Source organism: Trachypithecus francoisi, unplaced genomic scaffold (assembly GCF_009764315.1).
Source record: "Trachypithecus francoisi isolate TF-2019V2 unplaced genomic scaffold, Tfra_2.0 Lachesis_group11, whole genome shotgun sequence".
NCBI classification, from domain to species: Eukaryota; Metazoa; Chordata; class Mammalia; order Primates; family Cercopithecidae; genus Trachypithecus; species Trachypithecus francoisi.
This window is the reverse complement of record NW_022681456.1, coordinates 109,770,946-109,892,841: the sequence shown is the minus strand read 5'-3', so window position 1 is coordinate 109,892,841 and position 121,896 is coordinate 109,770,946. Positions and strand designations below refer to the sequence as shown.

The following is a 121,896-nucleotide window of genomic DNA, read 5'->3' as shown; positions in this document are numbered from 1 at the left end:
CCCACCCATATAAGAACACAGCAGAGAAGACAACAGTCTGCAGCCCAGAAAAGGGCCCTCACCAGAACCCAACCATGCTGGCTGGACTTTGATCTTGGACTTCCTTGAGTAAGGAATTTCCTTTGTCTATAAGCTACCCAGTTTGTTGCATTTTGCTATAGCAGCCTGAATGGACTAAGACAGTGACCACCTCTTTCTTTCATGGTAACTTAGTATGTGGTGGATACTCAGGTCCTTGTTCAATATCTGTCTGTGTATACAGATCTTTTAACTGAATATTGATACATTTTGAATCCTCTTGCCTTCTAAGAATTTCCTTTTGCTATTATCTTCCCTTTCTTCTACATCATGTATTTCTCCTTCCCTACTGATCATCCCCATCAACATACATGTCTTACAAATGGTTTCTTAGTTGTCACATCAACAGAAACCAACAAACATGGCTGATTTGGGCAAAACAAAGATTTTATTAAAAGGACACTGCAGCTGGCATCACCACTGCTGGAGCACTGGATGCTGGAACTTGCCACTAGCACTGTAGCTAAGACTACTCCAGAAACTCAATATTACTACAACCCCCACTTCACCCGAGCACTTCTTCCATCCAGGCATGAGATTCTCCATCTGAGCATGCTCATCTGATTGGTGAAGCCCATGTCATATGCCCACATTCTCCCTGATAGGGAGGCGAGAAAAGTGACTATCTGGCATTTTCAGTTTGTACAATAGAAGAAACACTCTGCCTCCCAACAAGATTCATAATTTCACAATTCGTAATTCAGGTAATTTTAGGAATTGCCTAGAAAGGAGAGGTTTCAGATGTTACCTTAAGCCCAAAAAGTATAACAAATCTTCTATCTTATCTTTAAAAAAGAAAAAAAAAAATATGTCACAGGCCAAGGGTGCCTATAATCCCAGAGGTTTGGGAGGCTGAAGTGGGAGGACTACTTGAGGTCAGGAGTTTCAGCCCAGCCTAAGCAACATAGTGAGACCTTTTCTTTCAAATAACAATGACACTAATAATAACAGTAAAAAAAAATATTTCTCGTTTTTTCTTTTCCCTCTTTCATGACATCTCTTAAAGAGATGGTTTATTCTTGGCTTTAATTTATCATATCTTATTCACTATTCAACCGACTCCAATCTTGCTTCTATCCTCAAAAGCATCATATTCCTAATCCAGTGGATATTTCTTGGAGCTCATGTTGCTTGACCTCCCAATACTACTGGATCTTCACTTGGCTTCCATAGCATCAGGGTCCCCTGGAATTTCTTTCTTTCTGACTCTACCTCAACCTCCTTTTCTGGCTCTTCCTCTGTTCATTCTCTGTGCATTTGTTTCCATAGCTCTGTCCCTGCTCCTCTTTTTTTTTTTTTTTTTTTTTTCCTGCTCCTCTTCTTTAGTCCCATTCACTCCCTAAGTGTTGTGTTTAATCTCATCCCTTTACTGGTTTTAAAATTCATAGAATTCTTAAAATTCTTAAATTAGTCACTTCTGCCCCCCTCCTCCCAAAAAATCTGTAGGCTGGTGACCTCTTTACTGACCTCTATCGAGTTTTGTATTTCCAATCTCCTATTTTGTACTTGTACTTGGATATTTTTAATATACATTTTAATTTTAATATGCCTATATGGCAAGTGTTAATTTCCCCCTCTTAACTGGCTTAATTTCAGTAAATTACATCGTAATTTACCCACAGTTTTATCCATAAACCTAAGAATCATCCTTGATTTATTTTTCTCACACTCTCAAATCCCTTTTATATACAAGTTCTATATTTTCTACCTCCACAACATGTATTCCAAATTCATTTACAGCTCTTCTTTCCCTGTGTGTACCATCCCAGTGTAAGCCATCATCATCTTTTGCTTCTAATCATATTTCCACATCAACTAGCCCATTTCTTCTTCTCCAATCTCATTTCTTTTTTTTTTTTTTTTTTTGAGACGGAGTCTCGCTGTGTCGCCCAGGCTGGAGTGCAGTGGCGCGATCTCGGCTCACTGCAAGCTCCGCCTCCCGGGTTCCCGCCATTCTCCTGCCTCAGCCTCCGAGTAGCTGGGACTACAGGCGCCCGCCACCGCGCCCGGCTAGTTTTTTGTATTTTTTTTTTTTAGTAGAGACGGGGTTTCACCGTGTTAGCCAGGAGGGTCTCGATCTCCTGACCTCGTGATCCGCCCGCCTCGGCCTCCCAAAGTGCTGGGATTACAGGCTTGAGCCACCGCGCCCGGCCATCCAATCTCATTTCAAAGCAGCTCCCCTATCACCCACACAACTCTGCCTACATTGGCCTCTTTCCTAGTCCCCAAGCAAGACATACTCTTTGCTGTCCATATATTTTGCTTTTCTTTCTCCTATTGAGAATGCCTGGAATACTAATTTCTGCCCCAGCTTTTCCCATTACTTCACCTTATCCTTCAAGACTACCCTCTGTTTTTAACTTTCCCTAAAGTAGCCCACCACTTATCCTATCACCTCACCTTGCTTACTTTTACTTAACGATTTAAAACATTCTGTAGTTACAGTAGTCCCTGCTTATCTGTGGTTTCACTTTCCATGGTTTCAGTTACCCATGGTCAACTACAGTCTGAAAATACTAAATGGGAAATTCCAGAATTCATAAGTTTTAAACTGTGAGTTTTAAATCTGAGCAGGGTGTTGAAATCTTTCACTGTCCAGCTCCAGCTCACCCAAGCCACGAACCATCTTTTTGTCCAGCATGTCCATATGTAAACACCACTCTCCTATTAATCAATTAGTAGCCATCTTGGTGAACAGATTAAAACAGAAAAAAGCATAGCATACATAAGGCATATACATGTCAGTGGTTTCAGGCATCCACTGTGGGTCTTGAAACATGCCCCCCGCCACACACACACACACACACAAACACACACCTATGATTAAGGGGTAACTACTGTGTCTTATTTATCTATTCATCAGTTTACTGTGTACCTTAACTAGCAGGTAACTTTGATCAAAGAACAGACCATGTCTTTTCAGTGCATGGCTGTGTCCCTTGAAATAAAAAGATTGTGTGTCTCATAGTAGGCACTCAATAAATATTTGCTAAACAACAGAAATAATTGATAATTAAGTGAATGACTGATGTCAAATTCCATTGAGATTCCGAGACCTTTTCATACATCTTGAGCCATCAGTGATAGACTGATAGCTAGTTACCCAAGACGAGTTTTCTTACTTATTCTTTCACTTTTGATTCTGCCTTGGACTATCGATTGTTTTTATTAATAATAATAATAACACACTACTTTGGGCAGCTAGTAGGAAAAGCAAGGGCAATGATGCTGACACATTCTGAATGTCTCCTGGGTGATGCAATCAGTATTTAAACAAATAATTTCTGCTCATCAATCATTCCTCTACTTCCTGCAATGAAGCTCCCTGGAGGAGTCATCAGATTCTCAATCTTGCTTGAAGACTGACAAGATGTCCCTGTGGACTCCCAAACATACTCCACATGGGGAGGGGTCCTTAACACCAAAATTTTAAAAGCTCCAGTTTCAGAGCAAGAGTGGAAAACTCACAGGTAAAGTTATAGTAATTTCAGGGTTCTGAAAAGACGCAGAACATGAAGGTAAGTAAAGACTTTATTCACTTGAGACTTCTTAGCTGTTTTTTAAAACGCTTTATAGCATTTTTGCCTATTTCATGTTTAATAAGCATTTTAGAGTTTAAAGGATATTTGAAGATATGCCTTTAGAATAACAGAATCATTTGATTTTACTAAGAAAATAATTCATGTCTTATTCTTCATTTGGGTGAAGTAATACGAATAATATGTGTTTAAATACGTTTTTTCAAGTGAACTCTGTGAATTAACTAGAAGGTAGAAGGGAAACACCTCCAGAAAACTGAGTTTTAAAACAGAATATTGCGAGAAGTAAGGGGTTTGCAACTGTCCAGGCGTCAAGGAAGGAAGCAGAAGATCCTATTGGCACAGAAATGACCCTTTCTGGTTGATCGCTTTATACAGGTACTCAGAAGTCTGGCAGCAACAATCTTGGCTCTTTTCCTAGTGCTTTTTTTCCTGGGAAACTCCAGCTGCGCTCCGCAGGTAATCAAATGCAAAATAAAAATTTTTTTTTAAATGAGCACTCTGTGTCCACTCTGCTCTTTCTTTCTTCCTTCTTATTTTATTATCTTCTTTTTTATTTTCCTGTAATAGAGGACCGAGCTGCAATGTTTTATTAACGACTCTTCCCTTCTCCTGGATTATAGAGACCGTTGGAGAGAAGGAACTGGACTCCTCAAGCTATGCTCTACCTGAAAGGGGCACGTAAGTTCAAATATTTTGCTCTTCCTACAATAATGGAAGACCCTTAGGAGTCATGAATACATAGATGGAGAGTTATGGAGAGAGAATAATGTCGAGTTTATTCCCTTAAATCATCGAGGCCATCAAAGAGAACAGTAGTTGAGGGAGGGGTGGGAGAGGGGAAGAGTCCCTGATTATTGGAAATCCTCCATCCTTATTAGAAATTCTCCATCCAAAACTGGAGAGTTGCTTGTCTTGGTCCAAACGGGAACTCTGGGGTTGCTTGGGAAATACCGCACTAACCCGGCGTCCGGTCAGGCGCGGGGCTTTGCTCCAGGTCTCCAGGGCGCCTGGCTCACCCCGGCGTTGCGCTGGGAGCGCTGGAAACTCGGCAGCCCCTCGCGACCCTAACCTGGAGCAACCTGCCTCCTCCCCAGGCCCGGGGACTGCGCTGTGCCGGGAGGAGCTGAGGTTTAAGCCCGGGTTGTCCCGGGCCGGGCGGGCGCTGAGCCCCGGGTCTCGCTTTTGCAGAGGGTCGCCGCTTCATCTCCGACCAGAGCCGGAGGAAGGACCTCTCCGATCGGCCACTGCCGGGTGAGTGACCAAGGTGTCAGGGCGCTAGTCCTGCGCTTTTGAAATAGGATGGGGCGGGCAGGGCTTGCTCCGCGGTGGTGCCTACAGAAAGCTTCTCCTCACCGGAAAGACGCGGCCCTGATGCGCCCTCAGATATAGTCGGCCCAAGGGCAGCCCAGGTTAGCAGCAGCGGCTGGAGGCCGAGCACCGGAGCTGGGAGCTCGCGCGTCCAGCCAGCGCCAATGCTGGCAAGGGCGGCCGAGGCTGGCGCTGCGGCTCCCCAAGCTTTATTGGCTTGAGGCTGTTCAGCCAACCCTCTGGCCGCCAGGGTGTGCAGAGGTCGCCAGGGAGTCAGGGCCTGAGGTTCAGCTCAGAGGGGTAAGGCGAGATTGGAAGAACTATACAAATGCTTCTAGAAATGTATCTGCGTGTTTATGCATGAACTTTACTCAGCCTCCTCTTAAACGCTGTTAGTACTAAAAAAGGAACTTACTAGGAACTTCAAATGTATGCTTCTGTTTTACTAGAAAGAACTATCAAAGGTTCAAAATCAAAAGAGTAACATGCGGGCAGTTAAGGATGGGACTATTCTTCTTCATGCTAAACCTTTCCGTCGTATTGTTTTAAAAAATAACAGTACAATTCGATAAAATTGTAAAGATTGAAATGCTAAAATTAAAAAGTATACTTACTTGGAAAAATACCAAACACCGCTGTTGAACACATAGTAGGTGCTTACATTTTTGTTTAGGCTCTTCAAACATGCTGTGTAATTGAGCTTATTTATCTTATGAGGGTAAGATTTGTTTCTCAATTTCAGTTGCCCCAAATTAGAAATCACGTTTGGTGCTGAATCAGAACAATTTGTCTTTTTTCAGCTTAGATTTGAAATAACTTTGAATTCTTAGCAGATACTCCTTCAGTCAAATAATTACTTTATACTTGGCCGAAAAGGTAAATTATTATCTAAACTTCTCTTTGGCGTATAGTTTAAAATTCTCTTCCATACCCTGTTTGTAAACTTGACATAACCAATTGTAAGTCATTTCCAAGGCAAGTGTGACATGTTTCCATTTATAAAAAATTAGTCTTCTGTGTAAGTAGTCCTTTGTTGAGGGCTCAAAATCTATTTCATAGAGGGTTTTCTAGTATTGCTGCATGTTAGAATAGGACTTATCTACATGAATATATAAATGCTAACAGAATCTGTATACATTTTTGTTTCTCCAGAAAAACGAAGCCCAAATCCCCGACTACTACCTATTCCAGAGGCAGCAACCATCTTACTGGCGTCCCTTCAGAAATCACCAGAAGGTACTAACATACTGACCTATTTCACCTGCCTAACAGAACAGCTTTGCTTACTTTTGGGATTCTGTGTTGAGTGCAACACTCCTCTCCCAGAATTTCTTGGCCTTAGGCCCAGAGATTCAATTCTGTGCTGCTTGAGTGAGGCCCAAGAATCTCTGTCCTTAAGCAATTCTTCCACATTATTCTTTTTTTTTTTTTTTTTTTTTTTTTTTGAGACGGAGTCTCGCTCTGTCGCCCAGGCTGGAGTGCAGTGGCCGGATCTCAGCTCACTGCAAGCTCCGCCTCCCAGGTTTACGCCATTCTCCTGCCTCAGCCTCCCGAGTAGCTGGGACTACAGGCGCCTGCCACCTCTCCCGGCTAGTTTTTTGTATTTTTTAGTAGAGACGGGGTTTCACCATGTTAGCCAGGATGGTCTCGATCTCCTGACCTCGTGATCCGCCCGTCTCGGCCTCCCAAAGTGCTGGGATTACAAGCTTGAGCCACCGCGCCCGGCCCACATTATTCTGATGATTGGTCAGGTTTGAAAACAACTGGAACTTCAGAGCCAGTTAATAAAAGTTGAAATCGTGAGAATGGAGATGCCTTCTAGGGCTTAGATGTAGTGGGAAAAGGGAAGACAATAAAACACCCAAAAATCAAGGGAAATGGGGAAAATAGTACCAGTGAAGGGACATTAAAAGGAGCAAGGAGAAAGATGAGAAAAATCAGAATAAGAGAGTATCCCAGAATTCATTCGGTAGTTGATGCTACTGATCACTCTCCTCTTGAAACTTTCTAAGGATGGAAACTATAAGAATGGTTACTATAGCAGAATGTTTAGTAAGAATACAGAACTCAGGGGACATTAAACAGTGTGTCACTGGACTTCCCCACACCTCCTGCCCAGTGGCACAGCTTGCTGCTGCTATGCCATATCTGAAACCTTGTTTACAGAATGTGATACAAGAAAGTAAACTGCAAAGTTTAGAGCAAGCAGGTCTGAGGCTCTGGAGAGCTGGCATGACTCTCAGAACTCTAGCAGTGAAAAGTTGTGAAATAGTTGAATAATGGGTAGAGGATGCTATATCCAAGCTGTTTAAAACCCAGCGATTTTTGAAGTCAGTATGAAAAGAGCTCTGATGGAGATTGGTAGATAGTGACGTTTTAGATTTGATCGTTGGGAAGATGTGCAGAGCAGAAAGGAAAGTGACCTATAATGGACAAGAGAGAGCTAATTTTAAAGAGGAGAGGTATCTTCATTAGCAATTTGAGGAAAGGATGTGATTATAAGGTCCCCATCTCAAGTCTTTTTTGGAAAACAAATATCTATTTTTTTAATTATTGAAGTTTTCTAAGTGGATTGTCTCTGAAGATGAAATAACTAATTTTATTAGTCTAAATGTATTAGTCTAAATTTATAGAAAAGTTGTTGATTCCCATATGATAAATAAATCACTAGTCTTCTTTAGTATTTTTATTCTATGCTCTCTCAATATTATTTAGAAAGCTCTTATTTAGCGAATTATGGTTTCAGTGGAATTTATATAGGGATGCAGTTCTGGTTTTGCTTTGTTTTGTTTTGTTTTGTTTTGTTTTCTTCCTTCCCTTTAAAGAGAAACCCATTTTCTGCAATGGTTTAAAGTGTGCTAGAAATTCAGGTTAAGATGTAACCCAAACATTCAAATTATATTGCAACTAACTGAAAGGTGATCTTAGAAGAAATTAGATGCACTTTGCCCCTGGCCACTCCTTCTCCCTACCTTATTGTAACCTTTAGTCATTCTATCCTATTTTTAGAGTCCCAGGAACCTGCTGTTGTCTAACTCTTCAAGTATCCCCACCTCAGATGTGATAACTCATGCTCTCAAGTTTCGCGATCCCACACAGCCGAACGAGTGCCTCTTCTTTTTGTCTCATTTCCTCCCCAGAACTCTAGCTCCCCTAATAAAAGAACATTTGCAAATGTGTTCCCATGTCATCTTTCCTGAGTAAGATCCATTTTAACAGGAAATATAGAGACAGTCCTTTGATGCAAATTAATTATTTTAATGGTGGATATTTTAGACATAAGTCAATTTGTGAGACCAAGACACATGGCTCTTGGAGATTTTTACCAGACATACCATACTGTAGTTTCAGTCATTATAGAGGTTCAGATGTAAAATATGAATTCCCCAATGTGTCCCAAGCTGAGAAGAAAAGATTTTAAACTGAACAAATCAAAACCCATACTGTTTACATTTTTAGTAGCAGAGTCCATGAGTTAACATAGCTTAGAAGGCTAAGTGTTTATTTCCTGAGATTCTCTTTGTCTTACCTTTTCCTCTATTAAAACACAGAGTGTATATTTATTTTAAACATTTTTTTCTTACAGATGAAGAAAAAAACTTTCATCAGACCAGATTCCTGGAAGATAGTCTGCTTAACTGGTGAAAATATACTAGACTGTGTTTAATTATAGTTCTATTCTCTTTGAAAACATGAACCATGTGTATAAAACCTTTGGACCTTTTTATTCCATTTGTAATCTTAAGAACACACACAGATAGTTTTATTCTTTCAGAAACAAAATATATATACATGCTTAGCTGAGAACATCATCTTCTTTCATTGCTTCAGGTCCTGTTTAGGTGACCAAAAATGTTTTTAGATCACCTTGTGTCTTACTCTTGAGTTTCTTAGAATATTTATAATTATAAGGTTGAAGACTAAAGTGTACTTTCCTTTTAATTATAGCCAGTACCTGTCTTGATCTTAGTTGTTGTTGTTGTTGTTGTTTTCATTTTGTTACCCACTTGCATTTTGTTTTCAATCAACAGAAATTCTCCTCTGTTTTCCTTTCATCCCATCCCCAAGGAGGTGGGAGGAAGGCAAGAAGCATGGCAGGATGGGAAATAGGAGAGTATGACTCTCTATAACTCATCCAGGAGTGATCAATTAAGAAGATAAATTGGATGACTGGGGAGAAGCCCTGTGACAGGAACACTTCAGTGTGGTTGCTGAGAGGAGACAGTCATTGAGGTAGAAGGTTTGCCAAAGATCTAGAGCTTGGAGCTCCCTTTGTGCTCTTTGGGAATTACCTTGCATTCAGTTTAGAAACATGGATCTAAAAGTTACTGGGAAATAAGCAGATGGAGACACACTCTGTTGTTTATGTATTGGAAGAAGGGAACAAGCCAGTTTTGTTAGAGGTAACTCATTTTCCATGACCAAACAGACTCAACAGATTCAAGTACTAAGCTTACTCTAATTGACTAGACTCTAGGTTTTATTTGACATCATAGCATTACAGAAATCACTCTGATAACATAAGTGCACAGTAATATGCCTGATCTTCTCCTTTTTAAAAGCCAACTTGAGTTCAGTACTATCTGAATACACCCATGCACACATATACACACACGCATACACACATACTCCTGTGGCAAACATAATAATGTATTTATTTAGAATTATAATATGACCATCATGTTTTTTTTTACCTAATCAGAGTTGTTATTGACAAATGTCATAAGTGGAAAGCATTGTTAATTCTTATCGTCATCAGTATTTACCATTATTTAGTAGCTCAAGAATATCTTTAGGTGAATATCTCTGTAACTTGGAATTGCAATTTAACTGTGTTAAGTCATCAGAACTCTGCTTATAAGATTTATCTGTATCTTGTTTCATGATTTAATAATGAAACTAAATTCAAGTTAATGTAATGTTGATCTCTGTCAAAAAATAACTTGTGAGCATTAAAATATCTGTATGGCATTATAATAGGCACCTGTCATTAATTATGACTTGATTTGAAAGTAGACTTACTAGGCAGTGCTTATATCCAAGTTATCAAAAATTGTTTCCGAAATCATTGTTTTTTATTTATACAGAGTCCTAACCACTTCACCATTAGGAGGGGTGGCACATTAAAAATTATTTACCCATCAGCCATAAACTTGTACATATTGACTATTGAAATAGTATGTGTATTCAAAGAACACTTTTAACATCTATCTTATGAAATAATTCTTCCCACAACTAACCAGAACAATCTCAAAAATGTCATACTAATCATTGTTTTAAAAGCTGTCTCGATGATCAATAGCTGTTAAAATATAGCTCCAAGTATTCTAAGTACTCAAATTCCTTGGATGTTCTTAGGTACAAATATGCTGATTAATTTAAAAGTCCCTCTTCCTAATTTTCTATAACTTTTCAACTCTCTTACGGTGTCTACATTCTATTTATTTCTAGATTTTTAAAAAACTGAAATGAACAAGTGATCATAGATCAGAAAACCTTCACATTATATGGCTTGTGTTTTAAAATTGGAAATTTTCTGCCTTCAACATGGATACATGCACGAGAATACCTCGATCTGCAGGCAGGGCTTTCAGTCACTTTCTGCACAATTCTCATTGCCCTTCCCTTTTTTGCCTCTATAGCCTACGTCGGCTATCTGGCCTCCATCCTGGGCTCTTAATTATTCTTTGTTTTCCAGTAGTTGCCTTCTCTCCCCCAATACCATCATTGTGCTCCTAAGAGAGGAGAGAAGAAGGTGAAGTGGCCCTGGCTTGTTCAGATTATCCTCCAGCTTGCATTTCTTCTTTCTTTAACTGGTTATGATAAATGAAAATGTGTTATCTTATCAACCTTGAATTACATTATTTTATCTTGACCACAAAGAAAGGGAAGTTGGGAATGTAACTTCATTCTGTTCAGTCTCTTCATACTGGACTGTAAATTCCTTTAGAAAGAGCTCATTTTTAATATGATTTAATCCTCACAAACACTGTGTGAAATGGGCCATTTTATCATCCATATTACTCATAGACATTTGGGATCATTCAATGAAGACTCTTTGGACCTCCCTAAGTAGACTTGATCAGTCCCTCTCGTGAGTCTTTCTTGTACCCTGGAAAACTATTAGTATAACACCTGCAACATTTATGTTCTCATTTGCATATGTAAACTGTAGCAGTTCTGTTCACTCTAACCCTTACCACGGAAGGGACAGTAGTGTCTTGATCAGTTCAGGCTGCTAAAACAAAATACTGCAAACTGTGTGACTTATAAACAACAGAAATTTATTTCTCACAATTCTGGAGCCTGAGAAGTTCAAGATCAAGGTGTCAACACAATTAGTGTCTGGTAGAAAGCCCATTTCTCATAGATGGCACTTTCTTGCTGTGTCCTCATGTGGTGGAAAGGACAAGGCAGCTCTCTGGAGCCCCTTTTATAAGGGCAGTAATCCTATTGATGAGGGCTCTGCCCACATGATCCATTCCCTTCCCAAAGGCTCTGCCTCCTTTGTGAATATCATCACATTGGGGATTAGGATTTCAATACAGATGGGCCCAATTTATAATGGTTCAATTTATGATGTTTCAACTTTATGATGGGATGAAAGCAACACACACTCAGTACACTCCTTGACTTACCATGGATTTATATTCTGATAGGCCCATTATAAACTAAAAATATCAGAGGGTTGGCCAGGCATGGTGGCTCACGCCTGTAATCCCAGCACTTCCGGAGGCTAAGGTGGGCGGATCACTTGAGGCCAGAAGTTCAAAGACCAGCCTGGCCAATATGCCAACACCCTGTCTCTACTAAAAAGAAAATACAAAAATTAGCCAGGTGCGGTGGCACATGCCTGTGGTCCAAGCTACTTGGGAGGCTGCAGTATAAGAATTGCTTGAGCCTGGGAGGTGGAGGTTGCAGTGAGCCGAGATCACACCACTGCACTCCAGCCTGGATGACAGAGCAAGACTGTCAAAAAAAAAAAAAAAGAAAGAAAGAAGAACGAAAGAAAGAAAGAAAGAAAGAAAGAAAGAAAGAAGAAGGAAGGAAGGAAGGAAGGAAGGAAGGAAGGAAGGAAGGAAGGAAAGAAAGAAAGAAAGAAAGAAAGAAAGAAAGAAAGAAAGAAAGAAAAGACAGTATCAGTGGGTTTATCCAAACGTAACCCCATTGTAAGTTGAGGAGCACCTATATATGAATTTGGGGTCGCACAAACATTCAAACTGTAGCAGGTGGTACAATCCATAAAAAGAGTCTTGCTCTCAGCTGATCAGATACCACACATTTTTTCTATAGTTCTTGTCCTTCAACTTATGAATACATACATTCTTTAAAAGCAACAATTTTTTGAACCTCTGTGTCTCCAAGTAAGACCTTTTATTTATGCAACGATTATGTACAAGGCACTGTACTAGACACAGAGCCATCTGCTAACAATCTTATTTGCTTCTCCTCACCAGCTTTTGTCGGTCTTGGGGAAAAGGATGAAGAAATGACTAGAGTGGAGGGATGGAGTCACCTGGCAGCAGCTGTCTGAATAGGGGACCAAGTACAGGATAGAAGGTGATTCCTACACATGCTGTCAAAGCCAGGTGTTTGCAAGTCAGCTAAATTCCATGTGCCTTATCATTTGTACACACTTATTATCATCAAATTATTATTTCATTGAACAAAAAGCACTTACATCTTCAGGTATTTTACTGTGTAGGCATGTTTTCAATAATAGTTGAACAACCAGTTACCAATCAAGAATATCATCTGAATAGACACTGTACGCTACTTTACTAGGGATACATTTTCGTGGTTATTGTAACAGTGAACCCTCGTTTATCACAAGATCTTCCTGGTACTTCAGCGAATGAGCCTATAATATAAGTCCATCTCATATTTTTTCTACTCTCCAGTACAGAGCATTTCAAACTTCTCTGCAGATGCTGGGTTAATTGGCATCCACAGGTCATGTGTCAAAGGTTGGATTTTAGGTCAATTACTTCTCTTCTTTCTGGACATCTAAGTAAAGTAAATTTCCAGCCATCTTCCATTTTGGTCTGATTTGCTGCTTGTATCCAACAGTCTTCTACTTTTTTCTAGCTAATGGAGCAATAGGAGGGCGGAATTACAGTTTTCCAATGGTCTTGAACCATCTGACACCTTGTCATTGCTTCTCTTCCATTTTTGTCATCAATAATCCATCTCTGAGAAGACCAAAACTTTTTTAGAGCCTCTTCAGAAGACAAATTGATATGTCAATAAAGGAAGTCACTGTGAGTTAAATGGAACTCACAGTGAATAACTACTTAGTTATGAAAAAAAGCCATCCAAGAGTGTGATTTTTGTTTTTGTTTTGTTGCCAATTTAGACTTAATTATACTTAAAACATAAATCTGCTGAATTAATAATCGTTCAACTATGACTCTGTGCACATTACAGAATATGTTAAGAGACATTGTTGTTATTACAACTGAATAGATGTTCTATTCTAACTAGTTTTAGAAAGATAGCTTCTGTAGGGATTATTCATAACAGCTGCTCCCCACATGTTATTCGAATGTCTAAACAATTTTTAAACAAGGCATTATCAGTGAAAGTTAAGCTATTAAATATTAATGCATTTATTTACTTGGATTTAACAACTTATCATCTATGAAGATTGACCAAATTTTTTAAAAGTCTGTCTATTTAAACAACAGAAAAACGTTACAGTAAGATGTTGGTACCATGCACATGGCAATATCTTCCATTCACATGGTAATATCTTCCATTAATTACAACATAAATTCTAGAGTTCAAAAGTGACATAAATGTGCATTAATATGCATCAAAATATGAACTTAGGATAGCTGTTCACACATGGATTTTGTCTCTGCAAAACTACATAAATATCATGGTTCTGATGCATGTGAAAAATGAAAATAATCAGTAAAAATCTAGCTATTTAAAATATGTAGGTAGTGCACATTCATGGGTAAGATCAAGGTTTTCAGGGGGGAAATGGGAAATTTGTGTGGTGGGGTAGAGAAGCTGCATAAATAGTAAGCAAAGGATTATGGTGATAATTTAAAAATAAAAAAATTTTAAAAAGAGAAAAATCCTTACCACTTAAATTCACCATTTTAAAAACACTTTTCCATCTTCTGCCTTTAATGAGTGCTCCTCCTCATGCCTAACTTTTATGGGGGAAACAAGAGTTGGGGAAAATAGCTTGGATCTTATTCTAAATTATGAAATTGTCATTCACTCAATTTCTTCCACTTTTTAGGCAGATAATAAATTCCATTGTAAGACTTAGAAGGAGAAAATGAAATGTGTGGCATTTTTATTTTAAATAATTAGTCTTACTTTGCTTTTTAAAATTAGCTCTTCTTAGCACATGTAGAATTCAGTTCTTATATTCACCATGCAGCTTTTTCTTCCCATGAGGAACGTGGCTCAGTGCAAATGGTGACTTGATATTTAACCTATCCCTTTCAGCCTCCTTTTCCTCATCGTATCTCTCATCCTCCACTTCATCTTCCACATCACTGCTCTGAGGACTGGAGGCCTGAGACCCTGAAGGAGAAGGTGGTACTGAGGAAGGCCTGGGATATTTAAATCCTTCTGTCTGCCAAAGACAAAAATAAGACATAAACATCATAACAATGTATTGGCTTTCAATGATGTAAATACTATGCATCAACCATCAATTTTGTAAGTAGTTATCTATTGCAGTCTGGGTGCTGTTAAACTTTGATTCATTTTGATTTTGATACCACCAACCTCAAGAGGGAGTCATTAAATATATAGCTTTTCTTTATTAAGTACTGAAATGTGCCAGGTGTTATATACATATTATTATCATCTCATCTTTTAACAGCACTCTGATACATATGTTTTTTTCAGTACAGAAGAAAATGGAGGGTTAGAGGGGTCAACTAACTTGCCCAACATCACACAGCACATAAACGGTAGAGCAAAGATTTGTACCAGGTCTGTGATGACTCTAGAAACTTTAATGTCAACTGCCATCTTACACTGCGGATACTGTTAGTCTCTAAGTCTCAACTTTGCTCAACAGAGCTTTGGAATGAGGGTACCCTGGAAATGCCATGGACAGCCACCACTTGAAGGCATCCTGGAAGTCAGGCCACTTCACTGACCCTACAATTCCACCAGTTGCTGTTATTTCAGTTAATGAGAAAATACCACTAGACTTTCATTAATTTGCCCTTCTCCTTGAGATACTGAGATAACTTATTTGATAAACACATGCCGAGCACCAATTATGTTTCTGGCACAACATTGCCACTAAAGAAACCAGATGAAAAAACATGATTGGAGTGCATATGATTGAGTGGGGAGACAGATGTATAAAAGTGTTACAGTGCTCGTCACTCTGTATTTCAATTATTTTATACTTTATTATCATGTCATACATGTACAGTCATTTTAAGGTTCAGATACTTTACCTGTTAGCAATACAACAAAAGAACTGAGTTCTGCACTTGAGACCTAGCTTGAAGTAGGTGCTCAATGCTTATTAGATATAATAACTGGATAAATAAGTAGATAAACAGATAAATGGATGAATATTGCTGAATTATCATTAAGTAGAATGACCACCTCTGAATAAGCTAAGCAATCAACTCTGAATGCTAGAATCATAAACATGAAAGTCAGAATTTGAAACTTGAGCGTTTAAGAAAACCTTGTCACCTTTTTCATGGGCAAATTTTACTTCAGGTTAACTTTCTAGATCTGTTCCACTGGAAACCTGATACAGGTGAGATATAAGTCATGTTATTAGGGATAGTTGTTTATAGTAACAGTGACCCCTGATTGAGAAACTATATCTGAACTGAAAAAACCTATAAATACCTGATGAGGAGCCAGAGTTTTTGGGAATCTCTGAATGATGACTTGTAATTGGGCATATTCCTTGCAGGGATCATGAAAGCTGGTTTGCAGGGATTTACATGAGATAGAGGCTCCTGTGGGACATGGAGCTACTAGCTAAGGTGATCTCATTTGCAATGGTATGGGTCTTATCTTCTTGCACCTAAGCCGTCACCTAGTGTGTAGGGGGCCAAAGATGTTTAGCTCTTGAATCACTCTGTGTAGACTACTGCAAGGACTAATTCCACTAAAGAGAAATGCCTGATGCTACCCTGCTTCAAGCGGCACCTCCTGTCTTCTACCCTGCTAAGTGAATCTGATGACAAATGTGGCCTATAGCAGTCTTATGAACATAAATGTCTAGTTGGATTTTAGAAGAAGACACCCTGGTGGGCATTGCTGAATGGAACATAAATGCTCATCTAGTTCAATTCCTGCGGGGGTGCTGAACTTACTCTATTTCACTCTTGCCAAGTGGTCACCCATATAAACACTTTCTTGGAGAGCAAATTCACTTTCGATTAAAGCAGTCCAGTTTGTTTTTGAACAACTCCCCAAAGAATGAATGTCCATCAGAACCATTTCAAGCATTAAGGCAGAGAAAGTTTTAACTCAGAGATGCTTCTCCAATGACATGAATCAACTGTCTTGAGAGCCTTAAGACAATCTGATTTGTGAGTTCCTCTCTCTCTTCTTTGGTTTGATTCAACATTATGAAAAAGTATCATAGCTTGTGTGCATAGCTACTTCCAAATTTAAATGTATTATTTAAACTTATAAAAAGAAATATAGCTTTCAAAACAAACAATACATTGAATATTTACCGTTGGTGGTGATGTTAGTTCCACATGGAATTTATCTGGAAAAGCTCTGCTTAATGTCAGGTGTCTGGCATGCTGGTAATACTATTGATAGAAAACCAAATCACAGATTAATAAAAACCCTTAGATATCTCAATAACCAAGTTATTAAATAAGGCCTTATTCTCCAGTTCTGAAACCTATGTATTTTTTAAAGTGACAGAATCTATGCACTCTAAGTTTGAGACTCAGGAAAGAAATTATGGTTTATAGTTTTATTATTTTTCAACCCATAGGCAAAGAAATACTATAAAATGCCGGGGAAGAACGCCCATACTGGTCATACTGAGCTCTGAATTGAGCATTAAGGTGACTGAAAACACTGGTTTCATTCCACAGAGAAGCAGTGTGGCATGGAAAAAAGATAGGGCCTGAATATTCAGATAAATTGGGTGTAAATCTGGCTTCAGACCTCAGGCAAGACACATCACTTCTAAAAGTCTAGTGTATCTATTTTCATTGCAAGATGGAGATAGTAAAATTAATCATCCAGGTTGTAATGAGCACTGGCATTTGTGTGTGCAGATACTCAGCAAATGGCAGCATCTATCATTCAGCCAAGAGTGTTCAGCACTGTGAAAACAAACACATTATGTGAAGGCAAAGTCAATTAATTAATTATTAAATCACCACTGCTAAGCTATGTGAGCATCCAGGTGTTTATAAACCTATTGCATGATTGAGAGGAGGTATTTCCTGTACTCATCATTTTGAAAAACCATATTATTCCCATTACTCACTACAGTTGAGAAATATGACCACAATATTTCTCTAGAGAGAAACAAAGTAGGGACTTTTCTCTTGATGTTTTCTTCAACTTCATAAAACGTTTCCTTATACCAGTAACATATCAAGTGAGGCACTGACAATGGAATAGCTAGTAAGATTAGTGCTAGATCCTGATGGACTTGCTATTATGGATAGATTCAAACTAAACATGAAGAAATAGATTTAGGACTTTGTAAACTCATTAAATTTTTAAAAGTACATGGAGACACTGAGGTTTTAACAGTTATAGTATTGGTTAACTTTAGAGATTATGACTAGAATCAACATGTTTATAGTCCAGTGGAATTTTTTAAGTGGTCTGCTGTGTTTATCAAAACTTGCTCACTCTGCCTAAGTATCTCCAATCCAGAAGATCTGAGAGCCTCTCAGTTCTGTTCCTCTGGATAATCCTTTGGCGGCGTGACTGTTTGCAAAATCCATAAAGAAACTGAGTCAGCTGATTGCAAGAATCATCTGGAGAACGGAACCGCCTGTCAACGATGTAAATACCTGAAGAACACAAAAGCCAAAGCACAAGTAAAATCAGGACTCACCTTAAACATTTGTTCTCCTATGATTTACTAACTCTTTGGTTCCATTCCATCAAAAACCTATGCATTATCTTCCCCCTGACTCAGGAATTACCCCCACTTTATTCTTTTCTAGGGCCCTAATTCCCTTCTAATGGTTTACAACCATCACTGACATACAGCCAACAAAGTGGATCTTGCTGAAAAACACCCTGGCAGTCTAGGGATACACTGGATCAGTGATCCTCCATGTGGTTGCTCACTAACCAGAATTTCCAGGGCAGGGCCTGGATATCTGTGCCTTTTAGGTTCCCCAGGTGTGCACCTGTAGCCCCAGCTACTCGGGAGGCTAAGGCAGGAGGATTACCTGAGCCAGAAATGTGGATGCTACAGTGAGCCAGGATCAGGCCACTGCTCTCCAGCCTGGGCAACAGAGCGAGACCATGTTTCAAAAAAAAAAAAGATCCAGGGAATTGGCAATGTATAGGCAGAGAATGTATCCCATTCTAATTTTTCTTGCTTCTAATCAATATGAACAGACAGATAATGGTACGCAGATTATTTTACCATCTTAACTTAAACAATTTAGGTGAATTTTGCTAACTTGGCATGGGCCTTTAAAATCATAACAGTAACAATAATAATAATACTAATATATGTACTCTCTATCTAATGACCAATATATGTACTCTAAGACCATAGTTATTGTAATACCACTTCTAGGCAGTAGAAGGGATCAAAATTCAGGGGGAAAAAAGGTAGAGAACAAAGTTTGTCCAAGGTTTGCATTCTTTTTGCAGTTTGCCTTATGGGCAATATATTAATATTAATAACATTCTTTTTTTTTTTTTTTTTTTTTGAGACGGAGTCTTGCTCTGCCGCCCAGGCTGGAGTGCAGTGGCCGGATCTCTGCTCACTGCAAGCTCCGCCTCCCGGGTTCACGCCATTCTCCTGCCTCAGCCTCCCAAGTAGCTGGGACTACAGGCGCCCGCCACCTCGCCCGGCTAGTTTTTTTTTTTTGTATTTTTTAGTAGAGACGGGGTTTCACTGTGTTAGCCAGGATGGTCTTGATCTCCTGACCTCGTGATCCGCCCGTCTCGGCCTCCCAAAGTGCTGGGATTACAGGCTTGAGCCACCGCGCCCGGCCAATAACATTCTTATGTTACTTGTGGACCACGCATTTAAAGCTACTTTTTTTTTCTCCACTTTTAGTTTAGGTTCAGGGGAAACACATGCATATTTGTTAGATGCGTACATTTCGTATTGCTGAGTCTTGGTGTACAAATGATCCCATCGCCCAGGTGATTAACATAGTGCCTGGTAGGTAGTCTTTCAACCCATGCCCCCTTCCCCCACTCCACACTCAAGCAGTCCCCAGGTGTCTATTGTTTCCATCTTTGTGTCTATGTGTATTCAATGCTTAGCTCCCACTTATAAGTGGGAACATGCAGCATTTGGTTATCTGTTCCCGCATTAATTCACTTAAGATAATGACCTCCAGCTGCATCCATGTTGCTGCAAAGGACATAAATCTATTTATAAATCTACTTTTTTTTTTTTTTTTTTGAGACAGCCTGAGGCTCTGTCACCAAGGCAGGAGTGCAGTGGCACGATCTCAGCTCACTGCCTCCTCCACCTACCAGGTTCAAGTGATTCTCATGCCTCAGCCTCCGGAGTAGCTGGAATTACAAGTGTGAGCCGCCAGACTTGGCTAATTTTTTGTGTGTTTTTAGTAGAGATGGGGTTTTGCAATGTTGGCCATGCTGGTCTCAAACCCCTGACCTCAAGTGATCCACCCACCTCGGTCTCCCAAAGTGCTGGGATTATAGACATGAACCACTGTGCCCAGCCTAAATTGACTTTAAATTAAACAAGAAATATAAAAACATTAGTTTAATTATCAGGATAACTTTAGAGTTAGGCTCTGTAAAGAACCTGTGCTTTGTTTGGTTAGAGGTCACGAATCCCCAGGATGGGTTAATGATGAAGAAGCTCACCGTAAGCAGTAGGATCAGCCACATGCTCCTGCATGAAACAGCCAAACCCGGAGAGGTTCGTGGTCACACTGGGGATACCCATCACAGTGCATTCAGCTGCCAGGGGAAATAGACCAAAGCTCGGCTTCAGACCAGCGCCTAAATCCTCGTATGCACTCAGAGGAGGAAAAGGCCCTCCTCCTGGTAATAGCAATGTTCACTTTGTGTCAGGCACAACACTAAACTCTTTACATGTCTCATTCACTTATTTAATCTCTCAGCAACCCTGTGAAGTAGGGCCATCATTATCCCCATCTTACAGCTGAAGAAATTGAGGCACAGAGAAATAACTCGCCCACCTTCACAAGGCCAGGGTTCGTGGTATAGCTGGGATTTGAAGTCAGGTATCTGGCTGCAGAACCCTTGTGCAGAACTGCCAGGCTCCACTGCACCTTCAATCCCAGCTGGTTTTGTTTTTTGCTTCTTTCTAGCCTGTGTTTCTAAGAACTTGGCAAGTTTATAGGGTAGGTTAAATATGTTTTGGATGTGACCAGCTTCTTCCCCCATTTAAATCTCCCTTGGCACATATTCCTTCCACCGCCTCAGGAGCTCCATAAATGGATGATCTCTTTCGCTGCTCCCTCACCTTTTAATCAAAATCTGTTTCCCAGGAAATAACTGATATGTCTTCAAAATTTTTCTTGTCTCAGGCCGGGCGCGGTGGCTCAAGCCTGTAATCCCAGCACTTTGGGAGGCCGAGGCGGGCGGATCACAAGGTCAGGAGATCAAGACCATCCTGGCTAACACGGTGAAACCCCGTCTCTACTAAAAAATACAAAAAACTAGCCGGGCGAGGTGGCGGGCGCCTGTAGTCCCAGCTACTCGGGAGGCTGAGGCAGGAGAATGGCGGGAACCCGGGAGGCGGAGCTTGCAGTGAGCTGAGATCTGGCCACTGCACTCCAGCTTGGGTGACAGAGCGAGACTCCATCTCAAAAAAAAAAAAAAAAAAAAAAAAAAAAATTTTCTTGTCTCAAGGATATCTGCATTTTTAGGAATTTATATTTGATAATGGAATTACCCTTGGTTGGTGAGTGGTGATGGAGGAAAAAAGATCTTCCCATTACCCATGCAGTAATACAATTTAGACAGCAACCTTATCTCTTGCTCTGCAAATGTTTCCTCTTGGTTTAGCTATATAGCCATGGAGTTGTGGTTCTCTAATTTTAGTGGCGGGTGGTGCAGAGGAGGAAAGTGGGATGGGGACCATCAGCCCTTTTGAGAGTCTGATGAACATTTTGGAACTCCTTTCCAGAAATATTCTCTTTTTTTTTTTTTTCTTTTTACATAATTTTATTTCCTCAGACTTCCTCCTGGATTCAGCTCCCTCTTCTTTGGGAGTTGGGAGTTGGAGACTATCTCTTACTTTCTTTTTAAAAAAATTTTACTTTAAGTTCTGGGATACATGTGCTGAACGTGCAGGTTTGTTATATAGGTATACATGTGCCATGGTGGTTTGCTGCACCTCTCAACCCATCATCTAGGTCTTAAGCCCCGCATGCATTACGTATTTGTCCTAATGCTCTCCCTCTCCTTGCCCCCCAATCCAACAGGCCCCGGTGTGTGACGTTCCCCTCCCTGTGTCCGTGTGTTCTCATTGTTCAACTCCCACTTATGAGTGAGAAAGTGAGGTGTTTGGTTTTCTGTTCCTGTGTTAGTTTGCTGAGGATGATGAAGAGAAATATTCTTATACACATATGTATACAAAATTTTGTCTACAATGCCATGAAAGTTCACAGATCCTTAATGTTTACTAAATGGCCATCAAATCACTATGCAGTAAAATTCCAGGCACCCATGAAGCTTAGTATATGTTCATTGAATTAATTTAATGAAGTAGGTCCTTATATTTATTTGGCTCTCTGAAAACACATTTTGTTGAATACTTTCTAGAGTGAGTTAGATCTAGTAACACGTAAAAAGATTATTCTAAAAATAATAGAGAGTTATCTAATATGCTAATGTTAAATGTATATCACCAGAAGTTGCATTCTTTCTGTAACTATAGGTTGGGGAAGAGTGACCAGCTCCTTTTGGTTAATGTAAATCACAGCATGACTCATTCACTATGGACTATTCCACAAGCTCACTTATTTGTCTATTTATAATATCCTTTGTAACATCTTCTTTGGCCTTTATCTTAAAACATTAGATATATCTCCTTTATCATTTTGGGTTGTTAAGTTTAACTTTGTCTTATGAAATGACACTTCGGTGGACAGTCGGCTGTTAGTTCTATTACATTTTCTTGACTCGACAGAAAGGACTTCCCACATTGCCTCAGTCACTCATGCATTTGGTTGTATGCTTCTCTATTCATGATACTTCCAATAGTAAATTGTTCTACTAGAAATAATAAGAACAAGGTCAAAAACAAAGTGTTAAGTTCATCTGTGAAACGTGTGCTTTATGTGTCTCAAAAGATGGTGTATTGCAAGCAATTTGTGATATTTATGTGGACATTTCATAAGTAAGAAGACAACACCTTCACAAAAGTAGGCCATTTTTAGATCTGCAAGAGAGACACTTGGAGGAGTTATATACAAATATTTTCTGTCATGTTTCAAGACAATCCTTTGTCTATTTTCCCCAAGAAATTTTAAAATTTTCATGGCTGCTGGCAAATTATGCTTGGTGAAAGCTAGAACAATAGAATAGGACCTTATGACCAAACACGCATAGCCCTCATGTTGTTCCTGCTGTAAATAATACTCGATCCTATTTTTGTAGAATTTTAAATTCTGTATTTTAATTCTAGGATAAAGATGCAAATAATAGAAAAAATTCTTCCTCTTCATAATTCAGCCTATTATTCCCCCTCACCTTGGCCTCTGCTGCTCCTTACTTGAGCTTTATATCAATCATAACATTGAGATACAAAAGGCAACATTTATTATCTCAATTATAAATAAAAATGTTTTCTGAACTTTTTAAAAATCACAAGTGAAGAGGCCGGGAGTGATGGCTCATGCCTATAATCCCAGCACTTCGGGAAGCCGAGGCAGGTGGATCAGTTGAGGCCAGCAATTTGAGACTAGCCTGGCCAACATGATGAAAACTGTCTCTATCAAAAACACAAAAATGGCCGGGCGCGGGGGCTCAAGCCTGTAATCCCAGCACTTTGGGAGGCCGAGACGGGCGGATCACGAGGTCAGGAGATCGAGACCATCCTGGCTAACACGGTGAAACCCCGTCTCTACTAAAAATACAAAAACTAGCCGGGCGAGGTGGCGGGCGCCTGTAGTCCCAGCTACTCGGGAGGCTGAGGCAGGAGAATGGCGTAAACCCGGAAGACGGAGCTTGCAGTGAGCTGAGATCTGGCCACTGCACTCCAGTCCGGGCGACAGAGCGAGACTCCACCTCAAAAACAAAACAAACAAAAAAAAAACACAAAAATTAGCCAGGCGTGGTGGCATGTGTCTGTAATCCCAGCTACTCAGGAGGCTGAGGCACAAGAATCTCTTGAACCCAGGAGGCAGAGGTTGCAGTGAGGCAAGATCATGCCACTGCACTCCAGCCTGGGCAACAGAGTGAGACTCTGTCTCAAAGAAATAATAATAAAATCGCCAAGTGAAATTTTATTTACATTGGGCAGAAAAATTTCTGATTATTAATAAGAGATGGAAAAGTTCTTATTGTATTCTTTGCATTGGCATGTATTTAAAGTATTTGTTTCCCTTTTAATTAGACATTTCAGTACAAATACAAATGGATCACTTTGGATGCTAATGACAACCATGCCAGTTGGGTTCAGAAAAGAAAAATACATAGTAAATCTGAGAATCTACCATCTGTTAAAAAATAAAATAAAATAATGAAGGAGGGTGAAGAAGGAGGAGTTTCTGAATGGAATGATGTCATTGTTGACAATACTTACTGAATTGCTAGCCTCTCTTAGTACCTTTTATTTTGAGGCACACGAATGTGAAAAAGACTTTTCACTGTACAACTTTTTATATTTGTTTCCCTAACCATGTGACAGTGTTACCTATTATATATTAAATACATTCATTAAATTTTAAAAAGAATTATTCTAAAATAATTTTTAAAGGACAACATTGCTAGACTATTATTTATTATATTAATCCTACTTACAGTCAATTTCTCCTTCACACTAATAAATGGGGCAGATAGAGATGGCTAGATAACATACAACCTTTATAACACATTCCTTTTTCTTTGGAATTCAATGAGGCAATATCTCACATACCTTCTAAAATACGCCCAAACCGTGGTATACTTACATAATCTTCATCCTTATTTTTTTTTTTTTTTTTTTTTTTTTTTTTTGAGACGGAGTCTTGCTCTGTCGCCCGGGCTGGAGTGCAGTGGCCGGATCTCAGCTCACTGCAAGCTCCGCCTCCCGGGTTTACGCCATTCTCCTGCCTCAGCCTCCCGAGTAGCTGGGACTACAGGCGCTCGCCACCTCGCCCGGCTAGTTTTTTGTATTTTTTTAGTAGAGACGGGGTTTCACCGTGTTAGCCAGGAGGATGGTCTCGATCTCCTGACCTAGTGATCCGCCCGTCTCGGCCTCCCAAAGTGCTGGGATTACAGGCTTGAGCCACCGCGCCAGGCCCCTTATTCTTAAGTAATCATCTACAAACCATAATTTGATCCCTGAGATGAATCCAATCAAAATTTTTTTAAAACTGAAGAATTGAAATCTCATTAGAAATTTAATGTCAACTTTGAATATTATATATATGCACATAAAATAATATACTAACAAAATCCAAAACATTCCACATTCTATGCACGACACGTACCTGGAGTATAACCCCAGGGTTCATAGTATGACGGAAATACTCCAAGATGACAACCTCTGACAAACTCTTCATAGTCCATGGGTAGTAGGGGACTGGTGGAGGATAGAAACTCTGGGTGCAAAATCACCTAAAAAAGGAAAATTATAATTAAAAAAAAAGAAAAAGAAGCAAGAAAAGTGAAAAATCTCCTACAATTTGATTATTTCAGTACTGTACTATAGAATCCTTATGTTCTAGATTCAGAAAGAAAAAAGAGATAAGGCAAAAGAAAAAGAAAAAAGTCTTGGTGGTTTGTTCTCTCTCCATTTTGTAAAAGTGTTTACGCTGCCTATTTAACTTGCCCTCAGGTTCCAAGGCTTAGATTGAAGGATAAGGAGTTAGCATGCTCATTTTTGCTCTCACACTAAGCTACATCCTCCAGTCCAGCTTTGACATGCAATAAACATTATATTTGGTTTTCTAATTGCTCTCGTCTTTTTATCAGTTTGTTCCCAACTCAAGCAGGGAAGAGGGAGCTACATAACAGACCACTTTTACATGCCTTAAGCATGAGTTATTCAAGTGAAATGGAACTAAGGGACAGGGAAGATGTTCTAGGAATGCCATCTAGATTAAATCATGCTGCAGGACTTCATGCAAACCACCATCCTCTCTCATCGAGAGGCCATCACCTCCTAACATACTTGCCTGCCTCTTTCTGTTCCACTGGGGTCTCTATTCAACACAGCTAGATTGATCCTTTAAAAATGTCAGTCATTCCCTTGCTCAAAGTTTTTCAGTGGCTTCCCATTTTACTCAGAGTAAAAACCAAAGTGTTTACCATGGCTTCTAAGCAGTAGTGTGCTGGTAAATATTTAAGAACTGAGACAGTGAAGTATAAATATATATTAGTACATAAATTTGTTGTAATTTTTAATGAGAAGAATAATGTATATACAGTTACCAATGAAAGATGTTATAACATGTTGATTTTTGTAACAACTTTATTCATAATTGCCAAAACTTGGAAGCAACACAAATGTCCTTCAGTAGGTGAATGAATACATAAATTGTGGTACATCCAGACAATGGAATATTATTTAGTGCTAAAAAGAAATGAGCTATCAAGCCATGAAAATAAATAGAGGAAACGTAAATGCATACTACTAAGTGAAAGAAGTTCATCTGAAAAGGCTACATGATGTATAATTTCAACTGTGTGACAATCTGGAAAAACTAAAACTATGGAACCAGTGAAAAGATTAGTGGTTTCCAGGGGTCAGGGGTGAGGGAGGAATGAATAGGCAGAGTATAGACAATTTTTAGGGCAGTCAAACTATTCTGTATCATACTATGATGATGAATACATTTGTGAAAACCCATAGAATGTATAACATTAAGAGTGAACCCTAATGTGATCTATGGAACTTGGGTGGTAATTATGTGTCAATGTAGGTTCATCTGTTGGAACAAATATACCACTTTGGGGGATGCTGATAAGGGGGGAGTCTGTGCATGTGAAGGGGCAGAGAGCAAATGGACACTGTACTTTCTGTTCAATTTTGCTCTGAACCTAAAACTGTTCTAAAAAGCAAACTCTATTAAAAGTTGATATATACAAAACTCCTTCTTGTGAATTCTATGTAGTCAATTAATTCTCATAATTTACTATTTTTATGTTTCCAAAATTTTGTATTCATAACCAATTTATAGTTTCAATTGACGGCTGATTGTAGCTCTGACATAAATGTTGATTAATTTCCTTTGTTAATAAGTAGAAGGAGCTGAAATAACAGACATTTGCTGGAACTTCACGAGTTCATCAATAATGCAAGTGACTTCTTTGCTGGGTCAGATAGTAGTTTTTGAACATGGACAAAATATTTTTTTGCCACTCACAATGTACAGGCTACAGATCCAGAAATCAATACGCAGTAAATGAAGCCATGATTTGTAGTGTTTGCCTATTTTCATTCTAAAAATATTCCTACTACCACCAAGGCCATTTTTAAGCTACCAATATGATGTTGCTGAATTCAGAGACAGGGAAAGCAGTAGCACATCATTATAAAGCATTGCACCACAAAGATCTGACAGACATAGCCTCAAGTGCATAGGTCATAGTAACATGAAGTAAATAATTAGGATGTGATGAATTTTGAGCATGACCTTTCATTTAATGTAGTTGACTTGTTTTCAAATTTATATAATTTAATTTTAGCAATAGCTGTATTTAAAACTGGCTCACAAAGTTTCTGAACATTTAACTATTGGCTCTTGTGCACTTGTATGAGCCAGTTCTGGGCCCACACTGGAAAGGCAGAAACAAGAGCATGAACATTCTGTGCTTTCTGTTCAATTGTGTTATGAACCTAAAACTGCTCTAAAAATAAAGTCTATTAAAAATGTATATTTTGGCCGGGCGCGGTGGCTCAAGCCTGTAATCCCAGCACTTTGGGAGGCCGAGACGGGCGGATCACAAGGTCAGGAGATCGAGACCATCCTGGCGAACACAGTGAAACCCTGTCTCTACTAAAAATACAAAAAACTAGCTGGGCGAGGTGGCGGGCGCCTGTAGTCCCAGCTACTTGGGAGGCTGAGGCAGGAGAATGGCGGGAACCCGGGAGGCGGAGCTTGCAGTGAGCTGAGATCCGGCCACTGCACTCCAGCCTGGGCTACAGAGCGAGACTCCGCCTCAAAAAAAAAAAAAAAAAAAAATGTATATTTTTTGGCCGGGCGCGGTGGCTCAAGCCTGTAATCCCAGCACTTTGGGAGGCCGAGGTGGGCGGATCACGAGGTCAGGAGATGGAGACCATCCTGGCTAACGCGGTGAAACGCTGTCTCTACTAAAAAATACAAAAAACTAGCCAGGCGACGTGGCGGGCGCCTGTAGTCCCAGCTACTCGGAGGCTGAGGCAGGAGAATGGCGTGAACCCGGGAGGCAGAGCTTGCAGTGAGCCGAGATCGCGCCACTGCACTCCAGCCTGGGTGACAGAGCGAGACTCCGTCTCAAAAAAAAAAAAAGTATATTTTTTAATAGATTCACATTCCTTATTGTGAATTCTATATAGTCAATTAATTTGCACAATGTGCTATTTTGCCTAGCAAGTTTTTGTGCGTGTGTGTGTGTGTTGTGTGTGTGTGTGTGTGTGTTTCTTTTTGGCACGTATTTTGCCCAACATGCTATTTTATCCTTCTGGTTCCTACTATTCTCTCCATCTCTGAATTCAGTGATGTCACATTGGTAGCTTGACAATGGCCTTGGTGGCAGGGAGAGTTTTCATAGAATGAAAATAGGCAAATACTACAAATCATGGCTTGATTTACTGTGTATTGATCTCTAGACTCAAGAAAGTAATGGAAAAATATTAATAGTTCAGGTTTAGCCTTAAAATGTGTTGTATCTGTAACCATTACATTGTGAGTGACACAAAATATTACTAATGATGACAGCATGGCTATAATTAGAAAGTTGTGACTAGAGTAGCTATTTAACTTGCTAACCGTGTGAATGAATTGTCCTATTTTTCCCACTTACTACAGTTATCACTGAGCTATTATTAGATTATCTCTCAGCCTCACCATACCTAAGGGGTTATTGAAAATAAGTGACATCTGATATAAAAGTATTGGGAATCCCACGTTTACAGAAAGTTCCAAGTACAATATGAAGAGAATTCATGTATTTTCAGAACCATTCATAAACTGCTGACTTGGTGCCCAGCATTCCCACGTACTTAATGTGTGTTTCCCACAAACAAGAGCATTCTTACATAATCTTACAAAAACAGAAAAGTCAGGAAATTAACGTTGATACATCACTACCGTATAATCCTTAAACCCCATTTAAGTTTTCTGATGATTAAAATAGTGATTTTTAAATCAAAGCATCCAGTTCAGAATTACATATTGCATTTAGTTGTCACATCCCTCTAGAGTCCTTTAGTCTGGAGGAGTTCATGGGCTTTTTTGGCTTTCCTGACTTTGATATTTTTGAAGACTATAATCTATTTATTTTGATGTATGTCCCTCAGTGTGGGTTTGTCTTATGCTTCTTCATAATTACATTTAGTTTACACATCTTTGGCAGATATATCACAGAAGTGGTGCCGTGTTCTTTTCATTGCATTTTAATCAGGTGGTAAAGGTTTTCTATTTTTTTCATTAATGATGATGTTTATTTTGATCTCTTGACTAAGGCCAGGCCTTTTTGGCTTCTCCACTGTAAAGTTATTCTTTTTTCTCTTTGTTATTAACAAGTATTGGGGCAGTTATTTTGAAGTTGTGTAAATATCTCATTCCTAATTAAAATTTTAATTAATATTTTTATTGGACTTCTGGTTCCTTGTGTCATTCAATGCATCCTAATTCCTTACTATCTTTATTTATTTTGACACTCAAATTGTCCATGATTTGGCCAGTGGGAGCTCCTTCAAGTTTGTTTCTGTATATATTTAACAAGCCTTCATTGTTCCTTGAGCATTTCTTTGATTTTTGACACAAGAAGTTTCAGGCTCATCTTGTACTTTACCTGTCACAGTTCTAGAATCAGCCAATTCTAAAGGCAGCCCTGGTTCCCTTTAATAGCAAATGGTATTTAGCAATCAAGACCTGGCTACCAGGTGTGCTCATTGTCATTGGCCTATTACTTCCCCCAAGTGCTCTGAGTAGACAGAGATAAAGAACACACACACACACACACACACACACACACACACCTGCTTTTTGCTACCTTTAATTTGCTATGTATCGGATCAATCTTCTTCTGTGTAACTAATCTTTCTCCACACACTCCCTCACATGCACGGATGCCCTCCTCTCTCCACTCTGGCTCTGACATTGCTTTAGGCTGCTCCTCTTTGTGTGGACATTTCTCAAACTGCTTGGACTCTGATGCCTTTCTCTGGACTTCCACAGCACTCTCCCTGTTCTAGTGCAGATACCTACATTGTGTTGCCCACCAAATGGCTTTAGAACTGAATTGTTCTGCAAGGAAAAGGAAAGATAAAGAAAAAGAAAACAGGCCAGGTGCCGTGGCTCACTCCTGAAATCCCAGCACTTTGGGAGGCCGAGGCAGGTACATCACCTGAGGTCAGGAGTTCAAGACCAGCCTGGCCAACATGATGAAACCCCGTCTCTACTAAAAGTACAAAAATCAGCTGGGCGTGGTGGCGGGCACCTGTATTCCCAGCTACTCGGGAGGCTGGGGCAGAATAGCCTAGAACCTGGGAGGCGGAGGTTGCAGTGAGCGGAGATCGCTCCACTGCACTCCAGCCTGGGTGACAGAGCAAGACTCCATTTCAAAAAAAAAAGGGAGAGAGAAAGAAGACAAACTAGTTTTACACAAGCACACTACACTTTTCATGTTTATTCATGAAATAATAAGTACACATTCTTCAGAAGAGATTACTTTGAAGAAAAACGCTAATAGGATATATAACAATTATCATTATATTTGTAGAACATTTTATATATTATAAATATACATATTACCTCATTTAATCTTAGTGACATTGTGCAATTGGTAAAGAAGGCATAAAGAGGGCCATTGAATTATCAATTTTAAATTGATTTTTATCACTTTATAATCTTATATACCAAGGATTAAAGTGGAGAGTTTTACCCCTTGGATCCTCAAGGACATTACAAACATTAATTATATCTCAGCAGATCCATAAGTAGGAGAGAAGTTAAACTTAAGAAGAAATAAGATATGCAAACCGCAGTACTTAAGAATTCAATCACAGAAATTACAAAATGGCAAAGTAAAAGTGAACACAGTATTTTCATTCATAGAACATGATTTGAGTTCCTATTATGTGCAAAGTACCTCACTACAAAAAAAGACAAAATCACAGATACTGTATCTGGGCAATCATCAAATTGGCAACCCATTGTACTCTCTTGGCAAAGAACAAGAAAGGGGGATTTGAAAAGCATTGTGTCTACTTTAGCGTTTCCAAGCTTAGGAAAAGTTGCACTCTCCAAAGTCCATTTTGGAACATGAAAACACCATGGTTCATTTGTTTTGCTCCCAGCCAAACAGAATGACAGCACAACTAAAATAAGAAAACAGCTGCTCTGGCCCTAAACCGGCCAATTGCAGAAGCCCAGGGATGAGGAAGGTATATTAGAGGTCAGCTGAAGGTTATAAAGAGGATTAAATGAGATCCTGTATACAAAAGCCCCTAGGAAAACTCCTGGCTCACAGAAGGCCCTACTTAGATCAGTAGGAAAAACAAAACAGAAACAGAGACAAAGACTTGTCTGACTCTTTATTTATCCCAGGACAGAAGTAAGGTCTCAGGAAGTTAGTTTATTTTTACACCGTGGCAGCCCACAGTCGAGACATGAAATCTTCAGCCTGGGCTTTCCTCACCATACCACGTAGCTAAAGCAAAATGATAAATAAATTTGAATTCAAAATCACCTGCAATGTTTGCTGAATCAAATATGACATTTGTATCAAAAACTTATCAATGTACTCAGAGAGTTTGCCACTCTATAGAGTTCTTTAAGCAAGCAGGTGATTAAACAGTTACTTAAATCAGCTCAGGCCTAAGTTATTGCCAAAGTTTTAAAGAATTGTTAATAAAATATAATGCCTAATTCTGAATTGATGGGAATTTTTCTCAGTGCCTTGTGTATATAGTAAATGTCAGGAAGGAGCTGTACATTTATTTTGTGTGTGTCTGTGGCTGCCTTATGATAATAATAAATGAACATCTCAAAATATTCATGAGTTTAACTGTATAGACATACATTATGAGCCAAACTTTCATCTCCACTCATCCTATGAAAGTCACGTGCTTTGATATCTCTGTGCCTTCTCCTCTACTTTTTTTCTCTGCCTGGTGAGTCCTCTTTCCTGTTATTTACATGATGAATTCCTGATCATTAATCAAGATCTAGCTAACATGTCATCTCTTTTATAAAACGTCTTACCAAATCCTGCAGGAGAAGATAAATCCGCTTTCTTCAACTCTCACCAAACTCTATTCACATCTCTCTTCTAAAAATAATGAGTTCCCATCATGTGTCAGATACTGGGCTAAGAACTAAAAGAAGTGAATACTTATTATGTATTGACTATGTGTCAAGCTGTTAAATGAAGTACCTATTTATGAATTATTTTTGAGATGGGGTCCCACTCTGTCGCTCAGGCTAGAGTGCAGTGGCACATTCACAGTTCATTGCACTCTCAAACTCCTGGCCGCAAGTGATCCCCCCTGCCTCAGCCTTCTGAGTAACTGGGATTATAGACAGGAGCCACTGCACTTGGCCTATGTCTAATTTAATCCTTACAGTTCTATGAGTGCGGGGTTATTTTATCACCAGTCACAGATGAGAAGACTGAGGTACAGACAGATTCAGTGAATTTACAAAATTGATAAGTGTCAGGGATTTAAATATAGTCTTCATGGACTTAGTCTGCTGCATTCTTTATAGATCTGCCAGCCTTAGAAATACAGCTCAGCTTTCCTTCTGGAGATCTTCGCCCCAGGAATCTTGACTGACAGCACCAATTGCAGCAGCTGCTCCTAACTTACAGGACTGGCAGAAAGAGTACCAGTGTAAAGTCGTTTCTGCCCAACAGGTGCCTTTAATGGGCAATTTTTGTTTGGGGAATCCCTATCCCTATTAATAGGAATCTGTATTCAGTTGCTCATAGAATCAGACATCTATCTGTCTGCCAATCTGAAACTATTTTGGTAAATGGGAGGTACATATAAAGGTAAAACAGAATGGAAAGTTTGCTGAATACAGGAAAAAGTTTTATGTAGTAACATTAACACTAATATATTTAAAATAAGTTAACAGTAAACCAATGTATACACACACAAAACACACACACATAAAATAGGCTTCTTTTGTATTAAGAAACGAAGCACCGTAAAATAGTTCTGAATTTGTGTTAGCTGTAGACTGCACTATTGCAAACTATTTTTCCTATTTTTCTGTGTATATGTGTATGTATGTATTCCTTTCTTTCTTCCATTAACTGACAAGCCATGTTGAGTGGTTTTGGACCACCGCTTTTCCCCTGTGTGAGGCACAAGTGCTGCTGTGTGTGTATATTTTTTGTATATTAGCCAATTTTTATCAATTCTTGTTTTTTATTGAATACATTGACTGTCCTTTCTAGGAAGGAAAGAAGGAAGGAAGGAAGGAAGGAAGGAAGGAAGGAAGGAAGGAAGGAAGGAAGGGAGGGAGGAAGGGAGGGAGGGAAGGAAAAAAGGAAGGGAAGGAGGAAGGAAGGGAGAGATAGAAGGAGGGAGGGAGGGAGGAAGGGAGGGAGGAAGGACAGACTGAGGCATTTTTAAATCTGGGCTGCAGTCTGTGGCTTTTCCTACATCATCCTTCCTTCCTGCTCTCTCTTCGTGGGTATATTGACCTGCAAGACCTGCATCTCCCTGCCTGCACTTGCTTTCAACCCCTTGGTCCTTCACAGGGCTTTCCTCTAATTAGTCCTTTGCATATCTAACCTCACCTTGGCGACTGCTTCTCAGAGAACCTAAACAGAGACAATACATATGAGATATGATTGCTGCCTCAAATAACTGAGTTCTTCTAGAGAAATGAACACATAACATTTTTAAAAATACAATTTGTTGTAATAACTCATATAACTATAGTAGACAAAATGCTTCTCGAGAATGCAGATAAGGAAATAACTGTTCCCGTCTTGAGTAGAGGAATGTGTGTTAGGGAAAGGGGCAAGGAAATAATGACTTTTAGGTTGGAGCCCTGAAGAATTGTTAGAATGACAGATAAGAGTATTTCAGAAAGAGATGATAGCATCAGGAAGGACACAGAGGTATGAAAGTGTTACGTATGCTTAGGAAATAAGGTATTTTTCTATTCCTGGAAAATTGTTTCACTGATGCAAAACACTTTTAAAACACAGATCAGCAAGGCATTCTTCATTTAGAGCTTCCAATTTCAAGGAACCTTCCAGTCTAAGTCTTCCCAAGAGCAAGGGAAGCATAAACTACTGCCAGCTGCATGATCCATCCCTCCTTTTCCCACTTTCCTTCATCCCTCCCTTCTATCTGCATGTATTGTATGTAACATGTGCCAGGCAGCAGACAGATCCTTAGAAAAAGATATATAGATTTAGATAAAAGTGTGACACAAAAGGTTCTGAGAAAAATAGAAATCTACAGGGGAAATAAAAGGCTTTCCGTGCCCCTACTGTTTCCTTTCCAGGAGACAGAGAGAGAGAGAGAGAGACAGAGAGAGACAGAGAGAGACCAGCCTAGGTTAAACTATATGAGAATGAGGCCTAGTTAGTACTGACATCCTCTGCAATGAAGTATAATACTAAAAAGTGGTATTATAATACCAAATTGTGTATATAATACTAAAAAGTCTAAGGGATAGATTTTTCTGTCTCTTAGAAATTATTTCTATCCCTTAGTATTATTTTTACCTTGACGGATACATTCCTGCATTCCCAGGGATGTAGCTCACTGATTATAGGAGGTGTGCTAGGTGCAGATATTTCAGAAATACAGAAACACAAATAAGAAAATAAAAACCACTTACAATGAAAGTGGCCCCATCGTCCTATAGAAATAATACTTATGGGTTTTTAAATAAACATAGAAATCAACACTTCTGATCTTAAAACTTGAAATTTACATTTGTCTCATCTGAGTTCCTCCCTCAGGAAACTGATCCTCAGGTAAGGCACAGAAGCTCACCAGATCACCATATCCAGACAATGAGATGCCAGACCCCTCGTTCCTCCTGATTGCTTCTTTATCCTTTCCTAATTCCTGTTTTACGTTCCTTCCCCGCTTTTGTAAACTCTCCAGTTTTAGTCAGATGGGGAGATGAGTATGAGGCTGATCTCTCATTCTCCTAGGCTGCAGCACCCATACAGGGCTTCTTCCCTGGCAGTACTCATTTTCTCAGTGACTGGCTTTCTGCCTCATGAGCAAGGGGACCCAGATCAAAAACCTGGCATCTCAGTAACAATGCTATGGCCTAGGGCCATCTATGTGCATATGGATATGTTTGATATAAATGTTCCACAGCATGGAACATTTTATAAACTGCTTGTGTTACTTAATGCTGTATCATGAAGTCTTCCTACAATTAAGAAAATTTCTCCTACCTCAATTTCTGAAATATTTTTCTTTCTGTTCTCTGCTCTTTCTTTCTTTCCTTGACTTTTCTTCCTATAATTTTCTCTTAAATCTTGAAGTTTCCTTGGACTGACATTTTTCTCTACTCATTCAACCTAGTCTTTTTATTTTTATTTTGTGTTTTTTTGAGACAGAGTCTCACTCTGTCACCCATGCTGGAGGGCAGTGGCACAATTGCTGCCTCTACCTCCCGGGCTCAAGGAATCCTCCCACTTATGCCTCCCTAGTAACTGGTACTACAGGTATGTATCACTACACCTGGCTAATTTCTTTGCATTTTTTGTAGAGACAGGGTTTCACCATGTTGCCCAGGCTGGTCTTGAACTCCTGGGCTCAAGCAATTCACCTACCTCAGCCTCCCAAAGTGCTGGGATTATACGTGTGAATCACCACCCTGGCCCTCAACCTGGTTTTCAGTGTGTCAGGGTCATCATTCCTTGATGTCCACTGCTGCCCATGCACCAATATCTCTCCTTCAAGGTTGCCCTCGTAAGCTCCAGGCCTATGTTTTCTCAGTGCCCGTTAAACATCTCAAGTTGTGTATCTGACATATAACTCAAACTCAATTCATCAGAAGCCTAACTCAGTTCATGACATGACCCTCAAACCACTTTCTGCTAAAGACTTGTTTTGATTTTTAGGAAGCATTGGTTAAATACTGAAGCCAAGAGGCTATTATTCTTGAATTTTCCCTCTTTCTTACTCCCAGTATCCAACAGTCACTAAGGATGACCTTTTCTACATGCAACCATCTCTCCCATGGTTTTGTAAAAACATCAAAGGGAAAGAGGGTGAAGGCCAAATTTATTTGTTTGACTTTTTTAACATGGAGAAATATAAGAAATATTTATAGATCGCAAAAGAAGAAGCTAGTGATAAGAATGAAATGTACAACAGAACAGAAGGTAAAAAGATAAGGCAAGTTTCCTAAGAATGTGCATATTGAAATCTTAGAATAGTTGTAAGAACCTGAAGGAAAAAATGTAAGGATAGGTCAAAATCTATATTTGAGGCCAGCATAGGAGGACACTGAAGGAGTTCATAATTCATTTAATTCTCTATTAGGTCACCTGCTAAAAACGAAAGAAAGAGGTGAAAGTGGGGTCATTTGAAAATATTTGTTGTGGGCATTTGATCTTGAACATTAGTGGATGGAGCTTAGTAGAGGTAAGCAATTATCTGTTTGCATGTTCGTATTTGTGTTCTATATCCAGAACCATGCCTAGAATACAGCAGGCCCTCAGTAAATATCGTATAATTTAAGCTTCACAGTGGCAGAAACCAAGTCTTATTCATATAAATGTCCTCAGCAAGTAAAATTGTGCCTAGTCATTATAGAAACTCAAGCCAAAAGAATGAATTGCTCTATAGAAAATTATATAAAAACATTATCAGCCACATTCTCCGAAACTGGAAGCTTCCCATATTATCCCCTTAAGTTGAACTTTATTAGAAAGAAACAAACACAATTCATGTTAATATCAACAATTCCTTCATTCAAATAATTCTTAGAATAATTGGTATCATTAAAAAGTAATTTCCTTATGCTTATTGGCAGTAATGTACAGTGGAAATAAATGCTAGAAGTATAGCTCAAAGCTATGAATATGCTTCAATTTTCAAGAATTATACCAAAATATTCATTATACTTTAGTTACCCGAGACAAGAAACGGAGCCACTTTTCCTTTAAAATACTTAAAATATTTCTTGTAGATGTAAAAACAACTAAGGAAAGCTCCTAATAAATTCTCAGAAAACATATTTTATGTAAGTTTAAAGTTCCCCACATAAACAATTAGTTCTACCTTGACTCTGTCTGTGCGGTTGTTGAAAAGTCCAATCCGTCTAATGGTGCTGAGGATGGGGTCGGTGGAGTCATCGATCATGTTGTGCGTGGTCACTGGGGGCAATGACTGTCGCTGAAGTATGAGAGGGAAGGAAATGTCAATTGCAGAAAGAATTAATAAGGGTGACTAATTTCAACAATAGGTCATTGACATTTCATCCAACCTTCACACCTTCAGTCTTTTGAGATGGCACTAATGATGATGACTAAGTCTTGTGTGCGTTGCAAAGGAAGATATGGGTTGAAAAATCTCCTTTGCATACTATGAACACATGAAGCTTTTGTTTTTCCCCTGCAGCTACTATATGAGAGAGCTGGACTTCCTGACTGCTTCCAGGACTTATTTGGAATATAAAGGTGTCCTGAAGTCTTGACTTAAGATGAACTTTACTGATTTCTTTTAGCAAGACTGTCCTCCAGTACCTGATTCTTCCCTATTATAACAAGCATTTTCATGCAAGTCTAACACATTTGTTTTATCTCTTTTGTAATAATTCCACTCGACTAAGAAATACTCTTTTCTCTAATGTGACTCAAATTCTATATTTTGGGAATATTTAGGACTTTTTTGTAGTTACTAAGCTATACACAATTTTTATATTGAATATATTGATTCAAAAATAATTTTGTAAGTGAGTGGAAAGACAAATTTCATGAGATTTTTTTAAGGAGTCCTTAAAACCACTAATGAAAAAATGTCCAAAGTAATCATTTAAGTGACTATGTAAGAATGTCTTTTCTAGCCTCAGGTCTAAAAATGTTCCAAATTAGCACATTCCAATAAATTAAAATACTGATTAGATAGAATTTTATAACTATGGGACATGGTAAGTGCTTTTTTCCTTATTACCTGAGTTGAAAAGATGGCTCTTTTCATAATTGTTAGATCATCTCGATCTAAAATATTGTTCATGTCAGGAATTTCTCCTCTGCAGGGAAAAAATGTTAATAACAAAAATAAAAACAGCTGGCACTAATTCAGTGATTCCTAAGCATTAGATTATATATTATACATTTCATGTATTTTAATAAATAATGTTCATTATTCTATTAAGTAAATGTGTTCATATAGACTTAATATTTAAGTACATATTTAATACACATTGTCAATATATATTTTGAATTAAAATCTCATGAAGTCTCCCTCAGCTTCAGACTGACATATCAACCCTTAATTAGTTCATCATTGAATTAGAACTTGCCTGCATATAACTGTGTTCCTATTTGTACAGCTGTTTACAAGTTTTGTCAAATGAAGGATAAAACATTGTTCACGTGACACAACACACTTTCAAAGATTAATTCCTTTATATTTGGAAGAAAAATAACAAGTTATGATATCTAAATTGTTAAGTTTGAATAATGAAGCCTTGAGTGATTGAAGTACAAAGCATTTCAAGCACCTACCTTAATAATGCATCATAGAGTTTTTTCCCAAACTTTTCCTTCACAGAATGTGCAATGTCCCTGTTTGAAACAGATTTATCATTTAAACAGTATGACAATGTTTAATCTTTATTTGTTATGATAATGCTATTGTTTTGTTGACATTCTTTGATATTACATTCTTTGAAATTACAGGTATCTTTTTTATAGTCTCTTCTGTTATTTTGTTACTTGCCAATTCAGCTTAAGTTGACATCTCCAGAGCTGAGGCAACAGAACACCATGGCCAGCACAAAGTGCTTAAAATTTTTTTTGCTTCATGATGATCGGAATAGCGTAGAGAGCAGAGAGGGGGAGTAGATAGACGTATAGATGTAACAAGACGGGAATTCATTGATCATTGTTGAATCTGAACTATGAGTATAGAGGGGGTCATTTTACTAAGCTTTTTGCTTGACATGTTTTTAGAATTTCACACACAAAAAAGTTAAAAAATGTTTGACTCATCTTTAAAGATTTCTACAGGGCCTTGTTCCTTCAATGGTAGCTCATTCCAAAATTTGTATAACACCTATAATGTTATAAGCATTATAATAATCTAAAATAGTAGCACGATGAAAAGAGAGTCAAGTATTATTTGTCTGTAATAATCTTAAGGAAAAAACAAAGTTCAAGGCGATACATGAGATATCATTCACTTAAAAGAAATCTTTTTACATTTATTGCTTGAGAACATTCACAGGACGTGATTACCACAGTTGTTTTCGCACTGCTTGTCCTTTCAGAGTTTCCACGTTGAAATTATTTGTCTTGGCAGGCATGATGAAAAACACCACCACTGTGACGTCACTTTTATGCATCTGATGAGGAATTAGTAAACACAATAGAGTCAACTATCAAAGATTTTTTTAAAGTATGATAGATTGAACTTACACATAGAAAAGTAGTGTTTTAAATACCAGTAGATAAAAGGAATAGTTATTATGAGTCACAGACCAATTATATTCACCTTCCTGAGACTTTTTCAGAAATTTTAATTAAAATTAACATTTAATTAAACATTTAATTAACATTTAATTAAAATTTAATTAAATTTTCAATTTTCAGTCAGTACTTGTCAATGAACAAATTGACTTTCTTTTTTTTTTTTTTTTTGAGACGGAGTCTCGCTCTGTCACCCAGGCTGGAGTGCTGTGGCCGGATCTCAGCTCACTGCAAGCTCCGCCTCCCGGGTTGACGCCATTCTCCTGCCTCAGCCTCCCGAGTAGCTGGGACTACAGGCGCCGCCACGTTGCCCGGCTAGTTTTTTGTAGTTTTTAGTAGAGACGGGGTTTCACCGTGTTAGCCAGGATGGTCTGGATCTCCTGACCTGGTGATCCGCCCGTCTCGGCCTCCCAAAGTGCTGGGATTACAGGCTTGAGCCACCGCGCCCGGCAACAAATTGACTTTCAATCAGTATTTGTCAATTAACAGTTTGAAAATTCAAACAGATTATTTTCACGCCTTTGACAGTCTAGAATAGATAACAATTGCTATTGATAACACTGCGCTTTTCTGTGGTTAAAAAAATAGCATGAATGAGAGCTAATATTACAAGACCAAAATTAATTCTTTAAAATTTCAGATTGGAAATTTAACGAAGATTTAAGCTTTGGTAAAAGCTAAAATGATATTTAAATTTTTTTGCTTATTCATGTTGATTGATGACAAATAGATTATTCACATTTTTCTGCTAAATGTCTTGATTCTCATGATGTCATATTTTGGTTTTTAGCCCTAAAGTAAAGAAACAAGCACATGCTGAGCACTGTGCTGGGGTGCTTTAAATATACTCCCAATGATCACGTATCATAGGCATTTCTCTCCTTATTTTATTAATGTCAAAAGAGAGGAATGAGAGGTTAAATATTTTGTCTGAGTTCCTACAACAGGTTAGTGCCAAAGCTGACATTTAAACTGCTGGCTTAGCATCTCTCAAAAGGAAATGACTTGTTAAAAAGCTGTAAGAATGAAAGCATAAACTCACTTAAAATCATGAACCTCTAAGGAGGTTTATGTGTTCTGGAAATGACTGACTAGCTCCAGAGTGTGGGGCACTTTACCATCTGGTACGTAGTCTGGGCCCTCCAGGGTCTGACATTTTATTAGGGAAAGCTACTAAAGGCATACAATAGGAAACTCACACTAGGACCAGCCAATGAGCTATCAAAGAATAAATGTACTATGTGGAAAGAGAATTCCTTCTTTTAACTTCTCCAAGTATTGCAGTTATTTTTTATGTCTAGTATAATGGTAATCAGTCTTTTCTTCAAATCTATAAATAAAGTGAATATTTAATAATCATATAAATACATTTATTAATAATGTCCCTAAAGACTCTGTATATTTGATATAGTTGTGAGTCCATTATAAAGCTTGTTGAATGAATATATACTAGGAAAATATGAAGTAAGATTATTTAAGAATAATCTTTTTAGCCTTCAGTTCTATTTTGCAGAGTTGGGCTTTATTAATGAATTGCTTGCTTATTAATGTGGCTTTAGTAAATTTTTTTTAGCATATTTGATATAATGTCTGCTCTAAAGCAAAAAATTTATGTCCAAGAAATAAAAATTTAACTCGAGTGTAGTAGAAAACTCAGGAAGGTTTAGATTTTCTCATTATCTCATTAAAATTGAAATTCTACACTCCTGTGAATATTTTCCTATTACTTATTCTGTATTTTTATGTGATTGGGATTGGTATATAAACCAATAGCTCCCATCAAAAGCTATGACATGGTACTTTTTTTATAGTTGCTTCTATTTATGCATATTGTATTGCTCAATTAGTTGAGAATCCACTTTGTATCCCACCTTCCTGAGTGAAAAAATGATTTCACATTGTTGGGAGTAAGAACCTTCTTTTTCCTCCTTCATGCTTTCATGTGGTGTGACATCCACTAGTTCAACAGTTTAAGACTTTCAGTCGCAGGAAGGAGGTGTGGCTGGGGAGGTGAGTGAACCGAGTGTGTGTGTGTCTGCCCTGTTCTACAGAGAGTTAGAGATGTCTGGTTTGGCTGCCAGCTATGTGGCACATGCTTCAGTTGGGGGAGGAGAGTGATGGTCAGAGCTTCCTATGATTAAATGGCTAAGAGTAAAAACAAGGTTCAGTATTAGGATGCCTACTGCCGTGTACATAAGCCACATCTTCCATTATAGTCTTCAATAATTTTTTGAAAATTAATATTTTGCTCTCCATCACTTGATTTCTCTATATTTATTTTTCAATTGATTACAAACTCATGTGAAGGAAAAGGGATGTTATAATGACTTCTTAAAATATAGCATATATAGGCCGGGCGCGGTGGCTCAAGCCTGTAATCCCAGCACTTTGGGAGGCCGAGACGGGTGGATCACGAGGTTAGGAGATCGAGACCATCCTGGTCTACACGGTGAAACCCCGTCTCTACTAAAAAATACAAAAAACTAGCTGGGCGAGATGGCGGGCGCCTGTAGTCCCAGCTACTCGGGAGGCTGAGGCAGGAGAATGGCGGGAACCCGGGAGGCGGAGCTTGCAGTGAGCCAAGATCGCGCCACTGCACTCCAGCCCGGGCTACAGAGCGAGACTCCGTCTCAAAAAAAAAAAAAAAAAAAAAATAGCATATATAATGGGATAAGCTTAAGCTTCTCCTAAAAAAAAAGACGACATTATAGACAAATATAAAAGTCAACACTGTGGCAACTCCAATATGTAAATTGAAAGGCTGAAGCCATTTTTGGAATACTATTATCATTTATTCTCTTGAAAACTATTCTTCACTTCCCACAGAAGAAAGTTCTCCCTACAAGGGTGTTACACCATGTCCTAAAGCTTTCTTACCCTCAGCAGGAAATTTAGCCTGGATAAGGATTCTAGGAAGATGTCAGCTCCTTTGTTTGAAAACTCATACCTCCCAGCAATGAAAAGGAACAAAGTCTTTTCAAGATCAAAGTCCAGATGACTAAAACAAAACAAAACGGTTTCAAATGAAATATAGCAATAGTAACAAAATGTACACAAGAATTCTGTTAATGTACAAAGGGGGCTGGGAAAGATAAACATTTACTATTACAATTCTGTTTTCTCTCTACCAAAGATTCCTCATATCTGATGCTTCTTTTCGTTAATAAAGAAAATCATACCCATAGAAATGACCTCGAACAAAATCTTGGATTCTGGCCTTGTACATGGCATGTAGATTTTGAAACTCATGTACTGCTGAAAATTTCTTAACATTCAAGCCATTTGGAGTAACCACATCTAGAAAAGTAAAACAAAATTATTATTAAAATTCTCTTTTCAAAGAGGGTACATTGTAGAAATAAGTATCTTTAAAACTATAAAGCTAGATGTTTATTAACATTCCACTTTCTGACTACCATAAAAAGTAAAATTTATAAAACTTCCATTTCATAAAAATTCACAACACATTTGGTCTATTGATTGAAATAGGAAATCAGAAACGCCTGACCAAAATAACAATGAGGGACTGGTACAATGAAACAGGTTAATCAATAGCAATAATAATTGTTATTATAGTATTCATTTATTGATTATTTAATGTGCACCAGGTTTTGCTTTAAAGGCTTACAGTGTAACTCAATCTCTTCAACAAACCAAAGGAGTGAGTGCTCTTATCTGTATTTTCAGAGGTGGAAACTCAGGCACAGACTTGTTCAAAGACCCTGTCCAAGAACACACGGCTGGTAAGTCGAAGCAGAATCCATGCAGTCTGCCCCAACATACTGTTTCCTTAACCCTGCACTAAACTACCTCCTGCCATCTTGTTTTCCACAAGTGTATGGGACACCTTTTGTACATTTGGAAAATTGGAAAAGGCAGCCTCTTACTTCTAATTTCTATTCTTATTTCTATTTCTTATTTCTAAGGCAACTGATTCATTCTTCCCAGGAGATTCGGTTGCTCAGGCAGGAAAACATTCTTGGTTTTCCAAATATTGGTCTGTGACAAGAAACAGAGGGACCACTCCTAGCATATGATGGAAACTACCTACTGAGTTGAATACATGGGTTATCACATTTAGTAGCATAAAAGTAAAAGCAAGAAAAAAGAAGCTATGTTAAAAAAAATTTATCACAGGGCTATGAAGATTTTTGTAATTTTAAGAATCTTTTCCAGCCTGGCCAACATGGTGAAACCCCATCTCTACTAAAAATACAAAAATTAGCCAGGCGTGGTGGCAGGCACTTGTAGTCCTAGCAACTGGAGAGGCTGAGGAAGGAGAATCGCTTCAACCCAGGAGGCAAAGGTTACCGTGAGCTGAGATCATACCACTGCACTTCAGCCTGGGTGACAGAGCAAGATTCCATCTCAAAAGAAAAAAAAAATCTTTTACAGTTAACTGCCTATTTTCTTGATATGATTCCACAAAATCAATCCAGGCTTTTTGGTCATTTTTTGTGGAAAATAAAAACTTACTGATTTTTATGAGTTTTTATTAAGTAATCTGACATTTGTTATACTCTTTTACATGCATGGCCACTGTAGAATCAATTTTAAGTAGCCAAGGTTTCCAGTGAAAGCTTTCATGTGAGTAATTCCTAAATGAACTATATAATGTGATTCGTATAGTATGACAATTACATCTTAAAATGTATTTATCTTTCTATAGCAATTACGTAGGGCTCATTTTGTGCCAGGCCCTATTACATTTGACATATAATAATTTTTTTAAATCCCTATGAGGTAAGTTGTTTTCACTGTCCCCGTTTTACAAATGAAGAAACTGGCCTACAGAATATTAAGTCATTTGGTCAATGTCAAGTGAGTACAAAGTAACAGAGGCTGGATTTAGAACCAAAGCAGCCTGGCTCAGGAGTCTCTGCCCTTTTGACGCAGTGGTGTCATACAACTGTACCATACAAAAAGCTATAGAAGGCAAGAATGTATGTGGATACCAGCTTATTATGGATTGTAATCCTCAGCAATTTTCTAAATTGTTTTGCAAACAATTATAAAAGTAGATCTGTGTCCTGAAATTGTCTGTTTATTAGCCTAAAGAGTTAGGCCAATGAGGTCTTCTAATATCCATATTAATAATAGAATAATCTCATATGCACAGGCCTATGTGCAGTCATATGCTGGTAAAATTTAACAAAAAGTACTCCAGGAAAAAGAGAGAAAAAGAGAAAGAGAGAGACAATTTCAGTATTTCCCTTTCTCCAAGGTGTAAATATTCCCATTATGACTGATTTCAAGCTACCAATGTAAGTGCAGAGTTGGGAAGAAAAGTGCAGTAACACCATTATAGTATTTCCATCCATGAAATATATATATATATTGATGTTAATGAACCATTATATAGGTGATAGGTTTTAGGTTATTTTTACATAATGGTGCAGTAACATATAATGGTATTACTGCACCATTATATAAAAATAACCTAAAATCATAGTAAAATGTAGTAAAATAACTAAGAAATGGTGTTAAATTAGTTAAATTAATTTGATTAGTTAAAATTAATTAGTTCATATGATAGAATATGAATAGATTTTCTCTGGAAAAGAGATCTTTCCCTGGAAGCAACATTGATCACCAATTTCTTACTATTGTTCCCAAGTAGAAGACAGTGTCAATGTTACCCACATTTCTGATGTTAGGCAACGCCAACACAAAGGAAAAACATTGACTAAAGGATGGTATTAGCTAGAGTTCATATTAAGGTATTAGCATGGGCTCAAAAATCAATAATTGCAACACTATTAATGACTATATTAAAGGGAAAATGACAAATTTTCTAAAGCAACACAGGATATTTAAGGCATATGTTATATTCAGTTTTGTATCTGTAATTAGTAAATTTATAATACTGCCTTCCCTCCAATATTTTTAAGAAAATATCACCTTTTCAACATCTTAAATTATTTTGAGTCAAATTTATGGCAAAAGCATAATGATACAGTAGCAAAAATAAGCTTTTGCCAATGATTATATAGTGATATTTTGAAACATATCTGGCCCCATGTGTGTTTTTGATCTAGTCAATTTATCTCTTGCTCTGTAGTTGTGCCCTCAGCATTAAAAGTAATGGCTCTAGTTAAACTTTTAATTGGGGAGGACTTCAAGAAAAACCAAGGAATAGAAAGTCATAGTTACTCTATGTGATCCTATTTTTTTCAGAATGCTCTCGGGAGGGTTTATATGTTTACTGATCTACTGAAAGTCCATTGACCTTCCTGAGCCACAAAATGTTCAGAGATTTCACAATTTCCATCAGAGCCACCACATGATTCTACTGCAAGTCTGAAGAAGACCAGATTGCAGTGTTTACAGTTTCTGGTAGAACTTCCAGGTAAAGCTAGTTTGTGGGCACTCAGTAATAGATGAGAACTTGGGGAAAATCTAGACAGTGATCCACACAAAATAATAATTGTTGATATTTTCTAAATCTTTACAATGGACCAGGCACTGAGCTGAGTTTTTTTCCATATGTCAACTCTTCGAATCATTGCAACAATTCTAGATAAGAGAAAGGATTGATTTTTTTTTTTTTTTTTTTTTTTTTTTGAGACAGAGTCTCGCTCTGTCGCCCAGGCTGGAGTGCAGTGGCCGGATCTCAGCTCACTGCAAGCTCCGCCTCCCAGGTTTATGCCATTCTCCTGCCTCAGCCTCCCGAGTAGCTGGGGCTACAGGGCCCATCACCACACCCGGCTAGTTTTTTGTGTTTTTTAGTAGAGACGGGGTTTCACCATGTTAGCCAGGATGGTCTCGATCTCCTGACCTGGTGATCCACCCGTCTCGGCCTCCCAAAGTGCTGGGATTACAGGCTTGAGCCACCGCGCCCGGCCTAAGAGAAAGGATTATTATCCACATTATGCAGATAAGACACAGAGAGCTTAAGCAACTTTTATAATGTCACACAGCTAGTAACGTATACTCAACATAAAATCATTTTTGATACTGAATACAGGCAGTTTGGCAAAAAGCTCATGCTTTGACCACTACTCTGTAGCTATATTCTTAAGAAAACAAAAATTTAAGAAAATAGTATATAGAGAAAGCAGGACCCAGAATACAATCTTGGAGAATGTCCACTTTGAAAAGTAAAAGAAAGTAGAAAAACGATTAGAAGCACCAGAAAAGATTATACTGGAAAGAAACTAGAATGTGCAGTGTCAGGAAAAAGAATGGAAACAGATGTTCACCACCTTTAAATGCTAGAGAATATAAAGAAATATAAAAAACATTAGATGACCCTGAATTTGATGATTTTTGGAAAAGCAATTTTAGGCCAGAGTTGGAGGTTGGAAGCCAGAGTCCCAGGGGCGAATGAGTAAGTGAACCTAGCAATTATGGTTTACTCTTACAAGATATTTGGCAGCAGGAGAAAGGAGGAGATGGTATGACATTTGGCAGGGTAGCAACCTCAAGAGAAATTTTCATTTTAGAATAGGCAAAAAAAAAGAAAGTATTTCGGTGAGCTCAGGAAAAGATACTGTAGACAGGAAAAAGGAATATCCAAGAGAGAAATAAGCATATTGATGGAATAAACTCCCTAAAGAAGAATGGGAGTAAGAATCCAAGTGAATCCAAGAGAAAATCCTTGGAAACAAAAATGCTACCATAGGTTCTTAATGCTTCGCTATTCAAATTAGTTGGGTTCTCGTTCTATCTTGTTTTTTATTTTTTTGTTTGTTTGTTTTAATCTAGCACCTTGAAATACCTCCTCTACACATTCTGCTATCTGAAAGAAGGACAACTGGAGACAAGACCATAGGAATTAAGCAAGGAGGATATATTAATTAGGATGGTTTGGTTGCAAGCAATATAAACCTACTAATGCTGGCTTAAGTATAATAACAAGGAATTTATTAGTAGGATGCCAGAGTGTCTCACGGCAAAGATTTAGCTGAGCCTTAGGAATGATTTTTAAAAGTGGTTGAAATTGGCCGGGCGCGGTAGCTCACGCCTGTAATCCCAGCACTTTGGGAGGCCGAGGCGGTTGGATCACGAGGTCAGAATTTCAAGATCAGCCTGGTCAAGAGAGTGAAACTCCGTCTCCACTAAAAATACAAAAATTAGCCGGGCGTGGTGGCAGGCGACTGTAATTCCAGTTACTCGGCAGGCTGAAGCAGAGAATTGCTTGAACCCGGGAGGCGGAAGTTGCAGTGAGCCGAGATTGGGCCACTGCACTCCAGCCTGGGTGACAGAGCAAGACTCCGTCTCAAAAAAAAAAAAAAAAAGTGGTCGAAATCACTGTGGAGAACCTAGAGTTCTCTCTCTCAGTCTGTTTTTGCTTCTCATAGCAATTCAGTGTAGTTTAATCTCTTTGCATCCAGTGCAACAGAATAGAAAAATAAACACTACCAATAGCTCAAAGCTGGCATTCTATCATATGACAGTGCATTCAGAGATTCGTTTGAATGGGAGCATTCTGATTGGCCCAGCTTATGTCAGATGTCTTCTTTGGGGCCAATCAGCTGTGGCTGGATGACAGGGCTATGTCTTGAGTATAAGTTCTTCACATTGCAAGCGCTGGTTGACTCTGCAGATAGTTCCCAGAAAAATTTGCAAGGAATTTGGGGATAGGTAAAATAACATGTTTCTACCAACACAGCACCAATGAGGCAACGTTACAAGACGTAGGACTGGGATAGTCTCACACAAATTTCTATTTTCTTGGTTTTCATTTTCTTAAAAGATTAAGAGTCAACTGAGCTTCCTTACACATACCAACTCATTATGACGATCCAGGTCATACCGAGGTTACTTCAAGCATAGCTCATTTATTCAACAAGCACAGATTGAACACTTAGCCATGTTCCAGATACAGCTCTGTGTTGGTTTCCCTGCAAACCTACTGAAATTGAGAATTAAAATACACTTAAAGAGCTGCATGGTAACTGGATGCAATTTTTCCTCAAACTTCACGATGGAAAAACAAAATCCTCATAGTCTAATGTCATTTGGGACTGAAAGATAGGTGATCCAGGGATAATAATTACCAGGCTTTCTCTTCAGCATATGTTCAGCCTCTATTGCTGTTATTTCAGAAACCGTGGTGAACACATGAGCGCAATGAACAGAGGCTCGCTCCATGCAGTACCGGTGGTAAATCTGCCTTTCTCCAGCTTCTTTGTCTATGTTAAACTGTTAGAAACAAAAATAAAACACACATTTGCTAACACTAGCCCTTCTACACAAGCAAAACAAAATCGCACATTTCACCAGTTGGCTTTCCTCAAGGCTATGTAAAATTTTGTGACCACAAAAAAGTAATAAAAGCTTGAATTAAACCCATTAGTACAACATACACAAGCACTTACACTTTAAAAGACATTGTTTACTCCATTTCTCCTTCCAAACTGCTGTTTAACTCCCTAAGTAAATGATGTTTCTACCTTGCTGTAATCACATAGAATTCTTGAATTTTTGACATTTTAATTACACTTTTACTTATTCTACATCTTGGAATACTGAGCTAATGCCTTTCTCCAAAGTCTTTTATGTATTTTCCCATAAACAGTGAAACAAAGTTGACATTAAATTTGACATTGAAAATAAGAATAATTAGTCCAGGCGCGGTGGCTCAAGCCTGTAATCCCAGCACTTTGGGAGGCCGAGACGGGCGGATCACGAGGTCAGGAGATCAAGACCATCCTGGCTAACACGGTGAAACCCCGTCTCTACTAAAAATACAAAAACTAGCTGGGCGAGGTGGCGGGCGCCTGGAGTCCCAGCTACTCGGGAGGCTGAGGCAGGAGAATGGCGTAAACCCGGGAGGCGGAGCTTGCAGTGAGCTGAGATCTGGCCACTGTACTCCAGTCCAGTCCGGGCGACAGAGCGAGACTCTGCCTCAAAAAAAAAAAAAAAAGAAAATAAGAATAATTATTATAATGCTTAATTCACTGGAAGGGAACCTGAGAAAGAGAAAGACAAATGCTTTTCCTTAGTTATAGATCTTCCCCTATATAATTGCAAAGAGTATACAGTTACTCTAGTTAGATATTGTGCTAGATTATGCAATTATCTATACTTCCGGGTAGTTTAACTCTAAAAAAGTCAAATTCCCAACAATCACTTAAATAATCGGCAACTGTTGTGGGCTTTTGCCATTGTACTTAGTTACTGAATGTAATGTTTCACATAGCTGCATATGAAACTAGCAGTGTCTAAGACAAAAAGAATATGTAAAGTTTCTGACATTATATAAGTAGGGTGCTTTTCATAATGAAGATTGTTAGTAGCTCTTCAGCACTAGTGTCAGGCACTCCACTAAGCACAATGACATATTTAATCCTTGTAAACTACTGAGACACATATTTCGTCTTCATTTTATGGAGAAGGAAATTGAACCTTTTAGAGGTCAAGAAACTTGTTGAAGGTCACATTGCTATTAAGAATCTTAGTAGAAACCTAATTTGATCCCTAATCAGCCTGACTGATGAATGAATACAATCTTGTATTCATCTGTTTTTATATCATTTAGACTTCAACTCTATCAACAAGTTAGTCCCAATAATTATGGCATCATAGAGAGAAAAATACTGAAAAGAGACCCATTCGAGGAATCTCATGATTAGAACAAGAAAACTTCGGCCAGGCGCGGTGGCTCAAACCTGTAATCCCAGCACTTTGGGAGGCCGAGACGGGCGGATCACCAAGTGAGGAGATCGAGACCATCCTGGCTAACACGGTGAAACCCCGTCTCTACTAAAAAATACAAAAAACTAGCCGGGAGAGGTGATGGGCGCCTGTAGTCCCAGCTACTCGGGAGGCTGAGGCAGGAGAATGGCCTGGACCCGGGAGGCGGAGCTTGCAGTGAGCTGAGATCCGGCCACTGCACTCCAGCCTGGGAGACAGAGCAAGACTTCGTCACAAAAAAAAAAAAAAAAAAGCTTCTAGAACATTCTTTCATGACTGTAATATTTGGAATCATCTCTCTGAAAATGTTTGAATCAGGTTGTATATGACATGCTTGGATTAGCAGAAGTTTTCTTAAAAGCTCTATGTGTCCAGTCTAATTCATGAAACCAAATCTCTCATTTAATCAACTTTTGTGAGCAATTTATGCGTATCTATTACCTTTAAGAAACTTATAAATTAATGGAAAATGGGTAAAAAAACAAGTGGAAATGAAATGAGTATGTGTCTGAATAAGTCACAGGATCAGAGCAGCACTGATTCACTCTGGCTGAAGGTAGGCAAAAGTATCTCATACTATGCAATAAGTGTAGTCAGCATCAACCCTACAAATGTAAGACTTTCAAGTGCAAAGACGAAGACTTACTCATCTTTATATTTCCAAACTGGTTGGATGAATAAAATGGCATTTGGACCAGGACATGAAAGTTTAATTCTGGGAAAGTTATTTTTAGCTGAAATGCTAGCCGCCCTAAAGAACAAGTATAGAAAATGCTATGGCATGTGCAGAAAATAGCAGCACATCTGATGTGACTGTAGCATTGGATGTAGAATGTAAGAGACAGAGGCTGGTCAGATATAATAGGGCCAGATCACTGAAATCCCTGAAGATGAGCCTAGGAATTTTGCCTTTGTCCTATAAACAAGAAAAGCCACTCTGAAAGTGTTTGTTTACAGGTGTGGTAAAGACAGAGTCGATGTTTAAGAAAAATAACTCTGGAAAGAAGTAAAGAATGTTTTCTATCCTTTTGAGTATTTTGTGAATTTCAAATGAGATAACAAACGTCAAATGTTTAGAAAAGTGCCTGGAATATGGAAAGTGCTCAATAAATTTAGCCATTGTTACTATTAATTATTATTATTGTTGTAGAGAATCACATGTCACAGATAAGACAGCATTTAACATTTGGACATTTAGAGACGGAAAGATAGATTTTCTAAATGAGCAGGCTGAGTATGCACAAATACAGTGGCAGGATAGCAGGAGCCTGGAAACCCCGTGAGAGGCCTTGGGGAAGTCAGGCACTTGTGCATGCTTCTGCCTTTCCCTCCTCCCATGGGACACCCTTATCTTTTAGGTCTGTAGTATGTGTGGCCACACCTGTGGCTTTACAGAAACTATCCATTTACACATGTTGTCCACTCTTGATGATTGTATCTTAAAATCTTTGTACAATAATTCCAACATAGGACATATCTGGACCTGGTCTTTTTGACAATGGGTTTTTACTTTCTTGCATTTTAATATATCTCATAATTTTTTATTGAATTCTGGACAATGTATATAGAAAAACAAAAAATGGGTAAAGTACATATTAATCAATAAAACACAGTCCAGTGACACAGTGGGTAACCCTATAATTGAAGTTGACTAGCTCAAAACTTGATCAGAAGAAAGAGCTTAAATCCACCAAATAATTGTCCATAGCTTCCTTCCCCATTTTCCAATCCCAAATGGCATTGTCCTCAGATTTCCATCTAGGAAATTCCATTACAATTAAGAAAAAAAAAAAAAGGCCAGGCGTGGTGGCTCACGACTGTAATCCCAGCACTTTGGGAGGCTGAGGCAGGCGGATCATGAGGTCAGGCAATCAAGACCATCCTGGCCAACATGGTGAAACCATGTCTCTACAAAAAACACAAAAATTAGCCGGGCGTGGTGGTGCGTGCCTGTAGTCCCAGCTACTCGGGAAGTTGAGGCAGGGGAATTGCTTGAACCCAGGAGGAGGAGATTGCAGTGAGCCAAGATCGCATCACTGCACTTCAGCCTTGCAACAGAGCAAGACTCCGTCTTAAAAAACAAAACAAAAAGAAAAACAAAACCGTAAGAAAACTAAAGGCTTTAGGGAATAAAAAAGCATTTATTATGCAGCCATTAGAGTTGAGGGGATAATTGATCAATGACTGGACTTTAAAAAATTAGTTTGGAGGCCGGGCATGATGGCTCACGCCTGTAATCCCAGCACTTTGGGAGGCCGAGGTGGGCGGATCATGAGGTCAGGAGATGGAGACCATCCTAACTAACAAGGTGAAACCCCGTCTCTACTAAAAATACAAAAAATTAGCCGGGCGTGGTAGCGGAGGCCTGTATTCCCAGCTACCAGGGAGGCTGAGGCAGGAGAATGGCTTGAACCCGGAGGCGGAGCTTGGCAGTGAGCCGAGATCGCGCCACTGCACTCCATTCTGGGCGACAGAGTGAGACTCTGTCTCAAAAAATAATAATAATAAATGAGTTTGGAGACATATTCTTAGAGGTTCTCAGAAATTTCATATGCTGGCTGAAAATGGTTAAAATGTTATTTTAAATAATGAATTTTACTAAAAACTTAAATCAGCATTAGAGTTTTTGTAATTGGCTTCTAACAAGAATTGTTTTCAGTTAGCAGTAATTTGAGGAAAATAGCTCTAATCTTTCTGATTTCACAGAAGTTTAATTATCTTATTCTTGTTCTCATACTTGCCCTATTTTTATTTGTCTGAGTCAGAATTTACTGAAACTGATTCTGGTTCCTGCATCAAAGATTAAACTATGACTTATTCCTTATGCTGAATTTTTAAAAACCTTTCACGTATATAATTTGGCATTCTTATGTGTCACTTAGTGTGAGCATGGGGGCTTCTGTTGTGAAAAATGATTACGGACTTAACCCAAAAGCTAGTTGTTGACTGCTTGTGGTCTACTAGTCATTTTGCTATATAGACTGGAATATATATTTTATATATAAAATGGATATAGCAAGAATATCCATTTTACTGGAAAGATGGGCAGGGGTCTGACTAAACTTAAGTATCTCAACCAGTGAGGGACTTTAAACTAGGGAGATATGTGAGATATATGTGAGAAAGTGTGATAAATACGGCCCTTTCCTCAAAAGGTAAAGCTGTCATGTATAACTATATACTCTAATGTGTTTCTTCCTTAAAATCAAGTAAGAATATCCTATGTATATTATTAGCAGCTTTTAAAATTTTTTATTACATATAAGATTCAAGAATTCCGAAGTGGGCCGGGTGCGGTGGCTCAAGCCTGTAATCCCAGCACTTTGGGAGGCCGAGGCGGGCGGATCACGAGGTCAGGAGATCGAGACCATCCTGGCTAACACGGTGAAACCCCGTCTCTACTAAAAAATACAAAAAGCTAGCCGGGCGAGGTGGCGGGCGCCTGTAGTCCCAGCTACTCGGGAGGCTGAGGCAGGAGAATGGCGTAAACCCGGGAGGCGGAGCTTGCAGTGAGCTGAGATCCGGCCACCACACTCCAGCCTGGGCGACAGAGCGAGACTCCGTCTCAAAAAAAAAAAAAAGATTTCCAAAGTGAAATACTCAATCTGCCACTCTGATATTTTCTCTTTCACTGAAGTCAAAGTGCACTCCTCTCCAGGAAGCATGCTTGTTCATCTTATCAGCTTATCACAGATGACTGGTTTGCCCTTATTAGTCCACCATTACTATGTGTGGCTAAGAACCTCCTATATCCCCAAGCTTTCTGAAATCCTTGGTGACTTTATTTTAAATGTACAGCTTATGTTTCTAGCTTGACATTTAGATTAGGCTGACCTTTTCATAGGGAAGGACTCATCAGGACCACTCATTGCTTTACAGATGTTAAAAGTTTTTCAGAAAGAGCTTTCTTGCGCTCTGAGTGTCTTTGAGACAGTAGTATAACTTTTCAGTAATATTATCTGAGTATTATTTATGTATTACACACACATACACATTCTGTTTTATAGAACCCTAGAACTCTTTAAGCTGGGAAAGTTTTAAAAATCAACTTTCTAACTTTCTAATTTTCCTGATAATGAAACCGAACCCTAGAGTGCTAAATAGATTTGATTGTTAATACAGATACCAAATCTGCAAAACCTCTGAATTGATATTCCTCAAATGCTTTGTTAATATTATTAACATGATGATATAAAATACATACTTTCATTAATCTAAATTGACATATAGAAAATAGAAGAAATAAATCAAAACTGAATGACTTTGGCAGGTCATAGAATCAGGTAACCTGCTAAGATTAGCAAAAATAACTTGTTGTTCACCAAGGACCCATATCCCTGTTTGCAATAACTTCTGTTTTACTTGATGCCACAAAAATGCCCCCTTTGCATTGCAAAGTTACAGGGAAAATTGAACCTATCAACCTATAATGTGGCTCTTAATCAATTGTTTACTTGGAGGATAGAAGAAATAGAGGAAGTAAGTCTCACAGTGCAAGTTTATATGTCTCAAATGCCAGTTCTCTACCTGCCACTCAGAGCTGTGTGTAGATCCAGGGTGTTCACAGAACTTCCATAGCCTTTGCCTAGAACAAGGGCCCAACCCTGGGCCAACACTCCTACCATATCCCTCTGGAACTATTGTTCCACAGCGGGACAGAAATCAGGCCTCTCACCTCTATACTCTAGTGTACTCTGAACAAAGTTGAGCTATATGAGCTGTCTGTCAACCCAAGGGAAGCTTTGTCATGAATATTGATTAGCTAAAAGGGCATTTCTGCCATCTGGTTGGCAGATGAAATGTGCAGATCAATACTTATCTTTCAGCTTCAGCAACCTGAAAGAAGGGTGAGTAAGAAGGAAGGAGGAAGGAATATTTACCTTATCAAGATGGTTGTAGAAATCAATATTTGCTGCACAGAGATACCTCCCGAGTAGTGTAGCGTGGGTTGTAAATATTGTGGCAATAGGAAGTTTCCTGGCTCGAGAAAGGATCAGTCCAATTCCAGCCTGCCATTCATGGAATTGGGCAACGACATGTTTACCATCTGCGTGATCTGTCACCTACATTAGAAAAAAAAAGCATTCAGAAAAGTTGTTGATGAAGCTTGATTGTGATCATGGTCCACATTATAAGTGGAGTTATGGTGTCTATAAAATATTTTACAATTTAAAGGAGTCTAAATATAGAGCATGAATATTTAGCAAGGATAAGTACAGAATTCAGTGGCACGTTCATTAACCCCATATATTTTTATGTCTTAATCCTCTCTTTCAGTGATGGAGCAGATTTTTCGTATCCACAGAAGAATAAATACTAATATTAATGACAGGTAATGAATATTAATAAATAAATGGAATAAATGCAAAGTAGGCACTCAAAAAATATTTATTGACTGGATGAATAAATACATTCTTAAAGATATCACTGAACAGCTGAATCAATTGGGACTACTCACAAGTTTATTTTTTAAAAACTACTTGAATTATTTTTAATTGACTAGACTTGTGTTTATTTATTGTGTACTTTTTGATATTTGCTGAAGGAATGGCCAGGAAGAGACTTCTATAAAATATAAAAATGCCTTCTATATTTGTAGTGGCCCAATTATGGAAAAGCAAATGTTGCCTAAAACTATATAGCAATCATAATGAAAAAAATGCATATGAAGAAAAAGTGACTTTTACAATATCATTTTTTTCTAATAAATAGTACTTGGATTTTCGATGACTTGAAAACTCTAAAAGCATACAATGATTTTCATATGTGTATTTGCATATTTGATTTTGAGAAACAAAGATAAAATGCCATTACATCATTTTAGAATAAATAATAAACGATTCGATGTTTTAAATTTATCTTATTTGGGTTTTCTTTTTCTTGAAGGCAACAAAATTTAACTGATATATTACTAAGAATATGGAATTAGAGAGAAAGAGGCTAATAAAAAACATGCCTTAAATCAAATAGCACCTTTGCAACACACTGAAGATCGGGGTCTAATTACACCCCAGGGTCTAGCTCCAAATCAGGTGGGCATCGGTCTCTTTGCCTTACAAAGAGACAGCTTATTTTGTTTGCCCTTACAAAATATTAACATTCACACTGACTCCACTGTGAGAATTCATTTCCTTAATAGAGAAAAGAGCAAAACACCGACATTCAAGAAGGCTGAGCAGAGAATTGGGAAGTTTGGAGCGTTAACTTAAAACAGTGGTTATCACATGTAGTGTACATTAGGATCACTTGGAGAGCTTATTAAACAAATAGCTTATTAAGCTATTTGCTACTCTTAAGATTCTATACTTCATATTTTTCTTGCATATATATTAAGTATCATCTATATATCGGGCAATATAATTGGGTGTTTGATACACATCATGCCATTTAAATTTGACATGAGGTAAATAGTAATAAGTATTATTATTACACTGTTCCAAAGGCTGGCATTTAATTTGCAGAATGCTCAACATTTCCTCAGATTTCTTTCAATTGTATTAGGACAAACCATAATGGCATCATCTCAAAATTTCCTTCATTTAAAGATCATGGGATCATTTTTAGGCACTGAAAGCAGTTGTGCTATTCCTCTGTTGTATCACTATATAATAAACCATACCTCTTTTAAGAACCAGGCAGTTAAAGATCCAAATATCAGCATATCATTGGCTTCTCGGTCATGATAAGGAATGCCGACACTGCATGCTTCCCAGAGGTCACCCTTCCACCTATCCAGATTCCAAGCGGAATAGCCTATGTCAAAAAGTACCACATAAGGACTTCCTTCTATCAGCCATCTTCCAAAATGCACCTGTCATATAAAGAACACATAGCCATGTAGTGATATTAAGTCATGCAAGACAGGACAATGTATTTGCACTCCGAGGATATAAACTTCATGTAGTACTCAATGGCAGATTAAACAAGCTACTTAGAAAAGAATACTGATAACATATAGCCTCTGCTGTTTGAGCCGCAAGCTGGAATGGGCACAAATCCATTCTTCTAGAATCTCCAAATTCTTGCTCTTCATTAAATTTAAAAACAATGTATCTAGATCATGTAATCTCTGTTCATCTATCTCTAGTTACTCGCTTGTGACCTTGAACTCATAGGGTTTAATATTACAGTCTCTGCTTTTATGACAGAGCCATGAAATGCTTTGTATCTCTGAAAACCTGGGTAGTTGGATATAATGGCTCCAGCGTCACTTATTTTCTTTTATGGAACAGGACTAACAATATTTCCTGCTAGAAGAAGAAGCTATTTCTGTATACCAATATGTATGATTTATCTGGCTATTCCTATCAAAAAAAAGTGATGAAAAATGTTTCCCAATATGGTTGCCGTCAGAGGTTTAACTAAACACATTGCCTTAGATACATTATCTCTTTAATCTAGCAGCTCAAAGTATAATTCTATTACAATCTTCAAATTGATGTTGATTCCTAAATTTTTTTTTTTTTTTTTTTTTGAGACGGAGTCTCGCTCTGTCGCCCAGACTGGAGTGCAGTGGCGCGATCTCGGCTCACTGCAAGCTCTGCCTTCCGGGTTTACGCCATTCTCCTGCCTCAGCCTCCCCAGTAGCTGGGACTACAGGCGCCCGCCACCTCGCCCGGCTAGTTTTTTTTTTTTTTTTTTTTTTTTTTGTATTTTTTAGTAGAGACGGGGTTTCACCGTGTTAGCCAGGATGGTCTTGATCTCCTGACCTTGTGATCCGCCCGTCTCGGCCTCCCTAAGTGCTGGGATTACAAGCTTGAGCCACCGCGCCCAGCCAATTCCTAAATGTTTTATCTTCTGCAAGTTTTAATGGATTAGCTCTCTCATTTTTTGTCCCAATTGTGTGTATATCATCACTTGAATATCCAAGTTTTAACTTCCTTTTTTGTCTCCATATTTCTACAGCAATTTACCTGTTCTTTTGTCTTAATTTTTATTTTATGTTTATTCTCCTATTACATGATATACAACCTGATAAACCACTTCAAACCGTTTCTGGAACTCAGCAGAGGCTAAGAGTCTCTTTGAATGTGGATCCAGGCTTCTCTAGAAAATGGCCGGGCGCGGTGGCTCCAGCCTGTAATCCCAGCACTTTGGGAGGCCGAGACGGGTGGATCACGAGGTCAGGAGATCGAGACCATCCTGGCTAACATGGTGAAACCCCATCTCTACTAAAAAATACAAAAAAAAAAAAAACTAGCCAGGCGAGGTGGCGGGCGCCTGTAGTCCCAGCCACTCAGGAGGCTGAGGCAGGAGAATGGCGTGAACCCGGGAGGCAGAGCTTGCAGTGAGCTGAGATCCGGCCACTGCACTCCAGCCTGGGCAACAGAGGGAGACTCCATCTCAAAAAAAAAAAAGAAAGAAAGAAAAAGAAAAGAAAAGATATTCATATCGCTTACATATTGGCACTTATGACTCCACCCGTGGCTGAATTTTGCAGGACTTCAAAGCCCAATTTGATCATTTCCTACCAGGGGACCCAGACCTGTGGGGATGCTTCCCAACCATCCGTTCCTTGGTCAACCTTGAAAGACTCTCTTTATGTTTCAGTTGTTTCCTTTATAATTCAGTGTTTATCATGCCACTGTTTCCTTTTAAGATGAAATTTTCCTGAGCCCCAAACAACTTTTCAATAGTTTTTCTCCTTGGGAAATTCATTGCTTCATGTATTTTAACACTGTGAATAACATGTAATATTACTATATAATGTTTACTGACTGCCTAATATGTGCCAGATGATGCATAAGCTAAGATTATAAAGAAGAGTTGAAACTATTACACAAATAGAGAATGTAAGCCAATTGGTACTGACCTCCAGTCAGTTTTTGGCTGCAACACAAAAATATCCCTACACTAGAAAGCCATGTAGTCTTGAGACCAGTCAGTTCCATTGTGTTTCTCATCTACCTCCTCCTTTACAAGAACTTCAAATGCAAGCCCCTTCTAATATCTCCTTTATTTGCACCCTGATAGTACAATAGGCATTGTTCTATCACATTTCTAACATTCTCTATGCTGCCTTCACTAAGAAATGCTTTCGGTACTCTTTGGGATCTCACGTTCCCTTGTAAATTATACATTCCACTCCTTAAACCTTGCGTGCACCTCCTAGACACCACTACCCACACAGCATCTCAAGTGAAGACTTCGCATTTTTTCACCTCCAGAAACTATATTCCTGGGATGAGTAGGAAGGAAAGGTACTGATTTTTAAAATTCTACTGAAACTTTTAAAGCCTTATTCTTTATTTACATATAAAACACCTTTGAAATGTATGCTATCCAAAAATATTACTTTTCCTTGCTCAGCAAAGATAAGGTTACTTTTTGACCTTATCCTAAGCAACTTCAAAGGCCATATTTTTTATCCTGCACACTTAACCCCATGGTTACTTGACCTTATGAACTTAAATTTCATGTCAATCTGCTTTCAGCTACTCAAGATCATGACTGTATTCTTTCCTTGTCAAATCCCAAATTGTTTCTTCTCTAAAATATTCCACTTTGGCATTCTGCTACCCAGTTACAACTCTTGTACTTCCATTTCTGTCACTCTGTTTCTGCCAGTGTATATCTTCTTTCTTTCTCCCCTTTAAGATCTCCAGTTCCTATAACCCTCCATGTTGTCCTACACTACCATCTTCTTTCTGGCTTTGCTTACTTTCCTGTCTATTCCTTATTTAAGTCCTTCCTTTTCTATATATTCTAATGCAATGGCCCATCAATTAAACTATTAATTCAATCACTTTCACAATTACCTTCTATTCTTGGGCTACTTTGACCCATTGTATGAATGGTGAAATTAAACAACACTGGATCTTCATCTATTCTACTTCCTGCACCGTCACTCAGACTGTAGATCTCTCCTGGACTAAGTCAGACCCATGTGTATTTGTGCCACTATAAAGTCATGACTACATCTCAAACATGTCCAAAAATTCCTTGAACACTTTTTCAGAACTTCTTTCTTGAACTTCCCTAGTTTCTACATTTGCCTCTTAATTCTCATAAAATGACCTTTAACACTTGCTTCAGTAAGATCATCAAAAACATTGGGTAAGATTGTCCTGAATTCTTCATTAACTTGTATCTAGTATTTACAGATGTTCTTGTTTCCTGTTTGAGTGAGACAAGTGAAAAATGATTCTTTCAGTATTGCTTTGGATCTTGTTCCCTTCCCCATTCTCAGTGACTTTACTCTCTTCAATCTTCCATTTATTCTGAGCTTTTAGCTTTTCCCTGTCTGCTAGGTATTTCCCTTTTGCAAATAAACATGCTCAAGTCTTACCCATATTTAATAACACACCAATTCTCAAAACCATGTCATTCTGCAACTACTTTATTATATTTTATCTTCACAGAAAAATTTCATAATCACAACTTCTGTATCTTCTTTCTTACCACTTGTTTATTCCTTAACCCATTGAAATGAGATTTAACCTTCCTTTCTCGTCTGAAACTGTACTTACCCATGTTACCAATGGCCCAAATGTTACCAAACCCAGCAGACCCTGGATCAATCCTTTGTTGACTTAATCCTTTCTTCGTACTTAAAATTCTCTCCTCCCTTGATTTGACATCACGATTCCTATTGTAGCTGTAACAAATTACCAGAAGCCTAGTGGCTTAAAACAAATTTATTATCTTATAGATATTGAAGTCAGTCATTCAAAATAGACTAAAATCAGTGTGTTGACAGAGCCACATTCCATGTGTAGTCTCCAAGGAAGAATCTATTTTCTTACTTCTTTTTTATTTTTTTGCAACCTCTGCCTCCCGGGTTCAAGTGATTCTCCTGCCTCAGCCTCCCGAGTAGCTGGGATTACAGATGTCTGCCACCACACCCTGCTAATTTTTGTATATTTAGTAGAGACAGGAGTTTCACCATGTTGACCAGGCTGGTCTTGAACTTCTGACCTCAGGTGATCCATCCGCCTTGGCCTCCCAAAGTGCTGGGATTACAGGCATGAGCCACCATGCCTGGCCACCTTTTCTTACTTCTATAGGCCACCTATATTCCTTGTGGCCTCTTCCTCCATCTACAAAGTAGCTCCCTTCAACCTCTGCTTTCATTGTCACATCTCCTGCCTGATTCTAATTTTACAGCCTCCCTCTTATGAGGACCCTTATGTTTTCTTTGGGCCCACCTAGATATTTCAGGATTATCTCCCCTTCTCAAAATCTCTAAGTTAATCACATCTGCAATATTCCATTTGCCATAAAAGGTAACATATTCACAGCTTCTGAGGATTAAGACGTGAACATCCTTGGTTTCACATCATTAGCTTTGCTTCTACATTCGCAATATCTAGCTTCTTTTAATATAGATGCCCTAACATGCTGACATTCCACAAGGTTTGGTTGAAGACTTTTGCTCCATGTCTAAACATTTCCACTGAATAATTTTAACAACACTCATGACTTCAGTTTATGTACAAATGACTTCCTCAAAAACATGTTTACACTATAGCTTCTGCTGAACTCCAAACCAATTATCCTTCCTCCTTGGTTTTCACAAGGTGTCTCAAATGCAATCCATTTAAAAGGAAGTTCATCATCTTTCTCACAAACCTACTATTTTTCTCTAAGTAGGTGAATGGTCTTCTCTTGTGAGTTCATGTTAATTGCAGTCTTTTTTCCCATAAGTTTACTGAGAATTGCCAAGTAAAGTGTCAGTTCCTTTACCTGGCAGCCATGCTTATTCATTGCGTCCACTGCTCTTCTGACAGCATCATTTACAGGTTCACACTGTTCCACCTGAGTCTTCATATTATGCTCAAAATATGGACCTATCAGAAAATAGTTGTCTCCCCATTCATCTGCTGTTGTTTTGGCCTTTGTCTGAATCACAGTATAGATGCCTCCAACTGTTAAAAGGAAAAAAGTTTCTATTATCATTCAGGTTAGCGATTCGTTCAAAGTGAAAAGGGATGAAAATGAGTTCAGATTTTTAAATTAGCATTTAGGATCCACTAAGCCCAAGGATTTATTTACCTTTCAAAAAGAATAGTATTTAACATATTGTTAAGGGACACCAACCAACGGTTACTGCTTTGTTCAATTCTGGGCGTATTTTAAAGTCCCTTCCAGGTACATGTGAAAGAACAGCAGGCTGGCAGCAGCAAAGAGGTAAAATACTTCCAAAAAAAGTCTGAAAGACAATTGTAGCAAAACACTACTTGCTTAAAGCTCCAGTCACTTTGTAGTGTCAAAGTTAGGACAAATACCCGTTGTCATCATACATGCCTTCAGCATCAGAAATCACTTTCGCCCCTCTTCCTCCTTCTCCGACAGTGGTCCAGAAGGGGCTCGGGCATGTTCAAATAACAGCTTCTGTGGTTTTCAATTATGAGGAAATCTCCTAAGCCAAATAGTCATTTATCTTTTAAAGCAACAACTAAGGTACCTTTTGATAAGGAGAAAGTGCTTATAGATGTTCATAGAAGATGCTTGGTCCAACCCTGATGTCAAATCCAATAACACAAATACATATTTCATTTTCACATGGTATTTCTCCCTTCCTAGTAAGGGAGGAGACCACCTCTCATATTGTCTTATGCCCAATTTCTCCTTCCAAAGAAGTAAAAACTGAAAGGCAGAAATGAAATCCACAGGCAGACAGCCCGGCGCCGCACCCTGGGCCGGTTAAAGATCGGCCCCTGATCTAGCCTGTTATGTTATCTATAGATTCCAGACATTGTATGGAAAAGCATTGTGAAAATCCCTGTCCTGCTCTGTTCCATTCTGATTACTGGTGCATGCAGCCCCCAGTCATGTACCCCCTTAGAGTTGTAAGCCCTTAAAATGGACAGGAATTGCTCACTCAGAGAGCTGGGTTGTTGGAGATGTGAGTCTTGCCAAAGCTCCCAGCCCAATAAAACCCTTCCTTCTTTAACTCGGTGTCTGAGAGGTTTAGTCTGCAGTGTTGTCCTGCTACCCTAGAATCATTGCTTAAATCTACCCTCTGATATTGCTGCTACCTCTATTAAAACACAAAGCCAGAAAATATGGATACATGTGGAAAATATGCACACCCTTGGATCCAGCAAGTCCACATCTAGAAAATTGACCTGGGGGAAAATTAAGGAGAGTGTGAAAAGATTGTTTACTGAAGCATTATAATGGCAAAAAATTAGAAACAACTTACATTGAACTAGTCAACTTACTTAACTGACAGAAGTCTCAATTAGCTCCTGTGGCAAATGGGGGTAAAATAATATTTAGCTTGGAGGGAAAGACAGGCTTTAAAAGAGAATTAAAAATTAGACCTGGCCTAGGCAACAAATTTATGACCAAGTCCTCAAAAATAAACACAACAAAAGCAAAAATAGACAAATGGGACTTAATTAAACTAAAATGCTTCTGCACCACAAAAGACCGAATCCACAGAGTAATCTATATCTATATCTATGTCTATGTCTGTCTCTATCTATCTATCTACCTACTACCTACGTTTCTCCTATTTGTTCTGTCTCTCTAGAGAACCCTGACAAATACAGTGAGCTCAGGTCCTGAGCAGACATTTTCCAAAGGAAGACATACAAGTGGCAAATAAATGTGAAAAAAAATGCTCATCATCACTAATAATCATAGAATGCAAATTAAAACCACCATGTGATACCTCCTTATGCCAGTCAGAATGGCTATCATTATAAAGTTTAAAAACAGCAGATGTTGGTGAGGATGTGAAGATAAGAAAATGCTTATACACTGTTGGTAAGAATGTAAATTAGTACAAACGTTATGAAAGGCAGTATGAAGATTTCTGAAAGAACTAGAAACAGAACTACCATTCGATCCAGCAATCCTGCTATTGGGTATGGATCCAAAGTGAAAGAAATCATATTTAAAAAGATATCTGCATTAGTATGTTCAAAGTAGCACTGTTTCCAATAGCAAAGATGTGGAATCAACCTAAATGTTGCCGGGCGCAGTGGCTCAAGCCTGTAATCCCAGCACTTTGGGAGGCCGAGACGGGCGGATCACGAGGTCAGGAGATCGAGACCATCCTGGCTAACACGGTGAAACCCTGTCTCTACTAAAAAATACAAAAAACTAGCCGGGCCAGGTGGCGGGCGCCTGTAGTCCCAGCTACTGGGGAGGCTGAGGCAGGAGAATGGCGTAAACCCAGGAGGCGGAGCTTGCAGTGAGCTGAGATCCGGCCACTGCACTCCAGCCTGGGCGACAGAGCGAGATTCCGTTTCAAAAAACAAACAAAAAAAACCCCTAAATATCTATCAGTGGATGATTGGATAAAGAAAATGTGGTGTATATGTATGTATTTATATATGTATATATTAATGTGTTAACATATATCTATTACTCAGTCATGAAAAAGAATGAAATCATGTCTTTTGTAGAAACATGGATAGAACTGCAGGACATTACCTGCAGTGAAATAACTCAGAAAGAGAAAGTCAAACACAGTATGTTCTCACTTAGTGAGAGCTAAGTGGGAACTAAACGATGGGTACCCATAGACATATAGAATGAAATAATAGATACTTGAGACTAAAGAAAGATGGGAGGATAAGAGTATGGTGAGGATTGAAAAACTATGGATTGGACACAATGTTCACTTTTCAGGTGATGGTCTACTAAAAGCTCAGACTTCACCACTATGCAACATACGTACGTAAGAAACCTGATCTTGTACCCTGATACAGCTTGGCTGTGTCCCCACCCAAATCTCATCTTGAACTGTAGTTCCCATAATCCTCACATGTTGTGAGAGGGATTTGGAGGGAGGTAACTCAATCATAGAGGAGGTTACGCTCGTACTCTTCTCATGATAGTGAGTTCTCACAAGATCTGATGGTTTTATTAGGGGCTCTTCCCCCTTTTGCTTGGCACTTCTACTTGCTGCTGCCATATGAAGAAGGACATGTTTGTTTCTCCTTCTGCCATGATTGTAAGTTTCCCGAGGCCTCCCCAGCCCTGTGGAACTGTGAGCCAATTAAAGGTTTTTTCTTTATAAATTACCCAATCTTGGGTATGTCTTCATAAACAGCATGATAATAAACTAGTACATACCTTCTAAATATATATAAATAAATTTTAAAAATATAAAATAAATTAGATCTGATTGGAAAGGCAAAAATTGAGCAAGTAAAATGTCACTTAATGGGGTAATTACAAAGGGTGAAGAAATTGGGCAAATGGATGTCATGAAGAGGAATTTTTTTTTTTTTTTTGAGACGGAGTCTCGCTCTGTCGCCCAGGCTGGAGTGCAGTGGCCAGATCTCAGCTCACTGCAAGCTCCGCCTCCCGGGTTTACGCCATTCTCCTGCGTCATCCTCCGGGTAGTTGGGACTACAGGCGCCCGCCACCTCGCCCGGCTAGTTTTTTGTATTTTTTTAGTAGAGACGGGGTTTCACCGTGTTAGCCAGGATGGTCTCGATCTCCTGACCTCATGATCCACCCGTCTCGGCCTCCCAAAGTGCTGGGATTACAGGCTTGAGCCACCGCGCCCGGCCAAAGAGGAATTTTTAGGCAGAGGTAATGGTTAGAGCCCAGGCTGTAAGCTGGAGTAGAGTGTGCAAGGAAAGAGTAATAGGATTGAAAAGGATAACCAGATAGAAGGATATAGGGAGGGGTAAGAGGAGGAAGACCTTAAGCAGGATATTTCCCGTGACAGCACTAAACAATAATCACATGTGAGAGTCTGTCAATTACTTGAGCAATACTTTGTTCATGAGCTAGAGCAACGGAATGACTCAAGAAGTCCTTTGTGAAATCCTGGAGGTAATAAGATCCTGGCATCAATCTTCAACTCAATTGCAAAGAGCAATTTTATTACTTATATATTACTTCTCATTTTTCACTGCTGTCTTTCAAAACATATTCCAATTCATCAGACTACAGGTTTTGATAGCTACTATATTTCTTAAATGTATTATTCCAGTAACTTATACTTTACATAGTAAATCTTAACGATAGTCACAATCAGCGGTCACAAGGTAGAACTACATCTGGAGACATTACTTTAAGCCTGAGCCATGCAAAATATACTTTTTGGAAAATTGTCCTTTGAAAGGTGAGACACAAAAGGCAAATGTTGATGCTATTATAAGGTACCATAGGATTCATTAATTTATAAAAGAGAAGAGCTAATGTAACTCCAAAATCCAAGCGATTTTCATATGAGTCTACACAAGCTAGTTCTCCTTAAGAATTTCATCTTTAAGGAAAAGTTTTTTACTGTATCAAAAAAAGTTTAAACTGTCATTGAGCAGAGTCTGATAATAAGGACACTACCAAATCACAGTTTAAATGCCACATGATGAGGACAGAACAGAACACATGAGGAGGATATATAAAACTTGCAAGCAGAAACTTCTAGAGTGGACAAGAACAGACATGATTCACTTAACCATCCAACAATAAATCTAAGTTAACATAAATTGATGTTATCTACTACACCTAAGTATTTCCTCAAATTCTGGACAATTTTAGAAACCATCAAAATTATTCGCTGAGGAAAAATAAACTTAGCCAATTTACAAGGGCAACTAAAATGAAGAACTTTTCTTTAAAGTGTGGGAGTCACATCTTAGCAACATATTTAAATATATCTAAGCTTTCTTCAAAACCGCTATCCACAAAAATGCAAAATTTCCAAAGAATTTATCTACAGAAGAGTAGACTTATTTTCTTCATCTTCTCCAGGAGAATATACCATAAGTTTCTGATGGTACATGTTTATTAGATGTTTTATTTACATGCTTTATCCTTGAAAACTCTTTTTATTTGCAACTATGCATCTTGCTCAGAGATTTTAAAACATTCTTGTTTGCTAGATTATGTATTTCAAATTCATATACACTTTGGTAGATGCTAACATTTTTATTTACTAAAGAACATAAGGGGGAAATAGAAATTCTTTATTTGAAGAAACAAATGATTTGATTTGGGAAATGAAATGAAAAGATAAACATTGTTCATTAATTTGCTACTTCTTTTACTCAGCGGAGGCCTTCAGATAGTTCCCTGTATAGCCTTAGAGTGTGTAAACTATGGTTATGCTCTCTCAGTCTATTAGAAATAAAAACATATAGCTTTAAAAATTTCAAGGGAAGGGGCTTCAAGATGACTGACTAAAGGCATCTGATACTTGCCTCCTCCACAAAGAACCAAAATAGTAAGTAGAAAATCCCACATAAGAGAGAATTCTGGAATTCAACAGAGAAGTGACAGGAAGCATCTAAGGCAATGAAGGGGAGGGAAACAAGGAAGCCTACCCAGTAGGCACCCTCTGTGAGGCCAGAGAGGCTCCCCAGGTCATGGGAAGGTAAGTGACCCACTCCCAGTGGTCCACATCTGCATTGTGGACTCCAGGAATCCTACCCACAGGAGAGCTCCTTGACCATGCAGGCCTTGAGACTCATATAAGGAATTGCCCAGCAATCACACAAAGGCATTGCTCCAGAGAAGGCGCTCTCACTGGGTCCCACCCCTGCCATCCCCATTTCTGAGCAGCAAGGCACCATTTTGAGAGCCTAAACCCCACCTAGATGACATCTTTCCTCAGACCCCAACATCATCTGCATCTCCACATCCCTGAAGCCCTGTTGACATTCCCCACCCATAGCTGAGTGCTACTGCTGGCTGCTGTCACCAGGGATAAAATGTGTGTCATTAGAAGTGGACTCCTCCACCCCCAGTAACAGGGCTGTTACACACTTATAAGCTCCCAAAGAAAATGCTACCCCACTTGCAACCACCATCTAGGGCTGAAACACATGCTCACAAGCCACCTGTTAATGGCTGCTGCCACCGAAAGCAACATACCCTGCACCCTATCAAGAGCAGGGCAGCAATGCAGTAGCTACTACTTCACTCGAGCATTCTGCTGGGGGCCTGAGGATCACTGCACTCCAGCCTAGGGCAGCCAGTGTCCACATACACCATTGAGTGGCCTGAGGACAGGAAAACCCAGTCTGGTTTTGCCTTCCTCAATGCCTAAGCCAGCAGTCTGGGAACCTTTGGTAGATGCTAACTACATCTACCAAAGACAGCCTTGTCCCATCCACCACAACGAGTACCTAAACACTCCTCCCAGAAGCCTGATGATGGGCCTACCCAATCTGCCATTGCCATCACAACGGGCACCACCTGCATGTGCCACCTGTGGGTCTGAAGACTGGCTCATCCAGCCCTTGCAGCCACCAGCAACACCAGCACAGACTGCTTGGGAGCCAGAAAGTTGTCTTGCAGTTGCTACAGCCATCACCCACACCACACCCACTGCCTAGAAGCCTGAGGATCCGCACACCAGCCCAACCTACTATGGCCACTACTGGCACCCAAGCAAACTGCCTGAAGGCCAAAGAATCAACCCAACTAGACTCATTACCATCAGTGCCAGTGTACACAGCCCTGAGGCCCAAGGACAGGAATGCTAGGCATACCACCACCACTGGGGCCAAGGACTGGCCTACCTGATGTTCTCGTCTCCAGCACAACTTCATCACCACCTTCACTAACAACTGCACCCTAAGCCACTGAAAAAAATCACAGACACTGCTGATAGTGTTGGCAGCTGAAACAAATAATATGAAGACTTTGCTACTGTATGCACCTAGAAATCAAAAACCAATGTACCCTACTCAATCAACACCAAGATATATCTTCAGGAAAAAGTCTTCCCCTACAAAAACAAATTTACAAAATTGGAAGCAGCAATCGTTACACCAGATGCATGGATGTCAATGCAAGAACAAAATAAACATAAAAAGGTGAAGGAATATGACACCTCCAAAGGAATTTAATAATTCTTCAGCAACATATGCCAGTGGAAAAAAAAGACATTTATAAAATTCTGGAAAAATGAATCCAAAATGTTGATATTAAGGAAGCTCAGTGAGACACAAGAGAACTCAGATACACAAAAAGAAATCAGAAGAACAATTTAGGGTATGAAAGAGACATTTACCCAAGAGATAGATACAATAAAAAAAGAACCAAACAGAAATTCTGGAACTGAAGAGTTTATTGAAAGAAATACAAAATGCATTCAAAAACTTCAACAATAGATTAGATCAAGCAGAAGAAAAAATTCAGAACTTAAAGACAGGTCTTTTAAAATTACCTAGTCAAATGATAGAAAGAAAAAAAAAAAAGAATGAACAAAGTCTATGTGACATATGAGGCACCATAAAGTGAACAAATATTCAAATTTGCAGTTTCCCAGAAGGTAAAGAGAAAATGAAAGGTGTAGGAAACCTACTTAACAACACAAGAGCTGAAAAGTTTTCAAATCTAGCAAGAGATTTAGATATCCAGACACATGAAAGTCAGAAATTCCTAGGCCGGGCGCGGTGGCTCAAGCCTGTAATCCCAGCACTTTGGGAGGCCGAGACGGGCAGATCACGAGGTCAGGAGATCAAGACCATCCTGGCTAACACGGTGAAACCCAGTCTCTACTAAAAAAATACAAAAAGCTAGCCGGGCGAGGTGGCGGGTGCCTGTAGTCCCAGCTACTCCAGCGACTGAGGCAGGAGAATGGCGTAAACCCGGGAGGCGGAGCTTGCAGTGAGCTGAGATCTGGCCACTGCACTCCAGCCCGGGCGACAGAGCGAGACTCCGTCTAAAAAAAAAGAAAGTCAGAAATTCCCAAATAACATAATGCAAAAAGCTCTTCTCCACAGCACATTATCGTCAAACTGTCAAAAGCCAAACAGTAAGAATTCTAAAACAGCAAGCAAAATGTCTAGTCACTTGTAAGGGAACTTCCACAAGATTAACAGATTAACAGCAGATTTCTCACCAGAAACCTCATAGACCAGGAGAAAATGGGATGATATATTCAAAATGGTGAAAGAAAAAAATGACAACCATGGATGCTACACCCAGCAACATTGTCCTTCATATATGAAGGATAAATAAAATCCTTTCTGGGCAAGAAAAAGTTGAAGAAATTCATTATCACTAGACTGGCTTCACAAGAAATACTTAAAAGAAGTCCTACACATGGAAGTGACAGCACACTGCCATTATGAAGACACAAAAGGATATACAACTAACTGGTAGAGCAAAACACAAATACAGAAGAGAAAGAACTCATATGTTACCACTATAGAAAATCACCAAACCACAATCATAAACAATAAGAAGAAAAAGAGAGAAAGAGAGAAAGAGAGAAAGAGAGAAAGAAAGAAAGAAAGAAAGAAAGAAAGAGAGAGAGAGAGAGAGAGAGAGAGGGAGGGAGGGAGGGAGGAAGGAAGGGAGGGAGGGAGGGGAAGGGAAGAAGGACAAACAGGAATCAATTAATAAAATGGCAGGAATAAGCTCTCACATGTCAATAATAGCCTTGCAGGTAAATGGATTAAATTGTTACTTCAAAGACATAGACTGGCTAAATAGATATAAAACAAATATATGACCCAATTATAAACTGCCTATAAGAAACTCATCTCACTTGTAAAGATAAATATAGACTGTAAGTAAAAGGGTGAAAGAAGATCTTCCATACAAAGAGAAACCAAAAATGAGCAGAAGTAGGTATACCTATAGCAGATAAAATTGACTTTAAATAAAAAACACTAAAAAGAGACAAATGTCATTCCATAATGATAAAAGGAACAATTCAGCAAGAAGACATAATATAAATTCTAAACTGTCACACTCAACACCAGAGCATCCAGATATATAAAGCAAATATTATTAGATATAAAGGGAGAGATAGAATCCAGTACAATAATAGTTGGGGATTTCAACATCCTAATCTCAGCATTAGATAGATCATCTAGACAGAAAATTAACAAAGAAATGTTGGATTGAAACTTGACTTTAGACCAAATGGAACTACCATTTACACAATATTTCATCCAACAGCTAGAGAATATATTTATCTCATCAGCACATGAAGCATTCCCCAGGATACACCATATGTTAGAACACAAAACAAGTCCAACTAATTTTAAAAATTTGAAATCATATTAAGCATCTTCTCACATCATAATGGAATAAAACTGGAAATCAATAACAAGAAAAACTTTAAAACCTATATACATACATGGAAATTAAACAACATGCTCCTGAATGAACATTATGTCAAGAAGAAAATTAAGAAGGAAATCAAAACTTTTTGAAACAAATGAAAATTGAAACACAACATACCAAAAGCCATGGGATACAGCAAAAGCAGTGCCAGAGGGAAGTTGATCAATAAACACTTACATTAAAAACTTAGAAAGATTTCAAATATATAATCTAATGATGTACCTCAAGAAACTAGAAAAGCAAGAACAAACAAAACCCAAAACTAGCAGAAGGAAAGAAAAAATAAAGAACAGAAGCACTTAATGAAATAGAGAAAGACAGCAACAGCAACAACAAGGGATTAACAAAATGAAGTTGCTATTTAAAAAAGGTAAAATAGATAAATCTCTAGCTAGACTAACCATGAAGAAAAGAGATGAGACTCAAATAAAGAAAATCAGAAATAAAGAAGAAAACATATTACAACCAATACCACAGAAATATAAAAGATTATCAGAGACTTTTATCAACAACCATACACTAAAAAACTGAAAAATCTAGAGGAAAAAAATAAATTTCTGGACACATACCACCTACCAAGATTGAATTAAGAAAAAACAGATGTCCTGGTGCGGTGGCTCAGGCCTGTAATCCCAGCACTTTGGGAGGCCGAGGCAGGTGGATCACGAGGTCAGGAGATCAAGACCATCCTGGCTAACACGATGAAACCCAGTCTCTAGTAAAAAATACAAAGAAATTAGCCAGGTGTGGTGCGGGTGCCTGTAGTCCCAGCTACTCAGGAGGCTGAGGCAGGAGAATGGCGTGAACTCTGGAGGCGGAGCTTACAGTGAGCCAAGAGGCGCCACTGCACTCCAGCCTGGGCAACACAGTGAGACTCCGTCTCAAAAAAAAAAAAAAAAGAAAGGAAAAATTAGAAAACCTGAACAGACCGGTAATGAATAATGAGATTGAATCAGTAATTAAAATTCTCCCAACAAAGAAAATTTCAAGACCAGATGGCTTTACTGTCAAATTTTACCTAACTTTCAAAGAAAACTAACAAGTCTCCCTAAACTCTTCCAAAAATTAAAGAGGAAGGAATTCTCCCTAACTTATTATCTGAGGCCAGCATTATCCTGATCAGATAACCAGACAAGGATGCAAGAAAACATAAAACTGCAGGTTAATATCCCTGATGGAACATAGATGTGAAAATCTTCTAACAAATACTAGCAAACTGAATCCAACAGTACATCCAAAAGATAATACACCATGATCAGTGGAATTTATACTAGGGATGCAAGAACAGTGCAAATCAATAAATGTGATACATTACATCAACAAAAAGAACACAAACCATATGATCATCTCAATAGATACAGAAAAAGCATTTGATAAAATTTAACATTCCTTCATGAAAAAACTATCAGCAGCCAATCATAGAAGGAACATATCTCAATATAATAAAAGCCATATATGACAAATCCACAGCCAACATCATACTGAACTGGGAAAAACTGAAAACCTTTCCTCTAAGAACCAGAACAAAATAAGGATGCCCACTTTCATCACTCCTATTCAATATAATACTGGAAGCCCTAGCCACAGCTTTTGGGCTAGAGAAAGAAAGAAAGAAAAGGTATGCAAATAGGAAAAGACAAAGTCAAATTGCCCATCTTTCCAAGATGACATGATTTTATATCTAGTAATACCAAGACTCCACCAAAGCACCCTTAGCTCTGATAAATAAATTCAGTAAAGTTGTAGGAGACAAAGTCAGCATATGAAATAAGCAATGTTCCTATACACCAATAATAAACTAGCTGAGAAGAAAATTAAGAAGGCAATCCCATTTACAATAGCTAAAAATTAAAATATTTAGAGATAAATTTAACCAAGAAACTGAAGAACCTCTATTAGGAAAACTACAAAACACTGATAAAAGAATTGAAAAGGACAGAAACAAATGGAGAGATATCCCATGCTTATGGATCAGAAAAATTAATATTGTGAAAATGGGCCTACTACCCAAAGCAATCTACAGATTCTATATGATCCTTATCAAAATAGCAATGTCATTTTTCACAGAAATAGAAAGACCAATCTAAAATTTGTATGAAATTAAAAAATAGCTCCAATAGCCAAAGTCACCCTGTGAGAAAAGAACAATGCTAGCGGTATCTCACTACCTGATTTCAAAGTATATTACAAAGGTATAGTAACCTAAAGAACATGATATTGATATTAGAAGACATTTAGACCAATGGAAGAGAATAGAGAACCTAGAAATGCATCCACATATTTATAGCCAACTGGTTTTCAACAAAGGTGCCAGGAATATACATTGAGGAAAGGATACAGGCTTCAAGAAATGGTGCTGAAAAAATTGGACATCCATTAGATATCCATGTGCAAAAGAATAAAACTGGACTCCTGATATGATTTGGATGTTTGTTCCCTCCAAATCTCACGTTGAAATATAATCCCCAACTTCTTAGGATCTTGGCAGATGAGAGGCAGGACTAGATTGCAGCTCCAACTCAGACAGACACAGCAGCATGTGGAGGCTTGCATTGTGAATTTTAGCTCCAGATGGAGTGCAAGAACAAATCAGCAATCCTGAGAGGACCCACAGACCCTCTGAAGGAAGTAGACTGCTCCTGCAGGACCCCCCAAATACTGTGAGTGCTCCAACTGTGGAAATGGGAAAGGGAGATCCTACTCTCCTGAACACACGCCCCCACTGGAGAAACTGAAGGTCCGTTTGGGGGAGAAGTTTCCGACCTTACCTGGAGTTGAGTTAATTTAGAGAGCCGAGCAAAACACAGATGTAGAGGAAGGAGTGAGAAAGGTCCTGGGAACTCACTGGGTCCCTGAGTAGGCCATTCCTGCCTGGCACCACAGGGATCCATCAGGAGGGCAACCAGAGGAGCAGAGAAAAATACCAGAGAGAGAAGGAAATCTCCAGCTGAGCTTCATAATTTGAATCCAGCGAGAAGCCTCCTGGCCAGAACTTGAGGGAGGGTGTGAATTCCCAAGCTCTTGCAGCTAAGAGGCAGGTAGCCTGGGGCAAGCTCTCAAGCCCAGCTTGCCCACCACCTAAAAACAGGCTTGGGGCTGTTAGTGGTGGCATGGTGGGAGTAAGACCAGCCCTTGGGTTTACATGGAAGCTGGGTAAGGCCTGTGACTTCCGGCTTTTCCCCCACTTCCCTGACAACATGCATGACTCAGCAGAGGCAGTCATAATTCTAGGTACACAACTCCACTGACCTGGGAACCTCACACCCATCCCCCACTGCGGCTGCAGCAAGACCTACCCAAGGAGAGTCTGAGCTCAGACACACTTAGCCCTGCCTCCACCTGATGGTCCTTCCCTACCCACCCTGGTAACTGAAGACAAAGGGCATGTAATCTTGGGAGTTCTAGGACCCCACCCACTGCCAGTTTCTCTCCATACTACCATGGCTGATGTTCTCCGGAAAGCTCCACCTCTGGCAGGAGGCCAACCAGCACAAAAATAGAGCATGAAACCATCAAAGGTAAGAACCCTCACAAAGTTTATTTTGCCCCCCTGCCACTTCCACTGGAATAAGTGCTGGTATCCACAGCTGAGAGACCCATAGATGGTTCACATCACAGGATTCTGTGCAGACAACCCCCAGTACCAGCCTGGAGGTGGGCAGACTTGCTGGGTGGCTAGACCAAAAAGAGAAACAATCACTGCACTTTGGTTCACAGGAAGCCACATCCACAGGAAAAGGGAGTGAGTACTACATCAAGGGAACACTCCGTGGGACAAAAGAATCTGAACAACAGCCTTCAGCCCTAGACCTTCCCTGTGACAGAGCCTACCCAAATGAGAAGGAATCAGAAAAACAACTCTGGTAATATGACAAAACAAAGCTCTTTAACACCCCCAAGAAATCACACTAATTCACAGCAATGGATCCAAACCAAGAGGAAATCCCTGATTTACCTGAAAAAGGATTCAGGAAGTTAGTTATCATGCTAATTAAGGAAGCACCAGAGAAAGGTGAAGACCAATGCAAGGAAATCCAAAAAAAGATGCAAGTAGTGAAGAAAGAAATATTCAAGGAAATAGATACCATAAAGAATAAGCAAACAAAAATTTAGAAAACATTGGACACACTTATAGAAATGCAAAATGCTCTGGAAAGTCTCAGCAATAGGATTGAACAGGTAGAAGAAAGAAATTCAGAGCTTGAAGACAAGGTCTTTGAATTTACCCAATCCAATGAACACACACAAACAAAAAAAGAATAAGAAAATATGAACAAAGCCTCCAAGAAGTTTGGGACTATGTTAAATGATCAAACCTAAGAATAATTGGTGTTCCTAAGGAAGAAGAGAAATCTAAAAGTTTGGAAAACATATTCAGGGGAATAAATGAGGAAAAGTTCCCCAACCTTGCTAGAGTCCTAAACATTCAAATACAAGAAGCACAAAGAACACCTGGGAAATTCATTGCAAAAAGACCATCACTTAGGCACATTGTCATCAGGTTATGTAAGGTTAAGAAAAAGAAAAGAATCTTAAGAGCTGTGAGATAGAAGCACTAGGTAATCTTTAAAGGAAAACCTATCAGATTAACAGCAGATGAACTCCTACAACTAGAAAAGATTGGGGTCCTATCTTCAGCCTCTTCAAATCAAACAATTATCAGCCAAGAATTTTGTATCCAGCAAAACTAAGTATCACATATAAAGGAAAGATGCAGTCTTTTTCAGACAAACAAACGCTGAGGCAATTTGCCCCTACCAAACCACCACTACAAGAACTGCAAAAAGAGCTCTAAATCTTGAAACCAATCCTGGAAACACATCAAAACAGAACCTCTTTAAAGCATAAATCACACAGGACCAATAAAACAAAAATACAAATTAAAAAGCAAAAACAAAAAAACCAAGGTACACGGGCAACAAATAGCATAATGAATACAATGGCACCTCACATCTCAATACTAACATGGAATGTAAATGGCCTAAATGCACCACTTAAAAGGGATGAAAAAAGGCATTTCATGCAAATGGCCACCACAGTGAGTAGGCAAAACAAACTTTAAAGCAACAGCAGTTAAAAGAGACAAAGAGGGACATTACATAATGGTAAAAGGCCTTGTCCAACAGGGAAATATCACAATCTTAAACATATATGCATCTAACACTGGAGCTCCCAAATTTATAAAACAATTACTAACAGACCTAAGAAGTGAGATAGACAGCAACACAATAGTAGTGGGGGATGTCAATACTCCACTGACAGCAATAGGCAGGTCATCAAGACAGAAAGTCAACACATAAACAATGGATTTAAACTATACGCTGGAACAAATGGACTTAACAGATACATACAGAACATTTCACCCAATAACCACAGAATACACCTTCTATTCAACAGCACATGGAACTTTCTTCAAGATAGACCATATGATAGGCCATGAAATGAACCTCAATAAATTTACTAACAGACCAATAACTGGCAGTGAGATTTAATTGGTAATTTAAAAAGTACCAACAATGAAAAGTTCAGGACCAGATGGATTCACAGCAGAATTCTACGAGACATTCAAAGAGGAATTGGTACCCATCTTTTGACACTATTCCACAAGACAGATAAAGAAGGAACCTTCCCTAATTCATTCTATGAAGCCAGCATCACCCTAATACCAAAACCAGGGAAGGACATAACCAAAAAAGAAAACTACAGACTGATGTCCTTGATGAACATAGATGTTAAAATCCTTAACAAAATACTATATAACCAAATTCAACAATGTAACAGCAGGCTGGGGGCGGTGGCTCAAGCCTGTAATCCCAGCACTTTGGGAGGCCAAGATGGGTGGATCACTAGGTCAGGAGATCAAGACCATCCTGGCTAACATGGTGAAACCCCGTCTCTACTAAAAAATACAAAAAAAAAAAAAAAAAACTGGCCAGGCGAGGTGGCGGGCGCCTGTAGTCCCAGCTACTTGGGAGGCTGAGGCAGGAGAACGGCATAAACCCAGGACGCGGAGCTTGCAGTGAGCTGAGATCCAGCCACTGCACTCCAGCCTGAGCAACAGAGCGAGACTCTGCCTCAAAACAAACAAACAAACAAACAATATAACAAAAAGATAATCCACAATGATCAAGTGGGTTCCATGCCAGGGATGCAGGGTTGGTTTGACATACACAAGTCAATAAATATGATACACCACATAAACAGAAATAAAAACAAAAATTACATGACCATCTCAATAGATGCAGAAAAAGCATTCAACAAAATCCAACATCCCTTTATAATTAAAATGCTCAGCAAAACTGGCATACAGGAGACATACCTCAGTATAATAAAAGCCATCTATGACAAACTCACGGCCAACATAATACTGAATGGGGAAAAGTTGAAAGCATTCCCTCTGAGAACTGGAACAAGACAAGGATGCCCACTCTCACCACTCCTCTTCAGCGTAGTACTGGAAGTCCTAGCTGGGACAATCAGACAAGACAAATAAATAAAGGGCATTCAAATCAGTAAAGAGGTAGTCAAACTGTCACTTTGCTGATGATATGATCATTTGCCTTTAAAACCCTAAAGACTCCTCCAGAAAACTTCTAGAACTGATAAAAGAATTCAGCACTGGCCGGGCACGGTGGCTCAAGCCTGTAATCACAGCACTTTGGGAGGCCGAGACGGGGGTATCACGAGGTCAGGACATCGAGATCATTCTGGCTAACATGGTGAAACCCCGTTGCTACTAAAAAATACGAAAAACTAGCCGGGCGAGGTGGCAGATGCCTGTAGTCCGAGCTACTCGAGAGGCTGAGGCAGGAGAATGGTGTAAACCCAGGAGGTGGAGCTTGCAGTGAGCTGAGATCTGGCCACTGCACTCCAGCCTGGGCGACAGAGTGAGACTCCGTCTCAAAAAAAAAAAAAAAAAAAGAACTCAGCAAAGTTTGCAGATACAAGATTAATGTACAAATATCAGTAGCTCTTCTATACACCAACAGCAACCAAATGCAGAATCAAATCAAGAACTCAACCCCTTTTACAATAGCTGCAAAAAAATAAAATACTTAGGAATATACCCAACCAAGGAGGCTAAAGTTCTCTGCAAGGAAAACTACAAAATACTGCTGAAAGAAATCACAGATGACACAAACAAAGGGAAACACATTTCATACTCATGGATGGGTAGAATCAATATTGCGAAAAGGACCATACTGCCAAAAGCAATCTACAAATTTAATGCAATCCTCATCAAAATACCACCATCATTCTTCATAGAATTAGAAAAAAAATTCTAAAATTCATATGGAACCAAAAAAGAGCATGCATAGCCAAAGCAAGACTAAACAGCCGGGCGCGGTGGCTCAAGCCTGTAATCCCAGTACTTTGGGAGGCCGAGACGGGCGGATCACGAGGTCAGGAGATCGAGACCATCCTGGCTAACATGGTGAAACCCCATCTCTACTAAAAAATACAAAAAAACTAGCCGGGCGAGGTGGCGGGCGCCTGTAGTCCCAGCTACTCCGGAGGCTGAGGCAGGAGAATAGCGTGAACCCGGGAGGCGGAGCTTGCAGTGAGCTGAGATCCCGCCACTGCACTCCAGCCTGGGTGACAGAGCAAGACTCCGTCTCAAAAAAAAAAAAGACTAAACAAAAAGAATAAATTTGGAGGCATCACACTACCTCATTTGTAACTATATTATAAGGCCATAGTCACCAAAACAGCATGGTACTGGTATAAAAAATAGGCACATAGATCAATGGAACAGAATAAATAACCCAGAAATAAACCCAGATACTTACAGCCAACTGATATTCAACAAAGCAAACAAAAACATAAAGTGGAGAAAGACACCCTTTTCAACAAATGGTGTTGGGATAATTGGCTAGCCACATGTAGGAGAATGAAACTGGATCATCTTCTCTCACCTTATACAAAAATCAACTCAAGGTGAATTCAGGACTTAAACCTAAGACCTGAAACTATAAAAATTCTAGAGGCTAACATTGGAAAAACCCTTCTAGACATTGGCTTAGGCAAGGATTTCATGATCAACAACACAAAAGCAAATGCAATAAAAACAAAGATAAGTAGTTGAGACTTAATTAAACTAAACAGCTTTTGCATACAAAAGGAACAGTCAGCAGAGTAAACAGACAACCCACAAAGTGGAGAGAAAAATCTTCACAATCTATACATCTAACAAAAGGCTATTATTCAGAATCTACAATGAACTCAAACAAATCAGTGAGAAAAAACGAACAAATAATCTCATTAAAAATGTGGGCTAGGCCCGTTGCGGTGGCTCAGGCCTGTAATCCCAGCACTTTGGGAGGCCGAGAAGGGCGGATCATGAGATCAGGAGATCGAGACCATCCTGGCTAACATGGTGAAACCCCGTCTCTACTAAAAAAAAATACAAAAAAATTAGCCGGGCATGGTGGTGGGTGCCTGTAGTCCCAGCTACTTGGGAGGCTGAGGCAGGAGAATGGCGTGAACCCAGGAGGTGGAGCTTGCGGTGAGCCAAGATCACACCACTGCACTCCAGCCTGGGCGACAGAGCAGACTCTGTCTCAAAAAAAAAAAATGTGGGCTAAGGACATGAGTAGACAATTATGAAAAGAAGATATACAAATGGCCAAAAAACATATGAAAAAATGCTCAGCATCACTGATGATTAGGGAAATGCAAATCAAAACCATAATATGATACCACCTTACTTCTGCAAGAATTACCACAATCAAAAAACAAAAAACAGTAGATGTTGGCATGGATGTGGTGAATAGGAAACGTTTCTACATTGCTGGTGGGAATGTAAACTAGTACAATTATGGAAAACTGTGGCGATTCCTTAAATAACTAAAAGTAGAACTACATTTGATTCAGCAATCCCACTAGTGGGTATCTACCCAGAGGAAAGGAAGTAATTACAGGAAAAGATACTTGCACACGCATGTGATAGCAGCACAATTCGCAATTGCAAAATCGTGGAACCAACCCAAATGCCCATCAATCAACGAGTTGATAAAGAAACTGTGGCATATGTATACACGAAATAATACTACTCAGCCACAAAGAAAGAATGAATTAACAGCATTTGCAGTGACCTGGATGAGATTGGAGACTACTATTCTAAAAGTAACTCAGGAATGGAAAATCAAACATTGTATGTTCTCACTGATAGGTGGGAGCTAAGCTATGAGGGTGCAAAGGCATAAGAATGATGCAATAGACTTTGGCGACTTGCGGGCAAGGGTGGGAGGAGGGTAAGGGATAAAAGACTACAAATAGGATGCAGTATACTGCTCAAGTGATGTGTGCACCAAAATCTCACAAATCACCACTGAAGAACTTACTCATGTAACCAAATATCACCTGTACCCCAATAACTTATGGAAAAATTAAATATATATATATAATTTTTTAAAATTAAAATATTTCATATAAGTCTCAAAAAAAAATGCAATCCCCAATGTTGGAGATGGGGCCTGTCAGGAGGTGGTTGGATCATGGGATAGGATCCCTCATGAATGGCTTAGCATCATCTCCTTGGTGATAAGTGAGTTCTTGCTCATTTAGTTCACATATCTGTTTAAAAGAGTCTGGGGCCAGTTGTGGTGGCTCACACTTGTAATTCCAGCACTTTAGGAGGCCAAGGTGGGCAGATCTGTTGAGGTCAGGAACTCAAAACCAGCCTGGCCAACATGGCGAAATCCCATCTCTACTAAAAATGCAAAAATTAGCCAGGTGTAGTAGTCTCAGCTACTCAGGAGGCAGAGGCATGAGAATCACTTGAACCTGGGAGATGGGGGTTGCAATGAGCCAAGAGTGTGCCACTGCACTCCATTGTGGGCAACAGAGTGAGACTGTGTCTCAAGAAAATAAATAAAATAATAAAAGGGAGGAAGGAAGGAAGAGAAAAGAAAGAAAGAGAGAAAGAAAGAGAGAAAGAAAGAAAGAAAGAAAGAAAGAAAGAAGGGAGGGAGGGAGGGAGGAGGGAGGAGGGAGGGAGGAGGGAAGGGAGGAAGGGAGGGAAGGAGGGAGGGAGGGAGGGAGAAAGAAAGAAAGTCTGGGATCTTCCTCTTGTCTCCTTTGCTCTTTCTCTTGTCATGTGATGTGCCTTCTCCTGCTTTGCCTTCTGATGTGAATAAAAGCTTCCTGAGGCCTCACGAGAAGCCAAGCAGATGTAGGTGCCATGCTTCCTAAACAGCCTGTGGAACCACAAGCAAATTAAACCTCTTTTCTTTATTAATTTCTCAGCCTCAGATATTTCTTTATAGTGATGCAAAAATGGCCTAATACAACCCCTATTTCTTGCCATATAAAACATTAACTCAAGATGGATTAAACACTTAAATATGAGACTCAAAACTATAAAACTACTAAAAGAAAACATAAGGCAGACACTTCAAGACATTGGTTTGGGCAAAGATTTTCTGGCTAAGACCTCACAAGCACAGGCAACAAAGCAAAAACAGACAAATGGGACTACATTAAGCTAAAATACTTCTGCGCAGTAAAGGAAACAATCAACAGAGTGAAGAGACAACCTGTTGAATGTGAGAAAATATTTGCATACTATTCATGTGACAAGGAATTAATCTCCAGAATAGACAAGAAACTCAAACATCTCAATGGTGGAAAAACAAATAATCTCATTAAAAAATGGGCAAAGGATATGAATAGACATTTTTCAAAAGAAGACACACAAATGCACAATGGGTATGGGGAAATGCTCAACATTACTAATCATTGGGAAATGCAAATCAAAACCACAATGAGATATCATCTTATGCCAGTTAGAATCTCCATGATTTAAATAAATTAATAAATAAATAACACATGCTGGCAAGGAGGTGAAGAAAAAGGAACTCTTAGGCACTATTGGTAAGAATACAAATTAGTATAGCCACTATGGAAAACAGTATGTAGATTTCCCAAAAAACTAAAAATTGAACTGTCGTAAGATCCAGCAATCCTGTTACTGGGTATTTATCCAAAGGAAAAGAATTTAGAATAATAAACAGATATCAGTACCACACTGTTTATTGCAGAACGATTCACATTAGCAAAGATATGGAATCAACTTAAGTGTCCATCAATGGATGAATGAAGAAAATGTGGTATATACACACAATGGAATATTATTCAGTCATAAAAATATAAAATCATGTCATTTGCAGTAACATGGATGAAACCAGAAGTCATTACATTAAGTGAAATAAGCCAGGCATAGAAAGACAAATTTTGCATTACGTTAAGTGAAATAAGCCAGGCATAGAAAGACAAATTTTGCATGTTCTCACTGATATGTGGGAGCTAAAAAGTTTAATGTCATGCAGGTAGAGAGTAGAATGATAGACACCAGAGGCAGAGAAGGGTGTGTACGTTGTGGGAGGAAGGGAGATGAAGAGAAATTGGTTAATGGAAACAAGCAGGCAGTTAGATAGAAGGAATATGTTCTGATGTTCGGTAGCAAAGTAGGGTGATTATAGTTAACAACAGTATATTGTTTATTTCAGAATAGTAGAAGAGAGGTCTTGAAATGTTCCCAACACATAGAAATGGTAAATACTTGAGGTGATGAATACCCCAAATACCTGACTTGATCATTACACATTATACACATGTAACAAAATGTCACATGTACCTGATAAATATAAACACATGTTATATATCAATAAAAGAAAGTCCATCTCATATTGGTTGAGGCCTGATTGTAAATGAATCTTCATCCCTCCAGATATTTCCCTGTATAGTCTTGCTATGAGGAGCTTCTTTTACTGCTATTTCTTATATTCCAACACCATTTTAGCCTTTTTTCTCCCTATATTTTTCCCTCAGTTTTTACTGTTTATATAGTACACTTTGTGCTACAGGTTACCTCAGTTTTTACTATTTACAAAGCACACTTTGCTGCAAACTTCTCTCTTAGCAAGCTAGAATACCAGTGAACGCAACAGCATAGAGACAGGGTCATTCCTATTTTCAAATTCGAAGTATACAACAAGGAGATTTACATACACATTTATTTTTTTTAATCTGCAAATAAATAGTTTTATTCTGACATTAAAAAAGAAAACACTTAATATCATTAATGAATGATCATTTTACCACAGCATAGGTCATTGAATTTGAACTTAACCTTCAATTTCAAACAAGTACTTTGTATTTTATTGATCTCTATTTTCCTGGAACAACATGGGGGCTATGTGTAGTGTGAGGACAAAGTATCACACTTTTCACCTGAAATAAAAGATGAACTACCATGGTACATATAACAATGAGGTTGTTAAAACCCTAAGTCGGCATCTGGCAACACTGCCAATTTACTAAAAATCACAATTCCAAAGAAGTATAGAATAGATATCAATCAAAATAAGGATCTCTCTTTCTGCCTCTCTCTCGCTCTCTCTCTCTCCCCCATCTCTCTCCATCTCTGTCTCTTTATATATGTATACATGCATATACACATATTATACACATATGGAGAAACTTCACTATTTAGTGTATGCTTAAAAATTACAGACTTTGGAAGTGTATGACTATTTCAGTGTGTGTGGCTACTAACCTGACCCTCCTGTTCCAAAACACAGTTGCAGAAGCAGAGGAAGTCATTATACAGTTAGAACATCATTTTATAAGGCAGCGGATCTGGTAGGAAGGAGATTAGGTGCTACTTGTGACAATGGTCAGCAAATATTTGTGTTTCCAGTACTTTTCTAGATACTCAGTTAAAATCAAAGCAGCTGCAGTCTTGGCAGTGGAAGGTGATACTCAAACTTTGAACAAGACCACCTGCACTGCCACCGATGATACCTACAATGGCAGCTCCAAATATTTTATATGAAAGGGGCCTGGACACGGCATGCTGAATGAAAAGGAAGTGAGTAGACTGGTGCTTTCCTTGAAGCTGTGCAACCAAGCATAGTTTTTACATAGGTTGTGTGTTTCATATGGTGTGATAACAGCTTGAGATGCCACTGACATAGCCCACTGGCTTATCCACACCAGTAATTAGGGCAAAGAAATCCTAATTACTATGTATCCCATGATTGAAGTAACATTGGTGAATATATATTTTTTCGTATTCCTTCTGCTTTTGTGTTTAAAAATGCAATTATGGACTCATTCAAAGTGAAAGCTGGTATGACAATACATGAGCTAACTTCCTCATATTATGAATACTTTTTATAAAGAAATAAGCTAGGCCGGGCGCGGTGGCTCAAGCCTGTAATCCCAGCACTTTGGGAGGCCGAGACGGGCGGATCACGAGGTCAGGAGATCGAGACTATCCTGGCTAACACGGTGAAACCCGGTCTCTACTAAAAATACAAAAAAAAAACTAGCCGGGCGAGGTGGCGGGCGCCTGTGGTCCCAGCTACTCGGGAGGCTGAGGCAGGAGAATGGCGTGAACCCGGGAGGCGGAGCTTGCAGTGAGCTGAGATCCGGCCACTGCACTCCAGCCCGGGTGACAGAGCAAGACTCCGCCTCAAAAAAAAAAAAAAAAAGAAATAAGCTAATACCCACAGAGTGTTTATTAAATGCTAGGCACAGTTCTGAGTGATTTACAATTGGTATTTCTTTTAATTTTCACAACATTGTTACAGGTGGATGGTGTTATCTTTATTTTATAGATGGAGAAACTGAGGCACAGAGCGGCTATGCAAGAAATCTCAACTTTACCTAGGTGATGGTAGAGTTGGAATTCCAAATCAGGCAGTCTGACTTTAGAGCCCATAGGCTGTAGACAGCCAGAGAGTAAGTGAAGGAATGGAGGAACAAATTGATGGATCTTTTTGCTTTTGTTTGTTTGTTTGAAACAGGGTCTCACTCTATCACCCAAGCTGGAGTGCAGTGGCGCAATCTTGCTCACTGAAGCCTCACTAGAACACCTGGGCTCAAGTGATCCTCCCGCTTTAGGCTGTCAGGCAGTTAGGACTACAGTTAATTTCTGTAGAAACAGGGTCTCCCTATGTTCCCCCGGCTGGTATCCAAATCCTGCTCTCAAGCAATTCTCCCGCCTCGGCCTTGAAAAGTGTTGAAATTACAGGTGTGAATCACCGTCCTGGGCCTTGATAGATCTTTGAAAGTGGTGGTGGGTGGGAGAAAAAGAGGAAGAACAAAAACGGTATCACAAAAGATAAACATCATTACGTCTTGGGAAGGATGGAACCCTTTTTATTCTGCTCTGGAGAAAAGCCATTTGGAAAACTTCTGTGTTAACAAAAAAGAGCCCCGTGGCTTAGTAGTAAACTTTAGAGCAGTTGTTCTTTACAGCAACCACAGGGGCCTTCAGGAAGCTGATGAAAGTATGAAGTCCTCTTCTCTGAAAAAAAGCACTTCTATACACGTGCACCTAATTTTTAGGTAGATTTTCTGAAGGTTTAGAAACTCCTTGGGCAGGCGCGGTGGCTCACGCCTGTAATCCCAGCACTTTGGGAGGCCGAGGTGGGCGGATCACAAGGTCAGGAGATCGAGACCACAGTGAAACCCCGTCAAAACTAAAAATACAAAAAATTAGCCAGGCGCGGTGGCGGGGGCCTGTAGTCCCAGCTACTCGGGAGGCTAAGGCAGGAGAATGGCGTGAACCCGGGAGGCAGAGCTTGCAGTGAGCCGAGATCGCGCCACTGCACTCCAGCCTGGGCGGCAGAGCGAGACTCCGTCTCAAAAAAAAAAAAAGAAAGAAAAGAAAAGAAACTCCTTGAGTTCACTTATATCAAAGTCCTCACCTTTAGAACTCCTGTCTTAGAAGAGTGGATTCATGATTATAATTTCTTCCATAACCACTTTGACTACAGTTTTCTGAATTCTTCCCTGTGCCACTTGTACCATTTTATTCAGAGGTGTAGTGTCCAGTTTCAGGAGGAAGCAGATAAAGTATTATGTCCAGCAATAAGTTGGCTTAAGCAAAAACAAATTGTTTCTAGTCCATTTTAAGAGGGAAGCATTTATTTAGGGACTACATTGCGCAAGTCTTTACAACTCTTAAATTAACTTTCATTATGTGTGACAATATTTACTAAACTTTTTTAATGATCGTAAGTATCCTTAACAAGATCATTTATCCATAGTCTGTAATGTTCTGAGCAAGTCTGTGCAGAAGAAACGATTGTAGTAAGACCTGGGCAAAGGAGAGAGTAAACGTTTTTCACCCCACATTTGGGCAAAACTTTCCATCCTAGGTCACACTACAGTCTAATTTCCCTACTCCCCTCTCCCTCGGTTGGTAACAGTGCTTCTTCCAAAACACATCTGACTACTTAGCACTTCCCACTACTATGCATAGAATTTCAATGACTCCACATTCATTATTCATAGCCTGGAGACAAAACTCCTTAAGGTTATTAACTCCCCCTGAGTTTCACAATCTAGTCCCTGCAGGTCTCTCCCATCTTCTCTCATACTCCTCTCCTTTTCCCTCTCTGAGCCCCTCTCATATCTTCGAACAGAGAACACTTCTGCGTCTTGGCATATATAGTTCTCTCAGATAGAACGCTTTCTCCCCTTTAGCTACTCATCCTAACAGTGAGTTGACACTACTTCGAGTGTCAACTCAAACATCTCGTCATTAGAGAGGCTTTTCCCAAACCTCTAGGTAACTAGGTTAGAAACCACTACACGGTACACTGTGTAGTCTTAGGACACCTGGTTCCCTTAGTCTCACACTCCTCACATTTGACTGTATTGTATGTTCAATGTCTACCTTCTACAAATCTGTAAATTCTTGAAGATGAAGAATCAGTTCTGCCGGGCACAGTGGCTCACGCCTGTAATCCCAGCACTTTGGGAGACCGAGAAGGGCGGATCACGAGGTCAGGAGATCGAGACCATCCTGGCTAACGCGGTGAAACCTCGTCTCTACTAAAAATACAAAAACATCAACCAGGCGCGGTGGCGGGCGCCTGTAGTCCCAGCTACTCGGGAGGCTGAGGCAGGAGAATGGCGTGAACCCGGGAGGCGGAGCTTACAATGAGTGGAGATTGCGCCACTGCACTCCAGCCTGGGCGACAGAGCGAGACGCTGTCTCAAGAAAAAAAAAAAAAAAGAATCAGTTCTGTATTCTTAACTCTATCTCCCTCACCTCTCGGTGCCTGATACCTAATAGACACTTGATGAATCCTTACCGAATAATAAAATGGATTAATGAATAAAAGCAATAAATTTCAAGATTAAGATTAACAAATGAAAAAGGTTATTTGAGATGTGAGAATTAGTACCCAGAACTAACTGTGACTGTCTCGTCTGTTAAGTTTTTCACATTTCCATTGTTCATGGACAAAATTCTGGCAGCAAGGCATTTTTCTCCTAAGAAACCTCTTGTTTTCTTAGATGTGAATACACTTCCTTGTTTGCCAGAAAACATGGTAAGAAAACCGGAGAATATAACATTCATTTTATTTATGAAGATGCTGTTATTCAACTTAAGGGGTTCTTTTTCAAAAAGTTTCAGAAATCCACGACCTTTGACTGCAAGTTCTGTGTTCTTTCATCTATAGGAGATTTCCTTTGAAAACCGAGGTTATAATATTTAATTTTTACATAATAGTAAAAAAGTGAATTGGCCTTGGAGAAGACCTAAATCCTGGTCCTAACTCTGCTATTTGCTTGATCATTAGATGCCTCTATGAATCAATTTTCTCTATGAAGTGGAGGAGTGGGGTGCATGATCTCTAAGATACCTCATATCACTACTATGAAATGCAGGGAAGTAAAAATTCAGACCATTAAATTTAAAGAAACTGCAGTGGCAATGTACTCTTAGGAATAAACACAATAATTATCCATCTATATGAAAATCTCTAACCATACCAGGCTATGATAATACTAAAATAAAGATATATTGAAGATGATACCAACTTGGGTAAATCACATTGTGGGAACCTCTCCGCAAAAACACTTCCCTTCCCCTTGAAATGGAAATGATAGAAAGTAAGTATTAAAGGCAGCTTAGGGATTGAAAAATAAATGTCTTCCTTTATTCAAAAAAATCCATTGAGCATTTTCTATGTACCAGGCACTGTTCTAGACCCTGAGATCAGCACACATGCTACTGATTATAAGATCCATAAAATAACTTAGTTTCACTGGCGTGTTCCCAGTGCCCAGGAAACAGTGCTCCATTAACGTTTGTTAAATGATGAGAAAAGAAGAGAGGAGAAGGGGCTCTGTTAAGGTGCGGAAACTCGTGCAGATTCCCAGTGTTAAGAGTCGCCCTCCAGTTTCTTTTTTTTTTTCTTTTTTTTTTGAGACGGAGTCTCGCTCTGTCGCCCGGGCTGGAGCGCAGTGGCCAGATCTCAGCTCACTGCAAGCTCCACCTCCCGGGTTTACGCCATTCTCCTGCCTCAGCCTCCCAGGTAGCTGGGACTACAGGCGCCCGCCACCTTGCCCGGCTAGTTTTTTGTATTTTTTAGTAGAGACGGGGTTTCACCGTGTTAGCCAGGATGGTCTCGATCTTCTGACCTCGTGATCCGCCCGTCTCGGCCTCCCCAAGTGCTGGGATTACGGGCTTGAGCCACCGCGCCCGGCTGGTTTCATCCACCGATAAGCTATGTCCTTGAGCTCCTGCCCACTCTCTAGAGAAAACTTTTATTTCAAGGCATACTGTGGGATTCACATGTAATAGAGATGGTTCTGTTCCCAGGAACTTTGGGCATATTTAAAAACTGGACTGGAAAAATTTGGGACTAGGAAAAAGACATTAAAAACAGGTACTCATTTCAGGATAAAGATTTCTGAGGAAAAGAATAAAAAATAATTAAAAAGAAACAACAGAAACAGGTACTCATAAAATACTTCACTTCTCTGTAATAATGTTTCTGTCCTCCTAGATTTTTTTCTCACTAAACTACAGAGAAAAAGACTGTGTTTTGTGCTCTCATATGCATTCTGTCCACTTCTACATAGGCAAAATTGACTTGTAATTTTGATTTTATGAATGTATACACACGAGAACTTTGAACAGTTAGTATAAGGTGAAAAATCAGAATGTGTGCCATGTATAATGCCTTTAATTTTGAGATTACGCTGGCTCTGATTAGCCAAAAGAAGGAAGTAATGGAAATAACCACATTCTGGTTATTATTTCAAATCCTTTAGGTTACCGTAATAGACATGTAATAATAAACATAAAATGAAAAATAAGCATGTTATATATCACAACACATGTCATAATTTCAGATCCTTTAAATCACACAGGTCATCACTGCCATTTACCCGGCAATCAGTTGGCTTGATTCATCAAGATCTTAAAGAACTCAGTCTTCAAAACCATTACTTTTTCTTTGTTAATGTTTCTTCAATAGTGCTGACACTTTTAAACTAGAGAGTATAAATCCACAAGGAATTGTTTTTATAATTTTACAGATGTCTTTATTTTAAAAATCATTTACATTGTGGTTCTCTACCTTGCCTTCTCTTACCCAGCACAAATGAGGTTATAGCTCACTTGCAAATTGGTTTAATTTTATCAGTTTGATTTTCTTTATTTTATAATTCCTACGTAAGCATAGCGTTGAAGAAAAAATTACTTTCATTCTGAAAAGGAGCACAGTATTTTGCCTTTTGAGAAGCTCCTGAATTAAAATTTTAATTCCAAGCTAATTGTGAATTAGAAACATTATTAAGCATTTCACATGATCACTAACAGAATGTAGAGTTAAAGTTTCCAACTGGTTCTAATCACATATACATCTTCCTAAAATAAAATGTTTAATTATACTATTTTGCTGAGGAAAATTTTAAAACAAAAAAAGTAAATATTAACTTTTTATTTCTATTTTTGTCATAATATGGATTTTAAATTTTAATTTAAATGCACATTCCATGGCAACGGTTAATATTTTCAACTTTCTCCCTCTTCAACACACAGCCAAGTCTGTATTCATAGCCTGTTGTAATAAACAAGGTTGAATGTAACTTAAATGTACATTCCATTTAAATGCTTTCCTCACTCACTGGCAATTGGTTATCACTAGAGAGTCATCTGTGAAATCTTACTCTACATTCTTCAATCACCTAGCAAATATCCACCTTCAGGAGCAGTACAAACCTCTATTGGTCACCTCCCAAGCAACTTCAAAGAGCAGTAACTCCTCCACAGGAAGTTCTTCGACTTCCCACCGGGGAAGCCCACTCAGGGATGTTACAGACAGGGATCGGCCTCGAAGCATTCTTCTTACAGTCCTCTGAGATTCCTTTAAATCCCTGGTTCAATTAGTTGTAATCCCAGGAGAAGTGCACTTAGAGACACAAAAGTTAGAGTTGGTAGTTACCAAGCTTTGGTAGCTTCTCTTGGGAATAAAGTAGTAGCGTGAAATCCTATGTGCTTCCCAGAGAATTCCTGGTGGAAGGAGGAATTTTTCCTCCTCTTTCCCGTCTTTCTGGGCAGGTATTGTTAGGACAGTTTCTGCCCTACCAGTATCTACCCAAACAATCCAGAGCTGTCAACAGAAAAATCCTCTGATTCAGGACATAGGTTAGCACCCCCTGGGATAGGCAGAGCATGACCCAAGTTCAGTCTTTTAGCCCTTGTCCTTTTGACCAGACTCCTAGATTCATACAGCTACCAATGCTTATTTCACCATTTCCAAAGTGATCCAATATTGGCAACTCCCTTCATAAAGTTTGCAGGCCTCCTTAGATTGCATGGAGACTGATTGGGACGTATTTTTATGCTTTAAATCCTTTTGGATTTCCTAAGTATTCTTCTTTCTTTTGATTCCTATTTCCAGAGCTTTTAAAACATAATCCTAGTTATTTTATTCTACACTTACAAATTGAATTTTGGTGATAGTCAGAGATCTTGATTTGCCTTTTCTTAATTACTCTTCTTAAAACTTTCCCTATGAAAAAGCATAAATTTCAGTATGTCTTCTGGTGTAACATGAAAAAAATGTAATTTTGACTGGTCAATAATCATCAGTCAATAATTTTGATGAGGTAGTAAAAATTGATCTTTGTCATGTTTGTACATTTCCTTCAAATATTATCAAATTGATAAAGAATAATTCAGTCGATGTAAATGTTCAAACATGGGAAGAACATTGCAAAAGAAATTAGATTCTAAACTATCACCAGGATCGGATTGCAGATAAATGGCATATGTTTGCTTTTCCCTGTGTGCGTAAATCTATATGTTCCAATTTATTTCCACATCCATACAGACGTATCTGTAGGTGTATATGCACCTACAGAGAGTTGGTGCATTCACAAGCAAGCTTAATTTTGAGCCATCTTTACAGATTTAGCTAAAATCAATATTTTACATTATTATTCTCTAGAGAAGCAGAACTGAAGCTCATACAAAATATCCTTCACGTTAGAATTACAGTCAGAATTGTCAGTAATTTGTTACTTGATAATACTATTTTAGTACCTCTTATTAGGTTTTAAATTATTTTCTATCTAGTTGGTCTTATTGACTTACACTTATTTTAATGACTCAAGATGGGCAGAACCACATTTCATTATATTATATTAATAAATCTATGTAAGTCAAATAGATTAAATATGTCAGGCTGATGCAGTAGTATACACCTGTTGTCCCAGTTACTCATGAGGCTAAGGGGGAAGAATCACTTGGGCCCAGGAGTTTAAGGCCAACCTGAACAACCTAGTGAGACCACATCTCTTAAAAAAATAAATTAATTAAAACAAAAATAAATAAATGTCTTCTATGACTTTGTGACACATTTGATTATCTTTGTCCAGAAAAGTACATTTAAGTACATAGTTTATTATCCATTTGTTTGCATTGTGAGAAAAAGATTATATGACTAATAAAAAAAAAAGCACTAAAATAGAAAACATATGAGTCCAAATGATCAAAATGATTGTCTCCTTTATAAAATGGTTTGCTTATGTTAACGTAACCTCTGAGAGTCCCGCAGGTACACATTCCAGTAAAACCAAACCTAAGGACGTGTTGACAGGAGTGAGAATGGGATGACAGTGTGATGATAGAGTTTCACGTTTGCAATTTTCTGTCCCAGCAGCCTTGAGATTGGTTCATCCAGTGTCACACAGGCCACACGAGCACACTGATCCATATTCTCCAGCTTACACGTTAAGGCTGGTTTATTTATTTACAATCTGTTCCAGGTATCAACTGCTTAGTTGTGAGTTAGTCGCCTGTGGCATCACTTATCTGCTGTGTAAACTTGAGCCAATTTCTTACCTAAGTTTTTGTTTTCTTGATAAAATGGGGATGAGATAATCTATATAAGTCACTTAACATAGTGCCTGGTACCACGACAACCACTTTAGTAATCTCAGCCTTTTTTATAACACATATGATGGTCTAGTAAAAGCTTTTCCTAATGGCAGAGGTTAACCATTGAAGAGGAAAGAGGTAAAAAGAAGACTTTACTTTTCTTTCATTTTTTTTTAACATTGTACCACCTGTATATATTACCTGATCAAATGCTTAGAGAAAATATTTTTTTTCAGAAAAATGACCTTAAGATCAATGGATATATTTTATAACATCCTAAACGAAAATAAGTAGGATGTAAAATAAAACAAGTAGTATGACTGATGCAATTTTGTGAAAATGTACTATATACCTCTGTTCATGAAGTACATGCAATAGAAGGCTGGAATAGACATAAATAAAAGACGGGAGGCTACATGTAAAAACTTTTACAATAGTTGTCTTTAACTGGTAGTAATTTTGATTGATGTTTATGTGGTACTTTTGTTTATTTGTGTTCTACACATTTTCTGCAATAAACGTATACATATATACACACAATATATAGGATGAGTAACACAGTTTTCAAAAGTTTAATCATATAAATGAATTAAACACACATGATTGTTTCACACATCTACACTCGTTATTCTGATTTTTTGAAATTTCTAGTCTTTAGTTCCCATTTGACGTTTTGTATCAAGTACCAGCACTCTCAGCCACACGTCATCTCCTAACAATCCCTCATAGTAGACTTATTCTCTTGATCCTGTTATTCTCAACATGAGAACATCCTTTGCCAATTCTTTGCTTGTTAATAGTAAATACCATTTTCAAAGTTATTCGTTAGGTTAAGTGAGGTAAAATAAATGGAACCCTATGAAGTATATCCTTGAGATGGATATATCTTCATCTATCTGTAGTATCTGGATGAATTCCCTTCTTTCAGATATTTGTGCAGAGAAAGGCAGTCATTTGTGCAATAAGATATGAAGAGGAATCAGGGAAAGTTCTCTTCCTACCATGTCCCTGAACATTCTCCTATAACGTTTGTGCTAAAAGCACAAATTGATGAGATGGGAGCAAAAAGAGAACAGTCATCCAGACAGAAAGGGAGATGGGTTTTCTCCAAGTTGGGAGAAGCACTCTCAAAAGTCCCTGATACCAAATTTTATACTTATGCTAACATTTTATCACCCAATGAAAAGAGGTGAGAGGGCAAGTAGGAACAAATGAAGACTTGTATCTGGTTCCCTTGGTAAGTATTCCAGCAGAGGTCACTAGATACATTTAGAAAACCACACATTTGCTTTGACATTTTGGAATCTTCTTAGAAGTCTTCCAAAAAGCCTTTAGACTTCAAGACTTGACTAGCCTGCAGCTGCATATCCAGAATAACTTAGTTAGCATATTTATGAGGTCGGGCGCGGTGGCTCACGCCTGTAATCCCAGCACTTTGGGAGGCCAAGGCGGGCGGATCACGAGGTCAGGAGATCCAGACCATCCTGGCTAACACGGTGAAACCCCGTCTCTACTAAAAATACAAAAAATTAGCCGGGCGTGGTGGCGGACGCCTGTAGTCCCAGCTACTCCGGAGGCTGAGGCAGGAGAATGGCCTGAACTCAGGAGGCGGAGCTTGCAGTGAGCGGAGATCACGCCACTGCACTCCAGCCTGGGCGACAGAGCGAAACTCCGTCCCCTCCCCCGCCAAAAAAAAAAAAAAATATATATATATTTATGAAGCACCTACTATGTGCTACTATTCTCATCACTGAGAATATTTTCAATAAACAGTAGACAAGTCTTTGCCTTTATATGGACACATAGACATTAATTTTATAAACAAATTATGTTATTTCAAATTCTGCTAAATTTCCGGAGAAGAAAAACTGCAAACAGTAGTGACTGCTATTGGATAGAAATGAGTGCTTTAGGTGGGAAAGTCAAGAATGACCCTTCTGAGGAAGTGATATTTGAGTTAGGATATAAATGATGAGAAAGTGGCCACATTTGACGATCTGAGAGAAGTGATAGCAAAGCCTTTAACTCTTACAGGAACAGAAAGACCAACGTGGCTGAAGCCAAAAGCATAATGAATGAGGGGAAGCCTGGAGGGGATGAGGTCAGAGGAAAGTAGGAAATGGATCACAGAGAAGCTGGTCAAGAGTTTGGATTTTATTTTGGTTGTAGTAGGAAGTCATTGGAAGGTTTTAAGCAGGGGACTTTGTGCTACAAAAAATAGAATGTTGAGAAGTGTAAGGGAGGAGGCTTGGAGACTGAGGTTATGAAGCTTGCACATCAGTCATAAATTCTGGAATGTAAAACTTTATTCATTTGGTAGATAATCCCTATATTCTTCTGAATGTCATAAAAGCAGAAATGAAAGTTAGTTATTTAGCATTTAGTCTTTGCCTTTTAAGGTTAGAGAGAGTACCTCTGTTTCCCCACATAGTATCTCTAATTTTATTTTATTATCTGGACATTGCTTGCATGTACTTTATTATGTGTGTAGTGATGTTGTTACTACAGAAACTGGAGAATTAAAAGCCATACGTCAGATACTGTGATCATGATTCTTGCTCTTATGAAGTTTACACTCTAGCAGAGAAAGCAGGTATTAAACAAGTAACTAAAAGACTTTGGGGGTGGTGAATGGAATACAGAATCTATGAGAGCATGTAACAATAGAATTAACTCTATATGGAGTATTAAGAACGATGTCCCTGAGATAATAATATTTATATTGAGATCGAGACCATCCTGGCTAACATGGTGAAACCCCGTCTCTACTAAAAAAAATACAAAAAATTAGCCGGGCGATGTGGCGGGCGCCTGTAGTCCCAGCTACTCGGGAGGCTGAGGCGAGAGAATGGCGTAAACCCGGGAGGCGGAGCTTGCAGTGAGCTGAGATCCGGCCACTGCACTCCAGCCTGGGCGACAGAGCGAGACTCCGTCTCAAAAAAAAAAAAAAAAAAAAAAAAAAAAAATATTTATATTGAGATCAAAAATGGGAAAAGCTAAGGAAGAGGGGTTCCAGGCAGAGGAGCTAGTGCATGCAAAGACCAATAGAAATAAAGAATGTGGTAAATTCAAAAACTGAGAGATCAATACATTTAGATTCAGCAAACTTGAGGTAGAAAGTGATACAGGAATGAACCTGGAGAAGTGGGAAGGGGCTGATAAGAATTTTGAATTTATCTTAATGATAAGGAAAAGTAATGATAGAATTTGCATTTTTTTTATAGTTTTAACTTTTAAGTTGAAGTGGAACAACACATAAATAGCAAAGTGTAGAAATTATGTCCCAGTGAGTTAATACAAAGCAAACACTTTTGTTTTACTATTCCATAAAAAAAAAGGAACAAACAATACCAGAGTGAATTTTTTTTCAAAGAACTGATTCCATGGTATGACATATTTCAAATAGTGGATCATTCTAAATATTTGCATTTTCCAAAGATCATTCTCACTGCATAACTGAGAATGAGTTAGGATGAAACTTAAGGTGAAGTGTCTGTAGCATTTTGGAGATGTATTATGTGAACATTTAACTCCTGAATATTGAATTATATTGGCTAGACAAAGAGAAGATAGAAAAAACAAGAAATAACACTTTAAATAGCCTGGAATAATTTACTCAATGAAGAGACAGGATGCCCAGAATAAGGTGCCACTGGGAGACTGCGTTTTTTTACAGTCGGTCTTCTCAGAATCTGAATGTCTCACTGGCTGAATGTGGTGAAGGGTTAACACACACATTTTGACCAGAATCCCTACCTTATATGCTGGCTTTAGAACCCAGCATCGGCCGGGCGCGGTGGCTCAAGCCTGTAATCCCAGCACTTTGGGAGGCCGAGACGGGCGGATCACGAGGTCAGGAGATCGAGACCATCCTGGCTAACACGGTGAAACCCCGTCTCTACTAAAAATACAAAAACTAGCCGGGCGAGGTGGCGGGCGCCTGTAGTCCCAGCTACTGTGGAGGCTGAGGCAGGAGAATGGCTTAAACCCGGGAGGCGGAGCTTGCAGTGAGCTGAGATCTGGCCACTGCACTCCAGTCCAGGCGACAGAGCGAGACTCTGCCTCAAAAAAAAAAAAAAAAAAAAAAGAACCCAGCATCAGTTAAAATGACTCCAATATGTCTAGACAAGAGAAGGTGGCTGGTTGCACAAGAATGATGGCAGTGAGATTAGAGAAGTGAGTAGTGAGATATGTTTGAGGTAACAGTTCATGGAGTTGATTGGTTGTGGGGAAGGGTTAATGCCTAGGTTTCTAGTTTGGACAGCCAAGTGGATGGTCATGCAGTGTACCACAATAAGAAATATTGAGTGTAGGAGGGAAACAGATTTGCTTGAGAGATTAGAGAATGACTTCTGTGTCCAATGTGGTGAGTTTGAGACACCAGCCAGATGCTCAGTAGGAAGTTAAATATTATGCCTACTAAGAACCTGAGATGAAAGATCTGGGACACAGTTGGTAACTGAAGCCATGGGAGTGGTGAGTTCTGAGGAAGAGGAGGTACAGGGTGGATAGGGTAAACTACATGAAGTAGAGCTCCAAAAAGGTCAACTTTTAAGGCAGAGGCCACAATATGGTGTGATGAGTTTACATTGGTATGTGCAATGCTCCCACAAAAGAGTCAAACATCTCTCAAAAGAGATTTCACATAAAGCTTTGGATTTCTCTTTTCTCTTCAGAAATCAAATCTGGCCACTCTGGATTCTATTTGCATGCCTTCATGAAATAATCAACTGGAGCTGGGTAAATCTCTCCTGAAATCACCACAGTCATCTCAGTCTCCATGGGCCTACATTAACTGTCAGGTTTCTAGAAACACTTAAGCTCCTGAGTTAATTTTTTTCTATACACATTTGGAGCTGCTGATCAGGAAGCAGCCAAAGACAAACCAAGACATAATCCTTAAATTAAACTTAAAATCTAAGCTGACAATGCCCATCCGTCACATTGAAGATTGTGACAGAGATTTTTGATCTTGACTGTTGAGATTATCTTAGTATAGACTGAATTTTACCCATATACTCAGAACTTGTTCTTGGAATAGAGCTTTTGGTTTGTTGATCCCTCTTCTCTAATTTTATTTTAAACTCTTCTTTTAAGTTTTTATGAATTACTAGTTCAATACCTGCCACAGTTCATTACACCACAGGTGCTTTGGGGAGATTCTAGAACATACATATGAAATTAGGAACTTTATATTAATTGTGTAAAATATTAGAGATCATCTCAACCAAAATGCACATTTAAAATAAATATTTTTTGTCTCCTTTGGGGAGGAGTAGTGAAGTTTGTAGAATAACAAGAAGAGGAAGTTATTATCTGTTCTAGACATCTGTTTCATTCTCTTTGGATTTTTTTTTCTGAGGGCTTCCGAAGATTGCAATGGCTAGAATTTTACTCTTCTTATGGTGGTAATTAATTACCAAATTGTATTTTTGAAAAACATCCTCATGGAAAATTGGCCTCCTTATATCTGACCAGAAACTGATCAGCTTCTGGTGCAATTAATTCATTCTCTAGAGTCAACATAGCAGACAGAAATTGGACTCATTAAAACAAAATTCTATGAGGAATGCTGCTCATCTGGTTTATTGTTGAAAACTCCAAACGGCAGAGGCTGGAGTGTAATTCAGGAGACTTTCACCCAGTTAACACATTTAATGCATAATAATCTTTGGAGAATTTTGCTAATTTAGAATTGTACGAAGAGTACATGATTATTCACATAAGAATGAATTCACATTGAATAATATGAACAAGTTTTAAATAGTTAACTCAGGCATAATCTATGCAGCAAAACACAAACGATAGTTCCATTATTCATTCCTAGTTTCTTCCTTGCAAGGAATCGCAGAAAGCCCTGACCTGGAAGCAACTGAGAGAAGATCTTTCTTCACACCATTTCTGAACGTCTTTCTTTTTGGATTTGCCCAGATTTTATTGATGCTTTTCCTAATGTTTCCTGGCAATCTGTCTGTCTCATGCCACACCCTCCTGGGAATTGTTATTTTCATGTCAGAGTCCTTTATTGGTACTTCCAGTTTTTTCATTCTGCATCTGGAAATGTTCACAGTTTATGCTCTGAGTTGTACTGATTTTCTCTTAAATATATCTCAAAGGAGTCCATTTGCCCTCACTACCTGTGCTGCCACCGCGATCCAGCCACCCTTATCTATAACCTATCATTATAACTTATCATAACCTTATTTATAAGGCAGCCTTAGCCTTCTGACTCCTTCTAACTAGACTTCCCCCTTTTTCTTAGCTCTCCCTGCCACAAACACACACAGTCATTTCCCACATAGCAGCCAATGTAATCATTTCGTAGGAAACTATGACCATATTTCTATTGTACTTAAAACATCTCATCTAATTCCATCACTTGTGGGTAAGTCCAACACCACCAAAACAACCACTGCCCGCCTTCCACCCCACCCAAAGAAAAACCCAAAACATCAATTCTGTTTGGCAATTCAAGTAATCTTGTGCTGGGAAGAATAGATATCTTTATGACATTGTCCTACCACCCAGGAATATAAAATATCTATTCTTGTCTTAGTTAATTTTTATTATTTTCTTTGTATAAGATTTCACTTTTATCATTTAATTTGTTCATAGATATTTTAGAGTTTTTTTCATTAGTGTAATATGTGAAATGAGATTTTTTTTCAAGAAACAGGGTCTTGCTCTGTTGCCCAGGCTGGAGTGCAATGGCACATTCATAATTTACTGCAGCCTTGAACTCCTGGGCTCAAGCGATTCATCAGCCTCAGCCTCTCTCTGAGTAGCTAGGACTACAGGCTCACACCATCATGCCCAGCTACTTTGTTTTTGTTTTTGATTTTTGGTGGAGACAGGGTCTCACTATGCTGCCCAGGCTGGTCTGGAACTCCTAGCCTCAAGTGATCCTCCTGCCTCAGCCTTCCAAAGTGCTGGGATAACAGGTGTGAGTCACCACCCCAGACTTAAAATGAGATTTTTGTATTTCAATTTTTAATTTCTCTTTGTAAAAGGAAAGTTGTTGATATTTACATAGTTATCTTGTATCTGCCGTCTTATTGTATTGTCTTGTTAGTACTGATAGATTTTTAACAATGTTTCCTGGATTTTTTTCTTTTTTTTTTTTTTTTTTGAGATGGAGTCTCACTCTGTCACCCAGGTTGGAGTCCAGTGGTGTGATCTTGGCTCATTGCAACCTCTGCCCCCCAGATTCAAGCGATTCTCCTACCCAGGCCTCGATAGTAACAGGGATTACAGGCACCTGCCACTGTGCCCAGCTAATTTTTGTATTTTTAGTAGAGACAGGGTTTCACTATCTTGGCCAGGCTGGTCTTGAAGTCTTGACCTCCTGATCCACCCACCTCGGTCTCCCAAAGTGCTGGGATTACAGGCATGAGCCACCGCACCCAGCCAGATTTTTTTTAGGTAGGCAGTCATCTAAAAATAGTAACTATATCTCAATGTTTATAACATGTTTCATTTTTGTTTGATTACAATAACTAGAATATACCAAACATTGCCAAATAATAATGATAAGCATTCATAAAAGTTTCCTGGCTTTAATGAGACTGTTTTTAGTATTAATATTTTAGTATAATGTGTTCTATTGACCTCTAAAACAGCTGTTGTAGTGTTTAGTAATTTTTCTTATTTTTCTCCTATTTTTACTTTTTCAATTGTATTCATTTTGTCTATTTGCTAACTTCAGATGTGGAGTTTAATTTTCTTTTTTTTTTTTTTTTTTGAGGCGGAGTCTCGCTCTGTCGCCCGGACTGGGATGCAATGGCCCCATCTCAGCTCACTGCAAGCTCCGCCTCCCAGGTTTACGCCATTCTCCTGCCTCAGCCTCCCGAGTAGCTGGGACTACAGGCGCCCGCCTCCTTGCCCGGCTAGTTTTTGTATTTTTAGTAGAGACGGGGTTTCACCGTGTTAGCCAGGATGGTCTCGATCTCCTGACCTCGTGATCCGCCCGTCTCGGCCTCCCAAAGTGCTGGGATTACAGGCTTGAGCCACCGCGCCCGGCCATGGAGTTTAATTTTCAAAAATTTCTTCGCTCCTTCCGTCCTTCCTTCTTTCCTTCTGTCCTTATTTCCTTCCTTCCTTCCTCCCTTCCTTCCTTCTTTCCTTCCTCCCTCCCTCCCTTCCTTCCTTCCTTCCTCCCTCCCTCCCTTCCTTCCTTCCTTCCTCCCTTCCTCCCTCCCTTTCTCTCTTTCTCTCGTTCTCTCTCTTTCTCTCTTTCTTTCTTCCTTTCTGTCTTCCTTTTTTACATCAATCTCCTACATGAATCCTTAGGCAGAGAGAAACTGTATGTGTCTTGATCACTTGATATTCCTGCATCTAACGAACTGCCTGACAAATTACAGGCACTCCACAAATACATGGTGAAAGAATAGGTGAGAGAGTCTCAGTAGCTTCCTGAAGGGGCTGCTGCTCATTCCTTATTGTCCAAGAAACAGTTTCTAATCTCATTTTAATGTCTGTGCTCTGTGGTATCCAGGCGGCTATTTGGTGCTCAGCAGTCCCTGACAGCGCTGGGGTTGGCGGTTTTTGTTTGTTTTTTCAGACAGAGTTTGGCTCTTGTTGCCCAGGCTGGAGTGCTGTGGCACAGTCTGGGCTCACTGCAACCTCTGCCTCCTGGTTTCAAGTGATTCTCCTGCCTCAGCCTCCAGAGTAGCTGGGACTACAGCCGTGCACCACCACGCTCGGCTAATTTTGTATTTTTAGTAGAGATGGGGTCTCACCATGTTGGTCAGGCTTGTCTCGAACTCCTGACCTCAGGTGATCCACCCGCCTCGACCTCCCAAAATGCTGGGATTATAGACATGAGCCACCATGCCCGGCCCATTCTTTTGTTTTGAATTCCTTTTTGAAGGGAGAGTAATTTATTCATTTAGAGCTGACCTGAAAAAAAGATTTTCCTACTGGGCAAGAACATAATCTCTTCCTGCAGATTGTTACTAGAGTGTAATAATTTCTTGTGCTTAAATGAATAATTTTAAATGGATTTCAGCCATGCTTGAGTACAATGGATATAATTCCTGACAATCTTCCTTGGCTCCTCCTTCTTCTCCATCTACACTCTTCATATCCAGTCTAATAGCGTCCAACATTTCTACAGCACTCACATGTGCCAGGCAATGTACTAGGTGCTGTAAGTCTGTTAATCATTTAGTCCTCACAACAATCCTGGGAGGGAAGTGCCACTATTATGTCCATTTTACAGGTGATAAGACCAAGGCAAAGGTTAATGGATGGGTTCAAAGTCACACAGCTAACAAGGGTCAGGGCCGTGACTTATACCAGAGGGTCTGACTCTAGAAGCTGCACTCCTAACTACTGGGACCTAACCACAATGTTTACACTTAGGTCTTATTAATTTAGCTACATAAATATCTCTAGAATTGTCCTGTTTCTCTACTTCTCTGCCACCACCACCCTAATCTAAATGACAATCAGCTCTTGCCTGAGCTGGGTAATGGTTTCCATAGATCCACTCTTGCCACTTGACAAATAAAGTGCTTTCTGAAAAATGCAAATCTGATCAAGTCATACTCAAACTCAGAATATCCAATTGCCTCCAAATTTTCTTAGGCTTAGGATTAAGGCCTTTTTACCTGGCTTACAAGATACCACAGAAGACAGTATCTGTTTCTGTCTGCAGCTTCTTCTTCACTCTTCTTTTTTCCCCTCTGAGCCCCAACCACACTGTCTTTCTTTCAGTTTCTTGATTACACCAGACCTTTCCACCACAGAGCCTTTGCACATGCTGTGCATTCTGCTTTGAAGACTCCTCCACTTTTTCAGCTTCAGATCAAATGTAATGCTCCCAGTGGGAAGCCTTCCACGATTTCTCAAAATAGGGCAAGTTCATCTATTAAAGGTTCTTGTTAGCACCCTGCATTTTTCCCTCATAAACTTAACACAGTTTGTAATCATATATACCTAGCTGTGTGATAATTTCACAAGTGTCTTTTTCCCCACTGCTCTTCATGTCTCTTTGCCTTCCACTCATTCACTGACACACATCACATGTCCCAACACTCAATCAAAATTAATTACTAGATTCATGAATGAAAAAAATCTGTTTCTGGAAGTATAGGCAGAATTCTCCGTACTTATGTACTTAAAAGCAATATCAGGCAAATTTAAATCATTAAACATGAGTAAAGTGTTCAAATGTCACAGTTAAAAAAATAATGGAGTTTTCTCATAAGAGAAAAGAGAGAACATTTGGAAAGAATTAAGGAGGGAAAAGAGAAGAAGAAAAAGGACAACGTAGAGACACATTCAGTGCTTCGCATGCACCCCCTAGCATGTAAGACGGTTGAAAACATTTTGTCAGGGCAATCTCATCCTTGCAAAAGAAATCCCTTCCTTCTGGAGCTGATGCATTTCTGTCTTGAGTCAAGCATCTCCATATGTAACAGTATCGTTAGCAGTTAATTTTCAAGTTAAGGAATTGAGGAAGAGGAGAGACAAGATTAAGTTTTATAATGAAATCTATTTGTCAATTAATATCTTGTTTAAGAGTTTACTAGGTCTACATTTTTCAGAAATTTAATAATGCCGAAAAATCCTGATTTTCAGGCAGTCTAATATCGTTCGCGTTCACCGCAGCTTTCGAGGTGCCAAAACGACTTGTTGCTCCACAACAACTTTGCCTCTGAAATAGACTCTGTGGAAGGAGGTCCTCGCCACCTGCCCCAGCCTTATCATCTAACCCTCAGAACTAAACTGTGATGCTCCAGTGGCGTCACAGCTCCCACACCGTGCTGTGATTTGCTTCTCTTCCAGTGCTGATACCGTCCCTTCTTCCGGAATAGTCTGTTGCTTATTCTGTACTTGGGCAACTCCTCTCTCATCCTCTATGACTCAATCAGGTGTCATCATGTCAAGGATTCTTAAGCTCCCACTCTCACAGGTCCTGTTAGATATTTCTCCCTAATTCTCCTTTAATGACCTATGTATATTAATGATTACATTTGTCATACTTCTTTTCATAATAATTTTCTGTGTTTGCATCTGTTTCTCCTCTCTACACAGCCCGATTAAAGTGGAATTGTGTTGTTTTCATCTTTGAGCCCCAGGTCCTAGCACAGTGTTTGGCCATCAACGCTCAATAAAAGTCTGCAGGTTTTGCTTGCTGCCACTTTTGTGTAGTTTTATTTACTTAGAGTCCACCTTTTTTAGACATTATTTGAAACTATTTACAACTATCCACAGGTTAGTGAGACGGTAGCACAAATTTGAAGTAATGTTAAAAAAAAAAAAAAAAAGAATAACAAGAACAGGGATAAAACTTAACCAGGGCCGGGCGCGGTGGCTCAAGCCTGTAATCCCAGCACTTTGGGAGGCCGAGACGGGCGGATCACAAGGTCAGGAGATCGAGACCATCCTGGCTAATATGGTGAAACCCCATCTCTACTAAAGAATACAAAAAACTAGCCGGGCGAGGTGGCGGGCGCCTGTAGTCCCAGCTACTCGGGAGGCTGAGGCAGGAGAATGGCGTAAACCTGGGAGGCGGAGCTTGCAGTGAGCTGAGATCTGGCCACTGCACTCCAGCCTGGGCGACAGAGCCAGACTCCGTCTCAAAAAAATAAATAAATAAACTTAACCAGGAATGAGGTTGAAGCTGAATACGAATTTAGCTAAAATCCCTTAAAAATCAGCCTCAAAATTTGCTAATTTTCTATTAGTCCACTTGAAACAAGATATCATTTATTTTATTCCATTCTCAACGTTCACCAATAAAATCAATTTCTTAGTAGATACTGCTTTTATCTGCTTAGTAGATACTGCTTTTTCAAACAGAATTTTGGGTGTCCAAATGCATTTTTATTACTAAAATTCAGATGACCTTACTATTTATTACTCACTTTGAGGCACCTGAGAAAAGTATTTAAAAGTCCTTTAATTTTACTTATTTTTTGAGAGAGGGTCTTGTTCTGTTGCCTAGGCTTGAGTGCAGTGGTTCAACTGCAGCCTTAACCTCCCAGACTCAAGTGATTCTCCTGTCTCACCCTCCCAGGTAGCTGGGACTACAGGCATGTGCCACCATGCTCACCTAATTTTTGTATTTTTTGTAGAGACAGGGTTTCACATGTTGCCGAGGATGGTCTCGAACTCCTAAGCTCACGCAACTCAACTGCCTTGGCCTCCCAAAGTGCTGGGAATACAGGTGTGTGCCCCCATGCCTGGCCTAAAAGTCATTTAATTTTAAGGTGATATATAAATACACTTTTTTAGAATTATACTTTAAGTTCTAGGGTACATGTGCACAATGTGCAGATTTGTTGCACATGTATACATGTGCCATGTTGGTTTGCTGCACCCATTAACTCATCATTTACAGTAGGCATTTCTCCAAATACTATCCCACCCCCATCCCCGCACCCCACAACAGGCCCCGGTGTGTGATGTTCCCCAACCTGTGTCCAAGTGTTCTCATTGTTCAATTCCCACCTATGAGTGAGAATATGTGGTATTTGGTTTTCTGTCCTTGCGATACTTTGTGCAGAATGATGGTTTCCAGCTTATCTATGTCACTACAAAGGACATGAACTCATCCTTTTTATGGCTGCATTGTATTCCATAGTGTATATGTGCCACATTTTCTTAATCCAGTCTATCATTGATAGACATTTGGGTTGGTTCCAACTCTTTGCTATTGTGAACAGTGCTGCAATAAACATATGTATGTATGCCAGTGTCTTTATAGTAGCATGACTTATAATCCTTTGAGTATATACCCTGTAATGGGATGGCTGGGTCAAATGGTATTTCTACTTCTAGATCCCTAAGGAATCGTCACACTGTTTTCCACAATGGTTGAACTAGTTTATAGTCCCACCAACAGTGTAAGCGCATTCTATTTCTCCATCTCCTCGCCAGCACCTGTTGTTTCCTGATTTTTTTTTTTTTTTTTTTTTTTTTTTTTTTATAGATGGAGTCTCGCTCTGTTGCCCAGGCTGGAGTGCAGTGGCCGGATCTCAGCTCACTGCAAGCCCCGCCTCCCGGGTTTACGCCATTCTCCTGCCTCAGCCTCCCGAGTAGCTGGGACTACAGGCGCCCGCCACCTCGCCCGGCTAGTTTTTTGTATTTTTTTAGTAGAGACGGGGTTTCACCGTGTTCGCCAGGATGGTCTCGATCTCCTGACCTTGTGATCCGCCCGTCTCGGCCTCCCAAAGTGCTGGGATTACAGGCTTGAGCCACCGCGCCCGGCCCTGTTTCCTGATTTTTTAATGATCGTCATTCTAACTGGTGTGAGATGGTATCTCACTGTGGTTTTGATTTGCATTTCTCTGAGCAGTCTGTTGGCTGCATAGTTGTCTTCTTTTGAGAAGTGTCTGTTCATATCCTTTGCCCACTTTTGGATGGAGTTGTTCATTTTATTCTTGTAAATTTGTTTGAGTTATTTGTAGATTCTGGATATTAGCCCTTTGTCAGATGGGTAGATTGCAAAACTTTTCTCCCATTTTGTAGGTTGTCTGTTCATTCTGATGGTAGTTTCTTTTGCTGTGCAGAAGCTCTTTAGTTTAATTAGATACTATTTGTCTATTTTGGCTTTTGTTGCCATTACTTTTGGTGTTTTAGACATGAAGTCCTTGCCTATGCCTATGTCCTGAATGGTATTGCCTAGGTTTTCTTCTAGGGTTTTTATGGTTTTAGATGTAACATTTAAGTCTTTATTCCATCTTGAATTAATTTTTGTATAAGGTGTAAGGAAGGAATCCAGTTTCAGCTTTCTACTTATGGCTAGCCAGTTTTCCCAGCACCATTTATTAAATAGGGAATGCTTTCCCCATTTCTTGTTTTTGTCAGGTTTGCCGAAGATCAGATGGTTGTAGATGTGTGGTGCTATTTCTGAGTCCTCTGTTCTGTTCCATTGGTCTACATATCTATTTTGGTACCAGTACCATGCTGTTTTGGTTACTATAGCCTTGTAGTATAGTTTGAAGTCAGGTAGCATGATGCCTCCAGCTTTGTTCTTTTGGCTTAGGATTGTCTTGGCTATATGGGCTTTTTTTTGTTCCATATGAACTTTAAAGTAGTTTTATCCAATTCTGTGAAGAAAGTCATTGGTAGCTTGATGGGGATGGCATTGAATCTATAAATTACCTTGGGCAGTATGGCCATTTTCACAATACTGATTCTTCCTATCCATGAGCATGGAATGTTCTTCCATTCGTTTGTGTCCTCTTTTATTTTGTTGAGCAGTGGTTTGTAGTTCTCCTTGAAGAGGTCCTTGACATCCTTGTAAGTTGGATTCCTAGGTATTTTATTCTCTTTGTAGCAATTGTGAATGGGATTTCACTCATGATTTGGTTCTCTGTTTGTCTGTTATTGGTGTATAAGAATGCTTGTGATTTTTCACATTGATTTTGTATCCTGAGACTTTGCTGAAGTTGCTTATCAGCTCAAGGAGATTTTGAGCTGAGACGATGGGGTTTTCTAAACATACAATCATGTCATCTGCAAACAGGGACAAATTGACTTCATCTTTTCCTAATTGAATATGCTTTATTTATTTCTCTCGCCTGATTGCCCTGGCGAGAACTTCCAACACTGTGTTGAATAGGAGTGGTGAGAGAGGGCATCCCTGTCTTGCACCAGTTTTCAAAGGGAATGCTTCCAGTTTTTGCCCATTCAGTATGATAGTAGCTGTGGGTTTGTCATAAATAGCTCTTATTATTTTAAGATATGTTCGTTCCATAAATACCTGGTTTATTGAGAGTTTTTAGCATGAAGGCTGTTGAATTTTGTCAAAGGCCTTTTCTACCTCTATTGAGATAATCATGTGGTTTTTGTCTTTGGTTCTGTTTATGTGATGGATTATATTTATTGATTTGTGTATGTTGAATGAGACTTACATCCCAGGGATGAAGCCAACTTGATATTGGTGGATAAGCTTTTCGATGTGCTGCTGGATTTGGTTTGACAGTATTTTATTGAGGGTTTTCATGTTGATGTTCATCAGGGATATTGGTCTAAAATTCTCTTTTTTTGTTGTTGTGTCTCTGCCGGGCTTTGGTATCAGGATGATGCTGGCCTCATAAAATGAGTTAGGGAGGATTCCCTCTTTTTCTATTGATTGTAATAGTTTCAGAAGGAATGGTACTAGCTCCTCTTTGTACCTCTGGTAGAATTCGGCTGTGAATCCATCTGGTCCTGGACTTTTTTTGGTTAGTAGGCTATTAATTACTGCCTCAATTTCAGTGTCTGTTATTGATCTATACAGGGATTCAACATCTTCCTGGTTTAGTCTTTGGAGGGTGTATGTGTCCAAGAATTATCCATTTCTTCTAGATTTTCCAGTTTATTTGTGTAGAGGTGTTTATAGTATTCTCTGATGGTAGTCTGTACTTCTGTGGGATCAGTGGTGATATCCCCTTTATCATTTTTTATTGTTTCTATTTGATTCTTCTCTCTTTTCTTATTTATTAGTTTTGCTAGTGGTCTGTCAGTTTTGTTGATCTTTTGAAAAAACCAACTCCTGGATTTGTTGATGTTTTCAAGGGTTTTTTATGTCTCTATCTCCTTCAGTTCTGCTCTGATCTTAGTTATTTCTTGCCTTCTGCTAGCTTTTGAATGTGTTTGCTCCTGCTTCTCTAGTTATTTTAATTGTGATGTTAGGGTGTCAATTTTAGATCTTTCCTGCTTTCTCTTGTGGGCATTTAGTGCTATAAATTTCCCTCTACACACTGCTTTAAATATGTCCCAGAGATTCTGGTACATTGTGTCTTTGTTCTCATTGGTTTCAAAGAACATCTTTATTTCTGTCTTCATTTCGTTATTTACCCAGTAGTCATTCAGGAGCAGGTTGTTCAGTTTCCACGTAATTGAGCGGTTTTGAGTAAGTTTCTTAATCCTGAGTTCTAATTTGATTGCACTGTGGTCTGAGAGACAGTTTGTTTTGATTTCCATTCTTTTACACTTGCTGAGGAGTGTTTTATTTCCAACTATGTGGTCAATTTTGGAATAAGTGTGATGTGGTGTTGAGAAGAACGTATATTCTGTTGATTTGGGATGGAGAGTTCTGTAGATGTCTATTAGGTCCACTTGGCGCTGAGCTGAGTTCAAGTCCTGGATATCCTTGTTAACCTTCTGTCTTGTTGATCTGTCTAATATTGACAGTGGGTGTTAAAGTCTCCCATTATTATTGTGTGGGAGTCTAAGTCTCTTTTTAGGTCTCTAAGGACTTGCTTTATGAATCTAGGTGCTCTTGTATTGGGTGCATATATATTTAGGATAGTTAGCACTTCTTGTTGATTTGATCCCTTTACCATTATGTAATGGTCTTTGTCTCTTTTGATCTTTGTTGGTTTAAAGTCTGTTTTATCAGAGACTAGGATTGCAACCACTGTTTTTTTTCTTTTTTATTTCCATTTGCTTGGTAGATCTTCCTCCATCCCTTTATTTTGAGTCTATGTGTGTCTCTGCACATGAGATGGGTCTCCTGAATACAGCACACTGATGGGTCTTGACTCTTTATCTAATTTGCCAGTCTGTGTCTTTTAATTGGGGCATTTAGCCCATTTACATTTAAGGTTAATATTGTTATGTGTGAACTTGATCCTGTCATTATGATATTAGCTGGTATTTTGCTCGCTAGTTGATACTGTTTCTTCCTAGCATCAATGGACTTTACATTTTGACATGTTTTTGCAATAGCTGGTACCTGTTGTTCCTTTCCATGTTTAGTGCTTCCCTCAGGAGCTCTTGTAAGGCAGGCCTGGTGGTGACAAAATCTCTCAGCATTTGCTAGTCTGTAAAGGATTTTATTTCTCCTTCACTTATGAAGTTTAGTTTGGCTGGATATGAAATTCTGGGTTGAAAATTATTTTATTTGGGAATGTGGAATATTGGCCCCTACTGTCTTCTGGCTTGTAGAGTTTCCACCAAGAGATCCCCTGTTAGTCTGATGGGCTTCCCTTTGTGGGTAACCCAACCTTTCTCTCTGGCTGCCCTTAACATTTTTCCCTTCATTTCAACCTTGGTGAATCTGATAATTATGTGTCTTAGAGTTGCTCTCCTCAAGGAGTATCTTTGTGGTGTTCTTTGTATGTCCTGAATTTGAATGTTGACCTGCCTTGCTAAATTGGGGGAGTTCTCCTGGATAATATCCTGAAGAGTGTTTTCCAGCTTGGTTCCACTCTCCCCATCACTTTCAGGTACACCAATCAAAAGTAGATTTTGTCTTTTCACATGGTACCATATTTCTTGGAGGCTTTGTTCATTTATTTTTACTCTTTTTTCTCTAAACTTCTCTTCTGGCTTCATTTCATTCCTTTGATCTTCAATTACTGATACCCTTTCTTCCACTTGATCGAATAAGCTACTGAAGCTTGTACATGCGTCACGTAGTTCTCATGCCATGATTTTCAGCTCCATCAGGTCATTTAAGTGCTTCTCTACACTGTTTATTCTAGACAGCCATTTGTCTAATCTCTTTTCAAGGTTTTTAGCTTCCTTGCAATGGGTTCGAACATCCTCCTTTAGCTTGGAGAAGTTTGTTATTACTGACTTTCTGAAGCCTGCTTCTGTCAACTTGTCAAAATCATTCTCCAGTCAGCTTTGTTCTGTTGCTGGTGAGGAGCTGCGATCCTTTGGAGGAGAAAGGGTGCTCTGGTTTTTAGAATTTTCCGTTTTTCTGCTCTGGTTTCTCCCCATCTTTGTGGTTTTGTCTACCTTTGATGTTTGATGATGGTGACCTACAGATGGGATTTTGGTGTGGATGTCCTTTCTGTTTGTTCATTTTCCTTCTAAAAGTCAGGTCCCTCAGCTGCAGGTCTGTTGGAGTTTGCTGGAGGTCCACTCCAGACCCTGTTTGCCTGAGTATCAACAGCAGAGGATGCAGAAAAGCAAATATTGCAGGACAGCAAATATTACTGCCTGATCCTTCCTCTGGAAACTTCGTTTCAGAGGGGCACCTGTGGGGAAAAGAAAGAGAGATCAGCCTGTTACTGTGTCTATATAGAAGGAAGTAGACATAAGAGACTCCATTTAGTTCTGTATTTGAAATGCTGTTAATCTGTGACCCTACCCCCAACCTTGTCCTTGCAAGAAATATGGGCTGTGGTGACTCAAGGTTTAATGAATATTGGGCTGTGCAGGATGTGTCTTTGTTAAACAAGTACCTGAAGGCAGCTTGCTGGTTAAAAATCCTGCCCGTCCCTGGGCAATGGAACATCTCCGGGTAAAACCCATTGTGTGCTTTGTTTACTGAGCAAGGAGAAAATCGCCTTTAGGAATAAGGTGGGGCTTGCTGGAGCTATGCTGCTAAAAGGCTTATGGAGAGTTTGCATATGCATCTCAAGGCACAGCATTTTCCTTTAAACTTATTCATGTTACAAGGATTTTTGTTCATATGTCTTACTGCTGATTTCCTCCCTACAATGATCCTATTGTCCAGCCACTCCCTTATCTTTTTGATGGTAAAGATAATTATCAATAAATACTAAGGGAACTCAGAGGCCGGTGCCAGTGTGGGTCCTCTGTAAGCACAGCACCGGTCCCCTGGGTCCTGCTTTTCTTTCTCTATACTTTGTCTCTGTGTCTTATTCCTTTTCTCAAGTCTCTCGTTCCACCTAATGAGAAACACCCACAAGTGTGGAGGGGCAGGCCACCCCTTCAGGCACCCGGCTGTATGAGGTGTCAGTTCACCCCCACTGGGAGGTTTCTCCAAGTTAGGCTACACGGGGGTCAGGGATCCACTTCAGGAGGCAGTCTGTCCATTCTCAGAGCTCAAACACCATGCTGGGAGAACCACTGCTCTCTTCAGAGCTGTCAGACAGGGACATTTAAGTCTGCAAAAGTTTCTGCTGCCTTTTTTCAACTATGCCCTGCCCCCAGAGGTGGAGTCTACAGAGGCAGGCAGGCCTCCTTGAGCTGCGGTGGGCTCCACCCAGTTCAAGCTTCCTGGCAACTTTGTTTACCTACTCAAGCCTCAGCATGGCGGACACCCCTCCCCCAGCCAGGTTTGCTGCCTCGCAGTTAGATCTTGGACTAGCAGTGAGCAAGGCTCCATGGGCATAGAACCTGTTGAGCCAGGTGTAGGATATAATCTCCTGGTGTCCAGTTTGCTAAGACCATAGGAAAAGTGCAGTGTTTAGGTGGCAGTGTCCAAATTTTCCTGGTACAGTCTGTCATGGCTTCCCTAGGCTAGGAAAGGGAAATCCTGACCCCTTGCACTTCCCAGGGAACATGATGCCCTGCCCTGCTTTGGCTCTCCCTTTGTGGGCTACACCCACTGTCCAACCAGTCCCAGTGAGATGAACCAGGTACCTCAGTTGGAAATGCAGAAATCACCCATCTTCTGTGTAGATACCCCTGGGAGCTGCAGACTGGAGCTGTTCCTATTCAGCCACCTTGGAACCATAAATACACTATCGAGCTTACAACATACTCAAAATTAACATATAGTAAAAAAGTCTTCTTATATATCTATATGGATATTACCTAAATATAATACTTAGGTTTAACGTTGGCTTTTTAATCTCAAAATATGTTCTGTTAATGTCTAATTTATTAAAAGACTGCTCGCATCAAGCACTGTGCTAGCAATTCTCTCTCCAGTCCCACCACATACTAATATTAGGGATGGAAACAAAGTGTAATACATTTTTAAATTTTAAGTAAGCAGCTGGCAGTGTCTCCTTGCAAAGCCCTTGGGTAATCTATATGTTATTTTTGTCACTGTTAAAAATATCCTGTGCATTGTTCTAAGGATTACTTAACTGATTAGAAATGACCATTAAGTTTTCAGCATGACATGAAAGCACCGGCTGTCTAGTGTCAGGTGGGAGTCACAATTTCCAGGTGGCCATGGAGTTTCTCACTGCTATGAGGGTGTGCCCAGCAACCATGAGTGCTTTGGGATGCAAGCGGCCAAATACAATGTCAATAGAACAAACAAGAGACAGTCTGGGAAGTGAGTTTTCATCACCTTCTGATTGTTCATTTTATTTTGGGAGAAAAAATTTCTGTATTATGAAACCCTTCTACACCTTAGGCTTTTCTACATTTATTAGAAAGTTGCTTTAACCCCACACCATATTCATCTCTGAATAATCTTATCGCTTTTATAAAATGTTTAATGAACAATTTGTTCAGTGGATCCAAAAGCCATAAATTATAAAAAGTATATCCTAAAATGTTCTCTTGCATCTGCTTAGGTTTTACCATGCTTCCTCCCACCAACCACCACCCCCTTAACTCTAGAAAAGTCCACAGACTTTTTTCTGTCTTATAGTTTCTTATTGTTTATACAATAAAATATGAAGTATGTTGTTTTTCTCCCTCTATTTTTCTGCATGCTACTCTTTTCATGGGCCAATACATCTTTCTGTAATGATATGTCGAGAAAGCATGCTCATTCTTTTACACAGTGGAGTAGCATGCCATTAAATGAATAAGTGTATTTTTTTTTTAACAGTCTTCTATGGATAGACATTTCCATTGTTTACTGTCTTTTGCTGTTATAAGCAATGTGGTCTGACTAAAGTAGAACATACATCAAGTTGTTCTTGTGCTACTAGTAGGATTAATTCTCAAAAATGGAATTTCTGAGTCAAAAGGCACAAACCTTTTCATTTTGATAGATGTTGCAAAATTCCCATCCAGAAAGGTTAGACTAATTTATGCTCTTTCCACAAAGAGCATAAATTACTCCACAAAGAATAGAGTGTGTTATCAAACATATATATATATATTTCCTATTCTCTTTGATGAAAAATGGTATATCAGTATATCCTTTTAATTGTCACTTCTTATAAATGGAGTCAAGGATTTTTCACATTCAAGAATCTTTTACATATTTAATAGCAATTTGCTTCATTTTCAATGAATGTCTATTTATCTCTCTGATTTTTTTTATGTGACATTTAAAAAATCAAGGCTGAGGCCAGGTGCATTGCCTCAGGCCTATAATCCCAGCACTTTGGGAGGCCGAAGTGGGCAGATCACTTGAGGCCAGGAGTTTGAGACCAGCCAGGCCAACATGGTGAAACCTCATCTCTACTAAAAATACAGAAATTAGCTGGGTGTGTTGGCGCAGCTTGTAATCCCAGCTACTCAGGGGGCTAAGATAGGAGAATCGCTTGAACCTGGGAGACAGAGGTTGCAGTGAGCTGAGATTGTAACATTCATGACACTCTATCCTGGGTGACAGAGTGAGACTGTGTCTCAAATAAATAAATAAAAAATAAATAAATCAAGGCCAGGCACAGTGGCTCATGCCTGTAATCCCAGCACTTTTGGAGGCTCAGGAGGGAGGATGGCTCGAACCCAGGAGTTTGAGACCAGCCTGGGCACCATAGCAAGACCTTATCTCTACACAAGTAAAATTAGCTTAGCACAGTGGCACACACCTGTGGTCCCAGCAACTTGGGAGGTTGAGGTGAGAGAATCACTTGAGCCCTGCAGTTGAGTCTTCAGTGGGTTATGATCGAGCCACTGCACTCCAGCCTGGGTGGCAAAGTGAAACTCTCTTCAGATTAAATAATAATAATGATAAATTTAAAAATCTAAGGATTCTTTATATATTATGGAGGCTCATCCTTGGCCTGAAATATGAGTTGATGTCTTTTTCTCCAATTTGTTGTCGTCCTTTGACTTTGCTTGTGTTATGTTTTCAGGTAAGAAGTTCTCTTTTTCAGTGGTTAAATTAAACCAATCCTTTCTTTAATGGCTCTAGATATGGAGACAAAAAGGTCCTCCTAACCTCAAGGTAATAACAAAAATGTATCATATTTTCTTTTAGAATTTATGCAGTTTTTTTTTTTCTGCATGTAAATCCTTGATCTATTTAGATTTGTCCTGGTTTAGGGTATGAGGTGTGTGTATTACATTTTTTTTCTAGTCACGCATTTGGGTTATTTATAATCATTTCCACTTAAATCGTGTCTTCTAAATTGTCTCCATGAAATGTCTCTCAGTTCACAAAGACTGACCTTTCAGAAACCCTAGGCACTTGGAATTTTACTACTATACTGTTTTTATAATAATAATGTATGTGTGTAGGGCTTGACAACTTATAAAGACATTTTCTACATATTATTTCATTTATATCCTTACTTATTACATTTTAAAGTAAAGAATCTGGCACTCTGATCACATGGATTTGGAGAAAAAGAGCCATGACATTAGAAATGTAACTTTTGAGCACAAGTATAGAGCTCTGTCTTCTATACTAAACTTACAAATGCCATGTTGGTACACATGTGTAGTAGGCCATTCTTGCATTGCTATAAAGAAATACCTGAGACTGGGTAATATACAAAGAAAAGAGGTTTAATTGGCTCACAGTTCTGCAGGCTTTACAGGAAGCATGGTGTTGGCATCTGCTCAGCTTCTGGGGAGGCCTCAGGAAGCTTATAATCATGGTGGAAGGCAATGTGGAAGGAGACATGTCACATGGCCAGAGAAGGAACAAGACAGAGAGTGGCAGGGGGAGGTGTCACACACTTTTAAATGGCCAAATCTTATGTGAACTCAGAGCAAAAGCTCACTTATCACCAAGGGGATGGCCCAAGCTATTCATAAGGGATCTGACCCTGTGATGTGATCACCTCCCAGCAGACCCCACCTCTAACATTAGAGATTATATTTCAGCATTAGATTTGGGTGGAGACGAATATCCAAATTATAGTGACATTAATATGTTTTGTTGCTGTGAAGACCTGGACTACGTTTGCTATCTTCCCGCCATAACAACTAGAAGAGTTACTTATACCAAACAGATACTCAATAAGCATTTGTTTGTTGGCTAATTTAATATGTTATTGCTTCCTCTAATAATTGTCTGCTTAATTTTACTCATATAGAACTCTTTATTCCAAAATAGGATAAGAATTCCTGCTTTCTATTCATCTCTCAGTTTTCTAATGCAATGACTAGTATTTCTATGTGGGAGCTCCAATAATAACAGGAATCAGTTTGAGCCAGATAGTAGAATGGAAAAGATAGAGATTTTCCCTTGAAAGATCTGCATTACACTTTTTAGGTGACACTTCACTGTGTCAGAACCCAGATATAACTGGAAGCATTTATTATATTGCTGTTGGAAGACACTGATGACAGGCAGTAAAACAGGTCATGGAAAAGACTACTGATCTGGTGTCAGGATTTGAGAATTCCAGTTCCAGCTAGCCTTGAGAGATGACATCTATCTATCTATCTATCTATCTATCTATCTATCTATCTATCTTTAAAAATCACCCAGTTCTATTTCCCCTCCAATGTCTAGAAATGTCTTTAATTTCTTCTGGGATTCATCCCTTCCACTACTCTCAATTCATGGGCTTCGACTCCAGAAAAAGCAAGTCATCTATCAATGACAGCAGTGCATTGCTCAGGCCATTGACATAGGTTCAATGATGTACATCTTACTCAGTCAGAGCCAGTAAGGTGCAATGAGATGTTTTCTGGAGTTTCTAGGAAAGAAGAGGACAGTTTTCTATTAGATCTGAACAAGAGAAGATACAATTTGGGAGTTGCTATAGACAATTTGCTACTGTATAGAACCTAGAATTAAATAAATGTACAGAGGAAAAAAGTTAAAGAGTTGGAAAAAAACTGCATACTTCTGACTACATTGATTTTTTACCCTTGAATATGGTGTTGGTTAATGTCAGTCAGTTCCATTCCTAAGCTTTTCAGCTAGTTGCAGCAATAAATTCCACCTTTCTTTGTTTTAGCCACTTTGCTGGAATACTCAGCAATAGGTCCACAAAAGTACTTGGGTATCGTTTCTCTTCTGTAAAATAACTTGGACAAAACTCACTTCCAGTTGTAAAATCATATGAGATCAAAGTACCTTTATGGATGAACTATCAATGTCTGTCACCTTCAGTACATCGTTTTTGCATTTTGGATATTGACCCAGGGAATATCTGGATCCATGTATTGACTAGTCAGGTGTTACTAGGCCTCTGCTCTATTCCTAAGGAATGTTATTAATTCCATTTTTCATGTTTCCCCAGACGATAAGAAAATAACAAAAGTGCTCCAACTGAATGTGTGAGGATTCAAGTCTTTTTCTTGTTTTTATAGCGTCTTATTTTGTTATTTATCATTTAAGTATATGTCCTCAGTTAGATAAAAAGTTATCTTTTATATAGTTGGAGACTATATCATTTAGAATTAATTGGTTAGCTGAGACAGATACCTAAAATGACAGTGATAGGAGTTTATTTTCTCCTAATATAAAAAGCAATTAGGAGGCAGGCAGTCAACAGCTGGTACAGGCAACTGCATGCAAACTGACAGGCCAGCCTTCTTCCAGCTCTTGGCTCTGCCATCCCAAGGGTTCTGCATTTCTGTCCATGGTCCAGGATAACTGATACATTTGAGATTGTGGTCTTCTTATTATCTTGGCATTCAAATGTCTTTTCTTTTGTATGATGGTAGAAAATGGGTAGTTTTTTCTCCATGTGCTTATTTGGCAAAATGAAAAGTTGGCAAACTTGTTCATGCTTCTTAACCTACACACGTCTATTTCCCCTTTTAAACAAAGTTTAAACAATTCTAAACTGATCCATGAAATTCAAGGTTGGAAACTATTGGCTCATTGTAAATTCAACATTCACATAGAAACTGAAACAATGAACTAGAAGCATATGCTAAATTAACCCTCCTCCTTACATCTAGATATGATCACCATACCAACAGATTAACTGGAAATATATGAAAAAGGAATTTAATAACTGTGGCCATCTCCCGTTCTGTAATATAGAAATAACAGTAGCCGCATAATATGCTGGAGCATTAAAGAATTTCAATATTATTCTAAAAAGATATAAAAATTTGACAATAAGTTTTTCTGCATTATAGTACACTGTGCTTAAGAGAAAGCATTTTTTTTCCCCCCAAGATGGGGTCTCGCTCTATCGCCAGACTGGAGTGCAATGACACGATCCCAGCCCACTGCAACCTCCGCCTCCTGGGTTCCAGAGATTCTCCCACCTTAGCCTCCCGAGTAGCTGGGACTATAGGTGCGTGCCACCACATCCGGCTAATTTTTGTAATTCTTTTTTTTTTTTTTGAGACGGAGTTTTGCTCTGCCACCCAGGCTGGAGTGCAGTGGCCGGATCTCAGCTCACTGCAAGCTCCGCCTCCCGGGTTTACGCCATTCTCCTGCCTCAGCTCCCGAGTAGCTGGGACTACAGGCGCCCGCCTCGTCGCCCGGCTAGTTTTTTGTATTTTTAAGTAGAGACGGGGTTTCACCGTATTAGCCAGGATGGTCTCGATCTCCTGACCTCGTGATCCGCCCGTCTCGGCCTCCAAAGTGCTGGGATTACAGGCTTGAGCCACCGCGCCCGGCCAATTTGTGTAATTCTTTTTTTTTTTTTTTTTTTGAGACGGAGTCTCGCGCTGTCACCAGGCTGGAGTGCTGTGGCCGGATCTCAGCTCACTGCAAGCTCCGCCTCCCGGGTTCACGCCATTCTCCTGCCTCAGCCTCCCGAGTAGCTGGGACTACAGGCGCCGCCACCTCGCCCGGCTAGTTTTTTGTAGTTTTTAGTAGAGACGGGGTTTCACCGTGTTAGTCAGGATGGTCTCGATCTCCTGACCTCGTGATCCGCCCGTCTCGGCCTCCCAAAGTGCTAGGATTACAGGCTTGAGCCACCGCGCCCGGCTAATTTGTGTAATTCTAATAGAGATGAGGTTTCACCACGTTGGCCAGGATGGTCTCGATCTCTTGACCTCATGATCCACCCACCTCTGCTTCCCAAATTGCTGGGATTACAGGCGTGAGCCACTGCGCCTGGCCAAGAGAAAGGATTTTAAAGCTAATTGCATAGGTTGAATCCTGGTACTGTTATTTAGTCGCTATTATCTGAGTGTCTCAGTTTCCTCATCTGTAAAATAAAGATACACACTTTAGATCAGTGGTTCTCAATCAGGGGTGATTCTCTTCACCCCCTCCCAGGGGACATTTGGCAAGGTCTGCAGACATGTTTAGTTACACCTTGTGGGCAGGGTTGTGTGACTGACATCAGCTGGATAGATCAGGGATGCTGCTAAACAGCTTACAATGTGCAATTCAGCCCCCACTATACAGAAACATTCAGCCCAAAAGGTCAATAGTGGGCCGGGCGCGGTGGCTCAAGCCTGTAATCCCAGCACTTTGGGAGGCCGAGACGGGCGGATCACGAGGTCAGGAGATCGAGACCACCCTGGCTAATACGGTGAAACCCCGTCTCTACTAAAAAATACAAAAAACTAGCCGGGCGACGAGGCGGGCGCCTGTAGTCCCAGCTACTCGGGAGGCTGAGACAGGAGAATGGCGTGAACCCGGGAGGCGGAGCTTGCAGTGAGCTGAGAGCCGGCCACTGCACTCCAGCCTGGGCAGCAGAGCAAGACTCCGTCTCAAAAAAAAAAAAAAAAAAAAAGGTCAATAGTGTTGAGGTTAAGAAGCACTACCTTATAGGGCCGTTGGGATGATTCAGTTAAGTCAACATCTATGAAGCACTTGGAATAGTAAGCACTACTTAAATGTTGGCTACCATGATGACCAAGCTATGTGCTAAGAGTTTTATATAATTTTGTCATTTAAACAACCCATATTGAGGAAGTATTGTTATCATCACTGTCTCATAGGTGACGAAAATGAGAATTAGGAGTGATTAAGTAGTTAACTTGACCAAGATAAACCCATGTCTTAAACACTACTTAAATTGACCCCTACATAACATGTAAATTTATAACACTGTTAAAGGAAGTCTACCTAAGTTTCCCTGTAAATACACGTTATGCTATCTCCAAGTAGCCTGAATCTGAATAATCCAGACCAAACTTTCATCTTCCTTCATTGTGAAATAGAATTCTAACAAAATTTCCATTTTAGGCGTTCTTCCTTTTAAAATGGGCTTCCTTATAAATGTCATATACATTGACATCCGTTACAGCTTCTTCAGTTATAACCTTAAAATGATAATCATATTCTCAGGATAACAACAACAAACCATGACACATGTTGCAACAAAGAATTTTTGTGTCATTCAGAGGGAGGAGTGTAGATGATGTTGCAATTTAGGGACATTTATGATGTGTGGTAAGAATGACTTGACAGATTGACTGAAATCTTTCAGAAATCATTAAGGAAGGAATCCCAGAAATAGAAGCACACTACAATAGTTAATTTTATTTGTTCAAGAGCTCATATTGCAAGCATTAAACCAAGCATAGGCTTTGATTCTGTGAGCCCAAATTCACATATTGAAGAAGATCAAAGCAAACTGCGATCCATGTACACGGATGAAAACTAAAGGCTCAGAGTTAATAACATTGTAGTTTTTAAATTTCTATAGCCTAGAGCCCAGTAGTCACAGGTCTTTTAAGTCCTTCTGGATGTCCCACAGGGTATCTGCACTTTTCTTGAGCTGAGCAACTTCATCATCCTTTAGCTTCTGGTTGATAACGCTGGTTAATCCTCGGGCATTGAGGATACACGGAAGGCTCAGGAAGACTTCATTCTCGATGCCATACATCCCCTGCCAGAACAAAGCATTGAGATGAAGACATGAAATTGTAACTAAAAATGAGCAAAGACAGGAGGCTGAGGCGGGAGGATTGTTTGAGCCCAGGAGTTTGAAGCTTCAGTGAGCCTACTCTGTAGCCTGGGTGACAGAGCAAGAACTCAACTCTCAAGAGGGGGAAAAAAAAAATCAAAGGTCTGATGTTTCAACAGAAAGAATTGTAGGAAACTTGATAGGCATGAACTCATTCCCTCATCTAATTTTCATCACTTACAGGTCCACATTTCCCCTATACTTATGTTTTGAATTAGGTTTTATACATAGAATGTGCAAACATACACTATGAGAAAATTAGATATTTGTAAATAACAAGTACTTATTTAATTTTATTATATATGTATTTTATTGAACACTGCTCTTCTACTTAAAAACACTTTAATAAATTTTGATATATGAGTCTTCAAATTAAATTGCTTTTAATTGTGGTTCTTAATGGATTACTTTCTATGACATTTTAAGTTGCTTAAAGACTTTTAGTTAGGAAGAAATTTCAGGTGGTAGCCAACCTATTAGGTCCTGGGTAACAAACAGTTAAAGACCATTAAAAGGCAAGATGCTTGGAACGCCCAAGAATTGCAAAAACAAACAAACAAAATTTCCAAAACACTTTACCAGTATGTGTGGGCAATTTATTCAGAGTCAATTTAACTATATAGATATTAAACATACCTTAACGTAAGTTTTTAAACTAATCTCCAAAATTTTGTACATACACAAAACTAGACAGAATAAACAAATTCCTATATTTGTACCCAAAGACTCAGTAATTACCTAATTATTGACACACTTGATTTACACTGACTTGTGGAAAATGACTCAATTGTCTTACAAAATATTTTAATATACTTTCAGGTTTGTTTAAAAAATAATTAACTTCTACCTGTTTTGTGCATTTGCTCCACAGCTTTTGAATTAAACTGTATTTGCTAAGATACTAAGTGCTATATGAAAGGCAATCTAGAGTTTAGTACACCAACTTTAAATGAAACTCTATTACGCTTATTCAAATGATCAATACTTTAAGAATGTGCTAAGTAAAGATCCAGAGTTAATATTAATTATATAAAGAATGACAACAATCTATTGAATGTCTTAGATTCTGTAAGTTTTCCACCCTTGTTGTCCAAGACTTCTGTTGGAAAATGAGAATAGTTTACATAAATCCTTGAGAGACAGAAATAACCGAGAACTGATTTTATCCAGTCTGGGTGTCTTTAAATGAATCTTTTTGTAGAATACAATGCAAGAAATCATATTATATTTTGTGGTAGTTTGTCTTACCTTTACCATTGTTGACACGGGATGAATCCTGGATAGATTTTTCAACATGGATTCAATAAGATCAGCCACACTTAATCCAATAGCCCAGTTGGTATATCCTTTTAGCTTGATGACTTCATAGGCACTTAAAAAAATTGTAACAGACATCACTGAAATAAGACTCAATCATTACTGAAACCAGACCCGACTTTGACACCTGCTCCGTCTCTAACTATAATCTTGGGCAAATCATTTACCCTTTCTTGCCTTAGTGTTCCCTTCTGGAGTGTTAAATGAGTGAATATATATGTAAAATGCTTAAAACTGTAAGCACTACATGGTAAACACTATATAAATGCTTGGTAACTTTAGTTTATTGTATAAGATTTATAAAGTCACTGTGGTAAAAATATACATTTTCCAATCATTGTTAACAAATTTGTAAACATATTTCCAAACACATAAAACCAGGAAACAATAAAAGTGAATGGACAAAATATATCTCAATTGTGAGGTCCCACTTGCCATTGTCACCTACCATATTATAATCAACTAACTAATGAAAGTGGTAGGCCGGGAGCGGTGGCTCAAGCCTGTAATCCCAGCACTTTGGGAGGCCGAGACGGGCGGATCACGGGGTCAGGAGATCGAGACCATCCTGGCGAACACGGTGAAACCCCGTCTCTACTAAAAAAATACAAAAAACGGCTGGATGCGGTGGCTCAAGCCTGTACTCCCAGCACTTTGGGAGGCTGAGACGGGCGGATCACGAGGTCAGGAGATCAAGGTGAGCCATAGTTTTCTCACTTGTAAAATAAAGGGCTATGTTAATTGAAATTATAAAGACTCTTTCAACTTTTTTATGGTTCTTTTTCTTCACATATAGATCAAATTCCGGGGGAAAAAAATTACTAAAATTGAACAAAATGATTCTGTAATTGAGACATCAGTTAGTCTTGTTATTAAAAACTTAAACACTGTTAGCAATCAGCCAGCAAGTTTATTTATTTTGGCCAATTATGAAACCAATAGTGTCTATGTTTACTTTTCTAAATAAATCAACCTTATTTGTTGAGAGGAGGCAATCTGAAGACTCCTCTCACTTGTTAATTCCACATTTTGCTCCTCTTACCTCTACAATAGTTTCGCTAGA

The 121,896-nt window shown here is 39.1% G+C and overlaps 3 protein-coding genes across 4 annotated transcripts in view; 1 reads left to right on the top strand and 2 right to left on the bottom strand.

Moving 5' to 3' along the window:
- Positions 1 to 3,876: 3,876 nt before the first annotated feature.
- Positions 3,877 to 13,989, top strand: SPX (spexin hormone). 2 transcript variants are annotated; one of them, XM_033222703.1, is made up of 6 exons: positions 3,877 to 4,076; positions 4,241 to 4,298; positions 4,809 to 4,871; positions 6,081 to 6,164; positions 8,515 to 8,569; positions 12,386 to 13,989. In XM_033222703.1, exons 2-6 carry the CDS (start codon positions 4,277 to 4,279, stop codon positions 12,411 to 12,413), a joined length of 252 nt encoding a protein of 83 aa, XP_033078594.1. In that variant the 5' UTR covers positions 3,877 to 4,076; positions 4,241 to 4,276; the 3' UTR covers positions 12,414 to 13,989. The 2 variants fall into 2 exon arrangements, with proteins under 2 accessions (XP_033078594.1, XP_033078593.1); XM_033222702.1 differs by lacking the exon at positions 12,386 to 13,989 and having other exon boundaries at positions 3,921 to 4,076; positions 4,715 to 4,871; positions 8,515 to 10,323.
- GYS2 (glycogen synthase 2) lies at positions 13,514 to 90,234 on the bottom strand. Its single transcript, XM_033222701.1, has 16 exons — positions 89,788 to 90,234; positions 61,431 to 61,612; positions 56,365 to 56,556; positions 54,626 to 54,808; positions 48,107 to 48,251; positions 42,284 to 42,401; positions 41,982 to 42,102; positions 38,874 to 38,980; positions 38,142 to 38,201; positions 37,585 to 37,663; positions 36,694 to 36,807; positions 24,755 to 24,881; positions 19,953 to 20,048; positions 17,772 to 17,935; positions 16,622 to 16,702; positions 13,514 to 14,526 (listed from the first exon to the last, which is right to left on the bottom strand). The coding sequence occupies exons 1-16, from the start codon at positions 89,906 to 89,908 to the stop codon at positions 14,305 to 14,307; spliced, it is 2,112 nt and encodes a 703-aa protein (XP_033078592.1). The 5' UTR covers positions 89,909 to 90,234; the 3' UTR covers positions 13,514 to 14,304.
- A 28,835-nt stretch (positions 90,235 to 119,069) lies between these two features.
- LDHB (lactate dehydrogenase B) overlaps positions 119,070 to 121,896 on the bottom strand; it is a 23,701-nt gene continuing 20,874 nt past the window's right edge. The window contains exons 7-8 of the mRNA XM_033222700.1: positions 120,765 to 120,888; positions 119,070 to 119,438 (exon numbers count right to left, since the gene is read on the bottom strand). Of these exons, the coding sequence (XP_033078591.1) occupies positions 119,271 to 119,438; positions 120,765 to 120,888 (292 nt within the window). The 3' untranslated portion in view covers positions 119,070 to 119,270. The remainder of the gene's footprint in view (positions 119,439 to 120,764; positions 120,889 to 121,896) is intronic.

Coding starts and splice junctions, on each gene's coding strand:
- SPX (XM_033222702.1), top strand. CDS start 4,277: ATGCTCTACCTGAAAGGGGCAC. Junction 4,299..4,714: donor GCTCTACCTGAAAGGGGCAC/GTAAGTTCAAAT, acceptor CCTCCTCCCCAG/GCCCGGGGACTGCGCTGTGC. Junction 4,872..6,080: donor CTCCGATCGGCCACTGCCGG/GTGAGTGACCAA, acceptor TTGTTTCTCCAG/AAAAACGAAGCCCAAATCCC.
- GYS2 (XM_033222701.1), bottom strand. CDS start 89,908: ATGCTTCGAGGCCGATCCCTGTCTGTAACATCCCTGAGTGGGCTTCCC. Junction 61,613..89,787: donor TTGGGAGGTGACCAATAGAG/GTTTGTACTGCT, acceptor TCCTTTTAACAG/TTGGAGGCATCTATACTGTG. Junction 42,402..48,106: donor TATGCTGAAGAGAAAGCCTG/GTAATTATTATC, acceptor TTACTTTTCTAG/ATGTGGTTACTCCAAATGGC.